Genomic DNA, 144,179 nt, shown 5'->3' with positions numbered 1-144,179 from the left:
GTTTTCCTGGACTGGCCTTATGGTGCTTGATGACTCCTCTTTCCTGTCCTCTCAACCCCAAACTGGTTGAGGAAAATGGCCGCCCTTTGCTGTGTCTGGTTCTGCTGGAGGATTCCTCTTGTTAAAAGGGAGTTTTCCTCTCCACTGCAATCTTGTACATGCTCAGCACAGGAAATTAAATTTGAGGGAAGATTTGATGCAATCCGGTATCCGCACGTAGGCTTTCCCTGAACTTTTTTATGAATTGGTTTTATATTAATTGGACTAATCTGGTTTTTGACTAATTTTTTAGTATTATACACTAATGGAATTGGACGTATAATAGAAAGAGCCTTGAGATGACTCCTCCAGGATTGGTTCCTCCAGTCTTTTGTGTGGAACATTCTACACTTTTTGAGTCTGTGGGTACCCTACAAATTTAAAACAGAAATTCCCAGCCATACTATTGATGACTTACATAGTCATGTATCATGTAACACATATAAAACACCTTGTGGACATTGTAACAAGGTTAAACTGTAGATTTTTAGTAGAAGGATAAATTATTTCTAAAAAGGTAAGAGTGTGAGCAATTGAGGCACATCTTTTTTTATATCTATGTGTGCACTATTAAAAACTGTAATCCACATGATATAATATATTGACCAATCTGGGACCAATCTTGTCTTCCTGAAACAGCGGTGTGGGATGACGTGGTCAGACGGTGATGCTAATGAACTCAATTTATTTTTTTCATAGCAGCGTTCTGTAGAAATAGGTTCAAAATGACATTTTCTATTGGTTTAGTTTGTAAAACCGATCAAGTGGAACTGTCCCCTCTTACCCTTCATCTCTCCTCCCCTGTCCTAGACGCTAAATAAACCAATAATCTGTCTACTTTTTTTACCAAACCCCTTCCATCACTCATTAACTCTGTCTAGTCATACGACCTCTGCCACTGACGTGGCTGCTATCAGATCATGTCCTGATTTCTAGAAGTTTCCTTCACATTGTCCCCTGTCCCCCATTAGATTTTTGACATGTAATGATTGACTGCTGGGTCAGTACAGCTGGTCAAGGACATAGTAACATATATGGGAATACAGAATAATAAAAAAATATTTTTTGGGGAGGATATTGTTAACCTTATTGGGATTTTTGAAAATTTAAGAGGCTCATGTACAGCTTACTTTTATGTACTATGTATGCACAAACACTTTTAAATCATACTCTAAACTCCGTCACACTACAGTATAGTTCTTTATTTTACAGAATAGGACATGTTCAAACAGTAACATTTTATCTACAGTTAAAACTTCCTTTCCTACCATCATTAAGGAGAAATGGAAAAGTCGAGATAAATAGTGAATACTTGAGTGACATACAGATATCAACACACAAAGAGAACTTAAATACTTAAATACATAATTTTCTATAAATACTTTGGCTTATATATATATTCACAGGTGCACACAATGTCTACCCTGATGTCACATGGAGTGCACTGACATCTTTAAACACATTTGCAGACAATATCAAAAGCAACATTTACAAGAAGGACCTCCTTCCGTTTTCACAAGTTCATTACAATGAGTGAAATACAAGGTGTGAGAAACTATCAACATGCTTGCATTAAAGTGCTTTCCTGTGATCCTAAAAGAGATCATGTGACTCTCAAACGTAAAATAAAGCAAAAAACAAATCTACTAAGACGTATTCCATGAACCTAACAGCAACATTTCCTGACTCATTCCTGTTTGTCTTTGCCATAGAGGGCTTTGAAACGCTCTGGGTGTTTTCTATGGGGAGGTGTTGGTCACTTGCGCAGTTTGCTCACACAGCTCCACGTGACGCAGTGTCTGACGTCTCAACAACATATGACGCAAGACAGAAAACGACAAAAAAAAACAAAAAACAAAGACTGAATGGCAGCACAATGATCCAGAGAGCAGATCAAACATAGAAGATAAGTGTCCTGATAGGCTAGCAGAAGAAACATATGCCCACATGTTTGTTTGTTTTTTTGTGTAAAAATTATAATTTTTTTTTTTTTAAAGTAGAGAGATCCACCAGGATGTTTTTTTAACAGTTCAGAAGCTTTTTAATGATTCTTCACGAGACATTGATTAGCTCCATTACAGATAGAAAAGCATGATTCACCTTCAGCAAGCCTTTGAAAAGATTCAACTTAAGACCAAGGAACTGCTGATTATCATTACCCTTGTGACCTCCTGTCTCCTATGATTATAGATAGAGCAGAAAAAAGACTCTAAAGATTGATGAAAAAAAAAAAAAGAAACAACAACACAAAGACAAAAGTACATCAAGACATAAATGTCGGTGTGGGTCACATCCTATAAGGTCACTCAATTTGTCAAGTATTACCAGGAATAATTTGGTGAGTACAAACTAATGCTCTTTAAGGATTACCAAACTTTTGTTGTTGTTAAGTTCTAAGCAAAAACACATCAAATCAAAAACAAACCAAAAAATCTGAAATTGACCACTAAAACACTCGTGAAGGCTTGCAACTGAACTGCAGAAGTATGTAAATCGGTGCTTCTATTCAAAAATGTTCAGCTCACAGAGTTTTTTTTTTTGCTCATGTTTTGTGTGTGGTGAGGAGAATTTAAAGGGCCCACCAAATTTGAGCATGTTTGACGAGGAAAGCTTGGCCTCAGTTATTCTTAATCCACCATCCGCCCACCATTTCAGAGACAGACGTAAATAAAATACAATAGCTATTTGAGCATGCGTTTTTGTTGGTACTGTGCTATTTTATGCTCATATTTCAAACTGGGCACTGTTACACCTAACATTTTGGTCACTGTGGTCTCTCATTTGAAACCCGCATTGTAACAGCAAGTTGCATAGGAAAAGCAAATCTGAGGGCAAATGTGTTTTATTAGGAGATTTTACTTATTTTTACATTTACCATTTTGTGCAGCCTCATTATAGCCTCCACTTGGATGACATCAGAGGAAAAAGTGTTCAGTTTCTAAACCACAGAAAATTGCACCTCAAGCATCTTTTGAGTCCCAAAGCCCAGCAGTAAGAGGAATATATTAATATGCACACGCATAGACTTTACCTTACTGCTCAACAAGGGTCCAGTGTAAAGCAATTACTTTGTTAGGTGTAACAAATCTGATGTGTGTGTTTCGGCTGAGCTTAGTCGTAAGAATGCAAGATTAGTTTGCAATGGATTTGTTTTGATTTATCAATCTATGAATTTTCAGCCCATTACAATGAAGGTGAGGGGAACTTTGGTAGTGCTCGCATAGTGCCCCCCCCCACCACCACCACCATCTAACCTGCTGTTTCAAAGCACATGACTGAAGTGATTAGGTCAAAGTTTACTAAATTGCTGTCAGCACAAAGTCCTGACTTGCAGGGGTAACTTATGAATCTCGTGAAAAGGCTAATATTTCAGTCCGACAGGGAAAATGCTGTGAAGCGACGGAGTACTGATCCGTGGCTCCAAGGTTCACTTTACCACCAGCTGTGTCAGCCAACCAGCCACTCTTAACATGAAATTGAAACTGATCTTCATGGGACTCAGTTTCTGTTTGCATTCCTTCCAAAGCACTGCAGGCTGACCCTCTTCTTTTTCTCTTGGAGCTTGGACTTTATGTGGCGAGGTCCTCACTCGGAATGCTCTTTGATCAAGCTGTGATTCAGTGTTGTGGATGTATTTCAGTCTAAACTGCATTCCTGAAACATCAAGTTGCATTCCTAGATCAAATAAAACCTTGTAGACTATTCCAGGGATGTCATCATCCATATTAAAATTGCATATGAACTAAAAAGCTGAGGAAAACCGGGGGGGGGGGGGAACTCAATACAGAGGTAAAAGGGTTCATTGGGTCTTGGGTCATTCCAAAGGTCTTTGGGAATACATTGGTTTTGACAGGGCTCCAGCTCATGGTGCAGCTTGAAATCCACATTAAGAGCTTAAAGTGTTTGATCACTGGATAGCAGGATAACCACCTCTGGAGAGGTCAGTTGGCAGATAGGAACAGGCCATCGGATGGTGTTGAAGACAAGACTTAAGTCCTTCCATTAACAGAATTAAAACGTCAGCTCAAGGCCTCTTGATTTCTTTTGAGCATTTCGTAGGGAGAACCAAAAAAAAAAAAAACGTCATAGTCTTTTAAAAGGCAAACGGTGCCTCGGGATGGTGAGGGAACTCGGACTGGAGGGGTAAAACTGAATTTGGTCTATCACAACCCTCAGTCAAGTACAAACACTTGAGGCAAAAGTTACCTAAGATGAGTAAAGCTGAAGCTGTGGACTACATCAATCTTTAACGCATGCCTACAAGTAATACATTAAGAGATAAATAAATAGAGATATAGATAGACTTGCTGTGGGTGTTCTGAGGCGATTGCAAAATCATCCATAACTATGAGGGCTTTTAGGGTTAATGGGGGATGAGTCTTCTCTTCCGCTTTGGCCAATAAGTTGATACAGACGGTGACTGAGGTTCTGTACTTGACAGGTCCCCAGGACGCAGCCCACTCTCATCAGCTGGCCATTATGAGGGTGGTGGTGACGTCCTCGCAGGTGAGCATGGCGACGGGTTCTCAGTGCCCTCTGATTGATCTGCAAAGCCTTGGTGAGCTGCGCCCAGGCCAGGCCAGGAGAGACCGCTCTCACTCCTGCTGCCGGTGGATGCCTCAGGAAAGCAGGCAGCCATTTTGGGGATTGTCTGGCTGCCGAAGCTGGGGCGACGCTGTCGGTCTGGCTTCCAGAAGCGAAGGAGGTATCCTCTTTCTGGTCGATAAGTTTGCTGAAGAGATCCAGACTGAGGAGAGAAGATAAATCAGTGAATTTTTTTTGAGTTTATTCAATCAATAGAAACGTGCACATCTGACTGCTGAAATGAAGAGAAGGTGTACAGTGTGTTTCAACAGAAAGAGCAGAAAAGATGGAAGTTCTAATGCACTGGAAAAAAATGCACCTCCAAAAATAAGTAAGAAAAACAACAAATGCGAGACGTTTTTGCTTGAAATAAGCAAAAAAATCTGCCAATGGAACTAGGGAAAATCGACTTGTCAAGATATTTTGAAATAAGATGTGATATTTAGGACTTTTGAGATAAAAGTGATCTTGGAATTAGCTTAAAAACCTCTTCAAATGTAAAAAAAAAAAGCTTGTTTCATATGAAATCCGAATCAAAACAATTTGTTTTCAAGACTTTTTCATTTAACAAGATATTCCGGATGTATTGTCTTCAAAAGTCCCTATATCTGGCTGAAATAGTACTTGTTAGGCAGTTGTGTCTTATATTAAGTGTAATGAGATATTTTAACTAGAAATGAGACAAATATACTTGGTAAGACTTAGATTTTTTTCCAGTGTGAGCACACGAAATGAGCAGGTAAATAACATCATAAAAGAAGTGTGTACATTGACAAAAAGACTCAAATCCAACCAATGCTGAAATATCTATAAATTGGACCAACTTTGCCATTCCTAATGGTTCAAATAGCTAAAACTGACATCCTAACATCTGATAGAGATAGAGATAGAGACGGTTTTTTAGCAAAAAGAAGACAAGTCCTTATTAATGCATGCACCTGACTTGTCTATTATCTATTAATCTATTAAAGCTCATTTCAAAAGTGCATTGGTAGATCTGCAGAAATGCGCTTTGCAGTTCTGAGTGCTTTGATCAACAAATTCTTTTTGCCCGCTGCATCTGAACACGATGCTCATCTCTTAGTTCAGGACATAAAAGTTAATGGCTTTTTGTCGCCTCGGACAACACGCGCTCCGAGTCTGCTTCACTTATTGCATTAGAGTTATATGTCCGCGGCCTGTTTTTAAAAGCCAGCTGGGTTTCAGCAAACAGTAGCTGTTGGTGACTTTAACATGAGAGCCCACTTATTACTCAGATCTGCTGGTGGCCAACAGACAAGAAGAGAAACTTCTCTCTAACTACTAGAGTTGGACACATTCAGATTTCTCCCTCATTTTGAGATACTGACACTAAGTGAAAACGTATCAACGTGAACTCTTAAACTGCTCAGTTAATCCAAATTACGAAACTGAATAAACGCTATTTGACATGGCAGTATTTAAGCGTTTAATCGTTTAATCGTGCGAACTATTTTCGATTTTTGAGATCAGTAATAAGAAATGGGCTTCAGAGACTGCAGGTCAGAATAAATGAACTGTTAAGATGGAAGTGTTCAGCAGTGTAGCAGACAAGCACGTACTGGCCACTCGGCAAACAGCAGCAACTGACTCACCATCTGTTCATTGTTTGGCAAAGACGGTTGCCTCTCACAACTTGACCCTGCAGCTCATCTCGGCACTGCTAGTGCTATCTGTGTTTGTGCAACACTGTGTCCAGTACAGAGAAGTGAAGAGGAAAACAATGGTGCACCTGACAGGTGGGCTACTCTAAATGGGATGAGAATGGCAAATGTTAGCAATAGCTTCTACTTTCGTACTGAGGTTTATACACACCACCTGGACAAATACGACCGTGTTTGATTTTCTGACTCAAGCTGAGGGATTTTTCCACAGCAGCAAAGTTTAGCGGCAATTTCCCCCTTGTTCTGGCAGCCAGACGCCACAGCTGATGTATAAAAAGTCTGCGTGTGAAGTGCTGACTTGTGCTTTTTCACCACGAGCGCTCAGACTGTGCTGTGAGCTTTGCGACGTAAGACAAAACAGCAGATGGCTTGTGCTGTGGTCCATTTTGGGATTCCACTCAGAAATGTGAAGACTTTGACCTGGTCAACCACCAGCAGCCGGCTCACTGTTAACGGCTACGGAAGCCTGTAGAGGACCTGCTGTCCAACAGGGGCAGCCGCTGAGTAAATAGTTGCGCAACGCCATGCTGGGAACATAGGCGAAGACTGTTTTTTTTGTAAGGGCAGACTTGTGTGCCATGATGCCACATCACCAGGTTCCACCCACCTGGTCAACAGTGGAAGTTCCATTTGAGTGTAAAGGAGAGCTGTTCATGCTGTGGCAGAGCTGCTTTCCCGGCATCAAGCTGACTTTTAATTGTTACAGGATTTTACACTCTTATAATAAATAATTCTACACTGTCCTATCACTGGAGGCATATTTCGCTTATTTCTGTTGCTTTAATTGCTGTTGTTTCTTACCATTTGCACTATTTTTAGGCTGGATATATAACGTTGGCGATAATTCATGTAATCCCTATCCTGAGTCTATTCTTTTATAGAAGACAGAGCTGTAATCTGCGGTGTTGATGACTCCACTGTCTTGCATTTTGGATCCAGGAGGTCAAACGTTTAAAGTACGAGCTCCTCCATGTGTCGAAGTATAATTCTGTTTAAAAAAAGGTACAAAAAAATATTTTTAAACAAGTACATGGAAGAGGAAGTATGTTAACGGAGGACGATGAGGGATAAATATATGAATAGAATAGGGTTAATTGTTATATTGTAATTTAATTAGTATGTGGTATATATTTATTTATGGGGATGGTTTTATATATATATATATATATATATATATATATATATATATATATATATATATATATATATATATTCATATTTACATTTATATTTACAAGGATATGTGTGTAGTATATATCTATTTTTGTGATTATATATTTATTTAGATATTTAGGAAGTGTATATATGGCATATATTTATATAGGTGTATTGTAGTTCGGATATTTACAAACTGAAGAGTAGTTAAAAAGGGGTGGGAAACTAAAAAAAGTATTGTACTTCTTCCCATTCCTTTTTTTAACAATGTGTAGTGTTTTGTTATGTATTAGCACTTTATGTGATTGAATTTATTTTATTTTGTTTTATTTCTCTTTTTCTTTCTTTTGTGTGTACAAATAGTTACATACATTTTCTTTTTTTATACATGTTCGAAAATAAAAATCTATTAAAATCAAATCAAGTATACTTGGGAAAGACGCTACACCCCACATTGTCCCCGATATACTCATCCGTGTGTGATTGTAAAGTGTTGCACACTGTAAACAGAGTGTATATATGTAATAAGAAACGCTGTATAAGTCTTTGCATGACCCCAATGACCACAAACTGCCTCAAAACAATGCCAGAATGTCTGGAACTCCAGGTCTATTCCCCTTTTTGCTCAATTGGAAATCTCTCCTTGTTCACTCTATGCTGAATGTGTAAAAAAAAAAATATGTAACAGAATAAGAGAATTAGTCCCTTGATGATCCATATCTTAAGTGTTTTGACTTCTCTATCACTTTAGCTTTCATTTTCCCAATAAATATGGTGTTCTTGGTTAGAACCCTAACCCTAACCCAACCCTAACCCTAACCATATCTTAAGTGTTTTGACTTCTCTATCACTTTAGCTTTCATTTTCCTAATAAATATGGTGTTCTTGGTTAGAACCCTAACCCCAGAACTAACCCTAACCCTAACCAACCCTAACCCCTAACCCAACCCTAACCATATCTTAAGTGTTTTGACTTCTCTATCACTTTAGCTTTCATTTTCCCAATAAATATGGTGTTCTTGGTTAGTTACAGATCTCATCAGGGCAAATTAGGCTAAATAATAAACGACCGGTAAACAAAATCTGTGTTTGCTATTGGTTAGACCATCCCAACTGGCTAGCTTGGCTTCAAAATATGTCAAAATCAAAAAAACCTTACATAAAAACTCGTATATAAGACTTAGAGGACCTACATCTTAATAAGCCCTCATTTGCCAAACCTCATTTGGCAAGAAAAAACATCTGCCTTGAAGTCCAGCATACTTCAGTCTAAGCAAGACATCTAACACGAGTGCTTTACAAATAGTTCTCTGACAGCAAGACAAATTCACATTTTGAGTCCATTGGCAGCACGTGCATTAGAAGGCAAAGCCGGAGCTACCCTCTCTTTTCACAGCCTCACAAGTTTAAAGAACGTTGGACATAAAACTCTTTCACTCTGTCACATTTGATCTCAAAAGAGAAGCTAATTTGGCTATTAGGGAACGTAATCCGACAATTAAACAAAAATCTCTTCGCCCATATGTGAGGGGCAGAAGATCAAAGATGTTTGAGCTAGCTCATCTTTAACTGATGCCTTGCACTTAAAGCTTTAAGGCTTTAAGTAAAACTTCCATCTGACAAAAAAAAAGATTTCTGGGGGTTTAACATTTCAATGAAAGGCAGGGGCAATCCTTCAGTACCCTGTTTGTTTGTTTTTTCTTCCGTATTAGCCCTAAAACTGTCTGCATTGCTGCTATTAGGTTGTGGAATCAAAAGTTGGAGCCTCCCACATGCAGTATGTTTCAGTAAGTTTCAGCCATCAGTTTTACCCTCTCTGCAGAGGTCCATCTTTCACCCTAAATCCAAACTCTAACCCTTCAGAGGGCAAGGCTTACACATGTAGCTGTTCAGAACACCCAGATTTGAAGGTTTGGTGAAAATCTGTCTCAGTGAGGAAACGTAACCTGATAATCCGACGGTTCAGGTTGTTATTACACTGGAAAAAATGCCACTCCAAAAATAAGTTTAAAAAAAACAACAAATACAAGACGTCTTTGCTTGAAATAAGCAAAAAAATCTGCCAATGGAACTAGTGAAAATCGGCTTTCAAGATTTCTTGAAATAAGATGTGATATTTAGGACTTTTGAGTTAGAAGTGATCTTGAAATTAGCTTAAAAACTTCTTCAAATGTAAAAAAAAAAAAAGCTTGTTTCATGTGAAATATGACTCAAAACAAGATGTTTTCAAGATTTTTTCACGCAAGTCCCTATATCTTGCTGAAATGGTACTTGTTAGGCAATTGTGTCTTATTTCAAGTGTAATGAGATACTCAATGAGAAAAATATATACTTGGTAAGATTTAGATTTTTTCCAGTGTAGGTTGCTTGTGAAAAGTGACAGACAGATTTGCGAAATGAATGAAAACACTGGCTTAAGAGGTGCCACGTCCTCTTACCCCGCTGCTGATACGCAATATGATTACCAGGGAAGCTGAAACTCACCAAGGGCAGTCTTAATCAGCAGCAAATATGGCAAATTAATCTGTAATCTCCTATTAGGGAACAGTGGGGAAATTGTCGTCGGCAAAAAGCAGGACGGAATTAAAGGACACATTTGGTCCTACATGTTCTGGGGCAGTTTTGCTTTCATAACCTCTTCAGTGGGATGCAACATACTTTACACGAGTTCCCGCATATACATAGTTTAGCCTGCTAATTACACATGTAAACAGGATGGGAGTTTAGAGATTACATAGTTGTCTGTTCTCAAACCGCACGCAAAACACAAGAGGGCAAAAACACTCACAACCACACCATCAAACAATAGTAGGTGTCCCATCCCTTAGATGCCCACTTTTTCTTTTCTTTACGCCCTCTGGTTGACACTCCCACTATAAACTGCTGCTACTATATGCATGTGCAGCATATACATACACTCCTGCCCTTTACAAACAGCAAGGCTTTCTGTAGAGAGTGGTGGAAACCTGCTCTTTACACTGTCAGAACATAAAGTACAGAATTGTACCTTTAGGGGTACGATGGCTTGTCACTGGGGCAGGTATAGTTTTGTACCCTTGTGGTTTGTACCTTACAGAGACCAATCTTGTACCTCTGGTGGCAATTTTGTACCCTTATACTGAAGTAGCCTAACACAGACTGTCTATTGTACCCCAGCATGTAGAAAAAAAAGGTACATATATGTACCTTTTACCACTTGAGTACATATATGTACCTTTTGGACCCTCAAAAAGGTACATATAGGTACCCTTAGGTCCAATAATTAACCCTAGTGGGTACATTAGTATAGATTGTACCTCAGGGGACAAAACAGGACTCATACTGTACCCCTATTTCTGAGAGTGTATGGATGCGAAGGTTGGAATTTAGATCTTTGACATTAATCCACAGTGGAATTCCCTGCGTGCTTTGTGGCAGCTTTAACCCTCCACACCTTCATCCATTCAGCCCCTTTAAGGCCTATGACTGTTTGTGCCGTACATATATTTCAGAGAAGCCCGAGTCAAAAATCCTTGTTTACAACATAAAAATGTAAAGTAGACAAGTGTATATGAAAAGAGGCCTCTCCTCAAATGGTTTATAGCCAACGCAATGATGGTTTTATTTGCTCCACTAGCAACAAAAAATATCCAACCTACACGTTGGCCCCCCAAAGCCAATTGCATGTGCAAAGCCTCTTAACAAACACCGTCAAAGCAGGGACCCACCCTCTGTGAGATGAATCCACTCTGTTTCTCAGGTAAATATTATGTTAAGAGAATTCACGTTGGACATCTCAGCCCCACTCTGTTCAAATCCAAGGGTGGGTTAATGATTTAACGGAGGAAAATGTGACTTTAAGTGACCCTGCAAATCCTTGAACACAGTCAGTCAACAGCATATACACATAGAGGGACTCGTCATGTAATTGTACCCTGATCCAGATGCAAAACACTGGAAAAAACCGAAATCTTACCAAGTATATTTTTCTCATTGAGTATCTCATTACACTTGACATAAGACACAATTGCCTAACAAGTACCATTTCAGCCAGATATAGGGACTTGTTTTAATACAATACATCTTGAGTATGTTGTTAAGTGAAAACGTCTTGAAAACATCTTGTTTTGAGTCATATTTCACATGAAACAAGCTTTTTTTTTCATTTGAAGAGGTTTTAAAGCTAATTTCAAGATCACTTTTAACTCAAAAGTCCTTAATATCACATTTTATTTCAAGAAATCTTGACAAGCCGATTTTCACTAGTTCCATTGGCAGATTTTTTTGCTTATTTCAATCAAAAACGTCTTGTATTTGTTGTTTTTTTCCTTATTTTTGGAGGGGCATTTTTTCCAGTGAAGGGCCAAGTGTAGCAAAAGCCTCACAGCAAATCAGCTTTGGTTATCCTCAGTCTCGAAGCAGTGAGCCGTTTGCCACTTTTGCAATCTGTACTCCAAAGCAGCCTCCCTACCACAGCCATATTTAACTTGTTTGGAACTGGATCCTGATTATTTTCACATAGGCAAAAAAAAGCATGTTATGCAAAAAGACAATGATTGGTATGTGTTGCATCTGGTCAAAAGAACATGTCATTTCTCCTTGTTTGGAAAGCGTCTATTCGGCATTGTTAAATTGTCTTTGTGGGATTCTACCATGTCCTTATCGGGACGCAAAGGAGACGACACGGACACCAATACAGAACAGGGAAGGAATGAGAGACATCTGAGCACAGGCACACTCTGCATCACCCAGGCCAAAATAATACGGAGTAATCATGTCTGTGATTATCTTGCTGTCAGCGTGTGATGGTAACAGAACATGATGTGCTCCGTGGGCTTAAGAGAAGAGGGAGAATTTTGTTTCTTAATAAAGATGAGAAGGGACATTTGTGAGAGATGATTCACAAAGCGATAGTCATTGAGGCTTGCGGAGTAAGGAAAATCTGGATTATCAGGGTCAACTATAAAGGAAAATAGTATGATCAGCAACAGTACAATGAGCATAAGAAAGACCCATCGCAGCTGCAGATCCTCCACAACCTAACTGAATGTTCTGGTCCTCCAAAACTGAGCGATGTAAGATCACCCCGATGACTCAAGCCTCTCACATTTTCAATTTAAGCGGAACCGATGGGTTACTAGGCAGGTGTATGTTTCAGCAGCAGGTGCTCAGCGGGCAGTAACACACACTGACATGCAAGAGGTGTCCATGCATGTGTGGCCTTGATCACCAGGTAGAAAATTCAATGCTTCTTACCATGTTTTTAAAAAAAACAAACATTTTTTTAGCATTATTAGACGTTAAGGACTTCACTCTGTCTTTGCTATAGCACCTGATGTGTGACGCATGTGATGAGATGCTCATTGCGCGGCTCCTCAAGCTTTAATTGGTGGCTCTCACTCGCATAGTAGCTTATAACAATATGGTAACAATAACAATCATTTTTTTCAAATAACATAACAGCAAATACTGCACAGTATTAGGTATTTTTTATTCATTTTGTGTTTTTGTAGTGTTAAGTATTTTTATTAAGTACTAATTAAGGCTTAATGGTGTTTCCTAAAGGGGGCACTGTTAAACCTGGCAACGCAGCCCGCTTAAACCACCCTCACACTTGACCGCAGAGCACGCTAGCTCCTTTAGCCAGTGCGAGATGCGGGCACAATGGATTGGTTTTTAACTAAAAAAGAGCAAAAAACAGCACAAAAACCATGCTCATGTTGAATGTCTCACTATGATTACAACAACAAACTACAAATACAACATGAAGAAAGTCAAGGACATGCAGGCCAGCTTCGGCTCATCCCAGTATTAAGGCAAATGTGGTCTTAATTGAAAATGTGTTGGCTGTGTTGTTTCTTTTTTTTGTGGGATGTTTTATATGTAGAAATGCATATTTGCAAAAGGGGACTTTAGTATGATGTCGTAAAAGTGGCTCTTCCCTTGAGTTTGCTCTGCCAATGTGGCTCTTGGGAAAAAAATTGTGAATATCACTGCCTTAATACTATAAACTGAAAGCTATGGCACTAATTAAGAATCAGCTGATGAGAAGAACATGAAAAAAAATGTCTGAAATGATTTATTAAATGATTTAATATTATTTATTTAAATTGCTAAATTATTCAATGAGGTTTGGATGCCTGATTTTTAATAAAATAAGCAGCTAAGTCCGTGCCAGTCCACATTTGATTTTTTTCCAGTCGTAACTTGATGGGAATCTAACGAAATACAGGACCAAAAGGAGAATATTCAGGTAGTCCCCCGGAAACCTAATGCTTGTTATTATCAATGCCCCCCCCCCCCCCCCCCCCCCCCCCCCCCACATCACAGTCTCCCCTTGATTTACATGTGAGCCAACTCTGAGTCAGCAGTTGTGGACCCCAAATCAACCAGAAGAGGGCACCCTTTACACTTATTCATCAAAAGTCATCCACATAGCTCATGTGTTTGCTATTGAATTGCATAGCTGGCAATCCTCCCTAAAACATCAGAATGGGTCGACCGAAATATGTGTTGGACTGCTACTTATCACAGTGTTTTATGGGCTATTCACACTGTTTTATGGGCTGTCCCTAATGACTTACTGTAGGGCTTTGTGACTAAACGCTCAGACAATTAAAGGGTGGAAAAGTACAGATGACATTCATTGTCTCACAAGGTCCTTTGCAATAGTCCATAAGGGTATTTCCTGTAGGTCCATTCATAAAGATAAACTGGTTTCCCCACCTTGTAAATGATACACACCAACACATAATCACAAGGTGGTCAAACCAAACAAAACTAATGAATGGTTACCTGTGTGGTGGCTTTTTGGGATTATGAGGGTGGAGGAAGAAGAGCGAGAGTGCCACATGGTTGTGAAAAAGTTTACAGATTGTAAAAAATAAAAACGCAGAGGATACAGATCAACTGCAACGGTGATGCAGCAACACGTACTTGGCAAAGTCCCGGTTAAACGGTTAAATATAGGTCGAAATTACTCGTGGCCCTTGCATAAATTTGCAAAATTTAAGATGCAGTTACACTTTCAACGCAGGCCAGAACTTCCAACAGTGAAAAGATCTGCAGGAATACTTCAAAAGTTGGCCCATTTTTACACTCCAACAGTAGAAGCAGCGATACCCTTCCATGAGGTTGACATAAGCATAAGGTCACTGTGAACTTGCAACAGATATTTAACACAATAAAATGTAATATTCAATATATTTTTTTTTTCAATTTTCTTTATCGTAGGTTCTTTTTTGTTATGTTTTGAATACTATTAGGCAAGCCAAGTTTATTTGTATAGCACAATTCAGTTTTATTTTAGTTTTTTATTGTTTTATTGTATCAATGGGACGGCCGCTGACCTTGAAGCTCTTTTTTATCTATTACACGACATAACAACAAAACGTCTCCGAACACTCACATGACTCGTTACGCGTGCAGACTTGGAGACTGCGTGAGTCAGCCTTTCAACAGGGGCGGAAACCAGTCAAATAAAGTGAGAAAAAAAAAAGTATACGCTCCACTTAGTTTCTACAAACTGGGAAAAATTACTGGCCAGCGAGCAAGGTGCGCGGATGCGCTTTTGTGTGCGTCAAAACGAAAGAGATAGCAAAGGAGACGTCCATGCCGGCATTACAGATAACTAACTGTATAATTTATTGACACATTTTATATTGCGCGTTAATCTTAAAAGGGAGTTTAAGGTGGCCATAAAACTGTTGGTGGTACTTGGCAGGCTACTATTTACGCGTAAAGCAGACAGGTGCGTTTATGTTTTTAAAAAAGTGCAATCAGCCAATCAGGCGCGGGGTTTTCCTCTTAATAAACTTGCATTAGAGTCTCCGCAGCAGGAGTGGTGGCGTTAGAAATGAGTTTGCTGGTCTTACCTGTCTGTGTCGGGACGCTCCCCAGCCGGCAACGCCAACAGCTGCTGGAGGGAAACCAGGCTGATGCAATACACAGTAAGGGGGAGAAGGGACCGCATCTCCGGGACAGATTCAACTTTACACCCTCTCTCTCTCTCAGAAGGAGGGGGCGACCTCGCGGAACTGCCAAATCCCAAATCCACAACAATGGAAGGGAAAATAAATCAATAATAAAAAAAAAAAGTTTGACGGTGGGTTCAGATATCCAAGCTTGGCAAACTGGAGATTGCAGATTAAACCTTTGAGGAAGGAAAAAAAAGGAAAAGAGAAATTAGACAGAGGTTTGACTTTTTTCTTAAAGCAGCAATTAAAAGGGGGGAGAGAGACAAGGGAGAACAGAAGGAGAAAACGGTGATTTTTATTTAGCTGACACTGGATTCTTAGAAAATCTCCCTCTTAATGAGCAACTTTGAAAGTCGCACTAAAAATATTTCTGCTTATCAATCTACTGCAACTTTAAACACTCTTTCAACCGCGCACGTGATACTGCGTTTACAGCATTATGCTGAAAACTTAAAAAAAAAAAAAAAACACAACAACCAAAAAAAAAAAAAAAAAAACAGACTCGAGCCAAATCCAACATACATAACCTTGTGTGCACTTTTACATGTGGGAATCGTGCTCATTTTGAAAGCTAATTAAAGTCATCTCTCACCTCCTTGTTAAGAGTCGAGCTCAGAGTGTGGATTAAGTCAAAAGATTTTTTTTCCTCCCCATGAATCCAAGCCTGTCGTTCTAGATCAAGTTCCAGTGTGAAGCTGAGCGCCGGGTGACATAGTGGAGTTAAATAGTGAGTGGGCGGAGTTCACCACCTCAGGTTCGACCAATATTCAACATCCTTATGAAGGGTAATTCCAATTAGTCTGTGTATCCCTGTGATATAGCTAAGAAGAAAAAAAAACATTTAAAAAGCCCAGTATTGCTTTCAAAGAGGATATGTGTATAAAGTTTGGTTAAAGTAGCTGTAGACTGAACAACGCTAACACACTTTCAAGTCTCAAAGCTGTTGCAGGAAACTTTGTGGTAACATAGATGCTCTATAGATAACTTCAAAATTTCATTTTAGCCTGTGCAAACCTTACTTATATACTACAGCATCACGGGTCCATAGGAATATGTACCAGAAGACTGTTTGGGCTTTAGATGATAAATTACAATTCAAGCACAACAAAAACACTGCCCATTACTGACAGCTCACTGAACTAAAGAAACTAGTCCTTGTGATCAATTTGATCGCCCCAGAAGTACTTCACACTATCGTAATCCACCATGCGCATACATAGGAAAATACCCCACATTTTCAAGAAATTCTCCAGCAGTCATACCCTCCTCATATCTCTTATCATTACTCTCAGCCAAGTGTGTAAAATAGATAGGAAGAGATGCAGGAATCTTCCACCCCCTTTTGCTTTTTCAGTCATGTGTACAGTTGTATCATGAAGCATCACTGATATATTTCCTGACATGGGCATTTCCTTTGCACAGTTTATTGCTCGTGAGACTTTGCTGAGCAGTTCCTGGCAGGAGGTGAGCAGTTGTTTGTGGGCTTCAGCACATGCTGTAAAACATGAATAAAGTTGTTTGCATTCTTTCAAACCAAATCATAGCTTCATTCCTTTCAGTCAAGTTTTGAATTGTACTAAAACAGGTAGGCGTGGAAATGTCACAGGTCTAAACATGCATACTACGAGTCGGTTTAATGACTCAGATAATTGAATGACTCTTTTTTTTTCATTTATCTCTCTCTAAACTGACTGGTGTAGGTACATCATACTAATGACTACACCTGAGGCGGCCTCAAATGCAGTTGTGCAACATTTCTGTCCAAGAAAGCATGATGAGGATGTTGTGGACAGTTTGGTGTCCTTTTGCTGATGCAGTGAGCATCTCAAGCTCATAAGGTCTTTATCTGAATGAGCTTCAATCACCCAGCCACTAAAGTCAACTTAAAGGGGAAGTTAGTTTTTTTATTTCTGGAATAAAATACGTTCATCTCCTCACCGATAACAGTTTGGTGAAAGTCGGCGTCCTTTGAACGCAATTTAGTTAACCCGAGATCCGCGTATATCCATATAACGGGAGTGAACAGAGCAGCCGATACTGCCTCTAAATAAGGCATTATCTGTCTTCATTTCACCAATACTTTAAGACGAATGAATGAATGAATGCGTACTATTACAACTATTAGCTCATAGCTGCCATGTTGTTGTTATTGAGGGCTATCGGGGGGCTTTATACACATGCATCTAGTGGGATGACGTCATCGCCGCGCGCTGCTGCAGCACAGCTTATGGCTGTTCCCACTATGCAGTCCGGTACGGGTCGGGTCGGAACGGTTCGCTTATTTCAGTGTTTCCATTACCATGAAAGCGTACCGATCCGTACCATTACCATTTGACCGGTTCCAGGCTCTGCTCTCCGTTGTTGGTGAGGAGGCTGTGCAGCGGGAGCTCGTTGGCGATGTGCGAAACAAAAAAGTTCTTCAGCTGATTGTCGCAAAAATGGCAGAGAGTGGTTTCAACCGGACCGCGAGCCAGTGTAGCATTAAGCTGAAGAAGCTTGGAGGTGGTTCCAAATGAGGGTCCCCTTTGTACGGTGGGAACGCAAGCTGACCCCAAAGCGACCCGACCCATACCGTACTGTGCTCTGTGACGGTTGGCTATCTTCACACGGAGTTTGCTACTGCTAGTTTTGTGCAACATTGCAGGATATTTATCAGATTTTGACGATGTGGACAACAACTTTGAGTACGATGGAGTGATTGGGGGCTATTGGGGGGGCTTATAGGGGATAAAGGCTCTAGCATGGTTGCCGCATCTGCTCGCGCGAGCGGTGTTGATGACGTCACGAGTTCGTGCCCGCCATAGGACCCTATATAGTGGCGCAAGTCGTTGCGCGCCAGTAGTTGCAATTTTCTCCGTCACAGAGGTGGCGCTGCTACGTGAAGGTTACCGCTACTCTACAACCACGAAAGTGGAGAAGAAAACAATGCCGCTGTCAAGAGCAAGAATACTTTAATTAATGATACTGCTGCAGTTTTCGGATCATTTTAATTTTTTAATTCAGTTAAAAGAGGTGAAGGTTTGAAGCCCCCGGCATCAACAGAGTCTCTGCCCTCTTCTTTGCCTTCACGTATCTGTCCCGTAGCTTCTTCCACACATTCTTACAGAACTCTCCCTCTTTCCCCAAAGTTCTGCCAATCTCTGTGCACCAGTTTTGGGAGTTTACATGCTCCCTGTGCTGTTTCACTGCAGTTTCGTACAGCTGCCTGTACAAACGCACCTCCTGACTGAGCCGGTCTCACATCGGTCCATCCGGTTCGTTGTGGTCGGCGCCGCCAAGTTACAAAAATCGACTGGTGCACGACAACGCGCTGCGCCGTCTTTTCAAGGCAAGCGCCAGGCCTGAAACGTCATTTTGACGTCACGGTCCACCACCGCCGTGACAGACGCGGCAACCATGCTACCGCCTTAAGCCCCCCCAATAGCCCCCAATAACAACAACACGGCAGCTGTGAGCTAACTGTGCAATAGTACGCGTTCATTCATCCATTCGCCTTAAAGTATTGGTGAAATAAAGACAGATAATGCCTTATTTAGAGGCTGTGTCGCCTGCTCTGTTCACTCCCGTTATGTGGAAATAGGTCCAGGTTTAAAAAAATCGAACTTCCCCTTTAAGTGGGGAGCAGATGTAAGAGAAAGGCTTTCAGTGTAGGATCAGCAGATATAAAGCTAAGTGGTTTCTATTTTGGAAACTTATTTGGTAAACACAAGTTTTACTGAATTGCTAATAGGGGAATATTTTTTTCCCCACACTCTTAGAAGAATCTCAAAGCATTCTGCAAAAAAAAGCTTCGCTAAATGACCGGCTAAGGTTGTCGGCGATTGCAGAGGAAGAAACGGATCATAAGTCTGTCATTTCACAGTAATTTTAACACACACTAGACATTTAGACACTAGACACAATAGACCTTTTTTTTTCTTACGTTTTTCCGTCCTTAAGCTTAATTGAATCTTGTCACAGAAAGATGTTGCCAGAAGTTACCGAAGAAGGTTCGAGACAAGAAAACAGAATCCGGTTCCTTGAACAGCATCTGAATTTTTTTCCATTAATGTGCTCTGTGACCCCTACCCCGTTTACACTTACGCAACAAGTGCAACAAGAGTTATGTTCATTGAGACAAAAAAAAAATAGACTCAGAGTTTTCAGTGCTACGGAACGACTTGCTGGTGACACACCAATCCAGGATTGCAAAGATCCTTCTAGTCTTCTAGGTTACCAATTCATCACATTCATTTTTGTGGTGGTAAAAAAAAGAAAAAAAAGAATCAGTAGTGCAGTCAAGTGTGGGTCGGACCTCTGACCTCCTTTTAAGAGCCGGGCTTAGGGTTGAATCTTTCATGCTGAACATTGCGCGCTTGTTCTCTCGCTAATCTTCACTCGAGGTCTCCACAGTACCTATTGATTTATGATGACATTATGATTTCCTAACACGGATAGCCAATAGTAACTCATTTATTCGTCAGACTTGCCTGATAAAACAGGTCACTTCTTCACTGATTCTGACTTGTTTATGTAAGAGTTCTCTGGCATGGTTATGGCGACCAGAGAATGGGTACCCACTGAGCTCTGAACACAGGCTTCCCCCCTGGTTTGATCTCCCAGTCGTGCCCTGCCTTTACTTTTGTTTTAGGCGGCAATTAGTGAACATGAGCATGGCACAGGAACCTCCATCTGCAGCTATGGAACTTGTCTGAAAAGGAAAAGTTGGGAGGATGCGGTCAGATGATCAAAGGGATCTTTGCTTGATCTTGCCGTGTTCCCTTTCAAGTGTTTGATGATGTGAGTCTTTGAACGGCTGACATTGGTCTGCTTTAGAGACAGGGTGAACAGTGCAAATGAGCATGCCTGATTAGGCGTTATAAAGGAAAACACTGACATGCATCCCAACTTTGAAGCAGCTTTTTGCATTCCAGAAATATGCTTTTTCAACCTTTACAGAGCATACTGTTGTTTGTTTCTGTTCATGCAACAGATTACGTTCCCTCTGCAGATGTGAAATCTAGCTTCGGTCAGCATCGTAGCAAGCATGGCGGCATATAGCTATGAAGCTATGTGATCATCAAATTATGACCAGAGTGACATGCATGAAGACGCTCATTTTGTTGTGTCTTTTACTGTGTCCACAGGTACAAAACATTTCAAGACTTCTGTAAAAGTTATTTTCTGAAAGTTGTGTTCTCATTTTATTCGTCTGGGGTTCTGAGTCACTTACATTGCTTTGCTATTGCCTTGTTGAAATGTCTTTCTTCGATGTGGAATGCCACTCTCCACCACCACCCTGCAGCTTTTTCTGGAGGTTTTCTGGAGCATCTCTTGGTCTTCTTTAACACACGAAATTGAGCAGGTGTTCTGAAACATTCAGCTTCGTCATAAACTCACGCGATGACTAGAAAAAAAGCTGGAGAAAAGACGCGTAGTTTGGATTTCTTTACTTTCAAGCAGAGATGGGGACTCGAGTCACTGTGACTTGGACTCGAGTCGACTCGAGTCGCTGTTTTGATGATTTGTGACTTGACTTGACAAAAAAGAAAAGACTTGAGACTCGACTCGGACTTGGAAGTTGAAGACTCGGCACTTGACTTGACGTGAGACACGATGACTTGAATGACTGAGAGTTATTCAGTTCATGTTTTCAGTTTGAATATAAAAAAATTTCGATTACCTGGTAGGAGTGCAGGATCAACATGTACCGAGAGTCGTTGTCTTCGGCTTTCGTAATTACCATTTTGACGGCAAAAGACGAACAGCACAGTGCAAGACATGCGGCATCAACATCTCGGACAGCCAGATGACAACTTCCAACTTCGTCATTTAAAGTGCTTGTCAAATTAGCTAATATTATCCTGTTAGCCTAGTCGGTAGTTAGCTAACGTTAGCTTGATATGATACGGGGTGGGGGTGGGGGACAGTTACTTATATCTTTGTATTTTCACTTTATTAAGATCAGATTCTCCAGGTAAAATTGCAATAATAAGGTGACTTGACTTGCCCAAGAAAAAATTACTTGGGACTTACTTGAGACTTGCACATGTGTGACTTGGTCCCATCTCTGCTTTCAAGCGTGTCTGGAAGATGTTGTGAGTGCCACAAATTAAATGTTACTGAAATCAGTTGGCTTGTGGAGGAGAAAGAAATGTCAAAAGAGATTTGGAAAAAAATCTCACAGTACATACTGGTATTTTACTATTTGAGTGAACCGATTTTTAGTTATATACCTATCCATTTGTTTTTCTGTAGTTTTGTTTCTAGTCAATAGTTTCATCATGTGAATGCTTTTAGGGAATGTACTTGTGTGGGCTTAAGCGAAATGTTCCATAAACAGAGCCTTGGAAGTGAAGTGTCCAAGCCCTCAAATGAGACGTGACGCAAAAACAAAGAAAACATCCCAGCAGAGGCAACGTTATGTGAAGTAGCTGAGCTGAAGGACTTCATAAGCAAACACATCATCCCTACAGCTGTAAGGACGTGCGGCTGCTCGGCGAGGACTAAAGTGACCGGTCATTCGTTTTAAAATCTAAATCTTTTCATTCTTGTGGCACCTAATATCGTTGAAAGAAGAATATTGTTTCAGGCCACCCACTTTAGTGCTCATTGTGTTAAAGGGATAGTTCGCCTCTTTTGACATGAAGCTGTATGACATCCCATATTAGCAATATCTCGTTTTGGCGTTGACGAAGGTAGTCCGGCTAGTTTGCTAGGGTCCCGAAAATAAAGCGTCTTGCTTCTCAAAACAATATGCGTTCAAAAGAGTAATACATTTGCATCACAAAATCGTCCCTCCAGAAAAAGTCAGACCTCACATTGCTTGGCGCTATTTTTGCCTCCCTTCATATCAACGCGTTCAGCCACCTAGCGATAGCCGCACCTGTTACGGTGTTTACTGCTCGGAAGCAGGGGAGTGCTCGTTCTGCACTTCGGTCTGCACAGTTTACTCAGCCCGTAGTGATACGAAGGGAGAGAGAAAATAGCGCCAAGCAATGTGAGGTCTGACTTTTTCTGGATGGACGATTTTGTGATGCAAATGTATTACTCTTTTGAACGCATATTGTTTTGAGAAGCAAAACGCTTTATTTTCGGGACCCTAGCCAACTAGCCGGACTACCTTCATCAACGCCAAAACGAGGCTGGAACTCGGTTCACAGGACGCAGCAGGGGGTAAGTCAATGTTCATAAATGATATTGCTATTATGGGATGTCATACAGCTTCATGTCAAAAGAGGCGAATTTTCCCTTTAACATCCCATGCCCCTTGCTCTGTGGTGACTAAAAACGCAGTTTGCATCAACACTTCAGCAAAGTTTTCTTCTGTTTTGTTCGTTCAATTGTAACCCGCCCTTTTACTTCATCATACCGCCTTGCGCAAGTAGCACACCCAAATATAACTGATCATCGTGATGCTGCTGTGATAACTCATATTGCTGCAGCTTTGTCTTTGGGCTATTCTAGAATGAATTCAATCCAATCTTTTCTCACAGGTTCAGATTTGTTCTGTGGGGAGTCACACTGTGGTAGTCTAACGATTGCTGCCCCCTAGTGATCTTCATGCTGCACCAGCAGAAGGCAGTGAATCGGACAGTGTTTCCCATGAGGACCAGTGCAAAAAGAATAATAAAAACAAATGTCATTTATCAGTATATCTGAACAACAACTTTATCTCAAGGCTTTGTATTAGATTTGAAAAAAAAAAAACTGAGCACAAGTCCCTTTTAAATCCTCGTGAAGAATCATTTTCCCACTGACATGCTGTCAGCATCAATCTTGGCCGCTTTAGTCAACTTTATTTACATTGTTTGTTTGAGATGGTGTACAGCAGGGTCAGTTTGAACGGCTTGCTGTCTCTGTCTGAACCCTCACAGTCAGAGTTTGTTTGGGATGACTGCTTATCGGTGCAAGCAGTGTGGGAGGAGGACGCAGGACAGGGCAGCGCTGTGGACGAACGAGCGATCGGGTTTCATTGTGGGAAAGATGAGAAGGGCTGGTGCCCAACAACAATAACTGAGATTGCATGTATTTGGCAACATTTTGGAAGGAATTCATGGAGAGAGAGAAAAAAAACAAAACTTTGTTTGCTCAAAGCCAGGACCAAAACAAAATAGAAGGTACGGTTTCACTTTGACGCAACAAAGCCCTGACCTCAGCCTCATGCAGCACCTTTAGGAAAAAGTGGAACAACTTGCCTGACCCATGTTCTGAACACTATGGTTGATCCTGTAAAAAAAATTCTAAAATATGTGACAACAGCAGATTAATGCCCATGGTTTCGGAATGACACGTTTAACAAGAACCTACATTGGTGTCATTTTCAGGTATCCACATTCATTTGAATTAGAGTTAGAGTTCAGGTTAGCATGATATCCTACAACATCTCTGAGTTGATGTTAACGAATGATAATGTTCCACATAAATATAAAATGAAAAATAACTGCACAAAAACTGCATCTTTGGGGTGGTCTCATCTTCCCTGATGCCTGAGGTCCAAAAGTTTCCTCATTAATTTAAGTTAAATATAGGTGAGGGTCCATCAGTTATCCTTCGATCCAATGTTTAGATTATCTACTGAATAAATAAGATGAAAAATTGCAATTATTCACATCGAAACGGCTAATATCACATAGATATTTGTTGAAAAATCACCTCATAGATACTTTCAGCTAAAAATGTCTTGTTAGGGTTTGATGACATGCACAGTGTAAAGGGATCAGCAGGGGGCACACCCACAAGTTTTTATGAGGCCCTCTGGGTCTTCGAACTAGCCAAGAGTTATACTGTGGATCTTATATCAAAACAAATGTTTCACTGCAGATTATGTCATACAATTCTCAGCAATGAGAGCTATACATAAATTCAGTTGTTGTGTTTTCTTTACTTGTTACAATCACACCGTGTCTTCTCTCTGAACTTAAGCTTCTCTTTTTTTTAGGACCCCAAACATTTATGACAGTAACATAACTAATTCTGGATTAACCCCTTTGTTACTTTTTATTCTCTATTGGATTATGCAACCCCAAATAAGAAAATAACTATTCTGTCAGGTGTTATTTCTTCCCGTTATCACTGCAAACATGTCTTATGGTCATTGTTGCATTCAAAATGCATAATTTTCCATACTAATTTTTTTTTTTGGGGGGGGGTGTTATCAGGCAGTGGCATCAAAAGTGCAGGCTGTCCAGCCCAGTACCTGTACCCTCTTCTTCTTTGCCTTTGTAATGTGTGCAGAATTGTTTTTTTGTCTCGTTGAAAATGCACGGGGGATCCCTGGAGAAGACAGTGCCTTCAATGCATTTGTCATTACAAAATCTCCATGCACAGTATGTAGCTGAGATACTGTACATGGAGATTTTGTTGGTAAATTACTGCTCTTCACGCAGTCTGAGGGGTTGAAGTTCACATATGTCCAAATTATGCTTGAGCCATTATGAAGAAATGTATTCATTTGTCCTGCTTTTTTTCTTTTTTTGAAATAGAAAAACTTGAGATCCTCTGCCCATCTTCACTCAGACTCAGGCTTTCATGGATACTACTTTTGTACTTAATCAGGAATCAAAATACCTGTCGAGATGAGCCGTTTGAAATACCATCATCCTCTTTCTTTTTTCTTTTTTTTAAACCTCATGACTTGCCTTAAAACGCTCCTGTCCAAAGATTTTTTTTAAATGTAACCCTCTCTCATTTTTTTGTTTGTTTAATTTTTCATGCAGTCCCAACTTTTACTTGATTTCTCCTCGGCATCATTTACCTTTATCATTTAGTCTTAAAGAAGACTCAGCAAATCTGTCTGTGACTATCTTCCCTTGCTGTTATAGGTCAAAACAAATTAGTCGCAACTCAGGGTTTGCAGGTGTTTACTCCACAAACACCGTGTTTGCCACATTGCTTCACTGTGAGCAGAGAATAAGGAGCTCCAATTACAGCACACTCTTTGTGTGTTTGTACATGATACATCACTTACTGTAAAAGTATGATCCTGCTAAATGCAAACGTGTTACTTAGTGGAGTGTGAGTACCAAATTAAAACATCACTTTGTCATAGTTTGGGGGGAATTACGCCAATGGCTGCAACACCTACTCGGTGAAGCGTTTTCATGCGTTATGCTTCTCTTGAGCTGAGGGGAAGGTGACTGCTGGAGCAGTGCTGTGAAAAGCAATGGTGTGCAAGAGGCTTTCAAACCACTTCCTGTCTGTTGGTTGGTTTGCAGGAAGTCACATGGTGGTTGCATCCTGCCGAGAGCGGCTTTGGGCTTTGATTGGACTGCGTATCTGAAGACACGAGAATCAGGGATGAGTAAAGGGTTAATCGCGGTTTATTTTTTTGATTCCTAGAAATAAAAGGTGCAAAAAGATTATGTTGTGTTAAAAAATTCGTGTTAGAACGATAAAACTCACCTCGAACGTGAAGCTTCGAGGTGAGCGTAAACCAACTAATGATTCAAGAAAACAGAAATTGAAATTCAAATCAAATCAAATCAAGTTTATTTGTATAGCACATTTCATGTACAAAACAATTCAAAGTGCTTGACATAAAATAAAAGCATTGCAGCGGGGAGTGGAAGAAGCATTAAAAATACATAAAAGAATATAAAGAGAAACAAATAAAATAATTTAAATGAATTTAAAAACAAGCAACAGTCCAGATAAATTAAAAGCTATCGTGCAGATTTCATGCATAGACACATGAGAAAAGAAATGTTTTTAACCTGGATTTAAAACTGTCTCCATTTGGTGAAAGTTTAATCTCCACTGGCAGTTTGTTCCACTTGTTTGCAGCATAACAGCTAAATGCTGCTTCTCCATGTTTAGTCTGGACTCTGGACTGGACCAGCTGACCTGAGTCCTTGGACCTAAGAGCTCTGCTGGGTTTATATTCTCTGAACATATCACAGATGTATTTTGGGCCTAAAGCGTTCTGGGATTTGTAAACCAATTGAATGGCAACCAATTGACGATGAATATTTGTTTCGACCCTGATCTTAGCAGTTCTACAAAGCAGAGATGGGACCAAGTCACATATGTGCGAGTCTCAAGTAAGTCCCAAGTAATTTTTTCTTGGGCAAGTCAAGGCAAAGTCAAGTCACCTTATTATTGCAATTTTACCTGCAGAATCTGATCTTAATAAAATGAAAAGACAAAAGTAACTGTGAGTAAACATCATTGGCCAATGTGTCCAACCTGTCCACCCCGTATCATATCAAGCTAACGTTAGCTAACTACCGACTAGGCTAATAGGATAATATTAACTAATTTGACAAGCACTTACTGGTCAGAATGGATCTTCAAATGATGAACAAAGTTCGAGGTTATGCTAGATGCTAACACTCAAGTCATTCAAGTCATCGTGTCTCAAGTCAAGTCAAGTGCCGAGTCTTTAACTTCCAAGTCCGAGCCGAGTCTCAAGTCTTTTATTTTTTGTCAAGACATGTCACAAGTCATCAAAACAGCGGCTCGAGTCGACTTGAGTCCAAGTCACAGTGACTTGAGTCCCCATCTCTGCTACAAAGTAGAACACACTCACACACAGGGCCGTAACCAGGATTTTTCAAATACCGAGGTCAAATATTGCGATAAATCTTATTTGACAAAAAAAAAAACATCCTAATATGGTGACTTTTTAAAATACAGTTTGGAAACGTGAATAAACAGAGGTAACTCACAAGCCCATAAAGGAGGTGAATATGTAGGTGAACAAGTTTATTATAACAATTTGTGATCACAAAAGTAGAGTATTTGAGTGAGTGAGTGAGTGAGTGAGTGAGTGAGTGAGAGAGAGAGAGAGAGAGAGAGAGAGAGAGAGAGAATGAATGTGAGTCAGTGAGTCCATCTACCCTGTAGAATGTTCCTTTTCTCCTCATCTGTGTAGGAATGTTTGTATTTATAGCTTGCCGGATCATGGATGGAAAAATTTGTACTTGGACGTTCTTCATCTTTACCTGTCATTTCCCTATCTTTATCTCCTGATTCTGTTATTTCTTCCTCTCCTGACTCAGTTCTTCCCCTTTCTTCCTCTACTGACTCTCTCTCTTCAATTCCCTGATTCTCATCCTCTCCTGTGTCATCTGTTTTAAAATATCAGCAGCAGCAGCACCATTAATATTATTGTTATTAATATTACATTATTATTGTTATAAATATTAAATTATTATTATTACTACTATTACTATTGTCACCATCATCACCATGCATGTGCATGACCCACTAAAAGGTCAAATGAATGAGTTGGGTTATTGGTCTAACCGATGTGCAAAATTTTAGACACCATTTGCAATAAAATCCAAATGGTTCATTAGGGAAAATGCAATCATTTTACCTAAGTAACTGGTTGAATCCACCCACTAAATTAACATCGTAGAATGTGCCAAACAGACCACAAGATGTTGGCTGTATTTTAGATGTATTGTCTCAATTCAATCCATTCACTCAACACAGAGAAGACATAGGTATCATGCTGGGCCTGACAACTAGCTAAATGCTGGTAAAACTTGGCTTCATCATGCACCATGAGCAGCACAACTAACCTCAAGATTGTGTCATATGAGAGAGTACACGGGGTATTTCATTCTGTTATTTTGCCCCGTGTGCATCATCAACTGTTTAAAGTAAAAGAAAAATATAAGTTTCTGACCCAGTTTCTATTAGTCTGCTTTATTTACATGTAGGAAGCCATATAGCACTGAACAAAACTGTAGCTATTGAGGCTGAATGACCACTAGCCACAGTTGGCACAAAACTGTCAACCCCTGATTAAAAAAAAGTTAGCTTAACAGCCCAATAATTTCATTACAGGTCGCAACTTTTTTGGAAAAAAGGAAAATCGAATTGAGAGAGAGATTTGTGTGCAGTGTGTTTGTGCAGACTGGAAAACGAAATCCTAACCAAGGGGCTTTGTGACTGTTGCTTGAAATGCTGAGGACAACGATCTAGCATCCTCCTATTCCTAGCCGCGCTTTGAACGCATATGAACATTATGAACTGTCACTCATTCTCACTGGCGATTGGCGAAATGAACTCACCTCCTTCTCTCTTTCTTATCCCCTGGCCAGTTGGCTTTCCAAAGCTGAGTTTAGTTTGTTTAGTAGATTTCTTCATCTTGCTTCCATTTCCTAGCTGACTTTCGCGTCGAAGCTGCGTAATATGATAAACATGTTTCCAATGTCGGGTGGCGTATTCCCGCTCAGTTTTAAAATATAACGTGATAATAAAGGGATTATGTGGACTTTATTTTCAGAAAAACAAATGAGAATGCATGCTGATCTTTCCACCAATCAAAGTCAGAACGATTTTCATCATATTGTAATGACTTCCCGGAGGCTCTGAGACCGGCGGTTGCCGAACGGCTCTTTATTAAGTTATAGACAAGCAGTACAATCACAGAACACCGGTGACTCTCCGTCCTGCGCCGCAAGCAACCCCAGGAGAAAACCAAACCTGCACACAGACTGGCCCACGGCCACTCCTCTCCCCCAATCACCAGCCCACACCTGAGTGACATGACCTGCGGTCCAGTGATTGACAGGGAGAGGAGGAAACAAGCCAGTCCGTGTGCTTCTACCTTAATTCTGGGTCGTAACAATTTATTAATTTGACATTTCTCTGGAAAAAAAAAAAAAAAAAAAAAAACACCGGGGAAAATACCGAGGTCATGACCTGTGTGTCCTCAATGCTGGTTACGGCACTGCTCACACACCGATATCCGGTCTTGTTAATATGTAGCCAAGGGCAACAACAACTTTAGCCAAGTATAGACACTATAACCGCTAATGCACATGGCTCTCCAAAGACAATGAAATTGGCCTTCTTGCTCGTTAACATGTTTTCACTTGTTTGTTTCATCCGTGCAGTTATGCGATGTAATCTGCTGGATTATTTCTCGATCAAGCCACAGCCGCCACCTTCAGCCTAGTTGACAATCTGGGGTTGCCGGGCAACAACAGCGCAAACTAGTAAACACAAATGTACAGTAAGCCGTATGGACTTTAGCATGGATGCACGGCAGATGCAAAAGATGGAAATCAAATGGCAACCTCAAGGGCTGAGGTCAGCCGAGTACTGCTTAGGCCTGTGGGGAGCTGACCAATCAGCAGACGAGGCTTTTCCTGTGGTGGGGTTTTGAAGAAACAGGAGCTGAAACGGGGAGTCTTTTGGAGAGAAGGAGAAGAAAAAAAAAGACAGAGTTAAAAAACGTCACATAGTTTTCTGTTATTAAAATTCTTCAGACCTGTGGAGCAGAACATGAGAGTAATCGCACACATTACTCAACCATTTGCGCGCCATAAACACTGCCGTACTCTCACAGCTGCCGGAATGACTCTGCTGAGTTTTAATATGCAAATAAGTGCTTGTTGCAGACTTGAAGGAACTGTTGCACCTGGCTGACTGACAAGAAATATGCCCCCAACAAGAGAGCTGTCAGAGGAACAAATGGGAAGGATTATAAAACTCCCTCGTGAAGTTAACCCAAAGGCAAGGCAAGGCAATGTTATTTATAGAGCACAATTCATACACAAAGTAATTCAAAGTGTTTTACAGCTACATAAAATCACAAGAAGGCAATAAAATCATTAAAAAATAAAATAAAAACATATACAGTATGTATATATATATAATTAAATAAAAAATAAAATAAAATAAAATAAAATAAAATAAAATAAAATAAAATAAAATAAAATAAAATAAAATAAATAAAAAATTACACACAAAAAAAATTTGTTTTGGTTGTTCCCAACCAGCTGTGTCTAAAATGTGGAGCAACAGATAAAATGGGAAGGTTGTAAAAGAGAAGCATGCAGGTCGACCAAAGAAAGACATCTAAGAGAAAAAAGTCCAATTTTCATATGGCTTGAAAATAGAAAAGGCACAAAAATAAAGAAAGAATGAAAGAACAGGACTCAGCGTCCAAACTGTAAGAAATCAGCTGAAGGAAGTGGTGTTTATATCCATAACAGCCAGGTGTAAACTGTCATTGATGTTTGAACAGAAGAAAAGAAAACGGGTGATCGTGACATTCAGGTACGAATCACAAAAAAACAGAACTGGACAATTAGAGGATGCTGGAACTTTTGTTTAGTGCAGGTCCAGCTTCACCATTAACTGTTTCTTCGTGAATTTTTTTCTTAAGCACGTTTTCAAAGCCAGCATCTTCAGCTGTTAAATACAATATGTTTTTCTGCTAAATATGATTTGAAATCTTGAGTTTTTAGTTTAAGTTTGTTGCACAAACATGTTCTTTCATACAGCTTTTCTGATGTAAATTGCTTCACATTTTCAGCTAAATATAACTTGCCGCAGAAATGCAAAATATGTCTGTTTTGCCTCAGTTGAGGAGAGAGAACGAACAGCACGTTTCCAGCTGAGAGCACTTAGATGTGCAACATGTTTATTTAAGTCAATGGTAACGCTGGCGCTCCTTAAGCACTCGGACGTTCACGGAGTCCATGTTTGTTCAGCGAAGACAACATCATTACTGTGTGTGCCCGAAACGGACTCAGCTGGTCTGTTCTTTCCTTCTTTATCATCCTGCCATCGCCTGTCTGGCAATTTGCCAAATGAGGTTCAAGGCCAAGATACGGTAAATGTTAACTTTAAGAATCAGCACTACTACCTCGGCATGAATCCCTGAAAACAGCACCCACGAACCGGTCTGAGGTGCATGTTATCCCTCTGTTATCACAGCCTCGGTGGTCAGAAGCTGTGTTTATCAAAGAGTGGCTCTGTCCTCCTCTCACCAAGACCCCGAGTCACGGATTAAAGTGTGTGGACAAGAGGGAGACGAGTTGGGGAAAACAAAAAGTTCTTCATGAAAAATGAGACATTTCATGCTCGGGATTTTTTCCAGCTCGAGGGTGATAAGCACTTTAGGTCAAAGGTCACACTGCAGGAAGTGTTGGAATTCTCTCAAGGTTGTTACAGTGCTGACAGCCAAGGACAGGCCACACGGATATGAACCATCAGGCCAACCTCACATCCCACTGACACGTTATCTGCACATTCAAACTGGCACGCCGACATTGTGTCAAAGTTTTTAATCTTGCCTTACTTTACTTAATTCGAGTTGTTACACGCCCCCCCCCCCCCCCCCCCCCCACACACACAAAAAAATCTACATTTTTCTGGAAAAACCTCTGTACTTTCCTCACTGAAAACCTTTGAAAACGTCAGAGAAGATGGACGTCTGAGTAAAGGGAAAGAAATATTTTGGCTAAATGCAGTACGAGCAGATTTGCAGAATCTATCAAAGTGACTTTTTCCATTTCTTTGCTCTAAAACAGTTGTTCCGGTTACTAAAGTGGTTTGACACTGAAGCTGAGTGTTTGGACCTCTATAAAAACCAAGGCTGAGTTTTCCCAACCCGAAACTAAAGCGGCACACTAAGATAAGATTTTAGAGCCAGATATTTGATTAAAACCTGACTAAAATTCATTTTTACACACTTAATTAAACCTAATCCCATCTTTTTCTGTTTGACATTTAACCCACAATTGAAAAACTCATTTAAACAAGTCCCATTAATCAATTTAAGACCAGAGTCTTCGCAAATTTCAGCACGATGGAATGTTAAGAATGAAGGAAAAAAGGGATTACTGTCTATTTAATACAAATCTGTGTCTTTGACTTATTGCGCTTCAAGTCAGAAGTTCATTGCAGAACAAACATCCCATTGCAATGGTCCTTGCTATGGTGGTTTGGCCCTTTGCACAGAACTTTCCTGCCATCCTGCCTTTCTGCGGACGTTGCAATAGCAAATAAAGGTTTGAATTGGACCACAACAATGTGCCAAACCCAGTTTGGTGTTTGTGCGTGTCAGGATCTGTGGGGCGAGACAAATCCAAGGGGGTGACGACACAGGATGATAAAGTAAATCTGGGATTGTAATTATGTAATTCATTACTTTTTTTCTGCAATCAGTAGATGAAACAAAGCAGCTTTTTCCTCTAGAAACATCAGAAATGTACTGATAAAATTACATTCCACTCAAATGTAATGCTTGGTGGCGCATACGTCGCTTTGGATAAAGGTGTTCACTAAATGTGCAAATTATAACTGCCTGAAATGATCGAAACAAATTTGTTTTTGCATCAGAAGGCTTATAATTACTTCTCTTATTGCACAGTACCTCTTTAAAATTACTTACTTTTTTCCCCTAATGAACTGATAAGAATATTTTGACGGCTGGTAAAACTGTTTTCACGACAGTATAACAGTGTTTTGACTTGTAACCAACGGGGAAGCCATAGCTTGTGTTTTTCTAAAGATGAATTTAAACGCAGAGAGCTATTTTGGGTCCCCTTATGATGTAGCACTCGGATACACGATTCAAAATAACACACTCCCTTAAGGTTTTTGTGGATCCTCTTCGTTTGAGGGTTCCTCAGATCAGCGTTACCTTTCACCTCCGTAACGCTGGCATTGCTTTAATTTAACTGAGTTAATTATAGGTTTTGGTCAGACTTGTGGCCCCCGAATTGGTTTGGCTCCCCACATGGGACATTCTTGACGAGCAGCCCCTCCCTGGAAGTCCCACAGTGCGCAGGCTCGCGGCTCTCGGCTGTCAGGGCAAGGCATACTGACAGTATGGCGGCGGAGTGCAGCTGGAAGGATGCTACTGTCTCCCGTGATGTTTCTATCGCCGGCAGCACGCATATGGACTATTGACTGCAAAAACAGAAGAGGATTTACAGAGAAAGGCCCGTCGCCGTGAGCTCCCAAGATGGCCAGGCTCGCCGACTACTTTGTTGTGGTCGGTTACGACCTCGACAAGCGAGGTGGGTGCTTGATTTAGCCGTCCCTGTTAGCTTTTTTACAGCGAAGCACTTAGCTGTGGGTAAACAGGAGGCGGGGAGGGAGGCGGGGACCGGCCGGGACGCCGCTCACAGCTGACCAATATTAGGCGCTGTCAATATGGCGAACCGTCAAATTTAGGCCGGGGACGCGCAGGCCTCATGGGATTAGTGTACTCGAGTGCGGGACTGACAGGTGGTGTCACGCATTTCCGACCAGAGAGTACACCGAATCCACGTCTCCATTACACCTCTTAAGCTCCAAACAGGTTTTTAGCTCTAGCAAAACGAACGCTCTTACTCTGTTGACAGCAAACTTAGGCTAACTTAATTTGCTAAGAGCTAACATTCACGGCTAGCTGAAAGGGGGTGGGGTGGGGGGGCTGGCTGGCTGGCTGTTTAGTCGACTGTGACCTAAGACGGATTTATTTCTCCCGTTTCACCGTTTAAGCGGTCTCTTGCCCTGCGGTCTCTAATTTACAAGCATCACACGTGACATTAAATAATTTGTCCTCCTGAAGCAGAAAGTTACACAGGATGTTACACAGTAGTTGTCAGTGTCCTGAGCTGTAAACTGGGGACCGTCACACCACGATTTCTACCTGGAATCGATTTAGATCGATTTTTTTTTTTTTTAAACTAGACCATGATGCCTCTTCTCCTCAGAGTTGCTTATTGTTTTCCTGGACTGTGTTTTGCGTGGATTAGCCTAGATGGCTTTGCCCCTCCCTGAGCCCCCCTCGCACCGGAGCTCAGTTCCCTTGCGTTGTTGGGACGGGGTTTGGACCGTTATCTGAACCCCCCCCCTCTCTCTCTCCCTCTCCCTTCAGCCTGAGCCTTGGCCTAGATCTGAGCAGTATAATGGCCCGTTTAATCATGAAATATTCAACCCGCCTATCCCATGAAAGCATGCAACTTGTAACGTGGTACAGTCTTTTATTTGGAGTGGAATTTCGCTGATGATTTATTCATAAGTGGCAAATTGGAACATGACAAGTGCTCTGTGCCCGAAATCAGGCAAATTACTGGCTTTTCTCTTGATGATTGCCGGAGCAACCTATGCATTGCATCAGTGCACCTTTTTTGCATCTTATTTTTGTTGTTTTTTTCCTTACCGAAGGGGTTGAATACAGGATGTTCTAAGGTGGACACTGCAAACGCTGCAGAAACTTTCCTTCCTGTTCTGCAGCACTTGAATGCAATGCAAAGGAGTGGGAGCCTGTTAAAAAGCATCTGGGAACCAGACACTAAAGCCACAATGTCTTTAATGGATCAAGGCTCCCATATCTTGTAAAACACAAACACTTAAGGCTGATGATGTCTGTTGGCGTTGCCCTTATGCCGTTTGCCTCGCTGTTTTAGGGTAGCCACGCTCGATGTTAAGTTTCTGAAGTGGTTGTTGTGGTAAACATCTCCAGTTGCTCTAAGGTTCCTTTCTATTGACATCACTCTCATCATCTGTTGTGCCGATATCAATCATCAACTTCCTTAGTGAATTCCTCTGCTCAAAATGTTTGTGCAGTCTACTGTCTTGTGCTTTTTGTGTTGGGCTTATCGTACAATATTGTCAAGAGTCACATCTGTATACATCTATGCTGTTGTTTAAAGACACCAAGGGGTGGAGTTGATTTTAGATATACCTCAAACCCAACTTTATGTGTCTGGTTGTGATATTTTTTTTTTGTGCCGGGCTATATTTCTCATTCACCTGGTGTGTCGGCACTAAAATCCCGAGAAGGAAAACGCCGCTACTCATCAGGAATGAACTATCCTTGATTCGAGGAGCAGGAGGAGGAATTCTGCAGTACAGTGGCGTTTCCTCTTGTCTCTGTAAATATTTCATACATCCTGTCTACGTGTTTGTGTGCATCTCTTTGTGTGTGTGGTTGTTATCACTTGGTGGAATGTTTCGCGAGTGTGGGCACTGACAGGTTGTCAGGCCTGACAACATTTCAGCTCATCTGCTTTTCAGGTCACCCTTACCCATAGGAACTTTGTGGGTGTTTACAAACCGAGCTTCTTTCTTACCTGCTTTTTTAAATTTTTTTTTAAAAATTATTTTAAATGGGCCTGTTCACTTTTAACACAATCACTGACACTTTGACTTGACTTTGTCTTCCATTCATCTTCTTTGTGTCTTTAAAGTGCTCAGGTTGGGCCCAACATAGATGCTGTGCAAAGACCATGGCTGTGTTCAAAACCGCATACTACATACTACATACTACATACTACATACTTGCAAACTGCATACTTCCATACTGCATACTCATCGATCAGACAGTATGCAGTGTTTACCCACAATGCATTTCGCTCCTACCCGAGACGAAATCAGCCGGCCTGAAGCTGATTTCGCTTGAGCTCTGAACTCTGTAAACTTTAGCAACATTTGAAACATTTTCAGGCGAGAAAGTAGTCGTTTAGATCCCCAACGTGTTGAAAACCTGCCAAAATACCGGCTATTTACAATTTTGTTCCGACGAATTCGGCGCTACTAGCGTAGTGAGCAACGCACTTCCGGTTATTTTCACAAAATAAAATACCCGTTGCCTTTTATCATAGGGAAAGCCATTACGATACAATTGTTGCTTTTGTTTTGAAAACAGGAAGCGAACCTACCCTCGTTGTAGCTAGCTTAAAACTGTGGTTTTGACAGGAAATGACGATCGGCGACGTCAAGTTACGTTGCATCTTGGGTAGTTTGAGTACGAGTAATGATGCATACCCAACATTTCGGCGAATCTAGTATGCATTTGGGAACTTCTCGCTTACTTAAACTCGCATACTATCTCAAAAAGTTAGTATGAGTAGTAGGAGAAGTATGCGGTTTCGAACACAGCCCATCAGTGGATCCTAGAACCAACATGGCTGCCAATGGGTAGTGAATTGTCCACAGTTGCTGGGGTGTGGTCCTCTATGCAAGAGTCTCCTCAGAAACTCCACAAGCATGTCACCGTGTTTTGACAGTGGTTCCTCCATGGTGTCAGAGATCCAGCAGCCAATTGGATTTACAGTCTGAGGCCTAAACAGGAAGCTGGGAGAGGACTCAAGGGACACTTATGTTTAGAGTGAGAATCCAGATTGTCCCCCTGTGCGTGTTTGGAAACGAGGAGAGGGGCGTGTTTGGTTTGTGTGTGTCTGCATGAGGCAGTCTCATTCATGACAGCGAGACACACACACACACACACACACACACACACACACACACACACACACACACACACACACACACACACACACACACACAGAGAGGTTAACATACAGGCTCTGTTGTGGCTCCATCTGAGCGCAGCATTTTGAGGGTGTTGGTCAAGGCAGCGGTGGCTTGAAGAGAATGCGGAAAGGCTTTTTTTCTGGGCCAGACTGGCAGCTCTGGCAACCAGACTCTTCTTAAAACACAAATGAACACTTCCACACCCCTTCGAGCTTGTGCCTGTTAGTCAGACCCATAACAACACCGCAGAGCCAACGAGGGAAAACAATGAGGTGCACACAGGGTAGACCGAGGATGCTTTTTTCGGTCGGCATACACAAACTCGCGTTGTTCGCCCTTGACGTCAAACATTGTCGCGCTGGGGCATCGCTAACCAGACTTAAAGTGCTATGAAACCATAGTAAATAAACCAAAAAAAAAGCTTAATCGGTGAGCTGTGAGACCTTGCTGGGAAATCTAGTTCTATTCGGGATTTCACGCTCACGTTACATCCCTCACGCCACGCATCCTATTTTCAAAGCCGAAGCCTTCATCATGTCCACATCCCTCAAAGCATGGAGCATTTCTTGACTTCATTTTCTGGTAAAGATAACTGTCTGGGAAAAAAAAACAACAGCAGCAGCTTTATTGTAACCTGGACAGCACAGTTGTTGTTTTTTTTTTCCAACAGTTTTATCTGCAAAGGAGGTGCAGTCAGTTTCCGAGCCTTCCTCCAAGACACTGTGGCGGATAGTTATTAGTTGATAAAAGAAAAAGTGAGCAGTTACCTACCTGAGCAGTTATTTACATCACTGCTGACTGGAGATGTAGCCAACAAAAAAGCTGCAGTTAAAACTTAAACAAATGGAGCTATTTGAACGATTGAAGCGGTAATGTTACCATTTCTGAACTGGTAAAGATTCGACCAAAAATGTCTCAAGTTATCGTCTGGATGCTGGTGTTTAGCTGATAAGTCAAAATCAAGCTTGCAGAAAAAACTCTGTAAGAAAATGTAAATGGTTATGAACAAATAGATGAATACAAAGTATTGATTTGGTTTCATTGCTGAACTGCAGCTTCAAATTGCTTCCTGTTTACAGACCCTCTGTATGCTGTATGAGTGATTAGTGTTGGGCATTTATGTTAAGTAAATGGGTTATTTGATAGTTATTATTTATTTATTTATTTATTGATTTATTGGTTAAATTTAGATTTTTATTCTTTTTATACTGAATCGCCCTCTCCTGAGACGGGTGCTTACATTGGAGGTACAGCGTTTGGGCACTTTGTGGCCCGTTTATCAGGTCAACAAATGACACGGCCAGTCACGGTTGACACATTGAACGCAAGGGATTCAAAAGTCATGATGGTATCATCTCAGGATTTAGATATAGATGTAATGTTGTAAGTATAAAGTCCACCGCTCTCATCTTGCATTATGGGCATGTTTTCAAAGGCTTATTATTATGCAATTCATTTGGACTTTGTTTGGAAATGTCTGGGACACTGACACTGTTGGCACTCTGGCATTTAGGCCTCTAATAACTGACGGTTACTATAGAAACCCAATTTTTTTTTTTTGTTTTCAAATATTGGCATCTAATTCTCAGCGATCCCGTCGGTTCTCGCAAAGATCACTAATTCTGAGTTTTGCTGTCGTACTGAGCAAATGGTTTTAATCATCGCAGCAAAGCTGGGACGAGTTTCGCTTGACGCTAGCAGGTCAAATCGGTGTGACTGCAAGCAAAGATTTATCAAATCAAATTTATTTGTATAGCACATTACATGTACAAAACGATTCAAAGTGCTTCACATAAAATAAAAGCATTGCAGCAGGGAGTGCAAGAAGCATTAAAAATACACAAAATAATATAAAGAGAAACAAAAAGAAGAATTTAAAAACAAGCAACAGTCCAGATAAATTAAAAGATATTAAGAGAATTAAGAGAAACCCCCAGACTGCAGGAAAGCTGAAGCAAGGGGATGAATGGAGGAGAACAGAGTGCTCCGGCCAGCAGTGCCTGCCTGCGGACAGCCACTTCCTCCACTGCTCCGGAGCCGGGCTGCGGTCTTTCAGGCCCCTCCAGAAATAGCCCTCACAATCAGCCTTTCATAGGGGGGACAGAGTGACGCTGGGTCACAGCCGTGGTTTCGGTGCGCGGACGCTTGTGTGAGTGTGCTGGCGTGAGCTGTTCTCTCGTCTGCGACTCAGATGGCCTGCCTGGGCCCTGCTGGCAGCGGCACGCGGTCTCTGTATATTTGCCGCGTTACCTTGGCAGCGTGTGTCCCCACGTGGCCTGCAGGTTGGGATGAGTATTTGCAGCATACTAACCAGTAATTGCTTTCTTTTAGACCAGCCACAGCGCATGATAATATTCTTTTATTAAGACGTTAGTCGGGGCAATTATTTGTCCGACATTGCTGTTTTCAACTCTCTCCAGGATCAAGTCAGTTATATGCTTAATGTCAGCTGAAAAAAGAGAGCAAGGGAGACATTAGTAGTGTTTGCTTACAGGTATACAGTGCTGAGGTAAGGGCGAGACCTCCATCATATCACTGATGGAACGTTGCTCTAATTCAGTGGTTCTCAAACTTTTTGTGTCCAAGTGGGGATTTCCAAGCCCCACCTGCCCATGTCGCCCCCAACAAAAAATATTGACAAATTCCATTTCAACTTTATTGAACTAACACCAAGTAGCGTCATATTTTATATAACAATAACATCAAATAACACACAGTTCAAAAAGAGAAAATAAAAGTGCAGTCGTGCCATCATCACTCGAATCAAAAACAAAAAGACTGCTGTAAAACGATAGTAGACTGTGAAACACTGTTTCATTTGCAATCTGTGCAAAAAAACAAAAACGACTCAAATTTATCCCAGCGTTAGTGGCTGCAATGAGCCTGTTTTGCACTGCACGACTTCTCAAAAACGTGGTTGCAGGCTTGAAACTGCCACTCTCAAGTCATGCTCAATGTTGAGCTGAGATCTGTGTTTTGTTTTCAGAGATGCCACTGCTGAAAAGCATGTGGTTGCATTGCTGTATGCAACTTTGTACGAGGCCATTTGTGCTCGACTGTTAACCGACGCAGCCTTTACCCTGCGTTGCTCCTGCTGTCGATTTTCTGCTAGTTTCCTTTTAAAGAAATCCAAGTGGCTTGTTAACGTGACAGGGGTGTGTCGTTTCCAGGTGTCTCCTTAATTTGTTCGGCCTCATGCTGTCTGCTGCTAACGGCTTCAGACACAAAACACACATCGGTCTCTCCAACCGTGAATCCTAGACCAGGATAGCTTTCATCATATTTTCTTTTCGGTTGGGTTTTTGGTTGACTTGGCCCCTGTGTCTTGTGTGTTTGCGATCCTGCTGGCTCTTTTGTGGTCCGAGTCCCAAATTTATCTATGTTGCTCACATTTACGCTACCTGTTACCTTTTTTTTATTTTATTTTTGGGGGCTTTTGTGCCTTCAATGGACAGGAAAGTCAAGAGAGACAGGAAGCAGGGGGCAGAGAGAGGTGGAACGACACGCGGCACAGGGCCGTCCGATGTGGGACACTTTAGTTCCAGGTTACGTTTTTCTCCCGGTCTCCCAATGCTCTCTCATCATTTTAGCTATTCATTATTACTTTTGTTTGTGTGTGGGTGTTTTGTTTAGTGAATTATCTTTATTGTCAACTAAGAAAAGCATTTAAGATAGGCATAAAATTGAAAATTTCCTCCTGTTTGTCGCACCCCACTTGCCATGTCTCCGTTCCCCACCAGTTTGAGAAGCACTGCTCTAATCTCAGTGTGTGTGTGTCACTGTATCACACCCGTCCGTCTGCTGTTCTGAATGCTTGTTATTAACAAGGGAAGACGATGGCCCCCGGGGCCCCAACCCTGCCCTCATTCCCTCATTCCTACTCCACAGATACAGAAGAGCGGGTGTTTGTGTGTTACTGGGGGAAGGATACAGACACATGCTTTCTGCACGCATGCCATCTTTACTCCGATTGGACTCGCAGACTTTTTCATCTGCCAGATACTGCTCACTCAAACCGTGATCCTAATATTTTTTTTTTTTGGGGGGGTGTCAATTGTATCAATTGTATCCGCACCCCAAAGGGGCAACAGAAGGCTGAATGTTCCTGCCCTAGATTTAGATTGAGAGATTCAGAAAAGATCCCTGGCCAACTTTGAAGCCTCGTTTAACAGAAAACATTCATTTCTAGATCGTAGGCTCGTATTCAGTGAAGGTGTATATTGATGCCTTTTAGCAATGGACATTGTGTCAAACTGTACATACTGCATGGGGGCAAATGAGCATGAGCTAGGACAGTGACACTCACAATTATTTTCCACAAGAGCCACATTGGCGGAGCAAAATCAAGGGAAGAGCCACTTTTACGACATCATACTAAAGTCCCCTTTTGCAAATATGCATTTCTACATATAAAACATCCCACACAAAAAAAAAGAAACAACACAGCCAATACATTTTCAATTAAGACCATATTTGCCTTAATACTGGGATGAGCCGAAGCTGGCATGCATGTCCTTGACTTTCTTCATGTTGTATTTGTAGTTTGTTGTTGTAATCATAGTGAGACATTCCAGATGAGCATGGTTTTTGTGCTGGTTTTTGCCCCCTTTTTAAATTAAAAACCCATCCATTGTGTCCGCATCTCGCGGTACACCCAACGTTTGCCTACTCGTCCCCTCTCTGGCGTCTTCATGCTGATTTTGGTTTGATTTTTGTGCTGGTTTTTGCACTTTTTTAGTTAAAAACCGATCCATTGTGCCCGCATCTCGCGCTGGCTAAAGGAGCTAGCGTGTGCTGCGGTCAAGTGTGACGGTGGTTTAAGCGGGCTGCGTTGCCAGGTTTATCAGTGGCCCCTTTTAGGAAACACCGTTAAGCCTTAATTAATACTTAATAAAAATACCTAATACTATAAAAACGCAAACTTAATAAAAATACTCAATACTGTGCAGTTGTCGCTGTGTGTTATTTGAAAAAAAATATTGTTATTGTTACCATATTGTTATAAGCTACTATACGAGTGCGAGCCACCAATTAAAGCTTGAGGAGCCGCGCAATGAGCATCTCTGAGCTAGGATAACACTTTGTGATGATTATTGGATGCGACTTGTGAGTTAAATTCAGGAACGCACCATGTTGTAGCTTTTTAAAGAATATTAAAAAGCTTTATGCGAGGCAACTGACATGGAAAAAAAAGTATTCCCAACGACTCTTAGCTGTGTGCGTTTGCGTGAATATGGTGTTGTTAGGGATACCCTCTTCATTAGGGCTTTGATGGTGACCCTGGAATTCTGAGAATTTAGCTGTCCTCTCTTAGGACAAAGGCTGAGTCAGTGCTCTTCACAGTCAGCCTGTCGGAGCTCAAGGGAGCAATCGTTCCAATCCCCGAGGGGTGATTCCAGCACGTCGGGAGCAGTTTTGATTCACAGATAGCGAGGTTCTTGGGATTAGTGGAGTTAGGTGGCTGGCAAAATACATGCAAAGGATACACTTGCAAGTGTTGACTTGCTCCTAATATTTACCTTTTTTTAACAAGTGATAATCTGTTGCAATCTGTTTCCTTAGCTAGGAAATTGTTTTTGAATTGGCTCTATATGAATGAATTGGATTATTTTTAAATTAATTATGATTACAATGAATTGAATTCCAATTGGCTCGAATTGGACTTTATTATTTAAGAGCCTTGAGATGACATTTGTTGTATCTATATAAATGAATTGAATTGAATTGAAAAAATAATATTGTTAGACGCGTGCTGTGTACGAAATCTGCCGAGTTTTCTCTTATTGCCTGGCCTGAGATATGCATAAAGTAGCTGACAATGCAGAAATTGGGGAATAATGAGCGTTATTTTAAGGCATACAGTCGATTTTAAATAAATGGTTTGGTGTCCTAAGCCATGGAAATGAGGAAAAAATAGAGCCACGAGGAGAAAGGTTGCTCCGAATGATGTGTTTACACTAAAGAGGTTTTAGTAAAGATAAGCGAACCCTGGTGTTGTGTTGTGCTTGGTGCAATTCTTCCATCCGTGCAAAGATGGTGAACGTGAACCCTGGCGCACAACAAAAGGATGGACTGAGAGAGCTTGAAAAGCAGGGTTTTGCCTCCAAATAAACTCTGGTGTGGTTCGATTTAAATACGAATGCAACGGTAAAGACATATAGTACCTCTTTCTTTATTTCAAGCTTATCTCATTCTTCTGATCATGCATCGCGGAAGCTGTCCAATCAGGCTGTGACCCTGTCTTTGCGTCTTTTATCGGTGCATCTGTTTGTCGGATAAAATAACTGCTGTGGTCTGCTTGGACGACGGTGCCGAACCCTCCGGGTGCCAAAATACGATCGCACCCCAAGAAAGGAGAAGGCGAGTGATAACAGATTACGTGATTGCATGAAGTTTAAAACCTCGAGAGCAACAAACTGCATTCTAAGTGAAGAACGGGTCATCTTGCAACCTATAGTGGAGGTATATTACGAGCAGTAACCCCCTTACCCCTTAGTAAAGAGGGCATTCCCTCAAAATTTGAAAAAAACAAAAACAAATTTCAGGCCACGAAACATAGATATGCAAAAGAAGCACTGGCAGTAGAAGATTAAGTCTCATATTCGTGAAGAAACAATTGAGGTCAAATCTGTGTGTCAGGAAAAATACAAAAATCTGCCACCCATACCCTCTGTGCCTGATAACCCCTGCTGCTAATCTCATGCATGGCCTCTGATTGGTTTGAAATGCAGCTCAAGAGACCGTTATTGGCCTCCACCAGAAGTAGGTCTGGTATTCTGTAAAGGTTACTCAGATGGCCGCTTAAGGTCCCTGTTCTGGGTGTACGTTGCTCGTTAGAAACTGTTAAGGCAGGAGATTAGTTTTGTTATAAGTTGACAGCATCAAATCTGTACTTTCAGGCCCTTTCCTCAGAAAGCGGATGCAGCATACAGCTTTAACTAAAAGGAATTAACGGTCATGCAGAGTTTAGGCTCTTTCGGACATGCACCTCGTGTTCCGTGAATCATTTGTGCCACGTTTTACTCTTTGAATGCCGATGTCAAATAGGAAGACTTATTACTGGGATTTGAGTCCCAATAAGAATCCACTGAACTACAGATTATTCCCAAACCCAGGTTGCTGCGCCATTGTTTTACAGTCACTTGGTCTGGTTCCTGTCTTATTCTCAGACGCGCCAATTTTTTTTCTTTGCCACCGACTGCTCAAGTATTGAGATACAATTTCCTGCACATTTTCTTTTCTTTTGATGACCGTGGGGGAGGGAGTTTATTTGCAACTTTCAGTTTCACAACAGAATGTAGAAAGGGAGGACGTTTTCGGCTGAAATTATAAGCCATGCAGGGTTTTGGGTTTCAGAAGAAAAGCTGCGATTAGGTGGCATTAGCCCACAGTGTTCATGTTTCCTGTTGAAGTGTTCTGAGGTAGAGCACGGAAGTTTGGTTTTGAGTAACTGCCAGTATTGATTAACCCTCGTCCCCTTAAAACTCTATATAAACTCTATAAATACTGTGACTTATCGTGTCTTTAATTCTGTCTGTGAATTATTTGACTCTGGCTCTGCCAAACACCAGCCCCAACGTACCGTTGTCGACACGCTGAGCATAGAATTCCCCCCGCACGTTGTCAAATATGCGAATGATGTAATATTCCCAACCTCATTGTTGACTTTAAAGTGTCCCAAGCCGACTTTGAGAAGGAAAAAGGCTTGAATTGTATTTTTCCTCTTCTGGTTTGACTCTCTAACTTGCTTTATTTAGACGGTATCCCTTAGACGTGGGTAGTGCTGTGCGATATTTGTCGTAGTGCGGTATAAAAATGTCTATTGTACCATATAGCCCTCTATTGTTTATATTGTTTTTTTGCCGAAAAGAGGGAAACGGAATTCTGCGGTGTGGTTTTGGTTTGGATTTAAAAAGTCAGACACCGACCAGACAACGGTAATTTGCAAAAGGTGACGCCAACAAGTCGTTACTAGCGATTCGAACACGTCCACGTTGCAACGCGCCACAGACCAAGGAGACGTTTCGGTGCGTGTGTGCTGCCGTAGAGACGTTGTTGTGCACATAGGCAATTGGTTCTTTCTGGCCAATAAGTGGTTTGCAATGTTTCCGTGTCTCTTTGTGGCATCTGCTCGGCTGAGGCAGTACCAAAAATAATGTAGCGGTTATTAACAACGTAACCCTCCCTCCCCCAAAAGAAGCAAGCTGTATTGTACCATACTGTACCATGTAATAGAAGAAACTTTAATGCATACTGCGCTATCATTATGGCTCCTGTGTCTGCTGACGGCTGAGCAGTGACAACAAACTATCCGAGAATGATCACCACCAGAGTCCAAAGTCCTGTCACCAAGGACACAGGGACTGATAGCTTTCATTAAGTCCACTATTGAAATCAGTTTGCTCGGCATGTCACAGCTCGTAGTGGTATAGTAGTGGTTTAGGTGTTAGTTACATTTAAAACTGGAGTGATCTGCCTTTTGCTGAGTTCTGAATATTTTGCCATGTTCTTTTTGCTTATAAATATTTTCATTAGGGCTGGGCGAGTTAACTCATTATTATCGCGTTAACTTGTTACTTATTTAACGCCGATAAATATTTTATCGCACATTAACGCAGGTTTTATTATTGTAAAAGTCTGTTGAATGCATCACATTCACACAGTTACAGCAAACACCACGAAGCATGGAGGAATAAAATAAAAATAAACTTGCAGGTAACATAAACGTTACAGGTGCACCTCGGTCTTTGTGTGAAGCTAACTGGCGCTACTTCCTGTTTTACTTGTTTCAACATAAAAGCACGTATTTCAAAATAAATAAAAAAAACAAAAACTTTACAGCCAAGTTGAATTGTCTTATCACCGCAGTAGTTCCAGTCTAAAATATCACTTAAAGGCAAAACACACAACTGATACCAGCAAGTCATTCAAGGAATGCAGAGTGTTTGCATCAAGCGTGGAGGGGCTGATGGTGTATGTGTGTGTGAGAGACCAGAGGCAGGTGGCTGAATCAAAGTGTCACATTTTAACGTAGATTTAACTACTTTGAATTGTAAAAAAACTGAAAATCCACGATTTTGATTGTGAAATACTTTTGGGCAGACCTTAATACACTTGGGCAGCACAAATAACAATGTGTGAGAAACCCTTAAAGGGCTGTCCGGTGACGGTACCAGATCGGCTCGGGGTCCATCGTCTGCTGATTACGTCACACAATATGGCTGTCCGCTTGAATGGGAGTACATTGTGATTGGCTCGGACAAACTACGTTGCGTTCGACTTTCACGACAGACGGACAGATAAACAGAGAGATAGATAGATATATGCCATTTTTTTAAGCTAATTTTTCAGTATGTGTATTTGTCTTATTTACTTTTACTTAGACTGTATGTATAAATGTGTATATATATATATATATATATATATATATATATATGTAATGTATGTATATACACACATATCCAACAGAACAGTTTTTTTTATTTTTAAGTTTTATGTACATTTATGTGCAGGAGTCCACACGCATATAGTCAAAGAGGTTATTGCTGCTCAGCACACAAACAATACACAAAACTGAAAATGAAGACCAAAATAATTAAACAAAACAAACTAGATTTTAAAGGTTTGGGGCTAGTGGTGGTCAAGGTGTGGTACACACTATTTTGTAGGATATGTTTAATTTCTTCGTAAAAGCTCTCCATAGCTGCTGCCGATCACCGAAACAACGCGAAAAAACTCTCCAACAATGTACTCCCATTCAAGCGGACAGCCGTATTGTGTGACGTAACCAGCAGGTGATGGACCCCGAGCCGATCTGGTACCACCAAAAAGTTCCTTGGTAAAACTGACCTGTCAGTTACAGCTATAGCAGTTAATTGGGCAATTTTGTGGGACTGACAATCCCTCTTTTGTCGGCCAGTTTTTACTTGTACAGAGGAGGTCAAATAGAGGTAGCTAATGAATTGTGATGACTTCCTCCGTCCTTTGCTCCACAGATAAACTGTCAAGCAATTATTTTCTGTTATAAATGTGATCTGTGAGCAGGGATTGACATTCTATTGAAGTTAATCATTGTAATGACTTTTTTTTTTATTTCACCTCCTCGCCATGCTATTTTTTTTTATTCATTGCAATCAGAAATAATGAATGCACCGATATGCTTTGTTAACGACCAGTATAAATGACAAAAAAAAAAAGATGAGGTCTGTTTGTGTTGGTTTGAAGTTTAATCCAGGATGTGCTTGGCTCGGAGAAAAGAAATGCTTAGAGCGAAGAGAAAACACATGATCCGTGCTCTTTTTGGGAGTTGGTGAGTTTTGGCAGGTTTCCTCCCTCTATCAAGTCAATTTGCTGGCTCAGACGAACAGTCACAGACAGCACTTGTAGTAGCAAAAGTGACGTATGGAAAGGAAAGTCAATGGCATCTTTTTGTGCGACGCTTAGTTTTGTAGGAAGGATGTGAGTTTGCTGAAGAGCTTTTGTACTAAGAAAATGTCCCGCATTGTTTCCAGGGTTACGGTGGCTGCCAGACGGAGCTTTTTTTTTTTTTTTTTATCCCCCTCCGCTTAGTTCCTCAATGGCAGCCATGCTCAGCCCTGTTGGTTTTGAACATGAAGTGACTCATTCATTTATTTAAGGTTATCACCTTCCCCATCATCTGACACCACATCCAGAAACTGCTAAATGTCAAATGTTACTTATTGAAATGCAGAACAGCTCTTAAACGTTGAACCAGCGAGGCCCCGTTGGTCTGTGACTGCTTCGTATGCCAGCGTGACTCACAGGCCCTCATGTTATTCAAGAACACTGATGTGCATGTTTTTAGTGTTAGTGAATGCATCAGTTTAGTGCGGCATGTTTATTTGGGAGAAATGTGTGCTGCGTGAACAGCAGAAAGAGGATAGTCAGAGAGTGTGTGTGTGTGTCAACTTGATAAACTTTTCTGGCGATATTACCTTAACGCAGTTGGGATGCAGTTTTGTGATGGCAGCTCTGAGCCTGTACATCAAGATTGCATCTAACCTGTGATATAGTTGCTGCTGCAACTTCATCGTGTGGCTCAAAATTCAACAAATGTATCCGATGACGCGTTGATATCGTTTGTAATAATTCTTAACCACAAAAGTGCAGTAGGAAAAAGTGAAAAAGTGAAGCATCGGTGAGGTCGAACTTCCTTTCTCAGACGTTTTGAACTGGAGTCAGCTAGCGTTGCTCAAATGCTTCACTTTGTAGATGGTTGCAAACCTGCACACAGACATGCATGAAAACAAGCCAGACTCTGAGCTCTTGTGTCTCAATGCTGCAGTCGCTGTGGAAACGGCCCCTTATGTCGTGTCACTGTGGTTTTTGAAGCTTGCAAACGAGAAGCTGTGGTCGGGTTCAGCAACAAGAGCATGACACACACACACACACATCCACACACAGTGCTACACGCTGATTCCTACTTTGATTGCCATCTTTCGGTGATCACATGAGTTTCTTCCATCCAGTGTCACTGGTATTAGTCATCTCTGCGAGGAGTCATCACCAACTTTGGCAGACATGTATGAACCACATTTCTCTCATCTTCTGCAGCCCTCCCTCTTTCTTGGTTCTATTTCAATTTCCTATAATTTACCTTTTTTATATAACATTTTTTTTTTTTTGTGATTCTGGTAGAATGTGTGGGGTATCGCGTGTCTGAATACAACCTAGGTGTCAGTCTGCAGCAGATAAGATGAAAAAAGAAACATGTTATATTGCTATTTATGGCAGCCCAAAGATTTATTTTAAACATATTTTAGTTTCTCTCTCTTTTTCTTTTTTTGCCAGCAGTCAGAGCCAGGACTTGTAAAAAAAAAAAAAAAAAAAAACTGTTGACTAAACCAGGAGGCAAGGAAGTCTGATTTGGCTCTTTTCTGCTTCTTCCTAGAGAGTTCAGTGGTGGGTGAAAAGCCTGTTCACACTCACAGCACGCTGATGAGGTCTCTTTGGTCGGCACAGTTGGAACTAAATGCAGATACACTCCTCCTGATTTCTGAAATGGACAAGAAAGCAGAAACACTACAGCTGCCGGTGCGATATAAGAGATTCAGGTCATGTTGAGGCTGTTGTGTTTTCTTGAGTTTGAAGTGATTTTCTGTCAGGGCGCCTCATGACTACAGTTCTTTTAAGATGTCATTTAGTGCATTGGAGACATGGGTGTGCAGATTCAGAATAACGTGTTTTAAGCCACACAGTTATTTGAGATAGCAAAGCAAGGAGAAACTTCTTTTTTTCTTTTTTCGCCACCATAATATACTCCATTTACACAAAGGAAAATTTGAGCCGGTCAACCTTAAAAGTTAGCATTTTGCTGAGGAAAAGAAGTGCAAGGTTCAAGGAAGATGAAAAAGTGAAAATCGTTGCCATCCTTTTTTGCCCCCAGATAGACGGATAGTGGCCTACGAGATGCAAGAACAGCGTTGTCAGGAAAACGGTTCAACGTCTGGCCTCAAAATGAAACTGATAGTCCCGCAGTCGCTACACTGCACCTGTTACTCAACAGGCTGATAAGGGCAAGTCTCACACACCTGCAAGGCAACTCTATTTATTTCACATTTCTCTCGTATTACAAAGCCTCTGTTGTTCCTTTGAAACTGCTGTCGTACGTCATAGACATGTCTGTCTGTGTGGGGTAGCGCATCACTCTGCCAACAGAAAGAAAGTATTAACTGCCTGGAAAAGATTCAGTATTGTATTAGTACGACTAACACTGAACTTTAAAATGAATGCAAACATGCCAGTTCGACCAAATTTGACCTCCTCAAAGCTGGACAGGCACTGAGGTGTTGGGCGGTGAGAACTAATCACGAAGCATGTACGCCAGGGTATCCGCGGGGTCTTAAAAAGTCTAAAAAATGTCTAAAGATTCCTCTTGAAATCTCATAAAATGTCTTAAATACGATTTTGAAAGGTCTTAAAAATGTATTGACGTGACTTTTATTTAAAACAAATGTATAAACTTCAGTCTCGCTTTTAAATGTTTCGATTTTTGAGGACGCTGTAACAGAACCAAAGTACCTGTGCAGCCCGGTCAGAATTTATCGAACACAACCTGCTGTTTAGTACGCTGTTCGCGGTTGCTAGCAGCGCTGTGGCTGAGGAGCGGCTAATCGGTTAACGCTTTGGTTAAGATGGGTAAATGCAAATTTGACAATTTGTGGACTCAGAACGAACAATTTACCTCATGGTTGAAGCCGGTTGATGGAAATATTGTGCGAGAAAAGTTTGAAAGTTGGCACATTGGGTATCGAGGCGTTGGAGTCCCAATCGCAAAAAGCATAAAGCGGTCTTAAAGGGATAGTTCGCCTCTTTTGACATGAAGCTGTATGACATCCCATATTAGCAATACCGTTTATGAACATTGACTTACCCCCTGCTGCGTCCTGTGAGCCGAGTTCCAGCCTCGTTTTGGCGTTGACGAAGGTAGTCCGGCTAGTTGGCTGGGGCTTAAAAAACAAAGCGTCTTGCTTCTCAAAACAATATGCGTTCAAAAGAGTAATACATTTGCGTCACAAAATCGTTCATTCAGAAAAAGTCAGACCTCACATCGCTTGGCGCTATTTTTGCCTCCCTTCATATCAATGCGTTCAGCCACCTAGCGATAGCCGCACCTGTTACGGTGTTTACTGCTCGGAAGCAGGGGACTGCTCGGTCTGCTCTTTGGTCTGCACGGTCTACACAGCAGGTAGTGATACGAAGGGAGAGAGAAATAGCGCCAAGAGATTGTGAGGTCTGACTTTTTCCTGGGTCTTAAACTGTATTAATTATGGTCTTAAAAAAGTCTTAAACCTTGTTGAAACCTGCAGAGACGCTGTACACGCTCAACTAGGTTTTTTTTTTTTTTTTTTTTTTTTTTTTTTTTTCGTTGTTATAAAAACTGTGAAATGTAAGTGTATATTAATACAGCTGAAATCCCAGGAGAGCCGCTCTCATTCCCGCAACTCATATGCGTCGGCCAGCTTTGGCTGTGTCAACGTTTTCTATCACGCAAGTGTATTCCTGTAAAACTCGGACATTCCAAAATGAGCTTCCGTTCCTCCTTTACAAACACTCGCGTAATGCAGAAAGGCTCCCATATTCCAAGTGATAATTCTGCAGAGTAGCACTCGCATTCGTCTCCAGTTCCTTTGTCGGATTTCCACCACTCTATGGATTGCACATCGCTCCGGATGACATCAAGTTAAAGTCCTAAGCTAAAGCAGTCATGGAGCATCTGATCTGGAAATGATCTGGAAATGTCACAGAGTTTTGTCCCTTATGCTTTCATTCCAGGTTGCAGCTTTCTGCAGGAGCTGTTACAGCTGTTGTTTTCATTGTTTTGTGGGATTGAGGGTTAGACTCTGCAAATGATTATGAATGCGAAGTAGGCTTTTTAGGTTGACGTTTTAGCCTTTGTGCAGATCGCCGCTTCAAATGTTAATGGGGCATATTCTCCACATCTGTCTGCCGTCCACGCTGCCTGGAAACGCTGCACTTAATATTGTCCATTTAAATAATGGTTCTCAATGCAATATATGGCTATATGACATCAATTAGTATTGATCGGCTGGTGCGAAAAGTGTTGTTCCCCGTCTGTTGTGGCACGTTTTTCAGTATTTGAGCTTGTAATGGGGCAACCTGAAGTGCAGTTGATGACAAATGCAGATGCTGAGGAAAAACTTCCATGGAAAACCATGACATAAGGCGTTATTTCACGTTCCTTAATTGTCATTGATGGGGACCTGATTTACAGCAAGCTTTGCACCCGATTTGGTTTGCGCAGCCATTTCCCCAATTCATAAAAAAGTCTTTCCTTTAGGGAAAAAAAAAAAATAGTGCGGGAGTGGGTTCCTGGCGGATCGTGGGTAAGAAACACAATGGTTTGGCACTCTGCCAACAAGTGAATCTGCACAAACATTCACTGAAAAGCATGTTGAATAGTATCGCGGAGAAGCTTCGTCGTGGCTGTAGGTCTACAAACACGCACTGTGAAACAATGGAAACATCTTTGTCTTTTTCTAGTATTTTGTCTGCCGAAAATATTTTTGAAAGTTCTATTTTTCTTTCTTACCATCGAACAGATTCCATGGTTTAAAAATTGACTACAGCCGAGGGGAAATTGTAAGTACATTTTTGGGTTTGGCGTATGAAAAAGTGTGTGTTGCCAGCCCTGGTGGCTCGGTAAATAATCTGAAAGTGCAGTGTCGTGTGTTTTGTATGCACAGCTGAAACTAATACAACCGCGAATGTCCATCGCACTTGCCATAATATCAGCGAAACAAATGGCAGTTTACTGCCATTTGGCACTTTCTATCCTGCAAGGTCTTCTTATTTCTGGGAGAAGAAAAAGAAAGAAAAATCTGAGTGAAAGTGCGGCAGCACAATTCCTTGTGGTGTTGTTGATTTGCTTATTCAGTTTTTCCAGAATCAAGTTGTAAATCTTAAGTTATCGCTTCATAGTTGTGTCTTTAAAGCGACAGTGAGGATGAGTTTGCATAGTACAAAGTCAAATAGTTGAAGCTGGACCATGTATTTATTCTACATTATGATGTCCAGATTTGCAGTATAAATGAATTTAAATGAATCATCCTCCATCTTTTTTTTCTTTTTTTTTTTTTTTTTGCAGTATATTACAAGTGGTTCATTGGCCGGCCATCTTTCTGATAAAGCATAAATTGCTCATATTTCGGTGCTCTTGGGGGCACATGGAAATTCTTCAAACACTTTATTTACTAAACATGGAGCTTGCTGCTGGGGAGTGATGGGCACAAGAAACCCGGAGAGAAATGCCCAAATAGAGGTATTAGGTTGCAGAAAAACAAACAGGGGAATCAAAGAATCTGACTCGCTTCTGTCAGACAGAGGGCAACAAACGGAGCATTCTGGCTTTTGCACAGGAGCCCTTGCGGCCCTTCTGCTGGGCCCTCCTGTGCTTCCTTCCTGTGGTGAGTGCATTTTGGTCCTCACTCTCTCTCCGTGCATGCTCCAGTGTCCCTGCACTCATTTACTAATTACTACTCAGAGTTTGTGTATATCTGCCTCTCCGCCACCATCGTGTTGCTGTGGGACTTGCATCAGGGACTTGTGTCATTCTTGAGGAGGGACAGTCCCTTATCAAGGTGACGCATGTGTGGCTCTGCCACAAGTAGTATTATGTTTATTCTTATCCAAGAATAAAATCAAATCATATTATAATTATAAAATATATAAAAAAAATTCTTTGAATCTTTTGGTACTTTATATATTAGGAGAAGAGTGGCTGCTGGCAAAGCTGATGTCAGAGAGCCGAGTGCGACTGTGTGAAAGGGAGAGCAGGCACAACAGAGCAGGCCACTGAACACAGAGGCCGTTGTCTCTCCTGGGGTCAAATCTCACTCTGCGCCCTCTCTACAAATTTGTTTATGTACTTTGTAGGCTTTTTTTTTTTTTTTTTAAGATTAGAATGACAATTGAATCCAGCCCACGTGTTTTCGCGAGAGCTGTGTATCCAACCAGCACGCTCCTTTTTTTCTACATCTCGACCCTCTGCAAACATGCTGTCGACCAGTTTTTAAGCAGCGCACCGATGGCCAAAAGTGCAACTGATTGAGAAAAAAGTTTTGGGTTTTTTGCTTTAAAAAATTTGAACGAGAGTGAAAGTCGCCTCAAGATGAAAATCAACCTCTCGTCTAAGATTTATTAATCTTGGAGCACCGCTCACACAAGTGTCTGCCTATCCCTTGTGGGGAAGAAGAAGGAACGATTTTACCATGTCTCTGTGTGTTTTGGGAGCTGGCCTACTTTCTGTTGGTGTATTGTTTGTGCTCCTCTATAGTTTCCCTCGTGAAGACACACTGGCTCTTTTGTTTTCTCTTAGACACTATTTAGTACATGTTCAGGGTTATTCTAAAGGCTGATGAAAACTCTTTAGCATAGGGGAGTATTTGGATTTGCGCCATTTTAATCTAAATGTATTTCCTTTGTATCGGGAAGCTAAGTGTATTCTCTATGTGGATGAATGGTGTCTTTAAGCAGCCTGCAGGCCTTCGGCTGGAACCGAGCTGACAGACGGGCTTGTGGTGGTTACATAAGTTGGCCTTTGTTGTATCATTGTGCTGCTGTGATGAGCCAGGCCTCGGCCACCAAAGGCCATTTCTAACCCTGGAAATGGCCTCATTAACCAGCGGGAAAACGAGAATTTTTAACACTTCATTGATGTTTAACCAGCACTTGCAGACTAGCCTGATCATTTTCCGTCTTTTGAAAAAGGAAGCACGCCCCCCTTTTCAATTCTATGGTTTTATTTGGGTCTTACCAAGTCTTCAAAGTAGGTAAATGCACTCTCAGATGAACAGCAACTCGTATTACAGTATTCATTATTCAGTAGCTTGTAGATCCAGTAGCATTGATGACTTAAAGTAGTTGTTTTCTTTATGAAGTTATCAGTGTCTCACAACATTGTGGAGGAATTCTGGTCCACTGTTTCTTCGCGTCGCTGTTTTCGTTTTTGGAGGTCGTGCCGCGTTGTTGCGGCACCTTGGTTCATGTCTTTCTCTGACATTCAGTTGTAGGTCTGCTGCTGTGTTTGGGGTAGTTGTCCTCCTACACGACCCAATTGGAGCCGAGCTTTAGCTCTCTGTTTGGTATACAGAGAAGCTTTTGGTTCTTTCAGTGACTACAAGGCGCCCGTATAGGCGTACACACCACAATGCTTGACAGTTTGTGTACAGTGTTTGTGCTGATATGCTGTGTTTTTTTTTGCCAAACATGGCACGATTCATTGCCAAACTTCTCTACTTGGTCTCGTCTGTCCAAAGGACATTGTTCCAGAAAGCTTGTGGTCTGTTCAGATGCAACTTTGCAAACCTAAGCTGTGCTGTCATGTTCTTTTAAGAGAGGAGAGGCTTTTTCCTGCGGCCCTTCCAAACAAGTCATACTTGGGAAGCCTTTTTCTATTTGTTCTATCATGAACTTTAACATTTATCATACTAACTGAGGCCTGTAGAGTCTGAAATGTAGCCCTTTGGTTCTTTGGACTTTCTCAGATCATTGCACAGTCTGACCTTGTGGTGAACTTGCCCGGGATGGCAGTGGACGTCCACTCTCGGGAGGATTTGCCACTGTCTTGACTGTTTTCCTCATGTGAATAATTCCTTCTCACAGCAGAATGATGGACTCCAAATGGTTTGGAAATTCCCCTTATAACCCCTCCCAGATTTATTGGGCAGCAACACTTGCTTCTCTAAGATCATTGCTGATGTCTTTCCTCCGTGGCATTGTGTTAAACCACACCTTCAACATGCTTTTTGAATGGTGTCCTAACACGATCCGTTGGGGTTTGTTGATCTATCAACTGACCACAGGCTGCTCTGCTGACTTATTATTCATAATCTCGAAGTACTGCCTCACAGGGAATTTACCATGCTCGCACAGTTTTCAAACTATTAAGCCAAATTTGAGTTGCAGTCGAATCTACCCTCATTATGCATGGGACATTTTCTTGTAAAGTTAAATGATGCTGAAGTGTCTTGAATGGCAGTCCTAAGAGGAACTGGTTCGGTTCTCCAATTGCAGAGGAGCTGCTGTGCTTGCTTTTGTCATTAAATTTTTTTATGTCTTTTTGATTCCATACACGTCACGTGAGGTAAATAGAAAAACTCAGGAGGGCGAGCATGCGTCATTTTGTTTTATTTTTTGTGACTTTTTTAACAGCTTGGCCCGATCTCACAAAGCTAACAAAGGCTTTGTAGCTTAGAGTTTGAGGTACCAAGAACACACAAGCAGCGTTTGCTGGCACTGGATGTTGAGGTATATCAAAGATGAGAAAAGAGCTTTTGGAAATTTCTCACATCGCCTTTAAATCTCATTTCATGCTGCATACATGACCTGTTGGAAACTAACCTTGGGGCAACTGACAAAAGATATTTGGTGGAAAATCATTTGTTTTCACTCGGTTTTCGTTTGTTAAAGTATCCCAGTACCCCGGAGAACTTTAGTTTCTCCTTTCAAGTAACAGAGAAGTCCCTGTAAATGTAGACTTTAGCGATTGTAAGTAAGTGTAGGCATCAAACTACAACCTAACTCTCATTCAAACGAGCTGTCCTGATCAAAAAGATGGTAAAATGTTAGACTGAGTGCATATTTTTTATGTTGGTCCAAAGATACTTGGTTCCATTAGAAAAGAGGAGTTTGGTTAGGAAGCATCCTCTAAGCGAGTCACTTTGTTTAGAGTTTAGCGATATCAAGATTTAGTGAGATGTGGCATGAAATTAGAGATTTAATCGGGTAATACAGAGCTAATGGAGAACATGTTCTCTGTCATTTTCCCGACTCATGGCTTCAGGCAGTAGTGCAATAACAGAAATTGTTTCTTTTTTTACTAGATGATCAGAATAAGGCATTTACTTGTGCGCCAATGTACGAGAGCCGAGCAACTCCAATGGTTTGCGAATGGTTTATAAAATCTCTGAGGAGCTTATTTGTATGAACAAACCGGCAACAAACAATGTAGACAACACAGACTGACCTCTGCCTTTGTCCCTCTTGTCTGTCTCCCTGCAGTCGAGGGTGAAGGTCAAGGTCGCATTCTCCAGCGGTTTCCTGAGAAAGACTGGGAGGACAGCCCGTTCCCACAAGGCGTAGAGCTGGTAAGTCAACACTGACAGTCATGTTCCTGTGTACCAGGACCAGACCATCAACCCTGTCAAGGGGTTAGGGGTTCAGATCTTCTGCCACTAAAATGGTTAATGTCAATCACCAGCAGCCGTTAGTGTTACAGGATTTGCAGTTAGGACCTATAAACATTTGGACACTGATAATATATTGTTTTGTTTTTTTTAGCTGCTATACCAAGACGAGTTACACTATTGAAATAATATGGGGAGTTTGTGGGTAATTGCATGCAAATTGGAGGAAAGATTTTAGATCTACAAATACGTGTTCATTTTTTTACTGTTAATGGATTTCTTCCTTAGTTAAACTTCTTTACCCTGAAGAAATACTGGGTTATTTTCGGAGCAAACTTTAGGTCATCGACCATCTGTACTGTGAATCACCATCCAGTCAACTTTAGAAGATTTGGAACCATCTAATCAGACATTTTACCCATACACACTTAATGATTGTGTTCCTCCTTCTAGAAGAAGGAATGTCTTTCACTACCTGATTTCAAACCGTGTCCCCATCTCACCTCCGGCTCCAATGTTGTCATCTCCTGTCCGCTGCTACTCTTCCCCCCCCCCCCCTTTCTAGTTCTGTCAGCCCAGCGGTTGGCAGCTGGTTCCTGAGCGGCAGCCGGCTTCCTTCTTTGTTGCCGTTTTGACTGATATCAGCTCAGACCGTCACTACTGTGCCTGCTTTACCTTCTGGGAGGGCTTGGACAATCCACAGGTAAGTCGGATTTCAGCAAGTGCATTTCACGGTGACACTCGGTCCCGTGGAAATGGGGTTTGTGGTTCGAGGAGTTCATTTCAGCTGAACGTTGTTGCAGTTATCATTTGCTCCTGTTCCCTTCTCACCCGCAGAAGTCTGAGGCCAGCGAGGTGGATGAGGCAGACGAGGAGCCGGCCGTTGTCCAACCAGCTAAGATCTTCGCCCCCAAGAGCCTGGTGCTGGTGTCTCGGCTCGATTACACTGAGGTGTTCAGGGTACGACACCATCAGCTTTTCCAAATCAGCACGTGTCAGAGTTTGGGCGCATTAACAGTCTGTTTTTGTCTTTTTTTTTTTTTTTTTTTTGGCCATTTACAAGAAAGACATTAAGGACTTCATAAATATGCTTTTGGCTAGTCTCTGTGGTGGAAACAAATGGGCATTTTTCCCAGTAAACGGGTTTTGTGTGGCACGGTTATGTTGACCTTTGACTTCTGTGTTCCGAACCTCTTTTGAACAGAACTGTCTGGGCTTGATCTACACCATCCACGTGGATGGCCTGACTGTCCCTTTGGAAACGGTGATAGGCAACCTTCTGACTTGTATCATCCCCATCGCCGGAGGCTCCCAGGTACAACTTACTGACCGTTTCTTTCTTTCACCAGCGTCTTTATGCCAATGCGAATAGGAAGCGGTTATAGGTTGCGCTAGGTTGTCATAAACACCAGACATAGTCCAGCAATTCTCTTTTCGCTTCTTCTTCACCCATCAGCTACTTTTTGAAATTCTCATGGAGATGCTGAAGATGAGCTATTCCACCATTGCTGTGTCATTTCCATGTACTGTTACTGCTGCACATGTCACCTCCTGCCCTGCTCGGCTGTGCAGTTTTCTTTTTTTTTTTTTTTCTTTTTTGTAACAAGAACAGAGCTTGTCACAGCCTGCCAGTGTAACTCCTTTTTCAACATGAACAGCCAGCTTTGAATTTCTGTTAGCCTAGTACAGCATAAAGGCATTAGTTGCGCTTCAAAGGTATAGTATGTATGCATTTTATGGATTCCAATCTTCAGTCATCGGGTTCGAAAATGATGCCAGTGATTGCCTGCTGACTGTAGATGCGTCCTTGAGCGGCAGTCAGTTGGGTTGCATGGCACTGAAAGGATAAGACTGAGTTATTAAGTTCATGTAGACACCTTAATCGGACAAGAAACGGATCGGATTACTCGCGATCGGATTAAGACCCCGAGATAACTCGGTTGCGTTCTGCGCATGCTCGAGATTTTTTCCCAGGGTCGTGACCCGGAAGTCGGAAGAGACAAACAACGCGATGGAGAATGCGCCGTTGTGCATCGCGTCTGTGCAATAAGCAGCTCATCACAAACGAAATGTAGAGGGACGTAGCTTCATCTTGCTCTTCGTTCGCCATTTTCTCGAATACCTGAGTTTGTTGTTGTTATTGTTGGTGGTGAAGCGGTCAACCGAAAGTGGCTCTATTAGCAACAGTTGAAATGGGTACAGCGCCACCTATCGTATCGGAGTATGGCAGCTTTGTGCCTATGATTCGATTCATTCACCGCCATATATCCAAGGATAATTACCCTAGCTCAAATAAGGAGCAACTCAGTCTTATTGTAATTTAGCCAATAATCCGATCCTTTCAGTGCCATGTAAACCCCAGTGACTGTCATAGAGAGCCCAGTTTGATGTCCTTCTAAAAACGTGTAGGCATATGAATATTTTTGGTGACGTGGGAGACACCAATTGCAGAGTTTTGTGAAACAGAGTGACACTAACAGATACAGAAAAAATCGCCACATCCAGTTTTTCAAGCAATGTTGTCCATGGATGAGAAGAACAATTCTTCCTGTTTTTAAAAGCCGATAATCGTAACAAATATTTTTATGTTTTTTTTTTTTCCCCACCTGACATGTCATTTCTGACACACGATATTTGCACTTGGGGCATGCTTGGTTGTGGGATATTTGTCCTTTTTCTTTTAAAGGGTAAATCTTCTTTCTGTTTTGTAATCAGTTATTTTCAAGTAGGGTAAACTAAGGTTTCCAATAACTGACTCGCGGTGCACGCGCAGTAGGAACTGTCTATTTTCTCTGAATCCACGTCAGCTGAACCCCTCCACTTTGGTTTCCAGATGTTGTAACCAATGTGTGTGATTTATGTGCACCCTACTGTACACTGGCTCCTTTGTGTTACAGATAGACGAGTCCCCAGTTTGTAGTTTAGACAAAGTTCCCCAGGCCCTGGCCTGTGACTGGCTGCTGGCCTGTCTCCAGGTAACTTTCCTGTTCTGCAAGCTTCACCAATCAACGGCCGGCTCGATGTTATTGATTCTGTTAATCAAACAGACGGGCAATGTTGTTTTTTTTTTTTCTTTCTTTCGGTTAATGTGTTCTTACATTCATTTCAAATCATGATTTATGGGTTTCAGCTGTGTTTGATCGGCTTTTTTGTGTACTTTGTGATCAAACAGTCTCCAGACGATTGTGCCAATCATTTTTGGACGTTTAATTTTTCTTTAATTCTCTCTGTTGTGTTTTTCACTAACTTGATTTGCTTCAGCTGTCGGTAAGCCTTTAAGAACACTACTAAAATTCAAGCTGTTTCCTTACTCTAAAGCCCAATAGATTCGGTTGCTGTGCAGGTTGTAGTTCAGTTGCTCGGTGAACATATGGGATGGCAGATGGCTTCCTGCCGGGCAGCACAGCGCAGCATCTGAATGAGAGAATCAGATCTAATCGGTATTAGCACACATGCAGACCCAAACAGCGAAGCTAATGCTCAACTCTTTCCCAGACTCACACATATGTGTGAACACCATTACTTATTAGTTCACAGGCCAAACCTATTTTTAGTCCTGAAGGGACCCATCATGAAAGTGTTAGTACAGATTCTGTCTTGTCAAGAGCAAACAGTTTTAGGCTCTCGTGTTTTAAGAGGAGGGAAGCGCAACTGCAAAGAGTTAACAGACACACTCGCACACATTCCTGTGAGCATTTAATCGCACGGACCTTCTGTCACCGTCACTGAGTGTCTGTCACGATCACAAGCGTGTTTGTTTCACATCAGCCTGTGCTCAAACCACGCACAGGGTTGAATGCACAAACGGGACGGCGCGATCTCGTTGCCTTGGGCCGGTTTTTGGGGAAGCTCGGGTTCCGTGCGATTTTGGGTCAAACAGACGTGTGCATGCGCAGGACCAGGGCTCTAGACTCACTTTTTGCACTGGTTGCACTATTGTGCCTAACTTTTTTTCTTAGGTGCACCAGCACAAAAGTTAGGTGCACCCAAATTTTCAACCGCATTGCATTTAACACTACAGTTTTACAGGTTCATTTTTTTTTTTTTTTTATTATTTTATTTATTTATTTTTTAAATCTGTGTCCATATAGGCAATATTGACATGTAAATTGTTAACTAGCAATCTGGTCAAAATAAAGTTCTTTATTTGAAGCACAATTCTGCAAACTTACTGAACTTAACTTACTACTTACTGAAACTTACTGGAAAAGTGTTGGTGGTTAAAGTGCTTCACTGGCCTGAAATTTAAATTTAAAACATCTCAAGATAAATTAAATGAAAAGAAAATATAAATTAAAATGGGAAGTGTTTTAAGAGCTTCAAACTGAACATCTCATAGCTCAAAGTCTTATGGACTATCCTCCATTGCAGTCACATGCCCCTCGGATGATTGGTTTAGACCACAGTATGGGTCTAATGTGTGTCTGTTGTTGAACCACAGGGAGACTTTCAGAGTCGCGTAGACTTTTTTTTTTTTTTTTTTTTTCCCTCGAACGGGTGGTTGTAACGGTGCGACCTCAGATTTTTGTCACACCATTGAGAAAATAGGCGACCACTCTAGAGCCCTGAGGACCTGTTTTGGTTCAAGTCGGCGCAACCGTGCAGAAGATCTTTAACCAGTTTTCTGACTGTTATTAGCCGGAATAAAGATGGAAATTAACTGCAACCGGACTGCTTCGTTAGGGCAATCCCCCACTATCTGTAGCCGCATTTCCATTCTCTGTTGTGGGGCCAAACTGTCGCATCAACGTCCAGTCTTGTTTATTATTTAATTACTTTACTAATTGGTTTACATGACCTGAAGTACTCTTATTTATCGAGGAATGGTGACCTCTCAAATGCATAATGGCATGGTGACTTTGTGGTTTGCAAGACCACCCCTAACATAAAACTATATTTTTTTGTGCATACTGTGTGGTCCAGGTCCCTTTGAACAATACATTTTAGCCACACAATCTACATGCTGCCCTTCTGATCTTCTTGTGTGTGTGTGTGTGTGTGTGTGTGTGTGTGTGTGTGTGTGTGTGTGTGTGAGAGAGAGAGAGAAAGTGTGCATGTGTGTGTGTGTGTGGCAGTGTCAGATTTTTTTTATTTATTCATTTATTTTTATTTTTTTCGTTGACTTCTGTTTACTCTGGAGCAAAGTCAAACGCTCATCAATTAGGAACCGAGCTGTTACGGGAAGAATGGGAATTCCAACATCAAGAGCTTCTCGACTCTGTCACACTGCCGGTTGCTCTGACTGGAAGTTTTTAGAAAAACACAACTGAGAGCAAAACCCGCCTTAAAACTGAAAGTTGCACAAGTCATTCTGCTGGAGGTCATTGGCACGTTCTCTGAAGATACGCACGTTTCTTCTTAACATGGCGTGTAGCTTGTGAACTCAAGTTTTTTTTTTTTTACCTCTCAGGTTTGTTATTGCGGTGCCAATCGAGTTTCAGGCTGGAAGGTGACTCCTGTGCAGGAAGTCTGTTGTTACCAGTATCGATTCTAGTACCTGTTATGGTTTAAAAAAAAATTTAAGAAGTTCAACTGTGGTCAGATGATTCCAGTTTTGGACTTAATAATACCTAAGCTTTAGAAATTCCCTTAACAGCCCAGTGCTACTGTTACACTGATTCCAAAACCATGCGATGATATGAGAGGATGCAGCTTCTTTAGTGACTTTAAGGTTGGAAAGAAAAGAAATCTGCTTCTTTTCCTCTCCGTTACTTTCCTGTAAAGTTATATTTGGACACGCCGTAATTGTTCTTGTTACTGTGCAGCTCAATGCCAAATGCCAGCTTTACTTTGTTTTGCATGTGTGTCTCAAATGTGATGTTGCACTCATCTTATATTTTTAGTCATCATCTGACAGTTCATGTTTATGACGTTTGTGCAGCTTATTTGTTTTGCCATGCTGATACACGATTGTCGTGCTCTTGTCAAGTTTGGGTATTCTGTGCCCTTACTCCTATTGTTTCTAACCTGTGTCTTATCCACGCGTGCGTGTTTGTGTGTGCGTATGCGTCTCCGATGGTTGCTTGCGTAGCCGGGCCCAGAAGAGAGAGACGAGAGTTTGGTACGCCGGCCCGACTTCACCCCCCATCTTCCACTTGGAACCAATCAGCCCTCGGCTTTCTCAGCTTCCTTTTCTCCACCCATTTCCTGCAGTCGGTCCATGCACACACCTCCTGTTGCAGGAGAATGAATCAAAATGCTTTTTACGTGGACTCAATATGTGACCAACAACTGATCTTACCCGCAGCTTGAGCCTCTCATGATAACAGAGCCAGCTGATCGTCATAGATTTGCTTCTTTAGCGCAACACCAGTCGCTCTGATGAGGAAATGACACGGAAACTACTAAAAGTCATCAGTTTAAGCATCATACAAGAAGACGAGGCGACAGATATTCAGTTTTCCTTGCATCTTAAAGAAAATGCACGTGGAATGATCTCAATTGCAGTGTATCATCTGGCCAGTGATCAAGCATAGACTTTGTGTTAGCACTTATTTGACAACCTTTTTGTCAGTTTAAGCACTCAAACAAGTAGCAAAAGTAATAGTCTCGTAGTGGAAACATTGATCTGTAATTTATTCTCCGAGGCCGGCTGAAAAACACTTTCAGACATATCATTGCGTTGTTGCTGAAGCTACACTTGGAACCCCAAAACACGCCCGATATCAGATGTTGGATCACAGCATTGAATTGCTAACGGCTTGCCTGTCTGTGGCTACCTGCATTATCGCTGCTGCTGTAGAGAGCATGAGATAGTAGCGCATCTTTTTTTTTCGCCTCCTCGGCCGCAGGTAAACGGGGAACTTTATTTTTTCTTCTGTGTTCATTTTCAATCAATTCATGAGCCCAAAACAATTAGGTGTGTACAAAAATATCTTCCCCACAGTATGGTGTGCTCAATAGAAATGTCAAACCCAGCTTCAATCCCTAGTTGTACTTTGTTAGTTTGTTTTAGTCTATTGATTCGTTTGCAGCCTTGATAATCTGTTTCAGTGCCCGGATTTCCTTGCTATCTAAACAACACCTAAGCGCCATTTATTGGCTTTCCTAAGAGCTCGAATAAAGGCAAATAGACTTGTGTCATCCGAAAAGCCTCCTCAGTTCAAACTCCAATGTGTTAGTGGTTGCGATCGGCCTGGGGACAAGAGTTGAAGCTGAATCGTAGGTGCTGGTAGGGGTGATACCTGAGACCACCCCCTATGTTCTAAGATGTGACTTTAAGCCTCTTTGACTCCTCTCTCAAACCATCAGTCTTCTCTGTCCAGAATTTTAACTTTTCGTCCCCAGTTACGGTTAGGGTTAGGGTAAGGTTAGGTTAGGTTACGGTTAGGATAAGGGTTAGGGTTAGGGTTAAGAGTGTCCCTTCTCCTTTATATGGACCTGAGCTGCTTGAGACCCGACTTGACTTCAACTTCTAGTTTAGAACTGAGGAAGCCTTTCAGACGAGAGGTAAAACATCTGCAAGACCTAAGAATGAGAAGCCCAGTTGCCCTTATTCAAGCTCTTAGGATTACCGTGACCCGGATGCCTGAGAATCTACGCCAACATTTATTGGCTTTGTCTTCCGTCCGAGGCACAGGAGAATTCCAGATCTGCAAAAAAAAATCCGTTTGGTTGTCTGCAGTTGAGGACACGGATGTGTAAAGACAATCAGAGATTTTAAAGCCTTTAACAGTTTGAGATAAAGATGGCAGTTTTTGCATTTTGTCCCAGGACGCATCTGAGAGTGAATGACACAGAGTCCCTCAGATCAGTCCCTTTTTTTTTTTTTTTTTTTTTTTAAATATCCAGCTGCAAGTGGAAAATTCTCAGCGCATGACACCTGCCATGTCTTAGGGATTTCTTTCGACCGTCAAGGCTTTTTGTCGTGGTGCTGCTGGTGATTTTGCAGTAAGGTCGTTGGCATGGAGCCCTTTGCCGCCTCATTCACACCCTGATTAGCTGGAATGGCTTGGGTTTATTTGTCATGTACCTGCTAAGCTTCTGGGATTCTCCATCTCTCTCTGTCTCTGACTCACGCTGCTGTCTGGACATGCACAACTGTGATTAAACCACGCCGCCAAACCCTTATCTCTGGAAAAAAAAGCACATTTTCTCTCCGGTTTTCTCACCCCCACCCTTTGTCAATGCTTCTTTTCTCTTACTCTGTAGAGGACTATAACATTAGGTGCTGGCGACCGGCAAGTTATCCAGACTCCCATCAATGACTCCCTTCCTGTCAGCGGCAGCAGCGTGGCCCAGCTCTTCAGGCAGCTTGGTACGGGCAAACATGACACTGACATCACATTTTTTTCATTTTGCTGCTCCCCCCCCGATGTTTCAATGCCGTTGGACCACACAATCACGGGTGATCCAAACATCAGGGAGATGCATGTGACATTGAAAGTGCAACACACAGAGCAATATGAAAAAAACTAACTGTTACATTATTACAGTTACATGGTAAGAATAGCAAACAATGTATTCTTTTTCAGTATCTGCCCAGTCTGTTTTTTTTTCTTTACAAACAAACATAAATAAAACAAAAAAACAAAACTACAGTCCAGCAACAACATACACATCAAGCCAGACAAAAACACAACACCCTGGGAAATCTACATTGCATACATATCCTGTACCTGGAAAAAAAAAGAGGTAGGTAGTGTCATCCTTATATATCCAGCAGTTGGGCTAGGAATGCGCCCCATACTTCATTAAATAGATCTTCCCTGCCAGCCACTCTATAGGTGACACGCTCATAGCTTGCCATTGAGCTTAGAGCCTCTATCCACTCCTTAAAAGTGGACAAGATGGGAGATTTCCAGTGGCGTAAAGTTATTTATCCTGCACCCTGTTATCATAGCTAAACGACACCATGATTTTCAGCGTTTTGACATTTGAATATTATTTGGGAGCAGTCCCAAAAGACACAATGAAGGGTTTTTGGTCAAGTGCGTTGTATTTCAGATTTAAAAAGACAAAAAAAAAACAAAAAAAAAACAAGTGACAAATGGAATAATCTGCTTTTTCCATTAAATCCAGACAGATTTGAATGGTTGGCAAAAAAATTCTTCTCAGTCCACTGTGAAGACCTGTGCATGCTACTGTCTGTAGAATGAATATATCAAGTGGAACAAAAGCAATGGTTTAGCCCTGTGGTAAACGGCGTGCTTCATTGGAACATTATGAATACTTTAGTGAGTTAGCTTCTCGTCTTAGTTACTCTTTAATGTATACAGATGGCAGTTGTAGTCTGGGGACATTGTAAACCAGTGTTAATTTAAGTTAACACCTAACTGAAAGGCTGCCGTTATCAGTGAGTCATTTTGCTGAGTAGTTTACGGCTTCTTCCCGTAGATCAACCCAAATGACTGTACAACTGTGTAAAATGTCTTATTTTTTATTTTATTTTTTTAAATTCGAGCATTTGTTTATGATGCATTTCATGTGACAAAGTTCGGATCTTTTTCTTTTGTGGTGCCCGGCTTCGCCCCGCTACCAGCCACGATCACAGGTCTGCTCTTTGTCCCTTCCTCAGGTATCATCAACGTGCTGTATCTGTTCTGCGCCGCCCTGACGGAGCACAAGATCCTGTTCCTGTCCAGCAGCTACCAGAGACTAACCGACGCCTGTCGAGGGCTGCTGGCCATAATGTTTCCCCTCAAATACAGGTGTGCAGCCACCCCCTCGGGGTCCCCCTCGAAGCTCGCTGTCTATATACGTTTTTTGATAGTAAAGTAAAAGCTTTTTCTAATGTAGCTGACATCGGTTTGTGTATTTTTTTTCCCCTTCTTGTTTTGCTGTCTTCTCAGTTTTACGTACGTTCCCATCCTGCCGGGAAAACTACTAGAGGTCCTGAGCACTCCCACCCCCTTCATCATTGGCGTCAACTCGTTTTTCCGCTCGGAGACGCAAGAACTGGTGGGTTCTTACTGCAGTGGGAAAAATCCCAAATCAAACTCGGCTAGTCTCGCTTGTTTTAAGGAAAAAAACTGGAGTCAACAAAGTGTTGAACGAGGAGCGTGAGGCGATCGGTGTGCTCACGTGTGCAGTTGTATGCAGAATTTATTGGTTAAAAGTAAACACAGCAGACAGACATTAAAGTGAAAAACTCATTCGAATTGCTACTTTATGTTCGGGTGTGCCCGGATTTTTTCTTACAACAGTACAGATAAAAATTTTTTTTTTTTAAAAAAAAGCCTCATGGAGTACGTTGTCTGTCATTGGCCAGAGACTTGCGGGTCATTGTTTTTCCTGTTCAATTCCTGGTGGGTTGTTATAGTTCTACTTAAAGAAAAACAGTGTCTGAACTGTGACTGTAAGCTTTTCCTCCGTTTTGTTTGTCCTGTTTTCCTGTTTCATAGTAGAAGGAAGTAGAAACGTCCGGAGTCCAGCTCTGTCTTCAGCCTTTACATTGAGATAACCGTCACCCTCTCTTAGTCTTTCAAACCGGATTATTATTATTCCACTGGCCGTGAAGAAATCCTCTACATATGCAACTTTTGGAATAAAGGACGAAATCTACGCTCTGTTTTTCATGCAAAAATACAACCGAGGCTAAAGCGAGCTTCAGATATCTGATTTCCTGAGTTCATTATCTTCTAATAATAGAAAAACACAGTGCAAGGGTTTTATTTTGATAGGACGGTTGGATAACTGGAGAATCCCGTTGGCTGAACTTTGAACACTTTTCTTTTTTTGCACGAGGTAAAAACTTACCGTATTATAGTCACCTACGTGTTGAATGAAGCATTTGATATCATCGTCTATCATGTCTATTAAATTAGAATCAAATGAATCGAATCTTTTTTCTTTTTTTTTATATTAAATAACCCCTAATGCTGGACAGGACAAGGGGTTAAAAAAAAAGAATGAAGCATTTGATTCTAATTTAATAGACATGATAGACGATGTTATTTTCTTTAAACGTTGCGGTGGATGTTTTTTTGTTTGTTTTAGGAGGCTGTTTCCTACAATGATGAGGTTTTTTTTAATGCTTTTTACACAAACGTTTTGGTCTGAATGGGCTGAGAAGGCAGGTGGAAGAGATTTTTCAGCATAGGAATAGAAAGAAGACCGAAACGCACTTTTTTTTTTCAGTGTCTGTATGTGCAAGTAATGTGTGCAAATTCACACTACTTTCCCGGACACGACTTTTAAATGGCACTGTTCCTCATTCAATGGGCGATTATTGGCAGTGGTTTCTGAAAGTTACGAGACCGCTTTGGAAAAGAAAATCGAGCCGAGATGCAGCCTGAAGCATTTGACAACACGCTCAGCTTGAGGACTCCACAGGGTCTGCACTTTGTCAGCGATAAACGAGTAGCATCGTTGGGGAATCCCAACTCTGTTCTGTGTGCGAGATGGAACACTGCAGCTGCTCTCCAGCTGGAGGATGGAAATTCAATCCGTGTGCAAAGTCATAGCAATCTCAGTGTTTAAAGGTGAATCTTTTGTTTGACCTGGATCGGACAGGGGACCCTCTTATGCGCTGACATGGGTTTTTCATTACAGATGAGTAGGTTTTCGTGTCAACTCTTTGTGACCCGTAAAATTACCCCCGCTGCTATTTAGCTGCCCCGGCTAACCTTTTTCAGATTAGTAAGATTACTAACACAATGCTCTTTACAAATCTTCCTCAGATAAATCATGCCGGTATAATTGCAAATAATTAGGCTCTTAATCTCACGATCAAAGAAATAATAATATGCAGGCTGTCTTATTAAGGCCTGTTGAGAGTGTAATGAGCACTCCTGTTCAATGTGTGCATCGTGGTGAATAGCAGCCGGAGCTGATGGAGCCATTATCTCCTCTTACAACAAGATGCTGTGTTTTTATCCATCAGCTTCCCAGCAATTATCAATGTACAAGAAACCATCGGGGTCAGAGGCTATCATCTGGGGCAGCCATTCTGTCTGTCTGCTGTGACATACTGTATGAGCATTTTTTTAATTTTTTTTTTTATGGTGAACATGTTGCAATGAGCATCTGCGCAGAGAGACGACTTTTCTTCATCTCTGCTCTTTGTCTGCGTTTTAAATCGCTGCTGTGGTTTTAGTCAACAATTCTCGAAACGTCAATGAATTGTGGTTTCCGTTTTTTTTTTTTTTTTTTCAGTTGGACGTAATCATCGCAGACCTGGACGGAGGCACCATTACCATCCCCGAATGCGTGCACATTTCCCTGCTGCCCGAGCCTCTACTACAGCAGATCCAGACTGCACTCTCCATGGTAAGAGCTGCAACCGTAACGCCGTACACATCCAGATTGTTTAAAACTACTCATCGATACAATACAGGGGGAAGTCTCATCGACAGGGTGTGGGCGGTTTCCACTAAGCAAGTATTTCTTTATGAGATGCCAGAAAGGTCCTCATGGATCAGTGTTCCTTTTGATCAAACCAAATCAAATTTATTTATATAGCACATTTCATGTACAAAACCATTCAAAGTGCTTGACATAAAATAAAAGCATTGCAGCAGGGAGTGTAAGAAGCATTAAAAAGACATAAAAGAATATAAAGAGAAACAAATAAAATCATTTAAATGAATTTAAAAACAAACAACAGTCCAGATAAATTAAAAGATATCATGCAGATTTCATGCAGAGACACATGAGAACAGAAATGTCTTTAACCTGGATTTAAAAATGTCTCCATTTGGTGAAAGTTTAATCTCCACTGGCAGTTTGTTCCACTTGTTTGCAGCATAACAGCTAAATGCTGCTTCTCCATGTTTAGTCTGGACTCTGGACTGGACCAGCTGACCTGAGTCCTTGGATCTAAGAGCTCTGCTGGGTTTATATTCTCTGAACATATCACAGATGTAGCTAAAAATAAAGATTTTAAAACTGCTGTGATGTGTTCAGATCTCTTAGTCCGGGTTAAAACTCTAGCAGCAGCGTTCTGGATGAGCTGCAGATGTTTAATGCTCTTTTTGGGAAGTCCAGTTAAAAGAGCATTACAGTAATGGAGTCTACTGGTGATGAATGCATGGATGAGTTTCTCCTGGTCTGTTTGGGAGAGGAAACCTTTAATTCTGTTGATGTTTCTGAGGTGGTAAAAAGCTGCCTTGGTGACAGCTTTGATGTGGCTGCTGAAAGTCAGATCTGAGTCTATCAACACTCCATTTATAATTGATGTATTTGCATCATTTTGTTTTGAACTAAGTTGAAGTGCAGCCATTTTTCTTTTTCTATCGTTTTTTTTTTTTTTTTTAGATCCTGTAGAAAATGAATTGGGGTTAAAGCTCCTCTCAAGCTTCTTTCTGTTCCTTTACTTGGAGCACGTGTTGAGTTCAGTAAAGAAATATTTTTGCTGTATTTTGTAGCACAGTAGGTGCATTTACCACGTGGAAGAGAGCTGTTATGTAATTATTTAGTGCTTCTCATTTGTTTTGATGACCATATCACCCTAAGACTTGCTTTGTTGGTGTCTTCCTATCATCTCTTTGTAATACCTCTTCCAGTATTTCCAATGCCAGCCCATTCTGAGAAATGTTTCTTTTATCTACTTGAGTGTGTAAAGAAATCATTTCCTGCTTCCTTATTCTCTTAATGATATCTGGAGAATGCTTGAAATGTGTTCCCGTTTCCCTTTGTTGGCGCTATTTACTGTGCTTGTTAATGCATGATTGCACTATAGAACAGTGGAATTTATCACTGCGTCATTATGCTAAGCATCTTGGGTGCGTGGATTTTAAAGGGAGGCGTTGCAGGAAATGACAGCCAATTCGTCAAGAATTTACTAGATCTACCACGCGACCTGTAGGTAAATTTGCATTCCACTCTGCCAACTAACGTGCGCTAGACAAACTCTTACTGGTTTTATTGTGTGATTGCATCAAGTGTTTGTTATAGAATTATACAGCGGTAATAAAACCCCATTCACATGCTTGGCGTTGTTCCCGTGTTGAGAAATCAAAGACGCACGTGATGAGGACATTGTCAACACTGATAAGGACGAAGACGACTCCCCCGAAATCAATGGGGAAACGTGAGCCACTCAACCGTCACAGGGAAACGACACAACAGAATACGATCTGAAAACTTTTATAACGGGGACTAAATTTGTTTTTTGCAAGAACAGAATATGTTCGTGATACCCGCAGCATCGCCCGTAGAAATGTAAGGATCTCACAACTCTGACATGAGAATTACTCGTTAGTAATAGCCCGTATTAAAGTAGATTAAAGTTGCTTGTGTTTTTAACATGTTCTTCTGCTCATTCTTGATATGGGCACCCCACCGCAGTTGGCTCTTTTTCCCTTGTTTCACGCTTGTTTACTTTACATGGAAATATTGCTATTTTTTTAAATTTTTTTTATTATTATTATTTATTTTTTATTTATTTTATTTTTTTCCACAAAAGTGACAAAGATCGCTGTGGATCCCATCTTTGGTTATTAAATTGGTGCTCTCTGACCATTTTGGAAACCCCTATGTGTGTGGTTTAGTGTCGGCAGATCTCATCCAGCCATCCAGATTATGGCACAGCAAAAATATCTGCCATTGTTTCTCAGGCGAGAAAATAATAAATGGATAAAAGAAACATTTGTATGTGATTTTGTTTATGGATTTAGTTTTTTCTCCTGTCATTAATGCCTTCTCCACCTGGACTTTATATAGTCCACCTGTCAAATCTCTGATACACCAGACCTTTAAACTGTATTCTTAAGTATTTTTCATTGTTGTACTTATACATTTACTCTTGTCAAAGAATTTGAACACTTCTACTACTACTATGAGGGGATTTTGAGTGGTCAACAGGGTTAGAAAAATGCTGTAAAAATTCATTCATTTGCCTCTTCTGTAGCCCTGTCAGATTGCTGATAATGCGATTCCAGTCACGCACATGTAAAAGAGGGTGATTTATTTGACTTGATTATTGTCTTTGTACAAAAAAAAAAGAAAATGGTTAAAGATTAACAAACTTTTGGAGCGAGCCAACCGGTTTTCCCTCCGCCGATTGCGCAGGAATGGATTTTTTTTTTTTTGGGGCTGTCGTCATGTCACTGAGGCAGAGGGTAGGATGTGTTTATTTGGGAGAGCCTGAAGTTTGCATTCTCATCTTAGATGTGGTGTTTTTGGTGCTGTGAAAAGTCCGATTTTCTTTTTTCTTTTTTTTCTTTGCAGGGATCTTCCCACGGACAATTGCACTTATTTATTGAAATCGATCCTGAGATCACTTTAACTCGGAAAAACAGTAAAAAAGTTACAGCTGCAGTAAAGTCAACATTTTTTTGGATTGAATGCCTGTTTTGTTTGATCTGCAAAGTTGTGATGCGTCATTTTATTTCACGAATAGCAATCTTAGAGTTTAGATTAGCAGTCAATGTCCCATTTAAAATATTCAACTGTCAGGATAATCGGTTCAGATCATGAAAGCTGACAATTGATGACACTGCTGCTCATTATTCTATACTGGGCAGTTCCAGTCATATCAAATCATCAAATTGCCAGCATATTTTCTGTGTTAAAGTATCCACAAACAAAACACTGAACTTGGACCCATTGACTCGGGTCATCTGCCAAATTCCTAAGATTGTCGACGCGTCTTACCAAAAAAAAAAAAAAAAATTATGAAATTTGAGGATGGTCCTACTTGTTTTCGTGTTTCTGTGAGTGTCTGCCCTGTGTGTTTTATGACTTGTAACCTGGAGAATTGTTGTGCGTCGTGGTCCTTTATCTTTAGCAGTGTGTCAAAGAGAAGCTCACACAAGATTCTAAAAATGAAAGATATTGATTCTGATCGGACAGGTTGCGAAACAAACTGACCCAAACTAAGCTCAACCAGCTCACAGATCAGGTCGGACTGACCTCCCACTGAACTGTGACATAAGAGCAGATCATAGCGAAGCTGGAAATCTGATCGGTTTATGCTGCAGGGCTTTCGTTTGTTAGATTGCCTGGTTTGGACTAAATTTGGAGTAAGGATGCCTTGGTAAAAAAAAAAAAAAAAGTCATTTATATTGTTGGTTTTACAGTTTTAGTTGTTGGTCTGCCTCTTTTGAAATTGGCCATACAGCTTTGTGCTACCATGCTGTCACCCTGAAAACACGTTATGAGAAAAAATGTCAGTATCTAAACTGAGAGCTCACCCTACCACACACAGAAAATTGAGCCCCCACTACCACACACACACACACACACTAAACTACTTGATTTTTTTAAATTTAATTCTCAGAAACTTAAGTTTCCTTCATCTGTAGTTTGACTGGCCCAGTTCAGGAAAACATAGCACCACAGATCGGGGTAACGTGACGTCAAAGCGGCAGATAATAGACGAGTCAAAAATTATTTCGTAACACTTCTTAGACTCACCTTTGGTAAGTTCCTTTGTGTTTTAAGTTTTTAGAACCGTGGCCTCACGAGATCCCTTTCACTCGTGTTTGCAACTTTGTTTTTTGTGATTGTGGGTTCCATTGTCATGCCATTGATAGTACTTTCAATGGGCCTTCTCACATATGGCTTTCAAGCTGGAATTCCAACTTCTCATGTGCAGACAATGCAGCATGATTTTAAGTCGGTCGTCACCTCAGACATCCAAATATGTACTCTCAAGCACAGAAAAGGTGCTTTTACTCTTTCTTTTTTAAATTTTTTTTTATTTTTTTATTATTACACTTTCCTTTAAGCCAGAAATGATGAGCTTTGTATGTGAAAAATCGTTATTTTCTTTATAGTGATCAAATTTGGGCATATTTTTAAATGTTTTTTGATCACCCCAAATTAATAGACTTTAATAGAACTTTTAATTTATTATGTGTATATATATGTGTTGACTGTATACATATATTTTTTTATTAGGGCTGGGCGAGTTAACTTGTTATTATCGCGTTAAGCAAGTCATTCAAGGAAACAGACAGTGGAGCGAGGCTTCTACATAAAAACTACAGAAAGATGCTGATGTTAAAAGTGTGTTTGCACAACAAATGTTTTGGCACTTTCATTCATATGGCAGCACATTTAAAATAAAACTAAATGCTAAAAGCTATACACTACTTTTGAATTAATTTTGGGATTTTGCGTACAAATGCGATTAATCGTGATTAATCAGGGAAATCATGTGATTAAAAGTTTTAATCGTTGCCCAGCCCTATTTTTTTTTTTTATAGATGCTTACCAGAACAGCAATAGAAATACAGTACACCACAGAAATGTCCAGTTTAAACAAGACATAACACTTGACAGAAAATAAAAGATTTATGATGCAGATTATGAAATACACACTCCGAAATATCTTGTAGATTACTACTGTACTCCCCCAAGCAGTCATTCTTCAATTTGCAATACAGTGAATACAATGAAAATCCAAAGTTTCTTTTGGAATATTTTTCGGTCTGAGACTCTGGTCTTGACTCAGCTGGAAGCAGAACGGCAGAAGGGCAGGGAGACGTGGTCGCTCCTGATTTATGACGCCTTTGTGCTTTTCGCTGTTGCAGATTTTGGATCCAGAGCTGGAATTCGCCGATCATGCCTTCCCCCCACAGTCTCTGCAACCCTCTGCACTCAAAATCCAGGCAAGAAAGATGCACTTTGTAGTAATATTCCACAATTGCATAATGTTGTAACATCCTTCAGTATTTCAAAGAGATTTCTATCCCTGTTTATGTATTTATTTTGGGATAAAAATAGGAGTCAGTTTACAGGAAGTGAGAGTCCCCTACTTGGACGTTATCTGAGGGCGACTGGCATCGTTACGTTCCACTTTGGAATGTTGTGATAATTTTAAAACCGTTACCTACATTTGAAACAAGATCTCAACAAAATGCTTCGTTTTTTTCCCGCTTATGCTATTGATTTTATGCACCAGTCCCTATAGAAGTCAGGAATATTAAAGACTCTGTGTGTTTCAGGATAAGGAGATCCGAGGAGTCTTCCTGTGGCTGTTTGCCCGGCTTTTCCAGGGCTACCGCTGGTGTTTACATATTATCCGCATTCATCCGGAACCTGTGATCCGTTTCCATAAGGTATGCAAACCGCATCTAGAATTGGACACGAATTATGTGAAAGTTGACCGTGTAAGATGACGTTTCTCCTGACGTGGTTTCCACAGGCGGCCTTCCTGGGCCAGAGGGCGCTGACGGAGGACGACTTCCTCATGAAGGTGTTGGACGGCATGGCGTTTGCAGGTTTCGTGTCGGAGAGGGGTCCTCCCTACAGGGCCACAGACTTGTTCGACGATGTGAGTCCTTCAGCACAAAATGCACCAGCTCAATATATTTCTTCGCGGAGACTTTTACGTTAAAGGCGGTGGCACAGTTTTTCAGACATCTGAAACACTGGTGTCTGTGTTTATCTACCAAGGGCTGGTTCAATTTTGATGAAAAAAAGACTAAAATCTCTTGATGTTTTCCTGTTAGTTTAATGAGTTGGAATCAGGTCTAGTATAAAGTAATGATAGTTGTGTTAACTTTTGAGACCTTTACCAAACATTTATTGTTTTGAATGCTAAAACCTGGATTATTTGCTCGCGTTTCCACAACTCATTGTTGGCAGGAAAACCGCCTGAACACGTTTCAGTCGCACGCAGGATTTGGAATGGATTCATATGCAGTTGTTTTATGTTTTTTTTAGGAAATCTACAAGGTTTTGATGCATCTAAGAATAAATTAAAACAAGGATTTTTCTTTATTTACTATCAATTCAGAGTCATAATTATCTATTGAGAAATTCATTGACTTATCAAGGGAGCTCTAAAGTTGACACATGCTCACTTTGTCCTGTTTCCACAGCTGGTAGCCAACCAGGTGGAGCGGATACGACAAGAGGAGACGTGTCCACAGAAAGTCATGAGCCATGTCAAGGAGCTGGCGGAGCAGCTGTTCAAAAATGTATGTTCTCTGACAAAATCAATAACAGATGCGGTTTATCCAGGATTATATATGCCTATCTTATTGTTTTTTTTGTTTGTTTTTTCCCCCCTTATCTCATCACTTACTATCCCTCCCTCCAGGAGAATCCCTACCCCGCTGTGGCCATGCACAAAGTCCAGCGACCGTCAGAAAGCAGCCAGAACTCCACACAGAATCAGACCATCTTTCCAGGTCTGGATGAGGTTGCGGTGCAGCTTTTCATCGATCACGCTGCTGCCAAACTCAAGAGTGCACCTCCTGTGGTCAAGGTGGAGCTCAAGAGCATGGTGCCATCCGGACCACCACTAGGTGAGCCACAGAACGGAGGAAGGCAGCCAGAAAGTAAGCTGCAGCTTCTGGATCAACACAACTACAAAGGACTGCGGTGCTTTTACTATTAAGTAGGGCTGGGCGAGTTAACTAGTTATTATCGCGTGAACTCGTTAATTATTTAACACTGATAAATATTTTATCGCGCAGTAACGCAGGTTTCTTTTTCTTTTTTTATATAATATTTTGGGGCTTTTGTGCCTTTTAATGGCTAGAGAAGTTCAGAGAGACAGGAAGCAGGGGTCAGAGAGAGGGGGAACGACACGCAGCACAGGACTCGAAACGGGGCCAGCTGCAACGAGGACTATTGCCTCTTGTACATGGAGCGCCTGCTCAACCCACTACGCCCCCGTTTTATTATTTATTTTATTATTTTAAAAGTCTGTTGCTGTCTGCTGCGGAACCGGAAAAGAAAGTAATCGGCGGATCCACCAAACATGGAGAAGGGTATGGAACTTTAACTCGGCCATTTTCATTTTCAAGTTCTTCCAGACGGTGGAGTCAACAGAACCAAAGTCATCTGTAAACGCTGCCAAGTTGAATGGTCTTCTCACCGTAGTAGTTCCAGTCTAAAATATCACTTAAAGGCAAAACACACAACTGATAGCAGCAAGTCATTCAAGGAAACAGACAGTGGAGCGAGGCTTCTACATAAAAACTACAGAAAGATGCTGATGTTAAAAGTGTGTTTGCACAACAAATGTTATGGAACTTTCATTCATATGGCAGCACATTTAAAATATAGCTAAATGCTAAAAGCTATACGCTACTTTTGAATTCCTTTTTGGATTTTGCGTACAAATGCGATTAATCGTGATTAATCAGGGAAATCATGTGATTAATTAGATTAAAAATTTTAATCGTTGCCCAGCCCTACTATTAAAGTGTCAATCGCTGAAACAGTGTGCAGTTAGATGCAATTAGTGGTTGAAACAGAAGGTCAGAAAACACTTGTTAAAAGTTTGGCTGGACTGGATGTCACTGCTAAGTTGGCAAAGCCATTCAACACTACTTCAGGGTGAACTTTTCACTTCAGGCCGCCTCACAGTGTGCGTTTAATGGGGACGAGTCCAGGCGTGACAGTGATGAACGAGTCTGACACCCTTTTTTTAATGTCTTCCGCAGGAGACATCGTGGACAGGAATGGCAACGTGATGGCCAACAGCGCTCGCAGGCTGGAGGTGGTCAGGAACTGCATCACATACATCTTTGAGAACAAAATGCTGGAGGCCAAGAAAGTAAGAGAGAGCCACATTACTGCATGGCCAAGCTGGAGTCTCTTACCTTTCCGCTTTTCAGTTTTCAGGATTTAATCTTTCCTGCAAAACATACCGTTATGTTATAATGTATATAGTTACAACCTCAAGTTTGATCTTTTTCTGTTATTCTGTTGCACTCCTACTTATTTAACTTTTCTGCTCCGAATTCTTCTCTACTTTTCTGCTCGATTTGTTCGTTTTTGTGACGCAAACGTTGTTTGCTTTTTGCGTCCAGCTGATGCCAGCTGTTCTGCGGGCGTTGAAAGGTCGGGCAGCCCGAGTGTGCTTGACCCAGGAGCTCAATCAGCACGTCCTCCAGAACCGGGCTGTTCTGGATGACCAGCAGTTCGACTACGTGGTGCGCATGATGAACTGCACCTTACAGGTGAGCTCGCTTGCAAAAACGCTCGCGAACCGTCAAAAGGTCGAAGCGAACAAAGAGTCAAAACTGTAATTGATCTGTTCTGGATACAAGTTTTTTTGTTTTTTTTCTTCTGTGCTTTGCAAGGATATTAATGGCTCATTCGTTGCTTTTCAGGATTGTTCACATATTGATGAACACGGTATTGCAGCTGCACTTCTTCCCCTGGTCACAGCTTTCTGCCGAGTAAGTTTTCAATTCATTTTTATTTATATAGCGCCAAATACAACAAATGTCATCTCAAGGCACTTAAATAATAAAGTCCAATTCAAGCCAATTGGAATTCAATTCATTGTAATCATAATTATTTATAAAATAATCCAATTCATTCATATAGAGCCAATTCAAAAACTATTTCCTAGCTAAGGAAACCAACAGATTGCACCGAAACTTGTCTTCAGTCCAATCTCCGGTCCTGAGCGTGCCTGAGGCGACTGTGGAAAGGAACCAGCCCAATAATAAAGAATTACAGTAGTCCAATCTTGAAGAAACAAATGCATGGAGCAGTTTTTCTGCATCACTCTGAGACCGGATGTTCTGGATTTTAACAATATTACGAAGATGAAAGAAAGCAGTCCTAGAAACCTGTTTTATATGCGAGTCAAATGATAAATTCTGGTCAAAAATAACTCCAAGGTTCCTCACTGTAGAACTAGAAGCCAAGAAAACACCATCTAGAGTAACTATATAGGTAGACAATTTCTCCCTAGAGCGCTCGGGTCCAAAAGATAACAACTTCAGTTTTGTCTGAATTTAGAAGCAGACAGTTCTGAGTCATCCAGGTCTTTATGTCTTTTCAATTCAATTCATTTTTATTTATATAGCGCCAAATACAACAAATTTCATCTCAAGGCACTTGGATAATAAAGTCCAATTCTTTAAGACATGCTTGTAGTCTGACCAACCTATTGGGTTCATCTGGTTTTATGGATAAGTACAGCTGAGTATCATCAGCATAGCAATGATAACCGGCATTATGAAAGCCGCCCAGTATTCCACAAAAAATGCACTTGAGTTATAATGAATCACTTAGTAGGAGGAAATCTGAGGCGGGAGCTGTCGGTTTGATGTTTGTGTGTGTTGTCTTTGACGAGGCTCCTCAGAATGTCCTCCATAGAACGTTGAATCTTGAGAAAATCAATGTAGCTCATCTCCTTCATAAAACAATCTGTCTTTATCTTTTTCTGACAGAAACTGGGTGCAGGCATCACTCAGTTTGCTTACAGCTGTGTACAGGAGCACATGGTGTGGACCACCATGCAGTTCTGGGAGGCCATGTTCTACAGCGATGTCCAGAACCACATTAAGGCTCTGTACCTGGAAACGGAGGACGGCGATCAGCAGGGCAACTTGGTGAGCTCCAACACTGCATTCACTGTTTGAATGAAAATGTTTCCCATGGTTAAAGTCTAGTTCCTGGTGTGGATACAGTCCCATTCGTCTCAGTCGTTCTTCATTCTTTGATCTGCTGCCTGGAACAGCAGGACGAGTCGGGGAGCAGAAGGGAAATCGGCGCCCTGGAGCTCGCGTCGGAGCAGAACCGGCTGTGGCCGACGCTCAGCAAGGAAATGCAGATGGAGCGCGTGCAGAAGGAGGAGAGCACAGTGTTCAGCCAGGCCATCCACTACGCCAACAGGATGAGCTACCTGCTGCTGCCCCTGGACACCAGCAAGAACCGGCTACTGCGGAGTTCGGGGCTCGGGGACGTGGAGAGCGTCAGCAACAGCTACGTCACAAACAGGTAGTCAGAATGACAACGTCATTAAGCAGGTGCTGCTACAGCCACAGCACAATGTTGCACCAGTTTCTCTAGAATTCATAAAAGGAGGAATTGGTGTTAATGTGTCACAGCCAGATGCAGCAATCATGGCGTGCTTGCACTGTTGGTAAATAATCAATCAAATCAAAATAAAGTAGGGCTGGGCAAGTTAACTCGTTATTATCGCATTAACGTGTTTATTATTTAACGCCGATAAATATTTTATCGCGCATTAACGCAGGTTTTATTATTTATTTTATTTTGTAAAAGTCTGTTGCTCACAGGCTTTTATTTCGTAAAAGTCTGTAGCTGTCTGCTGCGGAACCGGAAAAGAAAGTAATCGGCGGATCCACCAAACATGGAGAAGGGTACGGAACTTTTACTCGGCCATTTTCATTTTAAAGTTCTTCCAGACGGCAGAGTCGACAGAACCAAAGTCATCTGTAAACACTGCCAATATGCCGCCCATTGATTGGATGCGAGACTCCGGTCCTTTTCACAGATGTTTATTAACGCCACATCAGCACCGTAGAACTAAATGTTCGAGTAAACAAAGTAAAAGACGACATTAGTTGTTGTAATCATTCAAGAAATAGCATTCTTAGCATTATCGCTGGTACCAATAAATAATCAAAGTAATACTGGCCACTTTAGCCTGCTTCTCATTCCCCAGAGACAATCTTCACGGTCAAAGCTAGGATTCTTTAACTTATACTTCTCCTCTGCATCACATTCACACAGTTACAGCAAACACCACGAAGCATCAAACTAGCAGGTAACATCACCGCTACAGGTGCTCCTCGGTCTCTGTGTGAAGCTCACGGAGCTAACTGGCGCTACTTCCTGTTTTACTTGTTTCAACATAAAAGCACGTATTTCAAAATAAATGTAAAAAAAACTCCTGCATTTACAGCCAAGTTGAATTATCACCGTAGTAGTTCCAGTCTGAAATATCACTTAAAGGCAAAACACACAACTGATAGCAGCAAGTCATTCAAGGAAACAGACAGTGGAGCGAGGCTTCTACATAAAAACTACAGAAAGATGCTGATGTTAAAAGTGTGTTTGCACAACAAATGTTATGGCACTTTCATTTATATGGCAGCACATTTAAAATAAAACTAAATGCTAAAAGCTACACACTACTTTTGAATTTATTTTTGGACTTTGCGTACAAATGCGATTAATCGTGATTAATCAGGGAAATCATGTGATTGATTAGATTAAACATTTTAATCGTTGCCCAGCCCTAAAATAAAGACAAAACTTGGGGCAAATTTTCAAAAGCAGGGTGCTTCTTGTCTTGCAGTATTGCAGGCAGCATGGCGGAGAGCTACGACACAGAGAGCGGCTTCGAAGACGCGGAGAGCTCGGATGTGGCCAATTCGGTGGTGCGCTTCATCAACCGCTTTGTAGATAAAGTTTGTAACGAGAGCGGCGTGACAAATGAGCACCTGAAAGCCCTCCACTCAATGATACCAGGTACGGTGTCGCAGCCACTGATTTCTGCTTGGACCATCGGAAGCATCGCAGCAAACCTAATGGAAAAAAAATGTCTTTGCAGATATTGTCCAGATGCACATTGAGACGTTAGACGCAGTCCACAGGGAGAGTAAGAGGCTGCCTCCGATCCAAAAGGTAACCAATTCCTATTTTTACGTGCCACTGGAAAAAGGCCATGCAGAACCCCAGCCAGCCCCGCCCACTCCCCTCTCCACCAATCCCTACAGCTCAGGCTCACAGTGTCACAACAGGTACGTCTGTCCCCCCCTGAGACAGAATGGTGTGACTCACAGCACACCGGAGCAGTGCATGTTGGGTGATTGTTCTCCCTTGTCATGCCGTTTGATCTCTGATGAGACCGGAGAAGCTCAGACTGGCTCCTGTTGCTCTCCGAGGTCCCCCAGAGCCGAGTGCCTTCAGACTGAAGGGTGCTGTTAGTCCTGCATGCAGTGTGTTGGAGAGGGACAGCGAGCTAAGCCCAGCTTGATGTGACATGATTTTATTTTATTTTTTTTTGTTTAACATGGGAAGGGTCCTCTCACGACATTCGATCAGCATTTTCTTTTGTAACCCAAAAGCCCCCCCGCCCCCCTCCCTCGTGGAAAGATTGATTTCTTTTTCCATATCTAACAGCTGCTGGGGTCCCTGTAGTTAAGTGCCTAAGGAAGGAAATTCTAATTAAATTGTCCTGTGACTGAATTGTGTGGCATTAGTTGTTTTGCAACAGCTTATGAAACAGGTTAGCAAAGTTGTAATTCATTTCCTATGAGAGGTAGGGGTTCCTCAGGAAGCTTTCCAGGCCTCACTTCGGGGACAGGAAGTGACGCAAGAGTCCAGAGGACAAAGTTCACTTGTTTTTTTTAGAAAAGCTTATCCCTTTACCCACTGAGTCCTGTAATCAAGCTCTGTGCCACAGGGGAAAATCTCAAAAAAGACAGAGCTTGTATTTTTGAAGGAATAAAAAAAAAAAAAAATGGACTCCACGTCATTGAAACCCATCTCTGTACGTTTTATCTTCTCGTTTATAAGATCATCACGGGCCAATATCGCACCCAAATCGGCTCTGCCTCGCTTGCGTGCGGCTTTAACTCAATCATTTCTAACATTAAACCCGAGTCCAATCACCTCAACCGGTGCAGGTCACCCAGACAGCGACATGAGCATGGCTGTGAAAGCATGAGACTGATGGTTGGAGTGATTGTTTGGCAAGGCTCTTCATCTATCCTGCACTCTTCATCTCAGACATGCAGCAACATTACTACGATCATTTTGATTTGTATATTTTTTATAGAAATGTGTATGCAGCTAGTTCAATGTAATTGATCTTTTACAGCATAAAGATGGTCAGATGAATAAACGAGTGTAATACAAAGTATTGAACTATATAGTTATCGTTTGACTTTCCAACTGAGTTCATCGTCCCTCCATCGTTAATCGTCCCGCACTCTTCTCTCTTTCTTCCTCTGTGCAGCCCAAGCTGCTGAGGCCGACTCTCTTGCCCGGGGAGGAGCTGGTAATGGACGGCATGCGGGTCCACCTGATCCCAGATGGCCGCGAGGAGGCAACGGGGCTGATGGGAGGTCCGCCTCTTCTTCCTGCCGAGGGCGCCATCTTCCTCACTACCTATCGCCTTATCTTCAAGGGCACACCTACGGACCCGTTGGGTAAGAGATGACACGCACGGAAAAAAAAGAACCAATGCATAAGAGTCTGCTGGATTTTATTTTTATTTTTAACTTTTTTTATTTGAGAGAATGAGCATTGATCAAAGTTATTCAACTGAATAATAAAATCATTTTTTAAAAAAAAGCTGAATAATAAAAATAAACATAGTGACTGAAAATTACACCCGAAGTGTTACACAAAAGTTACAGACATGAAAATATACAAGATTAAAATAATAAAAAAAGACAATAATGATACAAAATAAAATAATAAAAAAATAAAATAAAGAAAAAGTGGATATTCAGGACAGTACCAGTAAGCTTTCTTTAATTGTCACTACACAGGTCTTCTGAGCTTCAAGCTTCTCAAAATAAGATAAAAGTGGGGCCCAAGTTTGATGGAATTTTTGGGTAGATCCTCTAAGGCAATATTTGATCTTTTCTAACTTAAGGAATAGAGTCAGGTCTTTCAACCAGGAGGAGGCTTTGGGTGGATGTGCTGATTTCCACTCAAGTAGGATTCTTCTCCGGGCAAGGAGAGTTGAAAAAGCGAGCACATTTTTAATTTTATTTGTCATTGGTATACCGTCCCCTGGGACTCCAAATATAGCCATTTCAGCACTGGGTTGGATATCTCTGTTAAAAGCTTCAGATAACGTTTGAAATATCGTAGTCCAAAAATGATATAGTTTATTACAGGACCAGAACATATGGACCAAGTCGGCCTTTGCTTTATGACAGCGCTCACATGTTTCACTGAGGATTTTGTTTTTTTTTACTGTTTTACACCTGCTGACTTCATCTCTGTGTTTTTTTGTTTTTTTTTCCTGAAGTGGGTGAGCAGGTTGTGACTCGCTCCTTCCCTGTTGCCTCGCTGACCAAGGAGAAAAGGATCTCAGTCACGTTAACCATGGACCAGTATGTCCAGGAGGGACTCCAACTGAGATCCTGCACCTTCCAGGTATCTTTATCCCCGTATCGCACACATCAATGTTTTTTTAACCCGCACTAAGAGATCTGAACACATCACACCAGTTATAAAATCTTTGCTCCGGCTTCCAGTCAGTCACAGAATAGATTTTAAAAGCCTGCTGATGGTTTACAAATCCCAGAACGTTTTAGGCCCAAAATACATCTGTGATATGTTCAGAGAATATAAACCCAGCAGAGCTCTTAGATCCAAGGACTCAGGTCAGCTGGTCCAGTCCAGAGTCCAGACTAAACATGGAGAAGCAGCATTTAGCTGTTATGCTGCAAACAAGTGGAACAAACTGCCAGTGGAGATTAAACTTACCAAATGTAGACCTTTTTAAATCCGGGTTAAAGACATTTCTTTTCTCATGTGTCTATGCATGAAATCTGCACAATATCTTTGAACTTATCTGGACTGTTGCTTGTTTTTAAATTCATTTAAATTATTTTATTTGTTTCTCTTTATATTCTTTTACGTATTTTTAATGCTTCTTACACTCCCTGCTGCAATGCTTTTATTTTATGTAAAGCACTTTGAATTGTTTTGTACATGAAATGTGATATACAAATAAATTTGATTTGATTTTGATCGACCGTTAGTAACGTACAAATCTTGAACTCAGCATGCCCTTATCTCTTATCCTTATCCTCTTCGAATCTAGGCTAAGAACCCACTTATTTAGGATTGCTTTTAATACCCAGTAGCATGTAGTATGATTCTTTTATTGTTTTTATTTGTTTTTACTTATTCTTCTCTTTATTTATTACCTACTGTAAAGCAATTTGGTACATCGTAAGGATTGTTTGTAATGGGCTGTATAAATAAAATACATTTACATTTACATTTTATCTCCCTGTCTTGTGTGAAGCTAATGAAGATCGCATTTGATGAGGAGGTTGCGTCAGACCTGGCCGAAGTTTTCAGGAAGCATCTGCACAAGCTGCGCTATCCGCAGCACGTCCAGGGCACCTTCGCTTTCACCGTGGGTCAGTGTGGCAAGCTTGTGGTGGAGCACAAAACCAAGGACAAGAACCAGTCACTAAAGTAAGGAACCAAATGTCCCAGCACACAAAATGTTTTTTTTTATGCAAGAAAGATAATCGGAAGTTTAGAATTGAGCTTCGTAGAGCTACTCCAGACAAAACCAGTTTCGGACAGTTTTGTGGTCCAAACGCATTCTTTGGGTCCGATATCTCGTGGTAAATGCCTCACGTCTCCAAAAACAGGCTGGACTTTTAAGGAATTCAGGGCAAATGACACGCAGTAATTCCCTCAGCTAGGTAGAAATTAAGCCCTAAAGCTCACAGTCAAGTGGTTTGTGCAACTAGCCCCAGATTTGAATCATTAACACATAATGTGATCCTTGTATATATGCCTGTGTTGTCCCACAGGTGGGCAAACAGGCTTTCATACTTTAGTTTCATATCTTCTAAGGTACGATTGCTTCTCTGTAGCTCAAATTTAGCTTAATTTTCTGATTCAAAACAACCTGCATGTTATTTTCTAATGAAATTGTGGTTGAAATACTCTGCCGGAGCCACAGTGGGACTTCTCGCATTTTATTCCCCTAACTTTTAAGTGTCTTCCTTGAGTTCCTTTTTAGTTAATGTCCTCCTCATTGGAAATCTTAGGAACATTTCAGCCCTGTGCTGCTCAACCACACTCGCTCTCTCTCTCTCAAATGCTTTCCTCTGTCTTTTGTAGAGAATAAAAGGAGCTTAAGAGAAGTCTTTGAATAATTCATCAGTGGAAAATGTGGCAGCTGTTTTATTGCCCCTGTTGTTTCCATTTCAACAGTGTGTGTGTGTGTGTGTGTGTGTGTGTGTGTGTGTGTGTGCATGGTTCAAACACTTTAATTCTGACTCAGAACCTTTGGCATGCCTAACACCAGTGATTTAATGGCTGTTGGCTATGCACCGACACAAACTCTGGCCAAAATCAGTTCATTGTCAGATGCTTCGAATCTAAATACAAAAAAAAAAAAAAAAAAAAAAAAAACGAGGGGAAGTGACTGTACGGATGTTGATGACACAGTTCTGTATTTATTTATTTATTTTTTAAAGTTTTGTTTTGCTCGTCGTTTTCGACAGGACACTTTCCAAAAACCTGGTGAAGACTGCTAAGAGGACCATTGGCCGGCAGTATGTGACCAAGAAGAAGTATTCTCCCCCCACCTGGGAGAACAGAGGCAGCTTCCAGTCGGAGCTGGATGAGGATGAAATCTCAGGTACTGTGTTGGAAATCCTCCGAGGTGTGCTGGTGTAGTTGTTTTGGAGTTGTTTTGTGCTTTTGGTGTTTGTTTAAATTAGGGCTGGGCGAGTTAACTCATTATTATCGCGTTAATTATTTAACGCCGATAAATATTTTTATTGTGCATTAATGCATTTTTTTTAAAAAAAGGCTTTTGTGCCTTTAATGGATAGGAAAGTTCAGAGACAGAAAGCAGGGGTTAGAGAGAAGGGGAACGACAATAGCCTCTTGTACATGGGGCGCCTGCTCGACCCACTACGCCACAAATCACCCCTGTTTTATTATTTATTTTATTATTGTACGAGTCTGTTGCTCACAGGCTTTTATTTTGTAAAAGTCTGTTGCTGTCCTGCTGCGGAACCGGAAAAGAAAGTAATCGGCGGATCCACCAAACATGGAGAAGGGTACGGAACTTTTACTCGGCCATTTTCATTTTAAAGTTCTTCCAGACGGCGGAGTCGACAGAACCAAAGTCATCTGTAAACACTGCCAAGTTGAATTGTCTTGTCAGCGTAGTAGTTCCAGTCTAAATTATCACTTAAAGGCAAAACACACAACTGATAGCAGCAAGTCATTCAAGGAAACAGACAGTGGAGCGAGGCTTCTACATAAAAACTACAGAAAGATGCTGATGTTAAAAGTGTGTTTGCACAACAAATGTTATGGCACTTTCATCCATATGGCAGCACATTTAAAATAAAACTAAATGCTAAAAGCTATACACTACTTTTGAATTCATTTTTGGATTTTGCGTACAAATGCGATTAATCGCGATTAATCAGGGAAATCATGTGATTAATTAGATTAAACATTTTAATCGTTGCCCAGCCCTAGTTTAAATCTATGTCTACTCTGGAAAAATTGAAACCGACCTGCTGTGTCATCTCCACAGTCTCAGAAGAAGTGGATCAGAGTTCCCTCACCCTCTCCTCCACCATCCGCTCCTCAGACAGACAAACCATGAGCAACGTGGTGGAGCGCGCCTGCTGCCGAGACTACCAGCGCCTGGGTCTGGGCACGCTCAGTAACAGCCTGACGCGGTCTAAGAATGAGCCCTTCAGGATTTCCACTGTTAACCGTATGTACACCGTCTGCAGGAGGTAAGAGGATGGCACAGAAGACGGGGCACATGCAAAGGACACAGATGTCACGGGTAGTTTTGAACGCGGTTTTAAACACTGTATTTGGGTGTTACAGCTACCCCGGCCTGCTGATAGTCCCTCAGAGCATCCCAGACTCGACCATCCAGAGAATTTGCCGCTGCTACCGACAGAATCGCTTCCCTGTAGTGTGCTGGAGGAATTCAAGAACCAAGGCTGTGCTGCTGCGCTCAGCAGGCCTGCATGCCAAGGGGGTGGTGGGCTTCTTCAAGTCCCCCAACGCACCTACCACAGGTAGGAAAAAAATGATATGTGTAAGGTCGACTCTGTAGGAGTGGGAATGGGATAGATGTCAAACAAAATGGGCCAACAGTGGGGCCGCGGTGTTTAGATTTGGAGCTAAAATGGCAAAGCAAGAGCTGAAAGTTTTTTCTCATCTTTGCAGTGCCCTCTCAGGCAGACTCCACCAGTTTGGAGCAGGAGAAATACCTGCAGGCCATCATCAGCTCAATGCCATCTTACAGTGAGAGCAGTGGCAGGAACACATTGAGTGGTTTCACATCCACGCATATGAACACCTCCGGTGAGGGGACAAATATGCGCACTGAAAGGACACGTTGCTGTTAGAAGATGCTCATTGATCGGCTAGGTCACTGAGGTCACATAGCTAAAGGTCCTCTCTGTCTTCTGTTCCCAGACTCATCTGATAAGATGAGAAACCCCAAGATTGGAGCTCTGATGAAGCAGGTGATGGGCTCCAAGGAGGACGTTCCTGGGACCTTCAGCAGAGGAGGTGAGATCCAGCTGCGTGTCTCCGTGTGTCCCCTGTAGCTTTTCTGTTTGTTTTAGGTAGTCTTTTTTATTTATTTATTATTATTTATATTGATTTATTTTAATTTATTTATTTTTATTATTATCTATTTTTAATTATTCATTTTATGTTTTTATTTATTTATTTATTTTATTTATTAATTTTTTTTTCTGTACAGCACTTTGGTCAACTGAGGTTGTTGTAAAGTGCTTTATAAATAAAATTGGATTAATCTGTTGCGGTCCCGGTTTCAAAACGTTCTTTGCTCACAGTTTTCAGCCTGAAATCGTTAAATGAAACTGGGACTGGCTGAGGAGGATGATGAGTCGGTGTCTTCATCCCTAGTAGCTCATGTTTAGGATCAGTGTGTGTGCGAGTCAGCGAGTGAAACCAATCCTCCGATGTGTAGTGTCTTTGGTTTAACTGGCCGTCTCTGTCGTTTGACCTCAGCTGTTGGTCAAAGGGCGAAAGTCATCTCCCACTCTCAGCCCAAAGTGTCTGGCAAGGCCAGGAACCCCTCTAGAGGTACAGTAGGCCACGCCCCTTCACCCTTCCGTCACTGCTGTCTAACCAATCTGATCTCTTCAATCGTAGTGTCGGTGTGTTTGGTGTCCTCCTTGGAAATGTGCTGTCTCTGCGGACTAATGGTCTGTCGTGGCTGCTTGTGTTTATCGTTGTATGCATGCTGCAGCTGCAGCTGTGCTGTCTGATGTCCTGTTTGTTGTTTAACTGTTTGATTCTTCTCTCCGCTGAATGTTGACAACAATCATCACACTGTACTTCTCAGATAAATGAAGCAAGGTCGACTATTTTCCAGTGATTTATTTATTTTTTGGCTTGTTTACCTGCATGGCTGTCAGCAGCTATGGATGTTACACCAATCAACGTCGTAGCTTAACACAACTCGGGTCCCGATGATCTAGAATGGACCTTTAATGGCTGATTCGGTTTTATGTCACGTTTCCTTTGAAAAAAAAAAACCTTTGGTCTGTGTGTGTGTTTGCAGGAAAATGGGGCAGTATCCGGGGCAGCGGGCGACTAAGTGCCTACAATCCAGATGTGGGGACACGTCTGGCTGGGAAAGAATCCCCACAGCCCAATGGAGGGCCCAGCGAGGCGCTGTTCCTCCGACAGCAGAGAGCCTATCTCTACATCATCGGGGACAAGGCCCAGCTCAAGGTAGCCGAACAACACGCTACAGAACGTCACGCTTTACCCATAATAAGCACACACAACCAGCCACAAACGTCAGAAATACGAGTCGGGGATGCTTTGAGTCCTCAAACTATGTAGCAGCTTGTTCTATTGGGATGCACGGTACCAGAAACCAGTCTGTCCTAACAAGACTTTGTATGAACCATTGTTATCGGGTTATGGTTGGCAACCACCTCTCATCGGCTTATACAGGCCATCTGTCTAGTGCAGTGATACTCACTATTTTTTTCACAAGAGCCACATTGGCAGAGTAAAATCAAGGGAAGAGCCACTTTTACGTCAACATACCAAAGGCGGATTTACAGTTGATGCGTCGCTCACGGCGCAGCCGACCCGTGACGTCAAAATGACGTTTCTTGCCTTGAAAAGACGGTGCAGCGCGTTGTCGTGCACCAGTTGATTTTTGTAAATTGGCTGCGCCGAGAACGACAAACCGGATGGACCAATGTGAGACCGGCTCAGTCAGGAGGTGCGTTTGTACAGGCAGCTGTACGAAACTGCAGTGAAACAGCACAGGGGCCAACGAAATCTCCCAAAACTGGTGCACAGAGATTGGCAGAACTTTGGAGAAAGAGGGAGAGTTCTGTAAGAATGTGTAGAAGAAGCTACGAGACAGATACATGAAGGCAAAGAAGAGGCCAGAGACTCCAAGTGGTGATGCCGGGGGCTTCAGACCTTCACCTCTTTTAACTGAATTAAAAACTTAAAATCATCCAGATACTGCAGCAGTATCATTAATTACAGTGTTCCTGCTCTTGACAGCGGCATTGTTTTCTTCTCGACTTTCGTGGTTGTAGAGTAGCGGTAACCTTAACGTTGCAGCGCCACCTCTGTAACGGAGAAGATTGCAACTACTGCCGCATCGACTTGCGCCACCGTATATAGCCGGCACGAAATCGTGACGTCATCAACACCGCTCGCGCGAGCAGACGCAGCAACCATGCTAGAGCCTTAAGTCCCCTTTTGCAAATAAGCATTTCTACATATAAAACATCCCACCGAAAAAGAAACAACACAGCCAATACATTTTCAATTAAGACCGTATTTACCTTAATACTGGGATGAGCCGAAGCTGGCATGCATGTCCTTGACTTTCTTCATGTCGTATTTGTAGTTTGTTGTTGTAATCATAGTGAGACATTCAAGATGGGCATGGTTTTTGTGCTGGTTTTTCCCCCTTTTAATTAAAAACCCATCCATTGTGTCCGCATCTCGCGGTACACCCAACGTTTGCCTGCTCGTCCCCTCTCTGGGGTCTTCATACTGATTTTCGTTTGTTTTTTGTGCTGGTTTTTACACTTTTTTAGTTAAAAACCCATCATTGTGCCCGCATCTCGCGCTGGCTAAAGGAGCTAGCGTGCTCCGCGGTCAAGTGTGACGGTGGTTTAAACGGGCTGCGTTGCCAGGTTTAACAGTGGCCCCTTTTAGGAAACACCGTTAAGCCTTAATTAATACTTAATAAAAATACCTAATACTATAAAAACGCAAACTTAATAAAAATACCTAATACTGTGCAGTATGTTATTTGAAAAAAATTATTGTTGTTGTTGTTAGCAGCTACTATGAGAGTGTGAGCCACCAATTAAAGCTTGAGGAGCCGCATGTGGCTATGGCACATGGCAATGAGTATCTCTGTTCTAGTGTGTCAACTGTCATTAACATCAACAAAAATAATAAATAATTTCATATAGGAAATGAATGTGAAATGTTATGATGGTAAAGAAATGGGGGCAGTAAGGTAATCTGACTCAACTCGACATTCTGGTGTTTGTTCAGGGAGGAAAACAGGACTCATTCCAGCAGTGGGAGGTGGTCCCCATCGAGGTGTGTGACGCTCGGCAAGTGAAGAACAGCTTCAAGAAGCTAATGAAAGCCTGCGTGCCGAGCTGCCCGAGCTCCGAGCCCAACATGAGCTTCCTGCGCTGCCTGGAGGACTCGGAGTGGATGGCCCTGGTCAGCGTTTGTCGGTTTCCCTAACATTGTTCGTGCAGTCGGCTGTGATTTGTGTCCCTGACTGTGTGTCCCGCGGTGTGTGTTCAGCTGCACAGGGTGCTGCAGGTGTCCGTGTTGGTGGTGGAGCTTCTGGACACCGGCTCGTCGGTAATGGTCAGCCTGGAAGACGGCTGGGACGTCACCACACAGGTCGGAGCGAGAGAAAGGAAACGCCTGCAAGAATCCACACGTATTTTGTAGGACTGTTTAAGCGGTGTTTATGTGACACTCGTGTGTGTTTGTGTCTGTAGGTGGTGTCCTTGGTGCAGCTGCTGTCTGATCCCTACTACAGGACCTTTGATGGATTCCGGCTGCTGGTGGAGAAGGAGTGGTTGTCTTTCGGTCACAGGTTCAGCCACCGCGGAGCGCAGACGCTGGGCAGCCAGAGCAGCGGCTTCACCCCCGTCTTTCTGCAGTTCCTCGACTGCGTGCACCAGGTAGGACGACTGTAATTCACCTGAGGTAGTATTTACATGTTTGGTTTTTTTGGGGGGGGGTTAATTTGGTGATTGTCAGTGAAAAAACATCCAACGGGAGCATCTTTTTGAGCAACTTTTTGCTTTTTTTTTTTTTTTTTTTTCAATCAAATTGATTGATTGATTTATTTTTTTTTTTTTTTTTTTTTTTTTTGTTTTTTTTTTTTTTTGTTTAGATTTTGTTTTTAATTTCATTTATTTATATTTTATATTTATTTAGTAATTTATTATTATTATTATTAGTTAGTAGTAGTATTTTTATTAGAATTGGTATTATTATAATTGTTGTTGTTAATCATTGTAAATATTAATAATTTTTTTGAGCTACTTGACTAATTTGAATTCCCCCCCATTGGGGGATGAATAGAGTATTTTTCTATTTTTTCTGTTCTATTAATTCTATTCTCTCTGAGCTCGTTCATTTACTCAGAGGGCCGACGAGGAAAACGACATTCAGTTGTTTATGACGTTCTCTCCGTTTTAAATCCTGATACAGCTGAAAACAAAGTAGGAGTTGCTTGCAGGTTAACTGCTTAAACGTGTGCTCTCAGTGAGCCGCACTTGTGTGATTATCCAAGACTCGTTGCGTTGCCCGTAAACGAAAACCGAAGACTAAGTACACGAGGAAGGCTTTATTAAGAATGTGGCTGTATTCTATATCGTACTTTTAATGCACACAGGCAGAAGAAGGGCAAACGGACGTAGACTGAACTGCCCGCATCATTTCAATGACATCATCTCATTGCACGGCTTGTGCTTGAATTCAGCGGTGTGAGTGAAGGTGTACTGCCACCAGCTGTTCGTCTCTAGACACTTCTTACTTTGACCAAATCAAGCATCCATTTAAAGTAACAGCGTGTATTCAGCTCCGAATCGAAACAGCCCTACTTGTTGGCACATTTCGTTTTAAGTCATGCGGCCAATTCGTATTCTGATGCTGTCCAAAGTCCAAAGCAGTCCAAGCCATTATTAATTTTTTTGTTCCGCTTCATCAAACCGGAGTGGGTGGGATCTGTTTTTGGTAATATGAATATTTTTCGGCAATCCCACCTTAAAAAGCCTTCGAACACTCGTTCGCTCTCGGTGCTGACAGCTCGGTGCTTTGAGATGTTAGCAGATGCAGCAGGCGTCACTCGGCTTTGCATTCGCTCGGGAAGACGCAGGCCAGTGGGGGTGGGACTGTGCTAAATCTCAGCTCAGCATCTTATCGATTATCCCTTCGCATTGTCGAGACGAGATCAAATTTATACCGGCTCGTAAAGCTCGGTTGGAGACTACGTAAGGGGGTTGGCCGGAGGAACAGCAGCAGTAAATGATTATTTCACACATCTGAGTGAAGCCTCCCGAGCAGGAAGTTTGGCAGCCCTCAGCTTTCCTTCCTCTTACTATGTATACATTGTACCTTCCATGCCGTGTGTTTTACCGGTTGGTCCGATGTCATTTCCTGCTCTCCTGATCAGGGACGTGGACTCGCCCTCTTATCACAAAGTAGGATCTAAGTGACCCAGCTGTCTGAGACACTGCTGAATATTTAGCTGTCCACCACGAGGAAAAGAAAAGAGGAGAATAAACATGGCTGCTTAGCAAGAAGTTCACTGACGGAGGAAACACATCTGTGATCCTGACCCTGAGGTCCTCTGGTACCGGCCTTTTAGTTGTTCCTAAAGTTGGAACAAAACACTTATGGTGAGACGTCGTTCCACTATTATGGACCTCATTTGTGGAACAGCCTGCCAGAGAACCTCAGGGCTGCAGAGAATGTTGATGTTTTTAAAAAAGAGGCTCGAGACCTATGTTTTTTTAAATTTTTATTCATTTATATATATATTTATTTTTTATTTATATTTTTTATTTGATTTATTTTTGTTTGTTTGGCTTGTTTTGTTTTGGTTTAGTTTACTTTTATCTATTCATCCATTATTTAAAATATATATATATTTTTAATTATTTTATTATATACTTATTATACACTTATTTATCCAGTGTTTTTCCTCATGGGGATCTTCCACTATGCCTACTCGGTCTGTGGGGTCATTGCTGTGGGGATGGGCCTGGTTCGGGCTTTTTAGTATGAAAAGTGCTATTTTAATAAAGTTTGATTTGATTTGATCGTTCCACCTCTTCATCCTAAAGGACAGCTGTGAACTGTGTTTATGCCTTCAGATCCACCTCCAGTTCCCCATGGAGTTTGAGTTCAGTCAGTACTACCTGAAGTTCCTGGCCTACCACTACGTGTCCAACCGCTTCCGCACCTTCCTGCTCGACTCGGACTACGAGCGCATCGAGCTGGGTAAGTGCGCGCCGCCGTCTGTTCGTTTGTGAGTTATCCGGCCGACGGCGGTGCGGTTTTGCGTCACCGATCCCTCCATGTTTGCAGGGGTGCTGTACGAAGAGAAAGGCGAGAGGAAAAGCCCTCAGGTTTGCAAGTCTGTGTGGGACTACATCGACAGACTCAACAAGAAAACTCCCATCTTCTACAACTACATGTTCTCTCCGGAGGACGAGGAGGTGAGAGCAGTTTTTCGGCGATTTTCGGCAATAAAAGCAGACACTGAAACGAGGGATTCGTTGTGTGTTCCAGGTGTTGCGGCCGTACACCTTCACCTCCAACCTGAAGGTGTGGGACTTTTACATGGAGGAAACTCTGTCCGAAGGGCCGTCGTACGACTGGGAGCTGAGGGGCCGGCAGGAGCGCGCTGCAGAGGAGGCGGCGGCGGCGGAGAAACCCGACACGAGCGCCCCCAAGTCTCAGCGGGTCATCGTGTGGCCGTGTTACGACAACCTGAGCAAGGTGGTGCCCGACGCCATCACCAAGCTGCTGCAGGACCTGCAGAGTCTGGAGGCCGAGCTCGGCCAGACGTCGGAGAAGTGGAAGGACACGTGGGACAAAATCAAGAACGCACAGAGGACTGAGGCCAAACTGGAAAGCAAGGTGAGGCAGTCATTGTTTTATTTTTAATTTTAATTTTTTTTTTACATTTTTTAATTTGGGCGCATGAAAAAAAAAAAAAGTTGCCAGGAGTTGGTTGATGTTGATAATGTTTCTGTCCGCTTTTACCATCCAATTTGACAGTAATTCAACCAAAAGAGCAAATTGGTTTGAATTTAAAGTAGGGCTGGGCGAATTAACTCGTTATTATAGCGTTAACTCGTGAATTATTTAACGCGATAAATATTTTATCACACATTAACGCAGGTTTTATTATTTATTTTATTGTGTAAAAGTCTGTTGCTGTCTGCTGCGGAACCGGAAAAGAAAGTAATCGGCGAATCCACCAAACGTGGAGAAGGGTACGGAACTTTTACTCGGCCATTTTCATTTTAAAGTTCTTCCAGACGGCGGAGTCGACAGAACCAAAGTCATCTGTAAACACTGCCAATATGCCGCCCATTGATTGGATGCGAGACTCCGGTTCTTTTCACAGATGTTTATTAACGCCACATCAGCACCGTAGAACTAAATGTTCGAGTAAACAAAGTAAAAGACAACATTAGTTGTTGTAATCGTTCAAGAAATAGCATTTTTGGCATTATCGCTGGTACCAATAAATAATCAAAGTAATACTGGCCACTTTAGCCTGCTTCTCATTCCCCAGAGGCAATCTTCACGGTCAAAGCTAGGATTCTCCACTTCTGCTCTGCATCACATTCACACAGTTACAGCAAACACCACGAAGCATCAAACTAGCAGGTAACATCGGTCTCTGTGTGAAGCTCACGGAGCTAACCAGCGCTACTTCCTGTTTTACTTGTTTCAACATAAAAGCACGTATTTCAAAATAAATTTTTTTTTTAAAACTCCTACATTCACAGCCAAGTTGAATCGTCTTATCACCGTAGTAGTTCCAGTCTGAAATATCACTTAAAGGCGAAACACACAAATGTTATGGCACTTTCATTCATATGGCAGCACATTTAAAATAAAACTAAATGCTAAAAGCTACACACTACTTTTGAATTTATTTTTGGATTTTGCGTTCAAATGCGATTAATCGTGATTAATCAGGGAAATCACGTGATTAATTAGATTAAAGATTTTAATCGTTGCCCAGCCCTAGTTTTAAGGCGACGGGTCTAATTTCACTCGTCACCTGCTGATTGATACGTGTGTCCTTCTTCTCAGTGAGCAGGCCACCGCGCTCATCCGTCTCTCTGTCTGTCCGTCCTTCCTCCGCAGCCGTCATTCTCCAGCTCTCTACTCATGTCCTCCAACCTGAGCCACCAGCGCCGCTCTCAGGGAGTCTACCTGCAGGAGAGCGGCGTCGGCTCATCCATCAACCTGGGTCTGGACTGCGAGGCCAGCGCCACCTCCACGCCCGTGGCGGGCCGGCCGAGCACGAGCACGCTGTACAGCCAGTTCCAGAGCACGGAGAGCGAAAACAGGTCTGAGATTTGGAACTTCACTAGATTAAAGACTGGGTGGCAGGCGGGACAAAATAAGTTTATCACCCCTCTGAAACCCATTTTTACTCGTGTCTCCCACCAGGAGTTTTGAAGGCATTCTGTACAAGAGGGGTGCGCTGCTAAAACCATGGAAACCGCGGTGGTTCGTGCTGGATAAGACCAAGCATCAAGTAAGAACTTCTGTTTTGAAAGGCTCCAACTCATTTTAAGGGGGAACTCTTCACGTTTTTTTCATCCTTCTGCTGTTGCTAATCACGCGTCCTCGTCCTCAGCTGAGATACTACGAGACCAGACAAGACAAGGAGTGCAAAGGGGTGATTGAGCTGGCCGAAGTGGAGTCCGTCACGGCGGGAACGCCCGCCATGGGAGCGCCCAAAAGCGTCGACGAGAAAGCCTTCTTCGATGTGAGTTCACATGCGTTTCACAGTCTCCATCTTGGCAGTAAAATTCCAAAGCTGGTTGTCATCTCCGGTAGTCAGAAACAGACAGTAAAGGTCCCCGAAGGACCAGACGGATGGAAAGAAAGATCTGCTCCAGCAAAAATAGTGTTGGCTTTAAGTTGCTTCTTGAGTTTTTAAGTTTCCAACATAGTTTCAAGTCAGCCGGCCATGCTTTGATGTCCTAAATCAGCGTAGGATAAAGCACCAGGATGCATTTATGGCTTTTGGTACGAGCAATTGAGGCAGAAAAAGTTTTAATTTAACAGAAACTTGACACTCATCCTGAGTAGGGGTGTGTATTGGCAAGAATCTGGCGATGTGTGTCACGATACAGGGGCAACGATATGATATATTGCGATAGTGTAGGAACAACGATATATTGAGTTTCTATGAAAGAATTGAATTGTAAGAAAACTGTAGCACATAGCACACACAATGCTGTTACATGCTTAACATCAGCTTGCTGAAGAAACACAAGCATTTGCAGGATTGAAGAAAAAAATATGTAAACAATGTTATATTTTAAGATATCTGCTTAGAGGTTCACAACCAGTGAGAGGAGTTTTTGATTTCAAAGTAGAGATTATCAAAAGAAAATATGGTCTCTATACCTTCAAATGTCATAACACTTTTTCTGGCTGTTACCACATAGAAATTAGCATATACTCTCTCTATAATCAAATATGAAAGTGCTTATAGGGTTCTTAAAATATGAACCAAAAATGTCAACCGTTATTGACAGTTAAAGACAAATAAAAGACAGTACCGACTGTTATCTTGGTTGCGCGAGTTGAGGTCGCTGGTAGTTTCGAAAAGTTAACATCTTGAGCAGGATCCACTCGTTTCACGTTAGCCTGTAATGCTACATTGTCGCGGTGTCTCGCCACACGTGCTCGCAAATGTGTAGTATTGCCCGAGTACTTGACTCTGGCGTTGCAGAGTTTGCACGCCGCATGGCTCTTGTCGTAGTCGTAAGTGCCTTCCTTTGTTTTGAAACCAAAATATGCCCAAACATCAGCTTTAAAAGCTGCTGGAGCTGGCTGGAGCCGCTCGTCCGCGGAGGACATAATGAGTGCTGCCACCTAGCGGCCGGAGGTTTAATTGCAACACAAAAATTAACAAACACCGTGAATATTTGCATGTTAATTGTTAATAAAAAAAAAATAAATCGATACAGTGCCGTTGAATACGGTATCGTCAAATAAAAAATTGCAATATTTAAGTGTATCGATATTCTCTTACACCCCTAATCCTGAGGCGGTCTGGAAGTGCAGGGTCAGATACCAGAAGCCACCTCGCATACACCCTGAAAACACAGTGAAGATCAACTTTTTTTTTTTTTTTTTTTACCAGCATCTGTGTGCATATATGCCAAAAGCGTGAACTCCAATTTTTCCTTTGAACTTTTCAGCTAAAGACGACCAAACGAGTGTACAACTTCTGCGCCCAGGACAGCCTGAACGCTCAGTTGTGGATGGACAGTGTTCAGAGCTGCCTGTCGGATGCATAGAGAGGAAACGGGACTCTTCGCCAGGAACTGATGGGTAGTGTTGCCGCGGGCGACCAACATCTCCGCTGGCCTAGCCCGGCCCGGCAGAAACAAAAGGAGAAGGGGCCTTTCACCACTTAAGCACTGTTCTGTTCTCTAGTGTTGAACTTATAATCTTACGTCATAACGTTTCAGCAATTTTTTTTTTTTTTTTTTTTTGTTATAAAAAAAGAAAAAAAAGGAAAAAAAAAAAGTATTTTCCAGAAGAACCACTTCCTGTTGTAGCTGCAGCCTCTCACCTCCCCAACAGTCTGACCACTATGTGTCTGTATGCACCAAAGCGATGCATATTGAAGCACGTTGTTGCATTTCTGTGAGGCGGCTCGGACAAGCATGAAGATCCTTCCAAACCTGTAAACCACCACCATCTGCCCCCCCCACGTTGTCTTACTAACCCTTTACTCACTTACCCTTTAAAACACTTCGAGGAGGAATGACGGAGGAGCTGCAGCCGGCCCGGCAGCGTAACAGAACTCGTTCAAACTTATTAGACTGCCCAGGAAAAAAGGATCTAAAAGACCGACTGGTGGGTAGATGGACCAAAACTGCCCTGAGGAACAAACGCCGACGGCAGGCGCTCTTTCTTTTCGGTCCTCAGGGCGTCTGCTCTCACTGCCTGATGTTGCCCACTCATTGTATATCTAGAGTATGATGTGCATGTTGCTGAGGCTGCAGGGGGGGACTACTGGGGCGGGGGCCGGACACACGTCAACGGTTCATGAAGGATTTACTTTTTCAATTTTTTTTTTCCCCCTTAAATTTTTAGTTCTTTTTTTTTTTTTTTTTTTGTCACTGCGATCTGAAAACTTGTACCAGAAAAGAGTTCAAACGCTCATTAGCTGTCCTCCACAGGTGGCGACGACTTACTGTGAAAGCCATAAATCAGTCTTGAAGATCAAACGGGGGGGGGAGAGCCAGCGGGCGATTTTAGAGTCCGTCAGGTATTGAGAGTGTCGGTGAACTTTCACTGAGTGTGTTTACAAAGTAGACAAAAAGAAACCCCTTCCCTCACTAAGCTTAACTCTGCTCCTCACCCCCTGTGCTTTTAGTCAAACACTTATTGACACGCTGGTTGTTGTTTTCTTTTATGGGATGCCGAAGGAAAAAGGAGGGATTTATTTTGTCGGGACATCTTCAAAACAATCTATCGGAGGAGGTCGGTCAGGTGGGAGATTTAGATGATGGGGGGGGGGGGTTACTGATGAGTGGGATGCATCGGAGACGGCTTTTAGTGATGGATAGAGACGAGATGCAGTGCACGTGCATTGGAAACGGGACGTTTGTGAAAGGAAAATTCTGGTGAATTTTTTTTTTTAGTGTTCTTTTTTATCGTGCCTGTTATGACTTTTGAGGCCAGCTAAATTTGCACTCACTGATCCCCGACTTCTACAAAAGGAACACAGCATGTGAAGGGAAGCGGAAGCTCTCCAGCACCCTTATTTTGTCTGGTTGTCCAACTGAAATAAAACAAGAATTAAACAATAAAACACTCTCTGAGGGGCCTTAGCTGAGTCCTTTAGTCGAAACGGACCCAAAACCACGAGCGTAACAGCTAGGATGAAAGATAGCCCAATTTTCCATTAAAGTAGCCCACATGTCAGAGTTCTGGTCGCATATCTTCATACTTCCATAATATCCTCTCGTACCTTTTTCGATGCATCATTAGCACTTGTTTTTCTAGACGAGTCTACACCTGTTAGACATGGAGGAACAGTATGGTTACCAGGGATGTTTCAAACAACAGGTCATCGGTTTAATGTCAATGATTTGTCAGACTGCCCCCCCCCCCCACACACACACACACACACACAGAACCACTCTGACCCACGGTGTTAGCATAACCCCTGCTATGTAAATTACAGTTCTACTGCTGTCTTTGAACTTAAAAGTTGAAATTGTAGATTTTTTTTTCTTTTCTTTTTTTTGTGTCTAATAACTCCTTTGTATATACTACTCCAGATTTGTATGTAACATTTATGGTAGTAATTTATTTAACTTGTCTCCTCAGTAAAGAGTTCCTCAAGCACCACTTTATTTTTAAATTAGGAATTCAATGTGCCATTTGTTTATTTCTGTATTAATGTGACTAATGCTTTTGGGTTTTGTTGTTTTTTTTTTGGTTTTTTTTTGAAAACGTACAAGTAAACCCTCAATGTTCTGTTGTTTTATTATTATTTTTAAAAACACAGTTGTCCTTACGTTACACAAACTGTTCATGCAACGGTGGAACTGGTGTGTTAGTGGGCTGTTTTTTTTAGTTTTTTTTTTAAGAATGACTGGTTGGATTTTACCGAGTTGCTCACCCACTGCGGTGGGATGTTCTGGATGTAGATTTCAGTCGAAATAAATGTCAGACATGAAGTTTTTTTTTTATATTTGGTTCGTTTGTTTTTAAATTTGATTCCCATTGCTGGGTTCTGCTGGCTGGTGTTGGGTTAACGCGCTCCGTGTGGTTCCATCTTCGGCAGCGACAAAATAAAAGGGAAGTAAATGTACCGAAAGGTTCATTTTGGGGTTTCTGGAACAGAGTGATAAACTGCTAGAAATGAAGTGCTGTTTGTGGTTCAAAGATTTATTTATTATTTTTTTTTCAAGTGTTTGAGTATGCTTCAACATTATTAAAAAAAAAAATTATTTTTCTATAAAATGTCAGAAAATAATTAAAACTGCTCATCAGTTTAGTCCAAGATGTATGGAAGCCCGTTTCCGCCACTTAATAAAAATAAATTTAGAAATACTATCTTATAATTATGAGATAGTATTTCTAAATTTACTTTTATTAAAGGGACATTATGTAATTTCTTCCCCCATCTAGTGGTGCAATTTTATTGCAAAGTTGAATGAATTTGCTCTCTAGCGCCTCACGTTTTCAAATGTGCGTTGCAACTTCTTGAACTACGGCAAGCGGAATGTGTCAAGATTCAAGAAGCTATAGCTTCAGACTCAAGGTCCATACAAACAAAAAGAAATCAAGACACACAGTACAAAGGATTACACAATACACACACAACAACACTATAAATACAGATGACAGATAACATGTCAGATAACATAAGTTGACATAGCCTTTGGTGTGCAAGCAATGCAATTAGTCATATTCCGGGAGTTACTGGAAGTGACGTCGATGCAGCGTTAGCATTAGCATTAGCAGCCGTAAATAAAATCCCGGTAAACTTACAAACTTTCTAATGCCTCGTTTTGTGAGTTAAGAGCCTATGTGTACTATGGCTGAAGTTTGGTAACACTCAATGCATTATTAGTGGGATAATTTACGAGATAAAATCTATTTAGCATTAGCGGCTGTAATAAGCCATTCGGCGGAAATGACGTCACAATGACGTCATTTCCGCTTGCAGGCCTGGCGGGGAAATCGCGATTCGAAGTGCTTGTGTATGCTTTATGTCCCTCTCGGCACTTCGTCGTTTTTCATAGACCGGAAGGACATGGCAGCCTCCATAGAGCTTACCCGCTCTATGCAGATACAGACAAGTGATTCTTCACTCAGGAGGATAATTGAGATTGTTGACAGAGATAATTTTACACCAATGAGGACTAACTTATGAATGAATATGTTGATTTGAGCTAATAAATGACTTAATTTATTACATAGTGTACCTTTAAGTGGTGGAAACGGGCTTCCATAAAGATGCATTCAAACAGTTTTTATTTTATTTTTTTTATTTTTTATAAACGTCTTCAACCAAAACTCTTATTTGATTAATTTTAGTTGGAGGACAAAAACAGCAAATGTCCCTTTTTTAGAAGCTGCATGGAAAGTCTGTGAGCTGCCCTGGAACTGAATCATTTACCCACGTGCTCCGATGTCAACAATTCAAAGTACTTGTGGGTCCAGGATTTGTTTCGGTCCGTTCTGATAAACCATCTTCTCAATGAACAACTTACAACTTTATTCTGGATTAACAAGCAGAGTGATGGAGCTGAATAGGAACAGCGTCCCGCGATGTCCTAATATTTTCATGCCACCGTCCATTAAAAGATCGAGACGGGTCTGTCAGAGCCCAATGGACCAAAAGATGATGACACACACGCAGTAAAGTTTCCGGTTGAACCATTTTCCCCTTGCTTATCAGATGGACCGAAAGCGACATCAGAAATGAGCGAAGAACCCGGCTGTGGGAACACGTTTACCTCGTCTTCTGACTGCAACCAGACACCCAGTCCGCCACCAATCACCTTTCCGTTCTAGTTTACTCATCTCTCTCCGTAGTAACTCTACTACTACAGAAAAAAAAATAGCTACATTAACCACAAGGATATGACCATAATCCTTTTTATTTATTTGTTGTTTTTTTTTTTTTAGAAAATACCTGAGCCGGGTTATGTTGTCAATCATGTCAATATAGTTTTTTGTTTTTTTTTTAGAGTTCATAATAAACTGGGTTTTAAATGTTCCCTCATGTCAGATGTGTATTGTTCATTTTTCAGGAGGTTTTTCCATTAAATAACTGATTTCTGGTCATTTATTGTTGGTGTATCATTACTCAAAATGAATGAAACCGATCCCTTGTCTCTGGGGTGGAGCCACCAGTCACTTGTGTATCACTGTTGTATAAAATAGAGATTTATTTTCCATCTCAAGTTACAATTTAGCTTGCAGACCACCAAATCACCAGGTGGGCTTAAAAGGATACACGCTTGTCTATGGTGGTGCATTCAAGGACACTGCGGAAAGGCGGGAACATGTAGGCCGACACAGACTTGCCATGTCCACTACGTTTCAAAGTCTTTTAAACCAATTTTCCCATTGCACTTAAACGCACTCTGCGATCAAAATATAAAGTTTGTGTTCTAGGCCCTAAAACATGAACGCATGCAGATTTTCGGATACTTTACCCAACATTCAGCAGCTGTTAAGCGTTCCATTACATCCCTCAGAGCATAAAGTATGGAAGGTTTTCTGTGCCATCAGAGTTTGAATACGAATTTCTAATATTGAATTTTTACAGCATCAAAATCAGACTTTGAATTTGAAAAACCAACAGTGTAAAAAAAAAAATTCAACATCTAAAAATTCAGTGGAAAAAGAACCAGACTCCACATCCGGGTAAGCAGGAAGAAGCAATCGATCCCTGTCTCAATTCATCCAACGGCAGCCAATCAAGTTACGCTCCATTGGACAGATCAGCTCAAATATCTATTACTCAATTTTACTAACACAAATAGAAAATAAAGTAAACTCACTCACCGAAGCACCATCACCCGCGCTGGTGGACATGGCTGATCTGTAACTTGATTGGCTGCCGTTGGATAAATTGAGACGGGGATCGATTGCTTCTCCCTGTTTACCCGAATGTTGAGTCTGGTTCTTTTTCCACTGAATTTTTTGAAGTTGAATTTTTTTTTTTTTTTACACTGTTGGTTTTTTCAAATTCAAAGTCTGATTTTGATGCTGTAAATTCAATATTAGAAATTCGTATTCAAACTCTGATGGCACAGAAAGACTTCCATAATAAAGCGACACGTTTTAACGACTAACGGCTCCTGCTGCTCTGCAGCCCCTTCTCATGTCTGACTGACATCTCACTCTTCACCGATAAGACGCACCTCCATGACCAGGGACAGTTACCATCATTCTGAGTGCACGGATCAGCTGGAAGAAGCGAAAACACCCGCCGAGGAAAGCCGAGACGCAGCGTCCCGGTCGGCCGGCGAAAAGACAACAATCAGAACGGCAGAGGAAAACTTTCGGTACTAATGTGGTAAAACCAGACACTTTTAATTTCAATGTTTTTTTTTTGTTTGTTTTTTTGGTTGTTTTTCCCCCGTTTTTTTCTTTTTTCCCCCCAAACAATGATCGTAGAACCCCGATCGCTGTCCATATGATTTGAAATAAGTACACCAAAGAGGCCTGGAGCTCTCCAGAACCCAGACCTCCCAACACTCCTGCTTCCCAATCCTGCTGGTTAGAAAAAGAAAACCTTAAAAAAGAAAAAGAGAACAAAAAAAAAGGGAGGGAGGGTGGGGGGGTCAAATAAAAACAACAACATCATCATACAGCGTCACTCTTACCAGATACCGCTCATGCCCTGTGAGTAAGTGCTTGATGGAGAGAGGAGGAGAAAAAAAAAAAGGAACAGACAACAATGGTAATCTCAAAATTGCTTGTAAAATTACTTTTAAATGGAGATAATATTTGTATATAGGTAGATAATGTTTGGTTGATTTCAGGGGATAGCAGTAAGAACTTAAAAGGTCATTACAATCAGAAGGTCTTAGCTCACTAGCTAGGTCAACAGAGAACCGGTTATACATGCACTAAAAAGGAAGAACATTTTTTTTTTTTTAAAGGTAAAAATCAGAAAAGTCGGCTTGTAATTATTTCCAAATTTGTTTGCCCATAAACTTTCTCCAAGGCTGGACTGATTTCTTTTGAAAAAGCAACAAACGAGGGAAAAAAAAAAAAATAACCCCAAAAAGTTCATTTTTTTAAATAAAAATGGCATTGACATTATTGCACATGAGCAAAAGACAGTAATACTATTAGAGCTCTGGTTCATCGACCTGTCCCCTCCCTCATCCACAACAGACCCTCGTAGAGCACTGAAAACATTCAGACCTGGTGATGTACGGCAACAAGGTATGTTTTTATCAACAGCAACAAAGAAAGAAAAAGAAAGAAAGAAAGAAAGAAAAAAGGAGAGAGGGAGGGAGGGAGGGAAAAAACAGGGTCAAAGTCCTGATCTGGGTGAGAGAGGACAGATAAAACAGCCAGCAGAGATGAACACTTACATTGTGCTATAATGTACAGTAAATGGCTGCATAAGTGCTTTTTCTTAAGCTTGAAGAGAGAAAAAAAGTTTCCAAAAAAAAACAAAAACAGGTATTTATTGTTGAGGCATTGTTAAAAGTTAGCCTGTGCTATCCATTCAGGGGTGACCATGTAAAATCCCTATCAATGGGGAGGAGGAGAAAAATCTTTCAGGACATTAAAAAAACAAAAACGACAAAGACGACGTTACCCCCGATTCTGTCATTTCAAAGACCGCTGCTACATTAAAACCGCACGTAATTATGTGCAACATCGGGCGAAAAAAAAACAAAAAACAAAAACAACTCCTTTCTGTCTGTTGTTTTTTTCCTTTGCTTTTCTTTCTTTTTTTTGTTTTCCTCTTTAAAAGTTCTGCCACCTTATTATTGGGGTTGATTGGCAGTGTCCGGGTCCAATAACGTGGCAGAGTGATTCGGTTAAAAACACCATAGTTGCAGTGAGGTCGTTGGAGGGGAGGGGCGGGGGGAGTCGCTCTTGGAGGAGGCCCGGCGGCCTGCGGCGCCGTCACTGGCGGGTTTTCTGCGTCCGCTCGTCCTCACACCGGCCCGTTGACTGACACCTCCTGAGCCGGTGGCGTCTCCTCTCTGTGAGGCAGAGAAACACTCAGATGCAAAACAGAGCCCGAGGAGATCTTGGTCCTATCGCACTAACTGCTCCTTTTTCAGGTCTATGAACACGAGTTATGGGCTGTGTTCGAAACCGCATACTTCTCCTACTACTCCCACTACTCATACTAACTTTTTGAGTTAGTAAGCGAGACGTTCCCGGATGCATACTAGATTCGCCGAAATGTTGGGCATGCATCATGAGGTTACTACTCATACTCAAACTACCCAAGATGCAACGTAACGTGACGTCGCCGATCGTCATTTCCTGTCAAAATGGCAGTTTCAAGCTAGCTACAACGAGGGTAGGTTCACTTCCTGTTTTCAAAACAAAAGCACCAGTTGTATCGTATTCGGCGAATCTAGTATGCATCCGGGAACTTCTCGCTTACTCAAACTCGCATACTAACTCAAAAAGTTAGCATGAGTAGTGGGAGTAGTAGGAGAAGTATGCGGTTTTGAACACAGCCATAATGACATCTGACAGTGTTGAAGATCAGATCTATTCATGGGAACATGAAGGTAGAATGAAAAATTCGCCGTCACCAGAGGAAAGCCCACACCGATGGGCCCATTTTTTTGTTCCGACTGGGAGACTTCCTCTGGCTCGGGAGGTAACCACAACACACCGCTGCGGCGTTTCACTTCTTTTCTCTGTTCCTTACTTAAAATGTCAACTTCTTTAATCCACCAACAAATGTTCGAGCTCAACTGCACCCAATGTTTGGGAACTTAAAATCTAAATAATGCGTTCAAATGCTCAGCATAAATGTATAAATCAGTTCTATACCAGCACTTTAATGCAGTTTGGACCCGTGGACACTTACTTCTTATCAGTCTGTGTGTTTGCAGGCGAGTCCTCAGCAGGCTGCTCTGAAGCTGTCGGAGGATCCGACAGAGAAAGTTTCTCCAGAGACACGGGACACTCCTCACTGCAGGGAACAGCCAAACGGCACAGCTTGCGGTTAGTGAGCTCATCGATACACGGTGAAACGAAACACCGAGCACCGGACAAAATGGCTGCGTTGGTGCAATTTGACCAAAAAACAAGACTGCGCAACAAGATGGCCGCTCCGATGGCCTCGCCTTTTATGGGCCTGTAAATGTGCAGTTTGGGGTGAAGATTACGCTTTACCTCATCGTTTCTTATCAACTACACAAAACGCATAGTGTTCAATTGTCAGTTCCATGAAAAAGGTGGCTCTGCCACCTCAAAAGACGAATAAATTTAATCCGGGAGGGAAAAAGACGGCGAAATGGCGCGTTCTCCACTGAACTATGTGGGACTGCGGTATCCATAGTACTACAGGTGCCACTTCTCATGTGAAAAGTGGGTCAGATGATTGTGAAAACACAGTAAAAGTTATTTTATCTTTATTTCTGTAGATAAACACACACACAATAAGCTATTTTACTTCTACTGAGCAGAGATGGGGACTCAAGTCACTGTGACTTGGACTCAAGTCAACTCGAGTTGCTGTTTTGATGACTTGTGACTTGACAAAAAAAATAAAAGACTTGAGACTCGACTCGGACTTGGAAGTTAAAGACTCGGCACTTGACTTGAGACACGATTACTTGAATGACTTGAGCGTTAAGCATCTAGCATAACTTCGAACTTTGTTCATCATTTTAAGATCCATTCTGACCAGTAAGAGCTTGTCAAATTAGCTAATATTATCCTGTTAGCCTAGTCGGTAGTTAGCTAACGTTAGCTTGATTTGATACGGGGTGGACAAGTTGGACACATTGGCCAATGATGTTTACTGACAGTTACTTATATCTTTGTGTTTTCACTTTATTAAGATCAGATTCTGAAGGTAAAATTGCAATAATAAGGTGACTTGACTTGCCCAAAAAAAAAATTACTTGAGACTTGCACATGTGTGACTTGGTCCCATCTCTGCTACTGAGTAATCAAACTCTCTTTCTGTATTACTTGCAGTAGCGTAACAGACGCTAATCGTCTCTGTCACTTAACTAGATTCCAGTTGTTCCTTCTGAATTCGTGAATCTCAAGCCCCTTTCACACTGCCAAATAACCCGCGTTTAATTCGCGAATTTAGCGTGTCCGCTGTTGTGTTCACACTGCCGACCCGGGCTGCCGCGTCAACTCGACTCGCCTTTCGACCCGCGTCGGACCCTAGTCTTTTTGCCGAGCCGAGTTTGATGTGAACACAATCGACGCGGGTCGGACGTGGGCGTGACGTGAGGAGTTTAAAAGACAGAATGGACAACTGATTCAGAACAACAGCGACAGGTGAGGACACGTTTTACTCTGTTTTAGCCTACATCAAGTTGGAGATATTTTTTAATATGACCGACTGGTGAGACAAGGAGGTCCGCGAGCTCCTCAGCCCCCGAGCAGAGGACGTTATTTTCCGCCACATGTCGGGGACGGTGAAAGATGGACCTCTGCCCTCTGCTGGAAGGGCTGGCGAGAAAGATGGGAGAGCTCGGTTTCCCACGCAGCAAGACGCACCGTAAAGTAACATCTCCATGAACTGCATTGCAAAAATGAGTTCTCAAGGTGTCCCGCCATCGTTTGTTTGAAAAATTTAATGCAGACAGGTGTATTTAACCCTACCTCCGACTCATGGCTTGTGCCTACGTCATTGTACACGCCCAGCATTGTATGTGTTTGGTGTGACGCTCTGCCACTAGGCAACGCCCCCTGAACTCGGCTTCAGGCGACACGGGTCACCAACACGCCAAGCGTTCACATTGCTCGACGCGGGTCGAAGGTGCAATTTGGACCCGCTAAGGTAGCGGGTCGCAGTGTGAAAGGGGCTTCAGTTTAAGCAGAAGTTTCTTCAGAGTAACAGAGATGTGTTTTCCTTAGAAAAGCAAAACTGAATGCATCCAGTAATTTCAAATCCCACTCCAGACTGTAATTACATCAATGTGGTAGGTAATTATGTTTCAAATATAGATGTTTATATATACGTGCACACACAGAAACACACACACCCGCTTTCTCTATATGGCTGCAGAGTGGACAGGTCAACAAAGGGAACTACCATTCCAGCTTCTAGTTTTCTGCTTTTTAAGCTCCTCGCTGCAGTTAATCGCAGCTCAGTGGCGTACCTGATCTCCTGTTGACTGCTTGTGCAGACCCGAGACAGAACGACTACGGGCAACTACGCCGTCTGTGCAGACAAAGCGTCGGGCCTTTCGGCTAAAAGATGCCAACCTTTTGAGGTCAGCTGTCTTGTTGCTGGGGGCCGTTTCCGAGGCGATCGCTGCAGCCGGAGGAGCCCCGGCGTTTTTGTCGGCGTCCTCGTTGTCGGACTCCCCGGAGGAGCCGCTGTCTGAGGCCACAAGGGGAACCTTCCTCCCTTCTCCCGCTGGCGAAGCACCGGCGGAGGCACTAACATCTGCTGATACACACAGACAGGACAAAAAAAAAAATAAGCATACAATAACTGTATACTAGGGGTGGGCGAAAAAAAAAAAATCGATTTGTGTATATATCGCGATTTTTTTTATGGGATGATTTTAAAAATCGATTTATCTCCCCTGAATCGATTATATTACGTCGTATCCGTGTCCAGAAAAACTTCATCAATTCATCACATTAAGTTATGTTAAAACTAGCCCACATTTGTGCTGTGTGGACATTTCCATTCATTTTGTAACTGTAAACTTTAAAAAAATGCCTCTTTTTGTCTCAGTTGAAATAAATGTCAGCTGCTGGACTGACTGACACAGACTGATGTGCATTGTTTATGGGAATGACATTCATTTTAGAAGTGTATGATTCAACTTTTTTAAGGAGGAAGAAAATTGCAATTACTGATTATATCGAATCGCAATACTTGGAGAATCGCAATTATCAAGAATCGTGATACAATCGAATCGTGACCAAAGCATATCGTCCCACCCCTACTGTATACTTGTTTGAGATAGACGACTATGCGTGTAGCTCATGGTATAATAGTTTGACAGTGAATTTGAAACACAGGCTACAGACATCACAAAATAAACTAATTAGACTGGTTTTGGATCTCCCCATGAGAACCCACCTTGAGTCCTCCCATTTTGATAAGGTGGGATGGCTGAAGGTGGAGGATAGAGTGGCTTTGATTCAGTTGTGCATGGTTCACAGGATTGTGTATGGGAAGGTTCCAAAGTATTTTAAAAACTATTTTAGTAAAGTAAATGAAGTTCATCATTACTCCACTAGGGGGAGCACAACAGATCTAGTCCCTCCCATAGTTAAGACAAACATGGGCAAAGAGTGTTTTTCTTATGTTGGTTCTGTACTGTGGAATAGGTTACCTGGCCCACTCAAAGAAATAAGTAGTTTAGACTGTTTCAAGCGAAACTTGAAAAAATGGTTTCAACAACGATACTAGACAGGTGTATTCAGAACCATTTCAATGTATTTCTTTTTCTATATGTTTTTGAATGTATGTATGTATGCATGTATGTATGTATGTATGCATGTATGTATGTATGTAAGAATGCTGCCATACTTGCCCTTGTTTTCCTACCATCCAGGGACCACAATGGAAATAAGCCTTAGGGCTTTTTTGTGTTATCCCTGACTATTTATTTATTTTAATGTATGGTTCAGTTGCTGTACCATGATTTTACAAAAAATAGTCAAATAAATTCATTCATTCATTCATAGTTTTGCCATCCTCTTTAAAAAAAAATCTATTACAAACCCCAGTCAAGATGGTGGAGCTCAGTTTAAAGTTAGGTGAAAATGGATGTGAACACTCACCGCTGTTGTCGTGGTTTTGTTTGGCTTGTTTATCTCCATCAGCGCCGTCTACAGGAGAGCTGCACCTGGGATCGGTCTCTGTACTGTAGGAAACAGAAGGAAAATACAGTTGGCAGCCGTCACTTGTGTCACTTTCACGGCATTTAGTCCCTGATGTGGAAGTTTAAACCATTCAGGCCTCATTCAGGAGCAGTACAAAACTGATTACACGGTTCGTTTCTTACCCGGTAAAAGGCTGGAACTCTGTGAAGTTGGCCCAGCCCGTCTGCTGTGGGTCTGTTCCACTCCCACCTGAGCTCTCCCACCCTGCTGGGGTTTGGGATGCAACGGTCCCTCCTGAGTCCCTGAAATTCGCTGTCCAGCCAGGACCTAGAGACAAAAACAGAAAAAAAAATAGTAGAAAAAAAAAAGGACAAAACCTCATCACGGAGATAAGCTTACGCCCATTTGCTGCGTTTCAAAGGAAGCTGCTGTCCAAAGTTTTACCTGCATCTGACGTGTTCTGCTCGGAATCTTCGTCCTCGTCAGATTCAGACCCACGATCCCTCTCCCGGCCTCCATTTTCCATGCTGTTTCTGGAGCTTCCCTCTGAGGTTTGAGAGACCCCAAACCTTAAAAAAAAAAAAAAAAAGAGTACCAATTAAAAACAAGTGGGGACAAAAAAAAAAAAGGATTAAAGAACAATATATGTGGAATATAAAGAAGGGGGAAAAAAATATATATCAAGTTCACCTTGTTCTGGATTTAGCTTGTGTTGCATAGTTGATCTCCTTCTCCTCCCAAATGTCCTCCTCCTCTTCAGGATCATCAAACTGGTGTATCCTCTCTTTACAGCACGCTTCAAACGCAGCCGAATTGGCCTGCGGAAAACAAACCAATCAAGCCGGATAAACGGACGTGTCGGCAGCATGACACAAAATAAGGCTTGGCAGCACCCTAAATATCACATCTGCATGTAAAGCAAAAGAATTTTCATAGAATTCTCAGAATTGACGAGAACACTTTTGCAGCAAACAGCTGCAAGTGATTCAGCAAATTCAGCAACAGTGCGACAATGCTCGAAACTTCTGCAAACAGCAGCAACGTTATCGGCGCTGCGTCAACACTGGCAACGGCGAAAGAAAATGCTTAAGGTGAGAAATCCAAGTAAAAGTAGCTTAAAAAGATAGAACACTTACACTATTATCATCAGCATCGAGATTGAAGTTTATTTCGGCAATTCTGTCAAATGTGGCACTAAGGAAAGAAAAGCCCACAAGGCAGAGGATTAAAATCAGTTCGGAATCTCTCGACTGTTTTAGAGACAATTTGCAAAATGCAGCCGTTACGACTTGAAAAACCATTGTCAGCTTACTTGATGTTTTCATCGTGCTCGCTGAACTCCTCGTCGTTGAACCCGAACAGATCCACGAAGTTGGCAGTCATCTGTTGGATCTGATAGTCTGAGAACGCCTGGGAAGACCAAACAGAAGGGGACAATCGTTAGGGGCACCGCCGTCTAAACTCTTAAACTCTCCTCCGTTTGTTTTTCCGGGGTGGGGGGGGGGGGGGGGGGGTCATTTTTACCTGTTGAAGAGACATATCGTTGGGGAAGGGGCTCTCCATGTCGTCATCCTCGCTGGATGAGTGCATGTTGTGGGTGCTTACCTGCAGAACACAGTGCAGAGAAGTGCTCGCTTTATTAACGATCCCCGGTGACTTTAAAAGGCATGTTTGGCCATCAAATTGAACACACATAAAAGGAAAGATGGTGCGGCAAAAGGAAAAGAAAACAAACGGGTACTTTGAAACAATGGGAAACTGATCCTGGACTTAAGACTGCAATCGTTATCTTCCAACTCTGTCCCCTGTTCTTTATCCTAATTCCGTTTCTTATTAGATATGCAGAAAGTACAAAAAAAAAAAAAAAAAAAAGATCATTTAGACCGTCCTCTCACACTACATCTACACTTTAATTTAAACGGTGTTCCTAAATTTGGTGCGTGTCCTTCTGAGCACGGTGATAACTAACATACCCGCGCCTCAGGCTTAGAGGGTTCTCTGCTGTGTAAATTCCCACCTGGGATTTGCAATCACGCAGTTAAACAAAAACAAACCAGCAGACTACAAATCCTGTCCGTCCTCACTGACATCTGCAAAAAAAAAAAAAAAAAAAAAAAAAAAAAAAAAATGTTTTCGGGGGCCTCTAATGTTGCTTACAAATTTAAGACACACGTGGCTTCCGTTTCTTGGATTTTCAGATTTATTAAATGGGTATTTGGACACTCCAACTGCCCTGACACTGTACTGGCCTGCATGATCCTGTCCTGCTGCTACCTCAACTACTGTGGACCACGGAGGGCTTAGAGGAGAAAAGAGGATGGAATGAGCGGAAGTTTAAAGGCTTGCATTTCATTCATGGGAAATAGTAAGTTCAGCAGATAAAAGTTTCACCAGCTCAACTGTGTTCCTCCTGTTAGTTTCTCTCAAGGTCTCGTCCACAAAGCTCTCCCAGCGACCTCTGCAGTCCTCCGGCAGCTCTGCCATAGATGAACCCAAACAGGGATGTTAATCTTAAATGACTTTTTAAGTTCAAATGGAAACTGATGTGGCATCACAGATACTGTAGGGCATTGTTACCTTTGATGAGGTTTGTGATCTGGGACTGTACTGGTCCTTTCTCCAGGTTATGGACCACCATGTTGGCAATTCTGGTCAGATGACCCATGTTGCCTCTCCTGGTGCCACCATCAGCCCTGAAATCCGCAGTTACACACTTAGACAGCCCTTACCGTCCTCACAAATCTGTATTGTGCTAATGTTGCGTAATCTCATCAGTATAAAGAATCAAACTTACAATTTTCACATATGATTCATTACAAATACATTAAAAGGGATAGTTCGCCTCTTTTGAAGGTAGTCCGGCTAGTTTGCTAGGGTCCCGAAAATAAAGCGTTTTGCTTCTCAAAACAATATCGTTCAAAAGAGTAATACATTTGCATCACAAAATCGTCCCTCCAGAAAAAGTCAGACCTCACAATCGCTTGGTGCTATTTTCTCTCCCTTCCTATCACTACGGGCTGTGTAAACCGTGCAGACCGAGCAGCAAACATCGTAACAGGCGCGGCTGGCGGCAGCACGCAGTGATACGAAGGGAGAGAAAATAGCGCCAAGCGATTGTGAGGTCTGACTTTTTCTGGATGGACGATTTTGTGATGCAAATGTATTACTCTTTTGAACGCATATTGTTTTGAGAAGCAAAACGCTTTATTTTTGCGACCCTAGCCAAACAGGGAGTCCAGACTCCAGAGTCCAGACTAAACATGGAGAAGCAGCATTTAGCTGTTATGCTGCCAACAAGTGGAACAAACTGCCAGTGGAGGTTAAACTTTCACCAAATGGAGAAATTTTTAAATCCAGGTTAAAAACATTTCTCTTCTCATGTGTCTATGCATGAAATCTGCAGAGTATCTTTTTAACTTATCTGGACTGTTGCTTGTTTTTAAATTCATTTAAATTATTTTATTTGTTTCTCTTTATATTCTTCTATGTATTTTTAATGCTTCTTCCACTCCCTGCTGCAATGCTTTTATTTTATGTGAAGCACTTTGAATTGTTTTGTACATGAAATGTGCTATACAAATAAATTTGATTTGAACTAGCCGGACTACCTTCATCAACACCAAAACGAGGCTGGAACTCGGCTCACAGGACGCAGCGGGGAGTAAGAAAATGTTCATAAATGATATTGCTAATATGGGATGTCATACAATTTCATGTCAAAAGAGGCGAACTATCCCTTTAAGCACAAACTAAACCATCACATGAAAAGGTCCTCACTGTATTTTATCATTCTCTTCCCAGGCGTCAAGGATCCTCTGAACCAGCCGACACTTCTGGAAGAGCTGAGGGGTTCAACACAAACACAAAATGACTGTGTCGAAAGAGACCATGCAAAAAAAAAAAAATGTAAATTCTCTCCCTTTTTTTCCCTCCTTTTCTTTAAAGTTTTGACAATTTTGAGATATGAAGCTACTTAAGCCACTCACATGTGCCACGAGGGCATCGTGAATAGAGGTCTGTGGGTCACTGGCTCTGCCTGTTTCCACTTCCTCCCCCTGCACCTCCGAGTTGGACGCTTCGGGCTTCCCGTCTTGGTTCTGGAGGCCTGGGCTGGGCCGCTCCTCTGAGGAGGGATGGTTCAGGATAGCTGCCACACACAGCTCCATTTGGAAGTGCAAAAAATTATTCCAGGAGTATTTAAAGAACAGATCCTGCACAAGAAAAAAGAGAGATGCGAGTCAAAGTCAGTAACATGCTGCAAAAGGGTGCGTGCATGTCAAGATGTTGCATGGTATTTTCTTACAAGTATATGTAAAGTAAACACAGAGCAGCAAATGCAGATTTAAAAGTAAGAAAATAACTGCTGGAAGAAAAACAACAAAACTTTGCACACAGAATGCTGGAAGACCATTTTTGCCACTTTAAATGCACTTTCTATGCCCCTCCAATACAACTATTTGAAAAAAAAACAAAAAAAAAAAACACTGAGGTTAATGTCAGAGCCAGAGAGGACCTGTGCAGTGTAGCCACATTGTTCAACTCGCACAACAGCGGAGCCTCTAATTCCCTGTGCACTGAAATGCAGAACCTGCTCCACAGAAGCCAAACCCACTGCCCTTTGGTCAGATGGTGTAATAAAGGCTTCGGTGCCTTCCTGCCTCATGACCAGCCTTGTGCAAATTTTGCACAACATATTCAATACAAGCAGAATCAAATGAAACTCAGGAACATTGTGTGACACTGTGTGACACAATGACCAGAAAGGAAAGGAAGGGAAGCGATGAAGCTGCGCGTCGAGTCAAGTTTAGCCTACCAGTAGTAGGTCCATGGTGGAAAGATTACAGAGCTCCTGGCAGATACTGGGAGCACTGGTCTGCAGCAGGGCGGCCACCAGCCGGGCCACATGAAGGCGGGCGTTTCCCAGTGGCTGCTCTAGAACGCCAACGGTCGTCAATATTGCACTTTTCTGTGGAGGAGACAGATTTGTATGGTCAAAAACGGTTGTTTTTGACCATACAACGCAACATCTTGCGTTCCAATGACACAACACCGATAACAGATAGACAATAGCAGCGGAAAACAATGGGAAGTCGGGGTGGAGGAGTGCGGTAACAAAGTAATGGGTTACTTCGGTATTTTTCAAACTGCTTTAAAGTACGCCTATGAGCTTTGTCGAGGGTATTACCTTGGGGGGATCCAGAAGAAGCTGCTGGAAGTCCTTTAAATGGGGCTCAATGGCATTTAAAATACTGCTGTTGACAGTGTAAGACCTTTCATAACCCTGAGAATACAGATCCATCAACCCTTCCAACCTGGCAGACACAAGCAAATGAATACAACCATTCAGCCATGACATTCTCCATGATGAAAACTCAAGTTACTGTGATGGTATGCATTACAAATAAAACAGGTTCCTCTAGTTTCTTGATGGCTTAATAAAGGCAAATAAAACCCATTTACAACATGATTTTTTCTTTAGTTTTTCTACACCAGAAACATAGAACCAGGTACCAAAATTCATTTTACTTACATAGTTTTTAAACTTGAAAAATGCACAGTTTTTTTTTTGTTTGTTTTTTTAAAGAGAAGAAAAAGAAAGAAGAAAAAAAAACTCACCCAGACCTTCTGGTCTCCAATAAGGTAAGTAGCACTTGAGTTCCGTTTACGACAGAGGCCTCACTCCTCTCCCCCTCGAACATGTTTTTGAGAAGCCCCGCTACACTCTCCTGCCTGAAAAACACAGGTACGGGTAAAAGGTAAAACTCAAACATGCTCAACAACAACAAAAAAAATGTTCTGGCAACAAATACAGTTCCCTACATAAAATAATAGGATTTTAAAACGTTTCCACTGTAGTATTTGCGCCTCTAGAATTCCTGTTCTTGACCTAGTGCGGAAAAATCACTGGAAACTTACGACTCCAACACGGCCAATAGTGGGTCAGACTCCACATTTTCCTGCATTTGATTGGCCTGGTCTCGACTAAGGCGGATGATGTCACAAAGCGTTTGGGACGCGTTTGATTGTCTCTGAAAGAGAAAAAAGAAAAATGAAATCAGGGAGACCTCGATTAGCATTGTTTCAGTTAAAGTATAGCTTAGTTGAGACAAGAAAAAGAGCATCGCACGAACTCCCAGCCAGCTTCGCACTCACTCACCTCTTCATCTTTGCCAGTATGGATGAGCTCTGTGAGTCTCTGTACTAACCGTTCCTCATTCAGCCACTGCAGTGAAAAACAAAACGAAAGATGAAATAATAAGGTATTTCATTTTGAAGTGCTTTTTAATGGCTAGTGTTTACGCAGACAAGGGGAACACATATTTAGATGCTTACATGCAGGACCTCCTGCCTCAAAGAGGCAGGTTCCACACAACTGATGAGGCGAAGCAGCAGGTCCATCATGGCAGAGGCGTCAATGTGTTTGAGCACCAGACTGATAAAGCCTTCTTTTTTCTTTAGAAAGGTAATCACCTGGAGAGAAAAAAAAAGACACAGCATCTAATGTTTTGTAACTGTAAAACTCAACAGATAAAGATAGATCTGAATTTGTTCATTTGCACAAATGGGTTCATTTACCGAGGAGATGTTGTTTTTTTTTTGTTTTTTTTTTGCTTTACCTGTTCGGTTTTCCTGGCAATGAGATTGCCAATGGTTTTGCTGAAGAAGCTGGCCAGTAGAGGGTTGAGTGGCGGGTCCTGCTCCAGGAAGTGGTAGAGCATCTCCAGGAGAGACTCGTCGGCGCCGAGCTTGTCATTTATGATGGACACATCTGAGGTCAGGAGCTCACAAGCGATATTAGGAAACCTTACAAGAAGAAGAGGATGAGGATGAGAAGAAGTCTTTGTGTAACTCACAGATTTAGGGAAACGGGCAAATTAAAAATAAAAAGTAGGGCAAACTAATATTTTGGTAATCAACTATTGCCATCTGCAGCCACGAGAGGACACTCTAGGCTCGTGACAACTATATGCTAACAAAGAAAGCTAATCGCGGGCTGAAAGCAAGATGGCCAGAGCTGGAGGAACGAGTCCACAGGTGGGTGCTTGAGCAACGTACTGCTGGGAGAGGCTTGTCAACTGTGCAGTTACGTCTCCACGCCCTGTTACTTGCCAAGGAGATGAATATAAATGTCTTTGCATCGGGCTTTCTTGGTGTTAATGCTTCATGCAACGCAACCGCCTCCCTATCAGAGCACGCACAACGATGTGTCAGAAACTGCCGGCAGACTTCCAAGCCAAGGTCGACAGTTTCCGTGAGTTCATAGAAAAGCAGGTAAGTGTCACCGGATCATATTATCGACATGGACATGGGCTGTTCTTGGTCTTGGATTTTGTGAATTAAATGTCTAAATAAGTGCGACTTATAGTCCGACTCGACTTATATATGTTTGTTTGTTTTTTCCTCTTTGTGACGCATTTTTTTGACTGATGCGACTTATACTCCGGAGTGATTTATATTTCGGAGAATACGGTACTTATTTTCATAATACTGATAACAGTACTATAAAACACGGGGTGTTTGCTTTCTACCCATTGTCAACCAGTGTCCACAGTTGACACCTGTTTGCTATTCTCCTCCGGTCTCTGCTTTCTACTACTGTTTCACTGCGACTCAGTTCATAACAAAACCTTAGATACACCTTTACTTTTGTTTTCTGTTATCAGCCAGGGCGCTGAGCCAGAACTGGAGGCTGAAACAAAAAACAGTTAAAGGAGAAGTTTGGGTTTCTGGACCTTATTTCTGGCATTAAATACGTTCATCTAATCATCGATAACAGTTTGGTAAAGGTCGGCGTCCTTTGGACGCTATTTAAATCCGCGTATATTCATATAAAGGGGCATCAGCCGATGCCCCTTTATATGAATATACGCCTAAATAGCATCCGACTTTCACCAAACTGTTATCGATGATTAGATGAACGTATTTTATGCTAGAAATAAGGTCCAGATTTTAAAAAACAAACTTCTCCTTTCAGACCACACCTTAACCGGCAGTCACTGAAAAAAAATTCTTTAAAAATCCCCTCTGGCAGCCTCTGTGTTCACATTAACGGCTTCCACGCTGAAGGTGCTCTGATGGGCACAGATAGAGAAAAGGAAAATACTGTGCTTGCAGTAAGTAGTGGGACAATTCTAGCTACATCTCATTAAATGTAGCCACTATTTGTCCAACACAACAAACCTAAGTTGCTTTTCTTTTGGGACAGAAATGGAAAAGTAGCTGCACTAGCCAGTCCAAGCCTCAATTAAGTTCAGAATCAGTTTTATTGCCAAATAAGTTTACACATACAAGGGGTTTGTTGTGGTCTGCTGGTGCTTTGTTTTCTTTACTAGCGTCCATCTCAACAAGCATGCAGTTTGCTACGGTTTGTCTGTATACGTTTAAAGGTTAACGCGAAACGTTACCTCGCGTTTGGCCCACTCTGTGGACTGCGTGTGTAAAACGGGTGCTTTCTGCTGAGATGTTTTATTGACTGTGTGCTGCTTTGGTAATCTAATGTGGTTTTTACAATGAAAGCAGTAAAGTTTTTATGTGTTGATTTCTCTAGTTTCGAGCAGAACTCATCGGTGGGAAATAAGCCACCAAAGAAGTGCACAGGGGGACCTTTTTTGTAATCAAGTTACTCATGTCACGCGAGTCATGCCAACGAGAGTACAAAAGTTTTTAAGTGTACCAAATTAAACTTGTCACCGTGACCACAAAAGCAAAAACCAGATAGATATTGAAAAAGCTATGAAAGAGTGATACTTTTAGCATTAAATCCCATTTAATTATATAAGCTGCAACATTATTGCAGAAACAAAGTATCAGTATTGTTAGTAAGAAATATCAGTATCAGCTGTTGCAAGAAACTGAACCAGCAACTCTTTAAAAAATATAACGCTTTGATGTCTACAAGTAATCAGCATTTTTACTGTTAATGAACTTGTTTGTTTACATTTAAATCATTTTCTACTTTTGCTTTTTTCTACGTGCATTATTTTTGGATGTGAAGCATGTTCCAGCAACCAAAATAGCATTATTGTACTTAATAAAATGTTAATCTTTCTAAACTTAATATTGTAGCTGTTTATAAACGTGATATTCTGTTTCTAACCACACAATTATTTACTATAAAGATCTGAGTGTCAGCATCAGGCCTCACTTGAAGCGACTCCTCTCCTCCAGGTCAGCAGGCGGCTCTGTGGTTATGAGGCTGACCAGCTCTTGCATACAGTGGTCCTGGGAGAGAAAGAGCAGCAGCCGCCGGTTTTGGGCCTTGCACTCCTGCAGGACGTCATCCTCCTCCATCAGCTCCCGCAGCGTCACGTCCTCCCTGTCCAGCAGCTGGTCGATGTGGGAGGTGGTGTGCAGGTCGAACTTCCAAAACATGGTGGCCGCTGGGATGGGGGACACAGCCCTGAGCCGTGGGACAAGTGTGCGGAGGGAGGGACAACAAAAAAAAGAAAAGGAAAACGGAGATGGATGAAATAGCCCAGCAGTGGCAAAACAATGGGAAAGAGTGGAAGTGTAGGTGGGAAGGAAGCAGGGGAGAGAAACTGACGTAAACAAACAAAAAGTGTGAAAGCTAAAGGATTAACAGCGCACTACTTCTCATATCATCATACAGACTTCACTACATTTTTCATAAGATGCTGCCCAAGAAGCAACAACACATGCACCACGGAGAAGATCATGCATTTGAAGCCGTGAAAAGAGAGCCAATGGTCTGGGCACATTTGCAGATTAAGGCCAACAAAGGTAAACCGAACTGTAAGCATTAACATAACAGAGAGCCTAACTTAGACGAGGCTGAAACTGGGTGTTGTGAAGTAATGTGGAGCCAATGTCCGTCACGCAGTAATTGTAAGTAAGCAAGTGGTCCTCTATAGAAAATAAAACGGACATTTAATGGAATTAGGAGAACTGTAGGAGTACCGGAGGAATTACTTTCTTCAAAATAAGGATAACAGCTGGATCATATTCTGTAAAATTACAAAAAAAAAAAAAAAAACGGAAATGCCATTGTTAAGTGCTCACACATACCAGTGGATGAAATGTGGATATCTTTAATCAGACCTCCCCCACGGGCAGGCAGGCATTTGTGTTTGTGCAGACAACAGAGAGTGTGGCGAGGCCTGGCATTTATCAGCATGGGTCTCCTCTTAAAACGCAGGCCTCTTTAGGAGATGAGACGCTGAGGGGCTCACCATAACCTGCACAAAATGAAAGGTTTGCTGTTAATTGGCAAGATTTCTATGAGCACATAATTCAGACAGAACTTCACACCTGCACAAACTCAATACAAATACTGCCAATAATAATTAAGGCGCTTCTAAAAGAAGCCCCTGAGTGATGGGCAGCCGACGTTTTGCACCTCTATGAAGTTGTCTAATTTTCATCATGAGTAAGCTCAAAGTTGGCCATATGAAAATATTCATTAGCCTTAATCGGCCAGAATCATAAATATAACTTTATAATGCATCAGTGTTAAGGCTGGAAAATGTCCCAAGAAACATTTCAATCGTTTGAGACATTAAAGGTCAGGCAGGTTTACAGCACATATTGATCACTCTGTATTTGAACAACTGCCGAACAAGATTTGGTCACCTTCTCCTTCTCTGGTTTCAGCAACACAACAGAGGCTTTCACATGCCCACTTTAAGATAATAATGAATGGAAAATTAATCTAAAATCATGGAAAACAGCTTTGATGCTTTGTGACAAAGCAATTTCATCTGGTTAGTTTTTCCACGTGCAATTACTGTGGCAGTTAATCTAAACGGCCTAAAACACGAGCAGGGAGGAAACCATTGTATCAGCCGACTTTGTCAAAGCTAACATGTCTCTCTAAGCAACATACTAACAACTGTTGATCAACCGATGATCATGAAAGTAAAACCGAAGGAGGAAATCAAAGTGCTTCCTCCTTTTTTTTTTTTTTTCCCTTTTTTCCCCTCACGAGGACCGTTCCTCGCACATGCAGCAGCAGGGGCAGCAGCGTCCATCTGGCATACATTTACAGAGTACACAAGTGCAATAATAACCCGTGGAGCACTCCCTGTGGACACCGAGCAGGAAAGCAAATGCTTGACTTTACATCCAAAATAGAACCCACCAGAGGCAACCTCAACAAAAACAGTCTACTGGCACATATCACAGACGATGAAAAGAGGAACAATAGTGCACAAAGGGCACACATGAGGATGTTGCGAGCCGAAGCGGGCTGCAATTAAGCAAGCTAAAAAGTAAACGAGTAAAATGAAGCGAATTACAACTACATGTCTTTTTTTTAATAAATCTTTTTTATTGAAAAATCGAAGATGCAAACAGTAAATCTTCAGAATGTTTACAAAAGATTTTTCACTTTTTCTATTTTTATACACACTCAAAACCACCCCCCTCCCAGCCCTCCCCCCACCCAGACTGGACCCAAAAATATTGATAATTCAAGTTTAGACCTTAGTTTTGTGTTTGGTAGACGTAGGTAGATGACAAAATAAAAAAAAGTAAAACAGTGACACCTACGCCTACATGTCTACGGGAAGCCTCCTCGACTTGTTGAATGTACTGTAATTGCAACAGATAGAAATCGAATAGGTATCATTTTGCGCTGCATACCTCGTGACAGGCCCTACTAAAATGATCTGCAACAGTGCACTTCAGAAGACAAACAAAGGCTAGTTTTACCCATCCCTCTGTTGCCTACTTGCACTAAGATAATCAGAGGTTGTAAAATGGGTGGTCTAGATCTGTAACTAATGTTTGATACACAGTATGTTGTTGTAAAAAACGATATTCAAAAAGGTCTTGCAGAGAACAATGGTCAGTGATTTCACTTTGCTTTGGAACACCTAAATAGAAAGCTAAATGGTTACTTTTCTTTTAAGCCCACAGTAAAGATTGCCTTCTTTTCAAGACACTCCTTCACCTGAAGGCAGAATGTTTCAAACTGTTTTTCTTTTTTACATGTGACAGCTAAAGATAGAGGTTGTACTTTGGATTGAAGAATTAGCCTACAGGGGGGGGGGAAATGTGTATATCTGCATCCACACTTCATGACGTTCATTGTAACTATTGCGGGTCTCTTTCTTCAGTTCCAACAATGAGAGATACGCGGGTGTGCAGTTAAATAAATGTAAACTGACCTTCCATAGCCTTGGCATGAAATGCACATCAACTGACTTGCTCTAGGAGCTCGGATTTCTGTTTACTTCAACTCAACTAGGGAACCACTTGCAGATAAGGCCAGGAAAAGCATAGTACACGACGATCGGAACAATATTAAAAAACACAACCCACTTTCACATTCAACTATAAATTAGTCACAACCCGGACTGTGTGCTTGATTCCTGCATATCAGCAAAGACTGCGTTGCTGCTGGCCTCAGCCAACTCCAAACGTCTACAGCGAACACCACTGAACGTTTCCTTATTTGTTGAAAAACAGTAAAGATAATTTGAAAAACTATGCAGGATTATATGGCTCATGTAAGAGGGGGAAATGGATTACGGCTATTTCGATGGCACCGACTCTTAATTGTTATGTTACCGACTCTTAAGAGCGATTATGTTACGTTACATAGCGCTATGTATTCTTAACAGGTAAACAAAATTCATAAAGCAAACCCAACCAACTGACGAACATTATTTTTTGATAGACGTCGACAGCAGCTTTTTAGGCATTAAGTTGAGAAGTTAGCAAACAACTAAGCTAACGACAACTTTAGTTCCTCCTTTCCGCTGATTAGCATGTAAGCTAATTAGCCACGGACAGTTAACGTGTGTTGATCGGAGTTAGCGAACTTAAATAGCTGTCCAACTTAGGTTCAACTTTGTCGATGCAGTAACTGAGTTAACATTAGATAGTTTCTGCAGCTCATGGCGGTCTATCTGATAAAAACTTACCTTTGGTTCAAAGTCCGCCGCTATTCCTTCCCTTTCTGCTAGATTTTTTGTAGAGTTTTGTCGTCAAGCAGTCAGCTATTAAGTCACTAGCTACCGAGCTAACTACAAGCTAGCTGTGTTGGCTAACATAGCCCGTGAGCGAATAGTGATTTGTTTTGAAGAAGGGGTCAGTCTGCGACAGGCTACTGCTAGCTAGCTCAACTTGGCTAACGTTAGTCAAATGTGGCTTTGGGGACAATCAGATTAACTCTTCCCCCGCATTACTTGCTACTTTGCATTAATAGAGTTACTCGTTACTACAAATATAGAGGGTACGATTCGTACTCACGCACAAAGTAATTCAAACACGGGTTCAAGTTTAGCATGCAAAGCAGGAAAAACTCAGTCATAATTTTCGAATCAAAATGGCGACCTGGTTACAAGAGCGCGCAAGAGACGTACACGGGGACGTGCATGGACTTCAGACACTAGTGCTCTAAGCTTTGCAAAATATTTTAGATTACAGAATTGGGCTACAGTGCTGTTTCCAAATATTCGATTAAGCTAAAGGTCGAATTGTATGAGGCTTAACATGCATTTTTATTTATTTTAAAACCTCAGTTTTAGTTTAATTTATTCGACAGTTAAAGGTATCGACGTATCTCACTGGGTTTTTATTTCACCATCTGAGACATAAAATCAATTAAGTTGTTTTGCATACTACTCAGTATTTGATGGAGAGGACATTTATTAAATAGGACCTAAAATTTTAAGTGTACATAAGCGCACGGTGTTTCGATCGGGCCAACAATTCTGACAAAAAAAACAGTTTAGATAATAGAATTTAATAAGATTTAATTTATTAAAGCAAGTGAGGGCTGTACCTATGTGAATTTCATAGGCAGCAAATAGAAATACAAGTGTTCATTTTTCCCCATCACTCATCTCTCTTGAACTAATACGTGTGACAAAATGTCACCTGAGTTACAAGATTTTTTAATAATTAAAATCTATGAAATTTGTTTCGACATAAGTGTTTCAAAGCATAAAAAAAGACAGAAATTCAATGCAATGGAAATGATGAAATTGAATTATTTAGTACTCACTGCGAAGTGCCAGATCATATTTAGGCTTTTAATTTTGTTCCCTTTTAGTTCTACTAAGCCATAGAAACTTAATCATTATATTTTCTTGACTTTTTCCGCTTGTACTCCTTTTTCACCCAACCATCTTACTTTACCCTCATCCTTTTTGCTTTCCTTCCCTCTGCTCTGATCTCACGTCCTTCTCTCTCCCTCGCTCGCTCGCTCGTTCTCTGTATCCCACAATGCATTGTGTTCACTCGTTGGATCATGGACCAAAGCGGTAAGCAAATTGCAAAGTAGGGCCGATGTTATCAAAGTTCATTTCTAAGATATATTTTTCTCAAGGCTATTATAATTGTAGCGTGTTTTTGCATTAGGACAAATCGTCGTGGCAGAATATAGTTTTTCTACGGAACGTGGTTACCTTCCATTTCACCGTTAACGCTAGCATGGTTAAGTTGGCTAATAAATGGCTAGCAATGGAGTAATGCTAATCACTTCAGTTAACCAAAAGTTAACGTTAAGATTTAGATTTATCTAGTAGGCTATAATCTCTTATAATAACGAATTTAAAGATTGCATTTTTACTTGATGGTGGGCATTAAGCTTGCTGCGATTGACTTGAGGTACCAATGCTAGCTGACGAATGTTAATACAAGCTAACTGTCCTGGCTCATATTTTTTAAGAGTTAATATGTCGTAGCATGTCCTCAGCATATGTATTGATACATGTGTGTCATTATTGACGTTTTATATATTTAGAATCTGTTTGTTGAGGTTACTGTTTCTAAATGTTAAATTTGTGTGGTTAAAAAGAGGTACCGAGTGGAACAATACTGTTCCAAGAGTGTATTTGTGTGGGGATTTGAACTCTAAACAAATTATTCTAGCAAATTAAGTAATTATTTATTGTTAGTGCTCTTCTAAAAAGGTGGATCACGCCCTCCCATACACATTTGCACATTCTTAAAGCGTTTTTTTCCTGAAGTCTCGCTTAAAACTTAGTCCCTTTTGCATAATTTGAGGTCATTTTTAGATAAAGCAACCAAAGCATGGTAAGTCATTCAGAGTTCCTTTTACCATTGGTAAGCGAATTTTTCGTTCCAATATTAACAAAAATCTAATCGAAAGAGTGCAGGTGATATGTTTCCATGTCGTTTGAGTGACTCTAAAAATCAAAATAAATGTATCATTTTATGTGCTAACGTTTTTGTCAACAGACAATGATCTTCAAGGAAGTGATGGCTCTGGGACTTTGGGAGGCCTGGACGTTCGCAGACGAATCCCCATCAAACTTCTGTCAAAGCAGCCCATAAGGATTAAACCTCCACCGCGCACACAGAGACCAGGCAGCAGACCGTGTAAAATTGAAACTGGAGAAGATGGTAGGCACACTGCGCAGGAGAGCATCCCAATTGAACAATTTGTTTTAATATTGTTGTCTTAAACATGACATAATCATTTAAATTGTCACATGCTTGGGTTAGATGTGAGGAAGTAACCATGTCAGTCTTGTGAGCGTCTTCCAGGCAGTGTTTGTTGAAGTTCATAAGTTGGAGCTCTTTCCTCCCTGACAAAAATGTATTTCCTGTTCAGCCATATGGCAGTGCGTTCTTTCATTTGCTTTCACTCATATTATCAGTAAGTTGTTTTATGTGTGTTTCTCTTGTGAGAGTGATTTACTCGAGTACATACTTGACTGTAATTACTTTTTACTTAAAGATTAGGAAATTTAGATTGATCATGATTTATAAACAAGAAATTTATATTTTGTCCCACTCCCATCAAAGAGCCAGTTAAAGATCTTGTAAATAAATAAGTAAGTAAGCGTTATTTGTACAGCGCCTTTCACAGACCAGGGTCACAAAGCGCTTTACAGTTACAACAGAAACACACAGTTGGGAAGCACATACAAGTATAAGTTTAAAAGCCCAAGGCAACTCGGTGACAATCATAGCAGCCCTTGCCTTTTGAAGGCGTCAACAGACTCCATCGAACGCAGAGAGAGCGGAAGATCGTTCCAAAGCCTGGGAGCAACAGCCTGGAAGGATCGGTCTCCTCTGGTCCGGAAACGAGTGCGTGGCACCATCAGTAGTTTCTGATCCACAGACTTCAGATCCCAAGCTGGGGTGTAAGACTGGATCAGATCACTGATGTAAGGTGGAGCCTGACCATGCAATGCTCTGAAAGTTAAAAAACCAAAATGAATTATTAAATTAAAGCTCTTGTCTTCTACTTAGGCGCCGTTTACACATACCCGGGTATTTTAAAAAACGCATATTTTCTAACCTTCGTTTTAAAAAAAAAAAACCCGTGCACACAGCCCCGTTTTTAAAAAAAAACCCGTCTACATTGATCCGGAGAAATACGCTATCAGGAGCTGTTAAATTACGCCAAGCCTGACGGTGGCAGTGTTAGAACTATGAGAATTCCACACAAGCCAATCAGAAGCCTAATAGAGAACCGCTGACAGGCAACTTTCTTCACAACATCAACAGAAGCGCGCATGTGAGTACTCTCACCCTGGATGTGCGGGCGTAGCAGTTCTGCTAGGGAAAGGAGTGAAAATCGTGACATCCTGAAATTTTCCCTCCATTCCTCCGGGACAACAAAGCCATTTTCAAAATTTTCCCACCATAAAGCAGTCCGTCCGGGTCTAATCCAGAATCGCCGTCGCTGGCGGTGTTATGGCCGGGCTCTGTCTGCCAACAGAAGCTCCGCAATTGTTGCCCTCCGCGCCGTAATGCGCCTTTGTTGTTCAATACTTTGTAGGAGTGTAATTTTCAAAATCACACAAGCGAGTATAGCTCTCAACAAAATAAATGCTGCTAGTACCTCCATGCTTGCCAGATAAACAATGAATGGCGTTATCCTGCCACTATGGTGGATAGGGGCGGGGCTCTGTACTATGACGACAACTCCGCATTCCATTCTGAAAACTCCGTTTTCGTCTTTCAACCAGTTTACACACAAACGCTAAACGGAGTTTTTAAAAAATCTCCACTTTTGCCGGAGTTTTTTTTTTAGCTTCGTTTTCGGAGGAAAAAACTCCGTTTGTGTGTAAACGAAAGGCACAAACGAAGGGAAAGGTCTTCGTTTTTCAAAATACCCGGGTATGTGTAAACGGCACCTTAGGAACAAATAAGTTAGAATGGCCCAATGGGTTCTTCCTTATTCAGCCATACGTCACTTCTTTCTGTTGTGTTTCACAGATAAGTTTGGCTTCAAGCAAGAGGACCGGTTTGATTGTGGCACAAAGGCTGGTGATGTATTTGCAAGTCAGAGAAGATTTCCCCAACCGCTGTTTTGGGACTATAAGGTATGTCACCTGTCCATAATGGCCATATTTGATTGCCAGAAACCTTATTGGAGTATGTTTCATTCGTAATTGCCCGTGATTCTAAACGTTTTACTTTTCTGTTAGTTAAACTTAATTGGTGAAAGGGATGAAGTTCCGATTCACTTCTGTGACAAATGCGGTCTCCCTATTCAACTGTATGGACGGATGGTATGTACTGTTTTTTTTTTCTTCTCTGCAGTAGTTCTTTTAGTAGGGATTTTTGTCTTAACTCTTGGTTGCCAACTCCTTAGATTCCCTGCAAACACGTTTTCTGCTACGACTGTGCTTTGCTTCATGAGAAGAAAGGCGACAAGATGTGCCCAGGGTGAGGCATTTAAACCTTTGAAAGTGTTGTGATTGTTTATGATTTGTTGCATCGTACGAATCTGAATTTCATCAAGAGTATGTAGACAAGTCAGAGAAGTCTTACCATGAAAAACTTATTGTCAGTAGAGACATATGTGATGTTTATTAGATATTAACTGAGAAGCATCATGTGGCATTTTGGTTTGTATTGTAGTTTCTCAGATGTGTTTATGTTTTAATCTTGCTTTTTGTTTCTGTGTTCAGTCTCACGCTCTATAACTGCACGGATCCAGTCCAGCGCATCGAACAGTGCCAGCGAGGTTCCCTGTACATGTGCAGTATCGTGCCGGGATGTAAGCGCACCTACCTGTCCCAGCGTGACCTCCAGGCGCATGTGAACCACCGTCACATGAGGGCTGCCAAGTCCTCTGCAAGCCGCCAGGATCCTGTGCACCTTCCTCCCGCTCCTGACGTTCCCGAGCGCTACCGCGTGCCTCCGCCTCACGTAACCAAGAATCATGTTCACCTCCCCAATCCGCTCCAGCACGGCAGTCACGACCCCTACAGCCAGCCTCCACCGCCAACCCCTCATGACGGCCCACCACCATCTTCTCTGGGTCCTGAGACATTCCGCATTTCCACAGTAACGACTCGTAAACACAGCAATCTCATCACTGTGCCCATCCAAGATGACTCCTCTACTTCAAGGGAACCCCATTCTGCAGGGCCTGGCCCCAATCAGCCCCCTCATCACCATCCTGGGGACTATCCTGGCCAGCCCCCTGTAGTACAACACTCTCACCACATGATGGCGCCACCACAACAGCACTTTGGCCCACCTCCTCCGCCTCCTCCCCCTATTAATCACCCAATGCAACATCCTCCCCAGGGCTCCGGGACACCTCACATGGTGTACAACCAGGCCCCCCCTCCCCCCATGTCTTCAGCTCCCCCACCTATCACGCCACCACCAGGGCACATCATGGGCCAGATTCCCCCCTTTATCAACCACCCACCCCCAGGACCTCCGCCACAGCACAGCGGCCCTCCCGTTAATGCACCCCCACCTCATCACTATAACCCCAACTCCATGCAGCAGTTCCCTGAAGACCAGGGCACACTTAGTCCACCGTTTAACCAGCCAGGGGGGCTCAGTCCTGGGATGTGGCCCGCTCCAAGAGGGCCACCTCCTCCAAGGATGCAGGGTCCACCTCCCCAGGGCCAAATGCCTGGGCCACACCACCCAGATCAGGGCCGCTACCGGCCCTATTATCAGTAAACTGCCAATTGGATGAATGGGCGACAGTCAGTGTCATTCTGTTCCATACTACTTGTTTGAATAATGTGATAGTAAACCTCAGGGTTACAGGATGTAGAACTTTTGATTTTGATAAACTGCCCCAAGTCCGATGTGTATGTGGTGCACATTTTGAGTTAACTGTGCTAAACTTCCCACTGAACATACTTTTGACTTGGCGAAGAGCAGGAATGTCCCCTTTTATAATAGTTTATGGTAAATATCTGTGTATATATGTTAGCTGATGTCACATGTACATTGAAAGACGTTAACAATTCTCAATAAATTTTTATTGGCTGATTTCGATGTCATCTTTGTTTGATGTTTGATGGTAGCTGACTGGAACACTTCAAAGGGTTATGTCAAGTGAGGCGTAACAATAGCATCTTTTAAAAACATTAACAGTTTCAGGGAATAACCATATGTTTAAAGATATTTTGTCAGTCTCTCTTGTGTCTGGATCCTGAGCTTTCTTGTTGGGACCCCATAAAACAGCTTTGCATGTTTGCAACTTCTCACCAAAGAATGCACACATCATGTCTTTCGATTTTGACTATTGAACCAGAATTATTGGCTTTCGGGGTACATTTAAAGCCAAAATGTTTGGGAATAAAAAGCAGTTTAAATTTCCTATGAACCCCTCTGTTTTTTTTCACAGCTTTATTGTGAGGCCTTACTCCAAGTGTGGGAACTTCTGTAAGGCTGGCCATAACCTGAATTGGTAACTGTGTCGTCTAAAGTTACAGCTGTAACTGTTTTTCTTTCATTTTGTCCTGCTTTGTAGATTTTGAGCATTTGATAAAAAATAAATGATCTAATTTACCTGTAACAGCTCATGTCAACTCAGCTAAAAATGGTTGTACTCCCACGTCTCTCCTATTTCTTCCAGTGCATCCCACTCTTTCTCCCACATTCCTTCTTTCAGAAACCGGGCAGCCTGATCCTGGAATAGAACGGTGCATGGGCTGCGAAAAAAAAAAATAAATAAATATCCACAAAAGCCTAAACCCCTTGAAGGACTCTTTCTTGCAACTAAAAGCTAGATTTTTCCCTCCCCAAGCAAGGCTTCTTTAGGTATGTTCGGAATACATTTTCCATGTTTCCTAATCTGCCTTAATGATACAATTTTAGACGATTTTCTGACACCACTTCCAAACAACAAAATTAAATAATTGTTTACGTCCAAAACCCTTGAACTGAATAAAATACATCACTCTGGGTGGAAGATGAATGAATGAATGATTTTATTTAAAGGACAGCATGCAATACCATAAATCACTGCCATTTCATGAACAACAACAAGAAGACGGTTACATTGGATTTAGCAGGAGTGCTATTTTCCATCCGTAGTCCTTAAAGGGGGATGGGGTAAGGAGTACAATTATTATAATTTTTTTTTCCTTTATTTATAAAAACAACCTAATTACCAGTGGGTCTATTTTAATCATTTTGATTTGTTCATTTCCGAATTATACATTTTGATTCATATTTTATTTAATATTTTCTTTTAAAAAGTCTTTAAGAAGCCTGATTAAAATAAAAAAAATAATTAAAAAAAATTAACCAAAATTTAAGTAAATATGGGGTCCATTCTTTCATTTTGTTCGGAGGACAGACCGCCATCTCACCCCTGACGGACATTTCTGTGATGGCTTGGGGAAATATTTATATTCTTTTGATGTACGAGGTAAGTTTGTTTGTGGATAACTACAGCTGTATTAATCCACCACTAGTTGGCTTTTAAATGACTAATCAGTTTATCTTACCTATTTTTTCTTGTTTTGTCATCTCACTCTGACTGGCCTCTTTTTTTTTGCTTTTTTCCAAGTTCATGTGTTTAGTTATGTTGGGTATGCAAAAAATATGTCAATAAGTACTTACCTCTTCTGTTGTATCTTACTTAATTATTACCAATTTATATTTCTAGAAAGGAAAATGTTTATTTTATATTTTGTAAAATCAATACACCACTGACTGAGTGACACTATGCCACGTATCAATGTGATACCAGAGTTCACAAGATTTATTGAAGAACGTTTTGAAAGGAACTACAGCAGATGGTAACGTGGCCCGAGACGAACGCCACATGCTTAGAAATGCAATAGGGCTCGGGCACGTGACGTCACTACGTGAGCGGCGGCCATACTGGAGGCTCAGAACTGTTTTGTTTACATTGTTTTCCATTGCGCGCAGACGTACTCCCGCCTGGTCTCGGAACTTTCTTCGTTGGTTTATCTATTTTACTTATTGTCTTTGCCACTATGGTCGCACGTTGCTGTGTCGTGGGGTGCAATAGCGTAAGCCGTGACAGGAATGGGGGGGAAATCGTACACGGTTTATCTTTTTACCGGTTTCCTGCTTGGAGGCGCACCCACGGAGACCAAGTGTCCGAGATAACAAAGCGTCGTCGACTAGCATGGATCGCTGCTGTAAGACGACCAAGCATAACTTTCCACTCAATCCCGGTGTCGATGAGAGTGTGTTCTCTGCATTTTCATTCTGGTAAGTTACAGACTTTTGTGTGCTGAGATAAAGATCCCCGCCTTCACAAGAGGACACTGTCGGTTGGAAGCAAGGGATGTCTCAATGGGTTAAAAGCGGAGGACAAATTTCGTGTGTATGCATGTATACATGACAATAAATCTGATCTTAATCTTAATTTAATGTGGAAAATACAAGGAAAATTGCCCATCTCCAAATTCACATGGAAAGGGCGATTGGAACTGTCAGAAACAATACACCTTTTTGTCAGCAAAAGTACCTATCAACATAGTTTTGCCATGCGAAGGTGAAGACAAAACATTCTTTGACAAGATTGTGTCTGTATGTTGTACTCTGACCACCATGAGCAGGAGTGTTGTGCAAAGTTGAAGTCGTCTGAAATAAATATGCTTTGAGATACAGCCAAGTGTGTGTGTTTCATTATTTATTTACAAGTAGAGTAACATGACAAAAGTGTAAAATGTCATTAGAATTGAAACTGTTGCAAAGTATAAGCACTGACACCACATACTATATACGCAATTATGTCCGAAAGGGTGAACTTAGGCAGTAAATCTTCGTCGACAATCCATTCCTTGCTCGGTATTTCATAAGGGTCCAGTCCGTTTATAACGCCAATCTTCTGTATGTACCGATCTCTGGCTTCCTTCTGTAATGTATCCCGGTATATCCCACATCCTTTCTTCGATTTTAACATGCTTTTCTCTCACTGTTTGGTCCTTGATCTCAGTCTTGCCTCAGGGTTTGTTTACAAATTTGTGCCTCCAATATGGCGACCATATCCCAGAATGCAACGCGTGTGCCCGAGCCCCATGCTATGAAATGACTAACGGACTAGCACTTTAACCCCATTTCAACATTTATGACCACTACTGACTTACCAGAACAATGCACAGGGGAAACACAGAAACTTTTAACAGCAGTTTGAAATATACAAAAAAAAAAACGTTTCATTGTCTTATGTACGAGAAAAAAAAAAGATTGTTTCCTCGTGGATGGATCTTCCCGGACGCGGTTCTTCTACAGTTGCGTTGCTTTTAACTGCAATCCAGAGAGACTCATAAAGACAAGGCAGTAAAACCATAAAACGAGACAGATGTTTGCATTGCTACACTAAATAACATGGATGATGCAAGTCAAACTTAGTTGTACAGAGGTCCGGGTACTAAAGTATAATCCGTTTTTCTGTCAAAACGGAAAAACGGAAGTAGCTGTCCTTTTTCCTTTTTTCGTTTTAAACCAAAAACGAAAAAACGGCAAAAAAACGGATTTTGTTGATTTCATAAAAAAACGAAAAACGAAAAAACCAAAATCAAATAACGACCCAAATTTGGTTTTTGGAAATTACTTTTTTCATTTTTCGTTTCTTATGTTCGAACATGACGGCAGGCAGACCGGAAGCGGAAGTAACGCCAAAATAAAATTAGCGTGCTAATTTAATATCAAACATATTTTCCGCTTTTTATACACCCATTGTAGGTAGTAGGCTGCATTTATTTTAGTTAAGTGAAAATACAACAGCTGGTTGTTTGGGAGAACGTGATAGCCTATATAAAATTATAATACGCTACAAAAAAGTGATCACAGCCAAATATGACAAAAGATGAGGCTATCCTTTCATTTCTAGCTGAACATTGCATCTACAAACCTTAAACAAAATAAACAACCGTCTTTTTTTTTCTTAAAATATGTTTTATATTGTTTTCATATAATTTTCTGATGGCAATTATAGAATGCGAGTGCGTGTGTTATATTGAAAGCGAGGCTGTCTATGAATATAGACAACAGTGAGTTTTTTTTAAAAATGTGTTTAATTTTTTCAATAAGCAGACATAGCCTACAAAAGACAAGAGTAGACAGAATAATAAAATGACGACGACAACAACAAGCTGGGAACAACAACGGAAAAATCCAAACTCAAATGGAAGGATCAGTTTCAGAGAGATGTGACAGGTACATTATACAGTTTAAAATGAGGTAGAGATACAGCGGGAGCTGAAAAAGAAGAGAGACCCCCCCCCCCCCCCCACCCCCATGTCCTGTGCCATCCTCTCAATGAGGGGGCTTTATCTGAAATCCAGTGCTGTAGAATATTTTTCCTGGCGCAGAATGACATAATATTATACACAGGGCTCTCAAGTTTTCAAGTTTGCTTGGAGTGAGATTCGGGTGGGGCAGGGGCCGGCCGTGTGCGCGGGGGGGTTTCTTTCGTTTTTTTTTTTGAGGGGGGGGGGGGTCCCTTGCAGTATCCATCGCCATAAACTAGCTACTTAAAGAACAAAGAAATTGTTTTATTTATACCAAAATCACAAATCTTCACTTTTACACTAAATTAAAATAAATTGTTCTAGGTATGCAAAGTCTTAACAAACAAAAAAACAAATTAAATTGAGAAAAACAAACATAACCCCAAATGGGCCCCTTGAGCAGTCCCTTTCTGTGTGTGTTTGTTTATGAGTGTTATAAGTGTTTGTGGCAGATTTTGATGCTTGATGACTGATATTGGGGGCTCCCATTTAAAGCACTGTGGCTCAATGTCAGCCATTTTCACAGTCATGATGGATGACAGAGTTCCATTCAGAGCCAACGTGTTCCTGGTCTTGGTTTTATTGAGCCCCACCATGGAAAAAACCCTCTCTGCATCAGCATTTCAGTGCGGCAGAACTAATACCAGTTTGGCAATTGTAGATAGCCTTATTGGGAATCTGTTCATACCAGTCACCTTTGAAAAAAATTAACCACGGAAGCCTAATTACACTCCTAGATATTTTTCATTTTTCATTAAGTTCCTCATGTCAAAGGGTGTGTGCTGAATATTTAGACCTACTACTCCAACGAACACTTTAATCGGCAGGTATTGGTCTTTTACAAAGAGTAGGAATACTATAGTAACTAATAAAAGATTCAAATAAATGAAAATATGACCTGCTGATGATCCTGACGGTTCTCTTCCACCTCCAGCTCATCTACAACTTCTGCACGCATTCAGAGTAGAGCCTGGCTCGGGCCGGATTTTACTGTCCGAGCCCGGCCTTCAACCGACAGAAAAGTTCTCAAATCCGACCCGAGCCCGAGATTAATTAAAATATTTGTGTCCGAGCCCGCCGGAAGCCCGCCGGTACATCTGGACAATAAACTGGACTGGTCTGCAAACTCTCACGCACTCTACAAGAAGGGTCAGAGCAGGCTCTACTTTCTGAGGAAGCTGAGATCCTTCAATGTCTGCAACCAGGGCTGGACTGGCATCTGAAAAGGGCCCGGGCACTTTTTGATCACTGAGGGCCCAGCGCGCATATATGTATATATATACACACACACTTCTGTCTAATTATCATTAATCCTCCATTTAATCCTTGTAAGGTGTTCATGTTTTTGTTACATAGAAGATATTCTGGCCCAGTGGACCTGGGACTAAAGGAGGGGAAAAAAGCTGCTGTGCACCCTCATGTTCCCTTCATCCTGCTTTTGAAGTTCTGAGTATCTTTATTTTTGAGGATAAGAGATAGAGAGAGGAGGATAACTAACTTTATTTTCCAGATGATGAGCCCTGGCCAGTGAATCTCATTGTGAAAAAAGTATTCATACCATTTTCCTTCAGCAAAACCTGAAAATGGGTCCCACAGACCCAAGCCAGGGATAAGCAAAGCAATATTTCACCAACACACACAACACTGTATAGAAAAGGAGCACCAGCACCACACACACACTGTTGTATGTTCTAAGTCTTACTGAATCAAATTAAACATGTAGTAATAATTTCCTGGGTTCAATTATTTTATTTATTGCTCAAAATTGCTCCAGTCCACAGATACTGTCAGTGAGCTTACTGAATGGAATGTTAACCCCCGCCCCCCAGGCATAAACTGTAATGCAGCTTGAGACTGATCAAAAGAGCCTAAGATAGTGCTTATGTCTGTGTGTTTTTTTTCTCGGACACGTCATTTTTTTCACTACAGCAAAACCAAAAAAATATACCAAATGGGTATTTTTGTGACTGATTTGATGAAGTCAGGATGACAACTTGGTCTCGGTTTCAAACTTTCAGGCAATGGGAAACGAAACGCTGAAGCGCCCAATAGCTACACTGCATTGGCTAGCGGGTGAGTTGAGATGAATTCTAACCTCAATCTCTCCCTGCTCTCCCTCTCCCTGCTGGGTCACGTCTCCTATCTCCGTCTCAATCTCCGTCTCCTCCTCCTCTGGTTCCCCAGCTGGAACCATCTCCTCCGCCTCCTCATGTTCATTCTCCACCACCTATGAACTGTGGAGTCCCACAAGGGAGTTGCTTAGGGCCACTTTTATTTTCAATATTTACAAATGATTTACCTTTCATTTTAAACCATGCCTCCATTGCAATGTATGCAGATGACTCAACCATTCATTCGGCAGCATTAACTTCAACAGATCTTGAAAAGATTCTAAATGAAGAGCTTGTACTGATTAAAAAATGGGTTAATTTAAATAAATTGGTTCTTAATATAGAAAAAACAAAATGCATAGTATTATGCTCCAAACAGGGAGGGAGAGTAGAGCCAAAATTGAAATTAAAACTAGATGACAAAGAAATAGCACAGGTCACAGAAGTGACAGTCGATTGTCCTGGACAAGCCAGGTAGATGAAATGGTTAAGAAAATGGGTAGAGGGATGGCTGCAATTAGATATTGTAGGCCATATTTACCAGGAGGCTTGGTTAAACAATTAATGCAAGCCTTAGTCCTATCTCAGCTGGATTACTGCACAGTCGCATGGTCCAATACATCTGAAAACAATCTTAATAGGCTACAGGTAGCTCAAAACAAAGCTGCTCGTATAGTGCTGAACTGCTCATACAGAACTAGAGTATGTGAGATGCTGAATAAATTAAATTGGTTACCAGTTAAAAGTAGGTTACACTACTCTCTCGTTAATATTGTGAGAAACATAATAACAACAAAGAATCCTGTTACAACGGTAGGCATTCTCATTGGACTAGCGCTCTGTCCGTCAGGAGAAACATCCAATGGGCCCCGACGTGTCATTTTTTTTTACCGTCGCAGTCAATAAAAAATATAATATATATAAATATATATATATATATATATATATGTATGTATATTTTATTTACGGCCCTCGGAGGGCCCAGAGTGCCCAAATCGCGGGAGGGCCATTCGGGATATGCCCGAACGGCCAGATAGCCAGTCCAGCCGTGTCTGCAACAGACTCCTGCTGATGTTCTACCAGTCTGTCATGGCCAGTGTGCTCTCCTATGCTGTGACATGCTGGAGGGGTAGCATTAGGAAGAGAGATGCTGGACGCCTTGACAGGTTGGTGAGGAAGGCTGGGTCTGTTGTAGGCACAGAACTGGAGGCTCTCACTACCACAGCTGAGAAGAGGACACTGAGCAGGCTCTTCTCTAATAATGGACAACCACAGTCACCCTCTGCACTCTGTGTTTGCCAACCAGAGAAGCCTGTTCAGCTACAGGTTCCGCGCCATCCCCTGCAGGACAGACAGGCTACGGAGGTCCTTTGTCCCCAGGGCAATCCAGCTATCCAACACCACACAGAAAGAGACTGCCATAGGTGATTGGACTGCATAATCCCCCCCCCCCCCAATAGCCAGGAACAACTTCTCTGCACTAGGACTCTGCACTTTTTCACTAGGACAATAGACACATACTGTGTGTGTGTGTGTGTGTGTGTGTATGTGAGAGATCTGCCTTTTTGCTGAATGTATGGAAGAGCTATATGGTTGATATATGTGTAATGATGTGTGTATTGCCTTGTGTATTTTCTATTGATGTATGTTTGCTACTGGACACCTTAATTTCCCTCTGGATTAATAAATGATACTCTACTCTCTACTCTATGTCCTACTTTGCCCGGACATCCAGTGTAGCCTAACTCCTGGCCAATTCCCACCTTCTCCAGTCTTACAGCATAAGATGCCATCACTCACTTACCATGTAATACGCTGAACTACCCTAACTTCTGAGTGTATTGAATGAAGCACTGTAGCCTACACTATAAACAAATATGCTTTGCTCTTTGCTCATGGCAGTTGTGTATGTATACATGTCAGAGGACAAGCTTCACCCTTATTCCAGGGATTTATTATGTTTTGTCTTACAGCCTTGAATGATTCGGAATAAGAATATGTTGAGAAATGGTCGAAACAAAGTGTCCCTGACATAAAATAACAGAGTTCCACTGATTTTTCTTATTCATGTACATGAATAAGAAAAATCAGTGGAACTCTGTTATCTTGAGACTCGGACCTTACAATCACTGACCAAGTTCGTAACCTCGGAGTGTTGATAGACTCAGATCTGACTTTCAGCAGCCACATCAAAGCTGTCACCAAGGCAGCTTTTTACCATCTCAGAAACATCAACAGAATTAAAGGTTTTCTCTCCCAAAAAGACAAGGAGAAACTCATCCATGCATTCATCTCCAGTAGACTCCATTACTGTAATGCTCTTTTAACTGGACTTCCCAAAAAGAGCATTAAACATCTGCAGCTCATCCAGAACGCTGCTGCTAGAGTTTTAACCCGGACTAAGAGATCTGAACACATCAAGCCAGTTTTAAAATCTTTACTCTACCTTCCAGAAGAATATGGAAACCATTTCTTGACTATATCAATGTAAACATCTCTGCTATACTGACAAGCGTTTTTGTATAAAATGCTCTGATGGTTTTTTTTGTGGTGGGGGGGTGTGTGTCTCTCTTCTTTTTCAGCTCCCGCTGTATCTCTAGCTCATTTTAAACTGTATAATGTACCTGTCACATCTATCTGGAACTGATCCTTCTATTTGAGTTTGGATTTTTCTGTTGTTGTTCCCAGCTTGTTGTTGCTGTCGTCGTTTTATTATTCTGTGTAGTCTTGTCTTTTGTATATCTGCTTATTGAACAAATTAAACACATTTACAAAAACAACAAAAAGAACCTCACTGTTGTCTATATTCATAGACACATCCAGCCTCGCTTTCAGTATAACACACGCACTCTATAATTGCCATCAGCAAATTATATGAAAACAATATAAAACATTGTTTAAGAAGAAGAAAAAAAAGACGGTTGTTGCTCTCGTTTATTTTGTTTAAGGTTTGTAGATGTGCAATGTTCAGCTGTCAGAAATGAAAGGCTAATCTCATCTTTTGTCATATTTGGCTGTGATCACTTTTTTGTAGAATATTATAATTTTATATCCTACTACCTACAATGGGTGTATTGCTATTAAATTAGCACACTAATTTTATTTTGGCGTTACTTCCGCTTCCGGTCTGCCTGCTGTCTATGTTTGAATGTAAGAAACGAAAAATGAAAAAAGTAATAGGGCTCGGGCACACGCGTTGCATTCTGGGATATGGTCGCCATATTGGAGGCACAATCTATCGTAAACAAACCGAGGCAAGACAGAGATCAAGGAACAAATAGTGAGAGAAAAGTGAGAGAAAAGCATGTTAAAATCGAAGAAAGGATGTGGGATATACCGGGATACATTACAGAAGGAAGCCAGAGATCGGTACATACAGAAGATTGGCGTTATAAACGGACTGGACCCTTATGAAATACCGAGCAAGGAATGGAGTGTCGACGAAGATTTACTGCCTAAGTTCACCCTTTCGGACATAATTGCGTATAGTATGTGGTGTCAGTGCTTATACTTTGCAACAGTTTCAATTCTAATGACACTTTACACTTTTGTCATGTTACTCTACTTGTAAATAAATAATGAAACACACACACTTGGCTGTATCTCAAAGCATATTTATTTCAGACGACTTCAACTTTGCACAACACTCCTGCTCATGGTGGTCAGAGTACAACATACAGACACAATCTTGTCAAAGAATGTTTTGTCTTCACCTTCGCATGGCAAAACTATGTTGATAGGTACTTTTGCTGACAAAAAGGTGTATTGTTTCTGACAGTTCCAATCGCCCTTTCCACGTGAATTCGGAGATGGGCAAATTTCCTTGTATTTTCCACATTGGATTAAGATTAAGATCAGATTTATTGTCATGTATACATGCATACACACGAAATTTGTCCTCCGCTTTTAACCCATTGAGACATCCCTTGCTTCCAACTGACAGTGTCCGTGGGTGCACCTCCAAGCTAGCCTGGCTGACGCGTCCACAATCTCGATGAGATGGTGGTCTGGGAACTAGGTGTGCATTTTCTCGTATTTGAGGCGTGGTTTACGAATGCCTAGAGCCGTTTATTGGGCGCTACGAATGTCTATCAAATGACGTCAGGTTCTTCCCATGCTGCTTTGCGCGCGATTCATAGCCAATTGTATCACTTATACCAGATGACGACAGAAATTCGACGAGGAAGAAGAAAAAAATGGAAAATAAAAGTAAACTTGCGCTCTAAGCTACTTAAATTGACAACAAAGTAGGCCTATATGCTATATTCTACATGAATTTTTATGTTGTAGAGTTGTGAATTTATTTTAATAATGGAGAAATTGAGCAGCCTTGCTTTGTTGTCTACAGTAGTAGATCAACCCTCATCTTACTTTGAAGCTCCCGGCTCCCAGAAGTGACGTTAACGAAGCTTTAGCAGCAGAAAAGCTATCAGGCTTGTGTTGATGATAATAATAAACTCCTGGACTATGTACAAACTTCCAAATGCATCGTTTGGTGAGTACAGACCATATTTGTACAACTGTAGAAGTTTGGTGTCATGACATGTGATTTTAGTGTGGTAATTTTGGAGATACGGACCAGGGTCCGTTAGCGCTTGTACTAAGCTATTCGGGATAACTCGGTAACTCAGCTGATGTTCAGCCAATATCGGAAAAACTTCGGGTGGGCTACTTGGCTGGATGTCACGGTTCAAATGACCCTAGGGTGAATCTACTCCGAAACACTTTCTAAGGCTGCATTGAACGGTAACGTTGTGTCCGCTGTCATGTTGGATTAACGCTCTACAAGCTTCGGTGTAGCGCATAGACGTCGTCATCGTCTTGCTGCCCCCCCCCCCGTTCTGTGATTGGTTCCCAAACTCTAGCAAAAATAAGGGCGGTGGTTTCCAGGCTGACTTTGCAGTGAGAATGAAATCGAGCGCAAAGCAGCATGGGAATTCCCAGGCTACCTCCAAGCAGGAAACCGGTAAAAAGATAAACCATTTACGATCCCCCCCCCCCATTCCTGTCACGGCTTACGCTATTGCACCCCACGACACAGCAACGTTTGACCATAGTGGCAAAGACAATAAGTAAAATAGATAAACCAACGAAGAAAGTTCCGAGACCAGCGGGAGTACGTCTGCGCGCAGTGGAAAACAATGTAAACAAAACAGTTCTGCGCCTCCAGTATGGCCGCCGCTCACGTAGTGACGTCACGTGCCCGAGCACTATTTCAAAAAACCAAATTTGGTCCGTTATTTGATTTTGTTTTTTTCCTTTTTCGTTTTTTTATGAAATCAACAAAATCCGTTTTTTCGCCGTTTTTTCGTTTTTGGTTTAAAACGAAAAACGGAAAAAGGACAGCTACTTCCGTTTTTTCGTTTTGACAGTAAAATCACAGCCCTTTTACAGACAGCCGTTCCACTTCCTATTCGCCCCATTATAAAAAATTTGGCTGCAGTTCAGTTGATTTTCTCTGGGGGCGTTGGCGAGCGAGTGCAGAATGACCATTTTCCATAGGGCTGGCGCTAATAACTCAAAAAATGTCCCCGCTAGCGGCTGAAACCTGAAAATAATACTGTGATTTCTGACAGAGGGATGTGGATTTATATCGAAAGTACAATAACCTGGGAGTTATAGCTTTCTGTTTTCTTACAGGTCTGGCATTTGCGAGTCAGTATCCGCTAGCATCTAGCTAACGGAATCTGAAGAACGCACTGCTGATTACGACCGGCTGCTTTACGGCACTCGTCCACTGTGCCAGAGTGCTAACCTGGTGCCGCTAACAACAACCAAAGCTAAACCAGAGGCTAGTCAGAGAGTATGTAAAAGGGCTGTGCTGAAATCTGTAACTATTTGAGCTAACCCCTCTCTGCTAGCTCAGCGCTAGGACTGACCATGCCGTAAAGTGATGCCACATGCGTGACGTCACTCGGGATGCAATACTGACAATAAATGTGTATTTTAAACAAATCTAGTGAGTCTAAAGCACTTGCTGAGTTCTTATACGATGCGTGGCCACATGCTGATCTTACAGCAGTGGGAAGTAGCCTCAGCTTGTACATAGCACATCAACACCAATGTCACCGTGACTGTACTGGAAGGTGTGCAGTCTGTTCGTGCTGTGGAAGACCTGCAGTGTGACCATGAAGAATGTGACACAAGGGTGTTTTTGCATGCACAACATGCTGCACAGGAACATAAGACTGTCATTATTAAGAGCCCTGACACTGATGTAGCAGTCATTGCTGTGAGTCTGCAGAAAGATTTGCCATGCAGCTTGTACTTTTTCACAGGGACGGGCAACAGAACAAGCATAATGGACATTACCAAGGTGTCATCAGCTCTCGGAGCCAGTGTGTGTTCAGCCTTGATTGGGATCCATACATTCTCTGGGTGTGACTCCAAAAATAAGACATTTGCTGTGGCATGCGAGAAAGATGTCTCCCTGAAGGCTTTCAGAAATCTGGGGCCTGAATTTAACTTGGACCACTCTACATTTGCATTATATGTATGCCATTTGTACGATCAACCAACCGCAGAAAACATCAATGAGGCTAGGTACAAAGCTTTCTGTATGGCATCATCAGCATTGCCAGAATCATCTATCCCCCCAACAAGTGATGCCCTCCACCAGCACTGCAAAAGGGCAAATTATCAGGCTAAAATAATGAGGTCATGTGTAAAGCAAAAGATTGGCGCTCCATCTCCCACTGGACATGGTTGGCATCTGGAAGATGGAAATCTTCAAGTGACATGGATGACAAGAAATCCAGCCCCTGTTTTACATGTCATACACTGTGGTTGCAGAGGGAGTGCCTGTGAGACAAAGAGATGCTCCTGTTTCTCTGCAGGACTCTGTTGTACAGACTTGTGCAGGTGTTCCAGCTGTTCAAACACCACAAAGGAAACAGAGGATAAAGATGATTACAACTGCCCTGACACTGACAGTGAGGAATAGTGTGTGTGCGCGCTTTTTTTTTTTACCTCTATTCTATTCCATTTGTATCATTCCTTTTATTATGGTTATGTATGTATATAAGTTTATGCTGGTTGATGTAAATGCCAGTTGATGTGTATGCCCTACTTGTTTTGATTTTGTAATGTGTAATAATATAATAATAATATAGTGAATAAATCAGTAAATGAATACCTGAATGGTCCTTATCATTGATAATTAGAATTATTTCCATTCATTAATAAAAAATGACAACATGAAAAGGTAACCTTAGTTGTTTGTACTATAAATAAAGCACTGTCTGGAATTAATTTAGCCCACGTTACAAACACGTGGATGGTTATCAATAATTATTGGAATTCCATTGATTGATCAAAATGACAACATGAAAGGTCACTTGCATAATTGTGCTTCGTGCTGTAAATAAAGCACTATTTAGAATTTATTTGGCTCAATTCAGAAATACATGAATGAGCATTATCGTTGATAATTATTATTTTATGTTCACTTTAAAACGATATTTTGCGAGATTCCTTTCTGTAGGTTAGATTTGACAGCGCCAGGCAGGTTGTCATTTTTCCAGTTTGTTGTCGTAAATCGGCAACGTGATTGGTCCAGCGCGGTCACGTGGTGTCTTGTGACGTCAAAATCGTCATTCAGAAAATATTTCTTCAGAAAACGTCTCGGTTTAAAAAAAGTACAAGATTCTGTGACGCGAAACTTTTTTTATATGTGCAAAATAACTTGGTCATTTTTATCAGCTAACGGGCATGTAGTTCGGAGAGCACGGAGCGAGCCTAAACGAAAACGGGGTTCACCTTACGGCCTACACGGTTATTGTAGCTGTCAGCTGTTACAAAAGACATCATGCACTAATATCCTGTGCTTTTGTTAGGTTTAGCTTTCAGTTAGCTGCAAAAATGCTGGCAGATGTTAGACCTATTTGACATCGCTGGGAAGAAATGTAATAAGCTTCCTATGTACTCAAGTAAATGCATAAGCACAATTCATTTAAAGTACCAAAAGTGAAAGTATTTTTCATGCAGAATGTTTCCTTTTAGAACAGTGTTATTTAACTGGATTGGAAAAAAAAAGTTAACTTCTAAATTTCCTCCCCGGGGATCAATAGATACCCTTGAAGATCCACTTCCATCGTTATTTCATTTACAAATATACATATTACTGTGGTCACCACTGTGATTGAATGCATTGTGCATCGTTTCTGTCAAAAATATCGTCCTTGCCTCCTTGTTTCAAGCTGTTTTGTGTGAGCTAGAATTGGCCTGTGTGGGAAACGACTGGCTTTTCCGGTTTTCCTCATGAATATCCGCGACGTGACAATAAGGCACCTCTGGTTTGTTAAAAAAAAAAAAAAAAAAAAAAACTCACGGGGCACACCCCCTAGACCCCAGCTGAGCTGTCCCACTGTCAGCCCGCAGTGCGCTATGTTTGAACTGTGCCCGGAGTTTCTTGCTGCACTGCAACGATTGAGAATCATTGCTGTGAATTTGTGAAAGTTGGCGGATAAAATCATGTCTTCGGAGATACAACCCTACATTTACGACCCTGAATCGGACGAGGACGAAGAAGACGACGAGCAACAACAAATGTCTCCTCGTTTGTCAACGACCGTATCCCAATGGTAATTAATTGATCTCTCCCTAAACTCTCCATCATTATCGTGCATGAAATTGCAATTAACGTTGACAAAGATATTAGCAATGATCCTATCTTTATGCTGTCAGTCACTGTAGTCTGGCAGATTGCTGAATTAGCATTATAATGCGGATTCATAGGGTTAACATTCAGCTAAATATGTGTCCACCAACCGTGCATAGGCTACTAATCTCATTCTCATCAGTCAGATAACGTTAATTTATCTTTCACACACCGCGCTCTTCCTTATTGTTGGTGCGTCTCTGAAGTAATCAAACAAGTAGGGAATGGATCGCACTCAAGTTTCTTCTCTTTTCTTTTTTTATTCACTCATTGCAGGGTCAGACAGACGTTTCAGCTGTAGCCGGAACGTCCGTCTGACCCTCCATCCATCCATCCATCCATCATCTTCCGCTGGTCCGAGGATCGGGTCGCGGGGGCAGCAGCTTGAGCAGAGAGACCCAGACGTCCCTGTCCCCGGCCACTTCCTCCAGCTCTTCTGGGGGGACCCCGAGGCGTTCCCAGGCCAGCCGAGAGACATAGTCTCTCCAACGTGTCCTGGGTCTTCCCCGGGGCCTCCTCCCAGTGGGACGGACCCGGAACACCTCACCGGGGAGGCGTCCAGGAGGCATTCTCACTAGATGCCCGAGCCACCTCATCTGACTCCTCTCGATGCGGAGGAGCAGCGGTTCTACTCCGAGCCCCTCCCGGATGACCGAGCTTCTCACCCTATCTCTAAGGGAGAGCCCAGACACCCTGCGGAGGAAACTCATTTCGGCCGCTTGTATTCGCGATCTCGTTCTTTCGGTCACTACCCACAGCTCGTGACCATAGGTGAGG

At 41.7% G+C, this 144,179-nt stretch overlaps 4 protein-coding genes across 12 annotated transcripts; 2 read left to right on the top strand and 2 right to left on the bottom strand.

The window, feature by feature from the left end:
• Nucleotides 1–1,226: 1,226 nt before the first annotated feature.
• On the bottom strand, nt 1,227–16,100 carry adm2a (adrenomedullin 2a). The gene is made up of 3 exons (XM_075471947.1): nt 16,008–16,100; nt 15,314–15,591; nt 1,227–4,786 (listed from the first exon to the last, which is right to left on the bottom strand). Exons 2-3 carry the CDS (start codon nt 15,409–15,411, stop codon nt 4,375–4,377), a joined length of 510 nt encoding a protein of 169 aa, XP_075328062.1. The 5' UTR covers nt 15,412–15,591; nt 16,008–16,100; the 3' UTR covers nt 1,227–4,374.
• A 16,851-nt stretch (nt 16,101–32,951) lies between these two features.
• On the top strand, nt 32,952–101,520 carry sbf1 (SET binding factor 1). Of its 6 annotated transcripts, none has more exons than XM_075471941.1 (43): nt 32,952–33,168; nt 55,937–56,022; nt 56,627–56,764; nt 56,899–57,021; nt 57,266–57,376; nt 58,959–59,036; nt 62,093–62,122; nt 64,213–64,318; nt 65,579–65,711; nt 65,853–65,961; nt 68,158–68,271; nt 73,482–73,559; nt 73,896–74,009; nt 74,096–74,224; nt 74,775–74,873; nt 74,996–75,203; nt 76,350–76,462; nt 76,719–76,868; nt 77,022–77,090; nt 78,096–78,257; nt 78,389–78,645; nt 79,973–80,145; nt 80,228–80,301; nt 81,638–81,830; nt 82,664–82,791; nt 83,672–83,847; nt 84,894–85,030; nt 85,946–86,153; nt 86,251–86,447; nt 86,599–86,736; nt 86,851–86,946; nt 87,415–87,489; nt 87,971–88,143; nt 89,956–90,132; nt 90,220–90,321; nt 90,423–90,608; nt 92,811–92,937; nt 93,025–93,155; nt 93,229–93,579; nt 94,825–95,030; nt 95,134–95,221; nt 95,324–95,455; nt 96,903–101,520. In XM_075471941.1, exons 1-43 carry the CDS (start codon nt 33,114–33,116, stop codon nt 96,999–97,001), a joined length of 5,829 nt encoding a protein of 1,942 aa, XP_075328056.1. In that variant the 5' UTR covers nt 32,952–33,113; the 3' UTR covers nt 97,002–101,520. The 6 variants fall into 6 exon arrangements, with proteins under 6 accessions (XP_075328056.1, XP_075328055.1, XP_075328059.1 ...); XM_075471940.1 differs by having other exon boundaries at nt 78,386–78,645; XM_075471944.1 differs by lacking the exon at nt 58,959–59,036 and having other exon boundaries at nt 78,386–78,645.
• A 1,628-nt stretch (nt 101,521–103,148) lies between these two features.
• Nucleotides 103,149–123,289, bottom strand: ppp6r2a (protein phosphatase 6, regulatory subunit 2a). Of its 4 annotated transcripts, none has more exons than XM_075471936.1 (24): nt 123,182–123,289; nt 119,236–119,405; nt 118,355–118,609; nt 115,827–116,013; nt 115,543–115,680; nt 115,367–115,432; nt 115,126–115,238; nt 114,826–114,939; nt 114,395–114,521; nt 114,023–114,175; nt 113,196–113,420; nt 112,987–113,051; nt 111,787–111,902; nt 111,601–111,686; nt 110,734–110,814; nt 110,522–110,619; nt 110,346–110,403; nt 109,900–110,027; nt 109,654–109,778; nt 109,392–109,536; nt 109,168–109,250; nt 107,629–107,815; nt 105,263–105,367; nt 103,149–104,414 (listed from the first exon to the last, which is right to left on the bottom strand). In XM_075471936.1, exons 3-24 carry the CDS (start codon nt 118,579–118,581, stop codon nt 104,366–104,368), a joined length of 2,676 nt encoding a protein of 891 aa, XP_075328051.1. In that variant the 5' UTR covers nt 118,582–118,609; nt 119,236–119,405; nt 123,182–123,289; the 3' UTR covers nt 103,149–104,365. The 4 variants fall into 4 exon arrangements, with proteins under 4 accessions (XP_075328051.1, XP_075328050.1, XP_075328052.1 ...); XM_075471935.1 differs by lacking the exon at nt 123,182–123,289 and adding an exon at nt 122,097–122,510; XM_075471937.1 differs by lacking the exon at nt 123,182–123,289 and adding an exon at nt 122,097–122,510 and having other exon boundaries at nt 107,629–107,812.
• A 95-nt stretch (nt 123,290–123,384) lies between these two features.
• cbll1 (Cbl proto-oncogene-like 1, E3 ubiquitin protein ligase) lies at nt 123,385–128,403 on the top strand. Its single transcript, XM_075471939.1, has 6 exons — nt 123,385–123,440; nt 124,381–124,545; nt 126,373–126,479; nt 126,585–126,668; nt 126,752–126,825; nt 127,071–128,403. Exons 1-6 carry the CDS (start codon nt 123,428–123,430, stop codon nt 128,083–128,085), a joined length of 1,458 nt encoding a protein of 485 aa, XP_075328054.1. The 5' UTR covers nt 123,385–123,427; the 3' UTR covers nt 128,086–128,403.
• The last annotated feature ends 15,776 nt before the right edge of the window (nt 128,404–144,179 follow it).

This window comes from Odontesthes bonariensis, chromosome 8 (assembly GCF_027942865.1).
Source record: "Odontesthes bonariensis isolate fOdoBon6 chromosome 8, fOdoBon6.hap1, whole genome shotgun sequence".
NCBI lineage: Eukaryota > Metazoa > Chordata > Actinopteri > Atheriniformes > Atherinopsidae > Odontesthes > Odontesthes bonariensis.
The sequence above is the reverse complement of the archived record's forward strand: the minus strand, read 5'-3'. Positions and strand labels throughout refer to the sequence as shown.

Bases quoted from the DNA above. Each gene is read 5' to 3' on its own strand.
- cbll1 (XM_075471939.1), top strand. The intron at 126,480-126,584 runs GTATGTCACCTG...CTTTTCTGTTAG, and splicing joins CGCTGTTTTGGGACTATAAG to TTAAACTTAATTGGTGAAAG. The intron at 126,669-126,751 runs GTATGTACTGTT...CCAACTCCTTAG, and splicing joins TTCAACTGTATGGACGGATG to ATTCCCTGCAAACACGTTTT.
- adm2a (XM_075471947.1), bottom strand. From the start codon at position 15,411: ATGCGGTCCCTTCTCCCCCTTACTGTGTATTGCATCAGCCTGGTTTCC. The intron at 4,787-15,313 runs GTAAGACCAGCA...TTCTCTCCTCAG, and splicing joins GAGCGTCCCGACACAGACAG to TCTGGATCTCTTCAGCAAAC.
- ppp6r2a (XM_075471936.1), bottom strand. From the start codon at position 118,581: ATGTTTTGGAAGTTCGACCTGCACACCACCTCCCACATCGACCAGCTG. The intron at 109,251-109,391 runs GTAAGAAACGAA...TGTTTCCTACAG, and splicing joins GAGTTCCAGCCTTTTACCGG to TACAGAGACCGATCCCAGGT. The intron at 107,816-109,167 runs GTGAGTGTTCAC...TGTGTGTATCAG, and splicing joins ACAAAACCACGACAACAGCG to CAGATGTTAGTGCCTCCGCC.
- sbf1 (XM_075471940.1), top strand. From the start codon at position 33,114: ATGGCCAGGCTCGCCGACTACTTTGTTGTGGTCGGTTACGACCTCGAC. The intron at 93,156-93,228 runs GTGAGAGCAGTT...TGTGTGTTCCAG, and splicing joins TCTCTCCGGAGGACGAGGAG to GTGTTGCGGCCGTACACCTT. The intron at 93,580-94,824 runs GTGAGGCAGTCA...CTTCCTCCGCAG, and splicing joins AGGCCAAACTGGAAAGCAAG to CCGTCATTCTCCAGCTCTCT.